The following is a 144179-nucleotide window of genomic DNA, read 5'->3' as shown; positions in this document are numbered from 1 at the left end:
GTACTCATGGAACACAACTTCTGGCTATTCCACATCCCTTCTCAAACCTGCCTACATACCTGCTGCAAGACATCCTTAACCCAGGCACAAGCAAGGCAATGCACTACCGTGGAGTCTTGCCTGCAACCACAAAAATGCCTATCTGCACCTCTTACTATTGAGCTCTCCAGCAAATTTCCACAGGTGTAGGATGGAAAGCACTCTGACTGGTTGCATCACTGCCTTGTGTAGAGGGTCTAATGCACAGGATTGAAAGAGACAGCAGAGGGTTGTAGTCTCCGTCAGCTCAATCATGGGCACAGCCCTCCCCACCATCAAGGAGGGCTTCAAAAGGCGGTGCCTCAAGAAGGTGGCATCTATCATTAAGGACATTCACAATTTGGAAATGTTCTATTCTCATTACCACCATCAGAAAGGAAGTGCAGGAGCCTAAATGCACACATTCAATGTTCTAGGAACAACTTCTTACCCTCCTTGATCAGATTTCTGTTCAGTCCATGTATACTACCATTCCACGTTTGCACAATTTATTTATCATAATTTATGCAGTAATCTTTATGCGTTGCATCGTACTGCTGCTGCAAACGAACAACATTTGTAACATGTCAGTGTTAATAAATCTGATTGTGATTCTGATTCGGGCAGATGTCATCCTTTCCTACTTAACCTCAGAGCTAGGCACTGTGCTACTAATCCACTACCGGTGCTGCCCTCTGAAAGGCCATTCTACCCAACAATATCCAAAGGGATATACCCGCCACTGACAGGAATGGCCACAGGGGATTCCTGCACTATCTGCTTACTCCTCTTACTTCTCCAGTTGGTGCTTGTGGTGAATTGGAGGAGTCTCATGCTCTTCCTTTCCTCTTATGCAAGCTCATTTCATTAGCTTTTCTTATTAAAATGTCAGCTCACTCTGAAATCATTCAGTAGAAAATAAGAAAGTACCATTCTAACCTGCAGAAATCCTTGGCCCACCTGTATTTTGAGCTTTTTACTGATGAATGTGAGAATATTCTTTTCTATACTGTGTCTGTCAAGAGAACAATATTCAGGATATCGCAAAGACAGCAGTGGTTCCTATTGAGTTTATGAAGAGCCCAACTTCAAGTTGCAAGGAGAGACTGAGAGGGGTGATTAAAAGTAAGTAAAAGTTACAAATATTAATCTTGTGAATTTAATGGCTATCAGAATTCAACATGTTGCAAATAATTTATTTAAAATTCTTGATAGCTTATAAATTTTTGTAGGACAAGTAAAGATTTTTTTTTTTATTTCAAAATATACTTTATTCAAAAATAAATATATACAATAAACCATTCAATAACTTTTCATCCTTTACATACGTTTCCATTATACTCAGTAAAATACCCGTGTTCATAGCCACCCACGTGGCACTCCAGTAGTTCAGCTTAGCATCTCATTGTTGAGGGGTATACTCCTCGCCCACCGACCCCTCCCACTCCCACGGGTGGAGAAACCTATACTGTGGTCCTTCCCCACCGGGCCCTTGCGGTGGCTGCACCAAGTTTCAGTGCGTCCCTCACCACGTACTCCTGCAACCGAGAGTGTGCCAGTCGGCAGCATTCTCCCACGGACATCTCCATGTGCTGGTAGATCATCAAGTTTCGGGCTGACCAAATAGCGTCTTTCACCGAGTTGATGATCTGCCAGCAGCACCGGATGTTGGTCTCCGTGTGCGTCCCCGGGAACAGCCCGTAGATCAGAGAGTCCTCTGTCACGCAGCTGCTGGGGATGAAACGTGACACTAGCCCGTCCATCCTCCTCCACACCCTCTTTGCGAACTGGCAGTGTGCAAAGAGGTGGGTCACAGACTCCTCCTCACTGCAGTCCTCCCGTGGGCAGTGGGGTGCGGAGACGACGTTCCGGGCGTACAGGAGGGCTCTGACTGGGAGGGCCCCTCTCACCGCCAGCCAGGCGAGGTCTTGGTGCCTGTTGGTGAGATCTGGCGATGAGGCATTTTGCCAGATGAACTGGACAGTCTGCTCAGGGAACCACCCCACTGTGTCCATCACGTCCTTCTCCTGCAGTGCCTGCAGGACACTTCGTGCCGACCACTGCCTGATGGCCTTGTGGTCAAAGGCGTTCTCCTGGAAGAACTTTGCTATGTGGGATAGGTATGCCGGCAACGACCAGCTGACTGGGGCGTTGCGCGGGAGTGGGGCCAGACCCATCCTTCATAGCCAGGGTGACAGGTAGAACCTGGGCACATAGTGGTACTTGGTGCCCACATACCTGGGCTCTACACACAACCTGATGCAGCCACATACGAAGCTGGCCATCAGGGTGAGGGCGACATTGGGGACGTTCTTGCCCCCGTTGTCCAGGGACTTGTGCATGGCGGTCCATCTCACCCGCTCCATCTTGGATCCCCAGACGAATCTGAAGACAGCCCGGGTGATTTCCGAGCTGTAGGAGCGGGGGACGGGCCAGACCTGCGCCAAGTACAGCAGCCCTGAGAGCACCTCACACCTGATGACCAGGTTCTTGCCCGTTATCGACAGGGAGCGCCCTCCCCACAGTCCCAGTTTCTGTTTCACCTTGGCAGTCCGCTCCTGCCAGTTCTTGTTGCACGCCTCAGCCCCTCCGAACCAGATCCCCAACACCTTCACGTGGTCAGACCTGATGGTGAAGGGGACGCTGGATCGGTCGGGCCAGTTGCCAAAGAGCATGGCTTCGCTCTTCGTGCGGTTGACCCTGGCCCCCAACGCTAGCTCGAACTGTTCGCAGGTGCCAATCAACCTGCGAACTGACCTCGGATCAGAGCAGAAGACGGTGACGTCGTCCATGTACAGGGAGGTTTTCACTTGGGTCCCTCCACTGCCTGGCAGCATCACCCCTCTTATGCCCTCATCCCTCCTGATGGCTTCCACAAAGGGTTCTATGCAGCAGACAAACAAGACAGGGGAGAGGGGGCAGCCCTACCTGACTCCAGACCTGATGGGGAAGCTGTCTGTTTCCCATCCGTTGACCTGGACTGCACTACGGATGTCTGTGTAGAGCAGTCTGATCCAATTCCAGATTCCCTCCCCAAATCCCATTTTGGAGAGCACGTCCGCCATGTACGTGTGCGATATCCTATCGAAGGCTTTCTCCTGGTCCAAGCTGACCAGGCAGGCATCCACCCCCCTGTCCTGCACGTAGGCGATGGTGTCCCTCAGCAGCGCGAGGCTGTCTGAGATCTTCCTGCCCGGTACAGCACAGGTTTGGTCCGGGTGGATCACCTGTCCCAGAGCAGACTTGACCCTGTTGGCGATAGCCTTGGACAGGATCTTGTAGTCCACATTCAGGAGAGAGATGGGTCTCCAATTCCTAATGTCCTCCCTTTCCCCCTTCTGCTTGTAGATGAGGGTGATGATGCCCTTCCTCATGGACTCAGACATACTGCCGGCCAGAAGCATAGCGTTGTACACTTCCAGCAGGTCTGGGCCCATCCAGTTCCACAGAGCCGAGTACAACTCGGCCGGTAAGCCGTCGCTTCCTTTGACAAGTCCTTGGTATGTGGGTTTTAGATGGAGGGGTCATTGAGAATAGGCAACTAGCACAAACAGGACAGGCCTCAAGAGTTTAATTAGTAACAATATGCTTCGATAGACAACTTTGAAGGACTCAATTGCAAATTAAAAATATAATTAAACATTCTTTTAATCATGACAGAAATATCACAACAGAGAAAGTATAACAGACAATGTAAAAATTAAAATTAATGCAAAAGGGAATTTTTGCATTTACATTTACTCAGGAGATGGACACAGAATCCCACAGAATATAGAAGTAAGGCAAAACAGCACCATCTTCATGGACTCTATACAGATTACAGAGGAGGAGGAGTTTGCTGTCCTGAGGCAAATTAGGGTGGATAAGTCCACAGGGAGGGCCTGACATGGTGTTTTCTCAGACCCTGTGGAAGGCAAGTGCAGAAATTACTGGGGCCCCAGCACAGATATTTAAATCATCCTTAGTGAAAAAGGCCAGTGAGCCTGATATTGGAAATGGGAAAATTATTGGAAAGTATTCTAAGGGACTGGATATATGAGTATTTAGATAGATGTGGACTGATTAATGATAGTCAAATGGCTTTGTGCATGGAAGGTCGGGTCTAACCAAACCTTCAGAGATCTTTGAGGAAGTTACCAGAGTAGTTGATAAAGACAAGGCAGTGGATGTTGTCTATATGGACTTCAGTAAGGCATTTGACAAGGTCCCACATGGGAGGTTGATCAAGAACGTTCAGTCACTCAAGATGTGGTAGTAAATTAGTTGAAACTTTGGCTTTGTTGGACAAGCTAAAGGGTGGTAGTAGATGGTTGCATCTCCAGTTGGAGGCCTGTGACAGCTAGAGTGCTGCAGGGACTGGTGCAGGTTCATTTGCCATTTGTCAGCTACGTATATCGATGTTCTGGATGATAATGTGGTTAACTGGATCAGGAAATTTGTGTATGGCAGCAAAACTGGGGGTGTAGTGAACAGCAAGGAAGACTATTGGGGAGATCTGGACCAGGTGGGAAAGTGGACAGAAAAATGGCAGATGGAACTAAATGCAGACAAGTGCAAGGTGTTGCACCTCAGTAAGACAACAAGGGTAGGTCTTTCACAGTGAATGGCAGGGCACTGAGGAGTGTGGTAGAACAAAGGATTCTGGGAATACAGGACTATAATTCAATGAAAGTGGCACCACAGGCCGATAGGGTTGTAAAGAAAGCTTTGGGCACATTGGCCTTTATAAAACAAAGTTTTGAGTACAGGAGATGGGATGCTATGTTGAGGTTGTATAAAATATTGGTGGGGCCTAATTTGGAGTATAGTGTGCAGTTTTGGTCACCTACCCACAGGAAAGATGTAAATAGGTTTGAAAGAGTACAGAGAAAATTTACAAGGATGTTGCAGGTTCAGGAGGACCTGAGTTATAGGAAAAGATTGAATAGGTTAAGACTTTATTCCTTGGCACATAGTAGATTGAGAGGAGATTCGATATAGAGATATACAAAATAATGAGGGGTATAGGTAGGGTAATGAGGCTCTGTGGTAGTACAACTAGGGATCATGGGTTAAGGTGAAAGGTAAAAGTATAAGGGGAATGTGAGGAGAAATGTCTTTACTCAGAGGGTATTGAGAGTGTGGAACGAGCTACCAGAACAAGTGGTGCATGTGAACTCGATTCCAATTTTAAGAGAAGTTTAGATAGGTGCAGGAATGGTCCCAGTGCAGGTTGATGGGAGTAGGCAGTTTAAGTGGCTTGGCACAGACCAGATGGGCCAAAAGACCTGCTTCTTTGCTGTACTTCTCTATGACTTTATAACTGAGGGGTGACCTGATAGAGGTGTATAAGATGATGAGAGGCACTGATCGTGTGGATAGTCAGAGGCTTTTTCCCAGGGCTGAAATGGCTGCCACAAGAGGGCACAGGTTTAAGGTGTTTTGGAGTAGGTACAGAGGAGATGTCAGGGGTAAGTTTTTTACGCAGAGAGTGGTGAGTGCGTGGAATGGGCTGCCAGCAACGGTGGTGGAGGCGGATATGAGAGGGTCTTTTAAGAGACTTTTGGATAGGTACATGGAGCTTTGAAAAATAGAGGGCTGTGGGTAACCCTAGGTAATTTCTAAGGTAGGGACATGTTCAGTACAACTTTGTGGGCCAAAGGGTCTGTATTGTGCTGTAGATTTTCTATGTTTCTATCTCTCACGTCGAGCTGTAATAGCATAGCTCTAATCGCTCTGCTAATGTGCTATCCTGTAAAATGATGTCCCGTAGTCCTGTTGATTCTGTTGTCCAGAAGGAAGATACAATATTGATTAAGAATTAAAGTGAAGCTTCTTATTTTTAACCACAGCCTCTTTCTGTTTCATGACCTGAAAACTCATTGGAATCTTGCATTCCATTTACAGGTGCCTCAAAGTGAAACCATCTTGTAACAAATTGCATTCATTTGTAAATCCACCAAACTGGTTTGTAAGATGCAGCTAAACCAGCTTGGTCAGTTAATTGCAATGTAAAATGTTCAGTTAAGTAAATTACAAACTGTAGCTTTTACAAACTAGAAGGAAAAAAAACTCAACAAATGTCACAAACATACGCTTAACAATAGGATTTTGGACTTCAGTGTATATTTAGTAAGTTATTTTTCTCAAAACATTACAATTTCTAACCTAAGAGAAGTATATTGTATGGAAGTTTGCTTTTAGCTAGAAGAAACATTTCAGCACCTGCAGTCTCTTAAACCTACAAAAAATAAGGATAGTCTATTTCGTTTATTAAAGCAAAGGACAGAACTGTCAGTTTTGATGGTCGGAGTAATTCTAAACCTGTGCCATTTCAGCAAATACCTCTAACCCTGTCTCACATACCACTTAATAATGTTCCATCCTCTACCCATAAGCTTCTATTTTAAGATCGAAAAGAGCTGAGTCCTGTGTAATTACATACTGCACTTTTGCAGCTTGTAGAGAGAGGAAGAGTATCACTGATTCACTGTAATGGTTCCACACATAGGTCCCTCGGGATATGTCTGGTAACCATCAGGTTTTTCATGGTACATAATTTGGAATTGCTTTGCTCACCATTTTGACAAAAGTAACACATGCCTTCGCCAGATTTCTTTTATTCCTCCAGCCTCACATCTTCCATTTGCCATCTGTGACAAATGGGAAGCAATGTGCTTACAAAGAGTGGGGCAAAGGTAAACAAACAACTGAAGGCAAAGCCCGCTGATACACCTCTCCTGGGAGCCATTAGTGCTGACAAGCATTTCCACTCAATCCAGATGACCGATTTCATGTTGTACCTGTACTATGGCAAAACGATTCAGTTAAAATCATCTTATAACTTCTCTGAAGACAGTGAAATTTGAGGTAATTCATTTGATTGCCAAGAGCCCTGTGGGCCTCTGTGGCATGCCATAGAGCATTGAGCTTCCAGGTTTTTCGAGCTCTTGTACTTACTAATTGTTGTCTTAACTAAAGTTGTTAAACCTTTGAGGTGCTTTCTGTCTAATCTTGTCAAGTTAATTGTGACTGGCACGGGTTTTCTGCATTCTATGATTATTTAAACGGACTCTCGTTTAGCTTTGTTGGCAGAGTCCCGTTTCGGAGAGTGACTTTTCTCGCGGTGTTGTTGAGTCGTGCTTCTGGAGCTCTGTTGGTTTTCCTGTGTGTAACCTCTTGTTTCCTTCTCTGCATGGGGGGGGGGGGGGGTAGGTGGATCTGCCGTTCCTCTGCACCTGGGTTCAGTCATTGCCAGTGCTCACTGTGACATAGTCTGCTGCTCCTCAACACTTGGCCTGAGCCATTGCCAGTGCTCACCCTGACAGCTGGTGAGGTCGATATCTGCACAGTGTTGCCATTCCAATTCAACAGCACTTTCTTTACATCTACAAACCTTGAACTGAACTGCTTTGAAAACAATTGATCCTAGTCCCAAGATCTCGCACACCATGATCCTACATAATATGTAAAGGCATTCAAGCTTCTTAGTGAATGTCTCAATGCTCGCATTAGAAATCATACTGAAATTACCTGGTTTGAGAGTGAGAAAGAGAGACAATCCACTCAGTGCTTAATTGCAGCTGGAATGATGTGTTCAAGTGTAGACTGTGAGCTGAGGAGATAAACTGCTAAATGAAGGGAAACATAATCTCAATTAAAGATAATTCCCTGCAGTGAGATTTTTATGAACTCAGCTCTGTCCTACATTTCTCATTAGGTTTATTTTTTAATGTATATTTGGCTCTTGGTTCAAAGACAAATCTTTCAGATTATGAGAAAATTCTTTCCTTTAGCCCTGAATCTTCATTTGCAGCTCCAAAGATTATGAAACACAAATGCTTTTGGGTAACTCAAGTTGATAACAAACTGATTTATTTTGTGATAAGAACTTAGAATTTATCTGAGAGAAGGGAAAAGTTACAGTGCACTGGAAGTGATGGACTCTTGTGAATACAATAGACTTGAATAATAAAGGATAAATATCTCGTGGAATTTAACTGCAAATCTCCTTTCCCATTTTTCTTCTGCTGGGTTTCTGACAATGGCCAGTCCAACTGAGAAAAACTTTGAGGAGCATAAGTAGAGCTTAAGCAAGAAGCCTGGAAGAAGATGGTGCCAGCGAACAATGCTACCATGGTGACGTTCTCTAGACAGTCCACAAAACTCTTTATTTCACTTCTTTTACATCTTTTTTCTTTTAAATGCTGCTCTGATACTGTTGGACCCTGTGATCTATAGTTTGACGTGCATGTTCAGCCTGAATGAGCAACCTGGTGCTTTGCTGTCTTCAAGAGGATTCTGGGAGACGAGTGGCTTCAAAGCCAAGAAGCTTAGAGACACAGCGTGGGCCCATGATCAACATCATTTCTCGCCAATTAAAGCATCAAAAAATCATCAAGGCAAGCACCGTCAAAGTCTGTACTTTGAAAAAATGAATAATACATTAACCTTGTGTTGCTGCAAATTGTTCTTGATATTGGTTGATTATTGTCACATGTACCAAAATAAAATGTAAATGTTTGTTGGTGTGTCATCCAGACAGCTCATTCCATATATACTGTAAACACAGCAAGGTAAAATAAAGAGTAAATTAATCAGCATGCAAATTTTAGTGTTAAATTACAAATAAACTGCAGTGCAGGAAGCCTTTTAGCATATGAGAGGTCTTTTCAAGAGTCTGATATTCATGGGATAGGTATTCTGCCAGATGGGAGAGAGGAGAAGAGAGAATGACTGGGGTGGGAGTGGTCTTTGATTATTTTTATTTTATTCATTTTTTATTTTTTTTTTATTTCGAGCCAGAGCCCTTCTGGCCCACCAAACCACACCACCCAATACCCCACCAATATAACCCTAGCTGAATCATAGGATAATTTACTTTTTTAAAAATTAATTTTAATGCATTTCTACAATATAGTTACAGAAAAAAACCCATCAGGATAATTTACAATGATCAAAACAAGCTGCTGAGTGTAGTAAACTTAGTCAGCTCTATCACGGGCACTAGCCTCCATAGTATTCAGGATATCTTCAAGGAGTAATGCCTCAGATAGGCAGTGTCCACTGTTAAGGACCCCCATCAAGCAGCTCATGCCTCATTCTCATTGCTAACATCAGGAAGGAGGCACAGAAGCCTGAAGACACAAACTCAGTAATTCAAGAACAGCTTCTTCCCTTCTGCTATTCAATTCCTGAAAGGACATTGAACCCATAAACACTACCTCACTACATTTTTATTTCTATTTTTGCACTACTTATTTAATTTAACTACTTAATTATCTCATAACATGTGTCAGTGATACTCAATCTGATTCTGATTGAACAATTAAGTTACTAACTAGTACATCTTTGGACTGTGGATGGAAGCCGTAGCACATGGAGGATACTCACGCCCACACGAGAGGAACATGCAAACCTTCTTCCAGAGGTTGCCAAAATTGAACTTTGAACTCCAACATCCCAAGCTGTAATAGTCTCTAAATAATCACTACATGAACGTTTGCTGCTCTCTCAGGGCAGTGAGAAGCATAAACTGAGTCCACAAAGTGGAGCTTCATTTGCATGATTGTCTGTGATGTGTTAACAACCTTGCAATTTTTTTTGCAGTTTTGGGGAGAGGACTTTTCATGGCAAGCTGCGATACATCTAGATAGGATGCTTTTCATGATGTGTCTGTAAAAAATTTGTAAGAGTTGTGGAGACATGCTGAATTTCCTTTGCCTTCTGAGGAATGTGGTTACACTGGTGATCAGAAGGAGCTAGAGAATCTGAGCTGTGCATCAGGTGGGTTCCAGGTGTCAGAGGGAATTCAGTGATGGTCTGCCTGCCCAGATGATAGGTGGGTGAGTTCAGTTGCCATCTCAAATGTGGGACAATGGTTCCAGTGGGTGCCTTGGAATCCCAGATGTTGTGTTTGTGGTACATTGTTACTTGTTGCTGGGGATGTAGGGCAACATAGATTGTGGGTAGCTCGGGAAAACTTAAATAATCATTCCTGCATTGCCCAGTGCTCAAACATCACCTAAGTGTCCTAATCCTGATGGATCCAATTCATTATGCCTTTTCCAGCTGCAGCTGAAGTCTTCCTTGCCTGTGGTTTGAGACAAAAAGTGAATTAATGTTGAAATGAAAACAGTCGCCAGCATCATAATACCTGATGGAAGTTTTGACCCAAGACACTGACTGTTTATTCCTCTCCTTAGATGCTGCCTAACCTGTTGTGTTTCATCAGCAGCTTATGTCCATTTATTTCACTTGGCTTTTTAAACTGTGATGTTACCCCACCCCTACACTGACTCCTATTCATCACATTACCATTTCTGGGAGCTAATTCCACATACATTGGACCTCACTGATATATGGCAAGAGATAGGCTATTCAATCTGTTCACATTCATGATCCTTGAACCTCCTGTGTCTTCCTTATCTAACCTTAATTGTCTTCGACCATAATTCCCTTCTCCCTCATCTGCTTTTGCAGCTTTCACTAAAATACTATCCATATTATTTGCTTCAAACACTCAATGCGAAAACAAATCCCATACTCTCATCATGCTTTGGCTAAAGAACCTTGTTCTGAATTTCCTGTTAGATTTCCTGGTGACTATTTTGTTTTGAGGACCTCCGGTTATGATTTATATCATAAATGGAAACATTTGTACCCACTCTCAGAATGTTTCATCCTTTTAAAGCAGGGGTTCCCAACCTTGTTTATGCCATGGACCAACTCCATTTTAAGCAAGGGGTCTGTGGAACCCCTGTTTTAAAGGTTTTACTCTATTGAATTATCCAACATCTTTTCCTAGGGAAAAGAAATCCAATCTGTTATCGTCTCTTCATACACTTAATCTTTCATTTCTAGCGTCACTTGCACATACACTCTCCAGTTCTTCTTTATCCCTTGTGATCTTATGGTACCAGAACTGTGAAAAGTAATGTGAGCATGGTTTAACCAATGTCGCCTCCATATTTTGCATAACTTCTCAGCTTTTAATCTTATTCTCTATGAAGTAAACATGTTTAATTGATTTGTTCTTCCTGTAGTATAGTGATAAAATAGCTCAACTTTTAACTTTTTATTCCTCTACCAACTTAACCTCTATGTCATTAAAAAACCTATTCTACCTGCCAAAATGAACTACATCATATTTACCTGTGTGACTATAATTAGCTATACTTCTGCTCAGCAAATTTATTAATGCTTTGCAGCCACCTTCAGTATTGACTCTTCCCTTGGATTTGATATCATCCCCAAATTTCGAAGTTTTGATCAGATACAACTTGCAATCTTTGTTTAAAATAACACATGGTTAAAGAAATTAGGATTCCAAAACAACCATGAGCTTTGAGAGGTTTATGGCCTTGCCTGTCAATTGTCCTGGTCACTTGATCTTCCATCTATGGAATATAGAACATATATTGTATATATGTGCAGCAGAGTACAGGACCTTTGGTGCATGATGTTGCTCCAACCTATATATAGCTACTGCATGATTAATCTAATCTTTCCCTCCCACACAGCCTATAACCCTTCATTTTTTTATATCCATGTTCCTAACTAAGAGTCTCACGTATAAGATTGAGTCACTAGCTTTTTTTTATGATTGAAGAGTTTCAACAAAAAAAAAAAATTAGCAACCATTGAGAGCATGGGTCCCCAACCTTTTTTTTAATCTGTGGAGCCTAACCACTAACAGAGGGGTCTCTTGGGAACCTCTGTTTTAGAGGACTGAAATATTGTATGGGACACACTTTCATGAATAGATTTTAAGACATGTTATTTTAGCATTTCTTTTGACTTTCAGCACTGTCGTTGTGGAGTTTGAATGTTTTCCTTGTGACACGAAGTTTTCATTCAGATATTCCAGTTTCCTCCCACACTCCAAAGACATAGATATTGATTGGTTAATTTTCCACTGCAAGCTGTCACTGGTGTGTAGAGAGAAAACAGACAGAAAAAGTTTGTGAGGAATCTGATTGGTCTGTAGTATAGGATCAAAGGGATCTTTGACTACAAAGACACTTGTCATTAAAAGTTGTGTCACTTTACAACAATAATATTTAAAGGACGAGACGTATGGGGTGCCTAGGGAGGGGCAGTATCTCTGCTGAAGGGGCTTGTTGTGCCCTTTCTAGGGCAGCTCACTCACCTTCGGTCCCCACTGGACACACAGCTCTCACCTATGGCTCCAAGTAGCTGTTTGCACTTGATAGTGGCCATACACTTGTACACAGCTTCAACAAGTGGCCTAAACCAGGTGAGATAGAGACATGTCTGTCCTAGCACGTGAAGCTAGCTGTAGTGGATTGGGCAGATGGGATCCACTCTGAGATTTAATGGCCAGGATGGAAATTCTGCAACACTTTTTGGAGAGCGAAGGATATGATAAAGCTCAGAAGACATCAGGATTATCCACTGCAACAAAGGAAGACTCCAGTTTGTGATGCTTGCTCAAACCACTGATCTCGGACTTCTGAGGTGAAGAGAGTTGAACTGCCGCAGTGCAATGGCTTCCTCACTTTAAAAGCTCTCCCACAGAGGTTTCCTGTCATCAATGGGCAACCACTAAGCTATATAAAACATAATCCAAGCTCAAGCTGTTGATAGGCTGAAATAGCCAATTTCTATGTTGTAAGAGAGAGGCAGAAATGGGAATTGAAGCCCTGTCTATGCTCTGAAAAATAAATAAAAATCATCCAGCACTATTTGAAGAGCTGGCAAGTTGCACAAAGTTTTTTGGTCACTGCTCATAAACACCAATTCAGACAAATGTCCCTCTGATCATTCACACATCCATGTATGTCAGAAACTTAAATTGACTGCTTCATTTTCTAATTTGCATCAATGGCTAACTTCAGAAGTATTTAACTGAGCATAAAGCATTTGGAGATGATATGAAATGGTCAATGAGATACCATTAAAATGAAAACTTCTTTCCCCACAGAGGTCTGACTGTCACTGCTTTTTAACAAACCAACCATCAGTCATTTTGGCTGAATTTCAAGGCCAATTTGGCTCTAATTATGATAAAATATCTATGATGACGTGACTCGGATCCTCCTGCACTCTAACTTTTACAGCGAGCTGAATCTCATTCCTTTAATATCACAAGTAGATTTCCTTTTGAGAATGGGCATGAATGAAATGTGTTTCCGATGGAAGGCAAACACATAGCTGTTTCATTAGAGGCAAAAAGAAGTCCAGAATCAGAAAAATATGGCACAAATTTACTTCATAGGAGTCAAACCTCTGTATTCGCCATGAGCAATGATGGTTAAAATCAGGTGCAGATTAAACTTGAGTGTGCAATTCCGTAGGAAGCTTGGTCCATAAAGCTGCAATAAAATAGAGACATATTGCTTTCTGCAGTTAGTTAAGCATCAGACATATCTCATCAGTTAAGGAGCTATTGTGCTTTTCTGCTAACCATTCTGACTTCCAAAGAATCTTCAATAAATGTTTGATATACAGATAATATAATAGATTCTGATTGTGTATCATGGAAAATAAACTTAAGCTGACTGAAGTTGCTACAGACCAATTTATTTGGTACTAGAAGGCTGGCAATATAATTGGCGTCAAATGCAAGCACTATAATAACCTGCTCCATGTGGATGCACTTTTAGCAGGGTTGCAATTGTCACAGACTTTTCCCTTCAAATAATAACTATTTCAATTATAAATAATTGTCACTATATCAGTGGGTCAGATCCATTTTAAAAGCGCAGTTTTCAGCTGCATGTTTCATTTGCTCTTCGATTTCTGCTGTACTCCACCTTCCAGCTCAAGTGATTGCCTTGCAAATCAACTCACCCACCAATCTTTACAGGTTACTTATAGGAGAGGTGCATGATTGGAGCCAATATATCTGTGCTCAACTCGATTTTCACAAGCTGCTTCCATACTCATACACCTTGGTATGGAAACAACAATGCCCTTGAACAGAAAAGCCTACCAAAGGGAGTGGTTACAGTCCAGTCCACCACAGGGGGGAGATGCCAGAATGAAAAGGTGGGTGGAGGTGAAGGAGGATAGCTGGAAGGTGATAGGTGAAGCCAAGTGGGTATGAACGATAAAGAGCTGGAGAAGAAGGAATCTGATAAGAGAGGAGAGTGGGCCAAAGGAGAAGGGAAAGGAGGAGGGGCCCAGGGAGAGGTGATAGACAGGTGAGAAGAGGTAAGAGGCCATGGTGGAGAATAGAAGAGGAGGGGAGGGAGAGGGACTTTTTTTTTTAACCAGAAGCAGAAATTGATATTCATGCTATCAGGTTAGAGGCTACCCAAGCAGAATTTAAGGTGTTGCTCCTCCACCCTAAGGCTAGCCTCAGCTTTGCACAAGAGGAAGCCATTGACTAATATGTCAGAATGGGAATAGGATCAAGGACCGTATGCAACAGGGGATGTGAATAGAGATTAACATGAGCAAAAGCATTATTTGATTGGAGTCTGAAACACACTGTAGATGTAGTGGAGATGGGTTCCACTGTGGCCTCTAAAGGAGGATTGAGTAAATCCACACGGTGACAGAGATGGATGGGTAAAAGAAGGGAGTTGTTCTGTTAGAGTATGATGCAGATATGAATAGCCTCTTTATGTTCTTTATGATAAAGGAAATTGCACTTGAGTTGCGTCCTGAATTTGTTCATCAATATCTAGGTACAAATTTTGTACTTGGACCGTAATTACAAAAAGTGAGTGGAAACTCGACTCAAAAACTGCAACCATTTTGAAAAGCCTTTAATTTCTTACATTCCCACTCAATTCAGAGATTAAAATTTGATCTTAAGCTAAATGAACAAAAATTCATCTAATGAATTGGTATCAATCCAAAATTGCTTCATCCTGACTGTAATATATACTTACTTATGAAATTTAGATGTTTCCAGCGAGGACTGCATTTTTTGTCCAACCTTAATTTCCTCTAAGTCACTCTGATACCAGTGGTCAACCATGTTAGTAGGTCTGGAGTCAGACCAGGGAATGGTGTCTGCTTTCCTTCCCTGAAGAATGTTAGTGAAGCTGATGAATTCTCTACAATAATCCAATTGTTCCATTGTCACTGTTACCAAAGGAGGTGCAAGGCACTCCTTCCCTTCACTAGCCTGAAGGTCACTCTAGGGCAAGGTGTTGCATCTGCTTAGTCCCCCGAACATGGCCACGTGAAGCCATGGGAGCAGCTGGTGCATATCACAAGTCCTGGTTATGCAACCACTGACCCCAGGCAGATAATCTCTGAAGAGTATTGATATCGGCTGGGCTCACCGGTCCTGTAAAGACACTGCCCAGAAGAAAGCATTGCCAAACTTCTTCTGTAGAATAACTTGCCAAAATCTATCAAGGTCAAGACAATGATCACCCACGTAATACAACACTGCATAAAATAATGAAATAATATATAAAATCGTTTAATCACTGAAAATAAATGGTTAAAATTCCATCCACTGATGTCTTCATGGAACACATATTTATCTCTGTATTGTGCTTCTGAAATTCAAACTCTTAAAAGGAATGGGATGAATGTTGAAGGCAGAGTTCAAAAGCAACACTCTTTTATAGTGTATTTGATGTTATTAAATGAGATGAATTCCTTTACAAAGAATCACAAGGTACTATCTGTGAGTAAGCCAATTTCAATTAACTGAATGTAATCTCAAACAGGCAAATAAAGCCATTCTTTTGTTATATTTGGAGACAAAAATCAATTCCTTAATTATTTTTCAATTTGTATAAACACTCAAAAGGAACCTTATAGTTCCTTGCTCTGGAAAATACTCTTAATTTTGAAGAAACCAGAAGAACTTCAGCTCGTACAAACTCCTAATGATGATCAACTTACTCTGTATTCATAGTCCATAAAATGGACAGGTCTAGCTGATGGCATGAAAGATGACAGGGATACAACAATTTTCTGTTTCTATTGAAAGTCCTTGTCACCTTTTGCATTAGTTATTCCATTTTTATATACCCTGTGGCCCAAAAGGTGTCAATGTGATGACGTAGAATTGCCATGAAATTGATTTAATGATAAATATTTTTTCAGCTTTGAATTCATTGAAAAGTGATTTTTTAAGGATGATGAAGACATTCAAATTGGTTTGATACAATGACTAGTCAGGAGTGTGATGAGAATAGGGTCAGAACAACAGACGATAGACAGAAGAAACCTTGATTGGCCACAAGGTGAGTTAGAAAAGAAATAGTAGGCATAGACAAGCCCAGAGCTAAGTGAGGGAGATGCAGTGGAACTTGAATTTCCATTAGACTTGAAAATACAAAAGACATAGACAAGAGTATGGAAAAGGTTTCAGGCCTTGTGACAAATCAGTTCATGAAATATTCTCACTTATTGCTGGTAAGAAGAGAAAGGGTAGTGAAGAGTTTTTTAAAAATAAAGAGTACAGTATAGAAAAGAACCCAGGAATACCTTCAGGTGATTCTGTGTGAATGCACAGTTTTACACAGAAAGTTGTCAGATCAGATATTACTCAAAGTGATCTAGGCTGATCTTGAAATGATCTCTTTCTCGATTCTGATGAAAGGTCTCAGACCTGAAATATTAAACATTTCTCCTTCCGTGGATGCTTTCCTCACCTGCTGAGCGTTTCCATCGTAAACTTGCAGCGATCGGCCTATTGTCCAGCTTAATTGAACTACTAATAATGGAGACATTATTAAATTAAGGGTGGCATCGCACACAAAGGGAAGATAAGATGCTGGTTCTCAAGGTTATTCTGGGTATCATTGAAACAGTGTCGAGGCTAAAGAAAACAATGAAAGCGGGGCTAAGAATTAAAGTGGGGTAATTAGAAGTTTATCTTCTACTCTGGGTAGATGGTTTCATCTTCCATCTAGACATACTTAAGAATAGTGAAATTTGAATTAGAAACAGGAGTTAGTCACTCAGTTCCTCAAGACAGATCTATCATTTAATAAGATCAGGAATGACCTCGTCGCAGCCTTGGGAATTGTTGTTTTAGGCTCTTCATCCATCCGCCTCAGTCTATACTTACACCCACAGTTTGTGCCTTCCAAGAATTTTATATGTTTCAATGAGGTGAACCTTAAAACTCCAGAGAATAAAGGCATTATGACAGACCATTCATCCCAGGAGCCAGTCATTTTTCATTCTCTATTTTGACAACAGATGGCAGCACAATGGAACAGCTAGTGGAACAAAGATGTTCATTCAGTCCTGACTGCAGGTACTGTCAGTGCAGAATTTGCACATCTTTGACATACCACACTGTTTCCCTCCTGGTGCTCCAGTTTCTTCCCACATCCCTAAGGCATGTAGGTTTGTAGGTTAAATAGCCACTGTGAATTGCCCCTAGTGTGTAATGAGGGTGTGTAATGAGACAAGGAAAATGTAGGAGTGATCGAAACAGGTAGTTGTTTCTTAGCATGGACTTGGTGGGCCAAAGGGTCAGTTTCCATGCTGTATGACTTTATGCCAGGGGTTTCAAGAGAGTGTTGTACAGTGTAGGAGGGATCAACAGTGGTCAGTCTCTTACCAGTCACAATGAGGTTAAGCAACAGAATTGCCACTGAGTTGCAGACAGCTCGACTCTCCACTAAAACTGCTGGGACTGTACTGGCCAGAACCTCCTACTTCCACTTAGTGAACAAGAGTCACCAGTCACTCAATTCCTACTCATCACCTGCAGCCTATTTAAACCCAGCTCTCATCCACAGTCCTAGTTCACCCATCAAACCAGCCATCCTCAACCAGTTGCTCCTCACCTTCAGTTACCTTGTTGCTTGTCATATTTACTAGCTTTTCTCTCTTGTTTTGTGGCTTCTCGTGGCTTGATATGCTTTGCTTTTGGGCAAGACTCCATCAATAGGAGCGCATAATCCTGAAGCAGCAGGAAAACATTGACCCTCCACTCACCACTCTCTTACAACTCTCTGTCTTGATACAGCCACCCTACAACAGTCAGACTGCTCCCTCTGAGCCCCAGAATACGGTATCCGAATGTGTCGACGGTTCGCCTACCTGATGCCTCAACTTCCTGCCTCAGTGCATCTTACACTTCAAGATCCAGCCATGTCAGCATGCTTCTAATCCCAGTCATTTCCTTCCTGGGTTATGCCCTTTCACCTCAAGGCATATCTATGGACCCTGACAAATTGCATGCTGCCATTGAATGGCCCTGACCTCACTCCCTCAAACAGCTACAGTGCTTCTTGGGCTTCCCCAACTTGCACTGTCATTTCATCAGAATTATAGTCAAATTGCCATTCCCTCAACTCTCTCACCAAATCACATACCTCACAGCTAAGCTGGTCTGCTGCTATGGACCATGATTTCGAGGAGCTCAAGAGAAAGTTCGCCTCTCCCATTCTCAGACTTTTTGTGGTAGAGGTGGACTTCAACATCTTCTACCAACCCAGCTCTATGAACACTTAGCCAGACACTCTACCATGACCATTCAATCCAGCTAAAACTGAGATTAACCCTCAGCCCATCATTCCATGCTCCCATATCCTCATTCCGATCATCTGGGATCTTGAGAACGAGATCCACCAGACCCTACCTCATGAGCCTCCTGACACACCTGACAACTGCACATATGTGCCAACATCTGTGCGCATTGAGGTACTTCTGCATTCCTCATCTATCTCCAACCATCTAGGTGCACGGGAGATCCTGGATTTACTGCACGTTGACTCTGGTGGCCCAAAATAATCATAAACATGCATCAATTTGTCCCTGCTTGACCTTAATATGCCTAGTCCAATTCCTCTAACCAGTGACCCATATCAGTTCCCCCTACACCCATGGTTCCACAACATCATGGATTTTATCATGTGTGTGCCAGTTTCTAATGGAGCCTTGGTGATAATGACAGTAATGGACCAGTTCTCCAAGGTGCCCAATTCATTGTCCTCCTCAAACTACCTTCACCTGCTGAGATGAGGAACCAGGCTCTCCAACATGTTTCCCTCAGGACATTGTGTCGGACAGGGCCCGCATTTTGTCTCCTGCTTATAGCAAATTTTCTGCTCCCTTCTCTGCACCTCCCTGAGTTTTTTCATCTGGCTATCATCTGCAGACCAATGGGCTGTCAGAAAGAGCAAATCAGCAAGTGGAAAAGTTCCTGTAAAGCTTCATCCCCCACAACCCTTCCACATGGAAGATGTATCTGCTATGGACCGAACAGTTCTACAATCTGCACACCTCCTCTGCCACAGGTATATCACAATTGAAATGCTTCATATTTACCAACCCCTGTTGATCCCTACAAAGGAGCCAATGGTGGAGGTCCCGTCAACCAGTGCCCTGGTTCACTGCTGCCAGAATGCTTGGAAGAGGGCAAAGAGAGCCATCCTGGCTTCCAACTGCACCTACTGCCACCAGGGTAACTGCCGTCGGCACCCTGCCATACTACACCAGCCTAACGACCATTTCAGTCTGTCCATCTGAAATATGCCCCTTCACACCGACTCCTGTAATCTCTCACCCCGGTTTATTGTTCATTTTAAGATTACCTATTGCATCAAACCATTTACCTACAGTCTTCAGCTACCACTGTCCCTCAGGATCCCACCTACTTTCCACGTGACCCGCTTCTAGCCTATTGTCACTCAGTCCTCCTGAGCCTGCACCTCCAGAACTTAGGGTAGTGGTCCAGTGTACACGGTTCTCTGGCTGATGAATTTAATTTGTTGTGGGTGTATAGTACCTGGTCAACTGGGAAGGTTAAGGTCTGAAGGAGAGGTCTTTTGTACTGTCCAGTTTTCAACTTGGATCCATTGCTTATCGAGGAGTTCTACCAGACCCATTTGCATCATTCTGGGCCATGGGGTGCTGGCCATAGGAAAAGGGTTCTGTCAGGCCTGCACAGGCAGGCATCTCCAGTCTCCAACAAACTAACAGGATTCATTTTCCAACTCATCATCTGTGGCCTATTTAAACCCATCTCTTATGAACAGCCCTTGTTCACCCATTGAACCAGCCAGCCTCAACCAGTTGCTCATAACCTTCAATTAACTTGTTGCCTTGCCATGCTTGGTATTCATTCTCTTGTTTTGTGGCAGCTCATGGCTTGTTATTTTGCAGTTTATTAGGAAAGTATCATTTACTGCTGAACCATTTCAGCTGCTCTACTTCTGGGTCAAGCGCCCACTACATTTCCTGACAAAAATGATAGTAACCAAGTCATCATTCTGTCAATCAAATGTCTGTGGGAACATACTGATGCTGCAATCAGCAGCAAATTGGAGACTTGAAGAGGTATGCTGCTGTTAATTGGTAATACCCCATGGTGATGGAGCAGGTATTCAAGGTGACCTTGCATTTCATTAAGAGTGCAACATAAGGTCTTCCCTGAGCAAATCATGTATCTTTACCATGAATGTTGTTGAAAATCTGAGCCTACAAAAGCATTGCCCTTGAGAGAGTTCCAGGGAGGAAACAATATTGTCATAGGCACATAAGACCATAAAACATAGGAGCAGAATTAGGCCATTTGGCCCAGCGAATCTACTCCACCATTTCATCATGGCTAATCCATTTCCCTCTCCACACCATTCTTCTGCCTTCTCCCCATAACCTTTCACATTAACCTATTAACCCTACGCCTCAAATCCATCCAATGATTTGGCCTCCACAGCCACCTTTGTCAATGAATTCCACAGATTCATCATCCTCTGATGAAAGAAATTCCTCCTCATCTCCATTCTAAATGAACACCCCTCTATTCTGACGCTGTGCCCTCTGGACTTAGACTCCCCCACTGGAGGAAACATCTGCTCACATCCATCTATTTAGGTCTTTCAGCATTGGATAAGCTTTAATGAAATCTCCTTTCATACTTCCAAGTTCTGGCAGGTACTGGCCCAGAGCCATTAATTACTGTTCATACAATAAGGCTTCAGACCTGGAGTCATTCTCGTGAACCTCCTCTGAAGCCTCTCCAATGTCATCACATCCTTTCTTCCATAGAGGGCCCAAAACTGCTTATTGTACTTGAAGTGAAGCCTCACCAGTGCTGTAGCAACATAAATAGATGCGACACAGAAACTGACCAAGTCCACACCAAACATCAACCAACTTATTTACACTCATTCCCATCAACTTTCCCAAGATGATACCACTCACTTATATATCAGAGACAATTCACAGTGGCCAGTGAATTTCTTAACCCGCATGTATCCAGGATGTGGAAGAAACAAAAGCAGCCAAAAAACACTACATGGAGAACTTGTAGCTCCACGCTGTCCTTAGGTCAGGATTGAAGTGGGTGAATGGCAATATAAGACAGTGGCTTTACCACTAAGCTAGCCAAATCTCCAATCATTCTGGAGGTTCGTTGGGAGTTGTGTCTTTCTTGATGGATTTGTGATTGCTTCCTAACATATCGTCCTCAAACCACCCTCCTAAGACCAATCATAACCTAGAATGAATTTCTATTGGTGAATTTACTGAGATCCCCATTAACTAAATATTTTATGAGTTGAACATAACAAAATTCACTCACAATGGGTTTCATTTGAGTTAGTGTGTGCTATTGAGTCTCTTCAACTGATGTCTGAAGTCAGATATCCAAGGTCAGGAGAGTAGCTGTGATGAATTCACAGTTGAACTTCAAGTGAGTCTCAAAAGTGTTAAGTTTACCATAAAGTCTATTTGCTTACAGCAAAGCCAAAAAATGTAACTACGAACTGCATAACTCATGGCCAGAAAATGATTTCTATACAAGCATGAATAATGTAGAGAAGTGATCAGCCAATTTTGCAACTACTACTAATCCTGATTGTTTGAAATCATGTATTGAACATTTTTCATGTTCTATTAGCACAGGAATAATGTTTGCTAATGGGTCTACCTTGTAACCAATTAGAATAAGTATACAAAATATGATAACTTGAAAATTTATCATTTATTATTTCCTTCATTTTTTCCTGAAAAATGTGAAAATCGTACAAACGGAAATTTTCTGGTATGTTGAATTGGGCACTTAGTTTTAATCTAACGATGGAAGAAGGATGATTGAGTTTTTGACCCACTCTGTCAGATCATTGGCTCAGGGAATCTCATTTTGAGGAGCACATCTGAAAAGGAAGAAAGTTCAGAATTTTACAAGACATTGGATCTCTTTTCATTGTTTAGTTCCAGACAAATTTCTCTACACAATATTAACAGCAGAATATTTCAAACTTAATAACTTGGGGAAAAAAAGCTGAATATGAGTTTATTGCTATATGCACATATATGCCCAGGTGCAATGAAAAGCTTACATTCCTTATAATCACATTACAATCCATTTGGATAACATCCAAACTGATGGCTTGAATTCTATTTCTCCTTCTGGTAAAAAAAAATTCCTCCTGCCCAGCCTCTATTCCCCAGTCTGACCTTTTACCTCTTCTTACCTGCCGATTATTTTCCCCTAGGTCCCCTCCTCTGTCCCTTTCTCCTATAGTCTACTCTATTCTGCTATCAGATTCTCTTTTCTCCAACCATTGACCTTTCCCATCCACTTGGCTTCACCTATCACCTTCCGGCTAGCTTCCTCTCCCCCACTCCACACATTTTTATTCTGACATCATCCCCCTTCCCAATCAGTTCCGAAGAAGGGACTTGGCCTGAAACGTTATTCATTTCCATAGATGCTGTCTGACCTACTGAGTTCCTCCTGCATTGTGTATGTTGCCATGAAAAACTTGTTTAAAACAACATCACACACAAACACACAAACACACACACACACACACACACACACACACACACACATAAAGATGCACTCCGTCTTCATGTTCTGTACATGGAGTAAATTACAGTCTGCTGGAAAAACTCAGCAGATCAGAAAGCATCTCTGCATCTGTGGAGGTCAAGGAATAATTGCTATTTTGGACAGAATCTTGCATCAGGACAGACATGGGCATTGTCATAAAATATCACCCCACCCCCTTGCTCTCCCACCATCACTCACTCTGATTTCCTACCTAAAGCAAGCATTTAACATACTGTAAAGAATGTATTGGTTTCTTGAATAACTTGACAGCTCATTGTCTCTATAGACCATAAAATATAAGAGGCACAAATAGGACATTTGGCCCATTGAGTCTACTCCGCCCTTCCATCATGGCTGGTTTACAATCCCTCTCAACCCCGCTCTCCTGCCTTCTTCCTGTAACCTTAGACACTTATTAATTAATATCAATCACCACTTTAAATATATCCAATTACTTGGCTACAGATTCTCTACCCTCCAGCTAACGAAATTTCTCCCCGTCTATGTTCTGAAGAGACGTTCTTGTATTCTGAGGCTGCGTCCTGTGGTCGTAGAGTTCCACATTATAGGAAATATACTTTCCATGTCTACTTTACATAGGCCTTTCAATATTAGAAAGGTTTCAATAAGATCCACCCCCCGCCCCACCGTTCCCCTAAACACTAGTGAGTACAGGCACAGATCCATCAAACGCTCCTCATAGGTGAACCCTGTTATTCCCAGGAACCTCCTCTGGACCCTCTCCAAAGTCAGTCAGTGCAATGAATCTATCTTGCCATTCACAATCCAGAGCGTTGTTCTTTCATCTCATGAACTAACTGCAATAATGCATAAATTGTTTCCAAACATACTTCATATCTGCTTTTACAATCATTCAACTTAAGAATACACGAACTGGTTCATAGGAAAGCAGTACAAGAATTTAATATATTTTCAATAAATAAGAGATCATTCACAACCTGACCTTATCCTCCATAAACTCAGGCAAGGTGTATCCAATGCTGGACGTTCACTCTCATTTCTTTAAAGGCAATAACATTGCCGAGGAATGCTGAGTTCCTGGAATGGATATCAGCATAGTATGAAAATATGTGCAGCACATTTGAGACTTGGAAATTGGATTATCATGAAGAAGGAGGGTAGGTTTTTTTCCTAAGAATCTTAAAAGGGGAAAAAGAAAGTATTCATCGAAACAGGACGTTAGATGGTGTGGAACCAGTTTAAAGCCTTTGAACACTGCTGAATTGTCATTGTTGTATAGGAAGTGCTACATAAAGCCGCACAAGAAGTAGTATAATGATTCTGAGTGTTGTGTTCTTTATATGTACCGTGGGTTACTAAGAACAAACCATATTCTGGAAGAATTAAAACTAGAATTTTTATTTACAACAACAGACAGCAACCACTTTTCTTACAGCCATGCTTTCTAGATCATTCTGTCATTTCTGTGCATGCTCAGAACTCTGTCGAATCACGTTCTTACACGTGACATGTGATATCACCACACTGAGATAATCCGTATTGTGAAGCTGTGTCTTGAGAGAAAACTATTGGCCAAAATAACATGATGGTGGGAGACTCCATTGTTCTTCAAAGTCGTATTGTGGAAACTTATATCTGTCTAAGGGTGTCAGTGGGGCGTGTGTTTGATATGTCTGCATGGTTGGCTTGAATTGTTGTCTGTTGTATAAACATCTTGTAACCTTTGACACCTGAGCTCTAAGACACCTTTGCATTTCATAGAAAAATTAAAGCAAATATACTACAGCTCAGCAGTGTGCTTTCTAAACAGTGATTATGAAGAATGGTTCCCCTAATTAGCATGATTTGGATTTTATTTTACAGTAAACAGAATGGGGTAAATTATTAGTGTGGAAGTAATTTGTCATGAAAAAATATAATTACGTAGTTTTATATTATATTGATGTTAGGGCGTATTCTGGAGTTAGGGTATGTAGCAAATATTAACAATGCGTTGGCTGTCCATTGTTCCGATGATGATGTAATCTGTGTGGGAAGCGTTTTATAATGAAAAAGCCTTTGCACTGGGACAGTTCCACTCTCTCAGCCTCAAAAATATTGGTGCTATGGTATGAGAAATTATCACAACTGCAGACATCCTCAGGTACAGTGGATGCGCTCTCCTGTGCCCTGTCATGCCCTTCGCTGTCACGAAACGTTGCAGCACCACCTTCTTGGTCCTTGGATCTTGTAGTTGATCTTATCCATCCAGTCTGCTGGAACTGACTGCACATGCTGGGGTAGGCATATCCCTATCTTACTGGGGTAGGAATTCCCCTGCTACCCTCACATGGTTTAGCCCAGACAAAGTGATGTACCGGGGTGTGGTCACAGTCTGATGCGAATCAGTTATTTGGAGCCACAGGTAAAAGCCAAGTGGCAGAGGGGGACCAAAGGTAGATGACCTGCCCATGGGCTGAACACGACAAGCCCACCACCAGAAGTGCTACCCCTCCCTGAACGCCCATGCGCCTCATTAACTTCATTAGTAACTAATCTTCAGGCATGAACATGGATTACAGATTTAATTTAATATGCAAGCCTTGAGTAATAGCTTACCTGGAGCTGCAGACTGGAGTAAATTGCAAACCAGACAGTGCTGATTAACATTCATTTTGGGTGTCTGGAGTGAGGGTGCAAAGAAGGAGGTATGTGGAAACTACATGTAATTCGAAGGAAGCATTGTCAATATAGAATTGTCCTGTTGTTAACCTTGATCTTTAGCATATGAAAATGTCATGTAATATTGGGTCGGGAGGCTTCTTTCTCCAACAGTGTCTCAATATGATGCCTCCTACTCATTTTTGTTGAATAAAACACTTCAATATCCATTAGCTTCAGTGTCTCTTGGGTGACTTTGTTCACGTTACAACATTGTGTTCAATAATAAAGATTAAGCTTTAAGATGATGGGAGCAAAATGTAATTGGCCAATGTATTAAAGAAGTAATTTATATATGTCAGAGGGGTTACATGAAATATGTCCTTATTTCTATCACTTTTCTCTGATGCTGTTTATATTGTTAGGTCATGTTTGGCATAATTCCAGACAGAGTGATACATTTCATGTTCTGATCTGCATCAGTTACTCTTTAAGTGAGAGCTCAGAGGGTGAACAATAAATGGAGAAGGGCAAAACCATGTAGCTGAGCCTGGTTCTGGCCACTTCAATAGCAATTAGAAATGTGTAAAAATAGCCATTTTGCGCTTTTGAACTCAGCAACTGAGTCCATTCCCAGCTGTGGAAAACTGATGTGGAAGAGCAGGAACCAAATTTGTGAACTTCTCCAACTACCTGGCTTTGTGCATATGTAGTGGATTGTGATTCTTAACTAACTCAAAAGGGTAATTAGTAATTGGTTTGTTTACTTATGTATTTTATGATCTGTTCATTCATTCATTTATTTATTTATTTAAATTATACTATTAAGGCCCTCTTATTCCTCTATCCATCTCTGACCTCCCTACATATTTGCTACTGACTATTGGGAAAATAATACCATCAAAGTGGTCACCCTTTCCTTTCTCCTACTGAGATATAAATATTGGAATGAAAAGTATTTTGCAGAGTTTATGCCACATAATTGCCTTAAAAGAACAATCTTCAGCAATAAAAGTTGTCATACATCCATTAAATCTTCAGTAGTTTGTTACCACCATCACCAGACATAAGTTATGATTATACACTTTATTAATTTTTTTACTTATCATCCAGCACTGTGAATAAACCATATCATATAACCATATAAGAACACTGAATATTTTCATAGGATAATAAATCAGATGACTTGCAATGCTTAACAAGTCTTGCTGCTCCTTTCTGCGTCTGTTTTTACCTACTTTTTCACATTTTGCATGCCAAAGTTTGCAGGGAGACATTGGATTGCATAGAGGGAGAGAGAGTTTAAAAGAAGTGAGCGGGAGCAGTCAGCACATTTTGCATGCCACGTGTTTCTGAGAAGCCATTGGTTCATGCTTAATTAGGCAAGGTCCAATGAAAAGAAGTTAGGTTTAAGTGGAGTGGTCATTCTGAGAGTGGGGCAGTGTTAGAGTGGTGAGTTGAGATATTGGCTCAACAGGCTTCAGCAAGGAGAGATGCAAGTCTAAGTAGATTTTATTCTGTCAGTTATTCTTTTTTGTTTATTGCACATCCAGTGCTGTGGGGATGTCAGGCAGGATAGTGTAATGCTCTTCTTGCAGAATGTGGGAAGGCAGGAAGATCTCCAGTGCCCCTGCCAACTGTACCTGCAAGACATGTATCCAGCTGCAGCTTCTCACAGAATATATTAAGGAGTTAAAGCTGGAAATTGATGAACTCCAGATGATTCAGGAGGCTTTAGGGTTCATAGAACATAACAGGAGGTAGTTACAACTCAGTGTAGGACACAAATAACTGGGTAACAGTCTGGAGGAGCAAGGAATAGGTAGCCAGTACATAATGCCCTTGTGGCCATTCTGTTCAACAACAGGTTTGGATGTTACCGAGGGAAATGTCCGATCAAAGGAAAGCCACAGCAGTCAGGTCTTTGGCGTTGAGGGTTTGTGGATGAGGACAAATTCCCAGATAGTATGTTGCCTCCCAGGTGCCAGGGCCAGGGTCATCTAAGATCAAGTGCACAGCATTCTTAAGTGGGAGGGTGAGCCACCTTAAGTTGCAGTCCACATCGGTACCAAGGATATGGGGAGAAAGATGACCAAGTCATGCGAAGTGAGTTCAGGGACTTAGATGCTCAGTTAAAGGATAGGACCTCCCAAGTTGTGATCTCAAGATTGCTATTCTTGAGTGAGCAGTGAGGCCAGAAATAAGAATGTGATGCAGTTGAACATGCGGCTGTGGAGATGGTGCAGGAGGGAGAGCTCCAGGTTTTCAGATCATTGGGCTCCGGGGAGGTAGGACCTGTACCAAGCGGAAGTGTGTGTGTGTGTGTGTGTGTGTGTGTGTGTGTGTGTGTGGGGTGGGGGGTGGAGGGGGAGTTAAACTAGAGTTGCAGGGGAATGGGAACCAGAATGCCAGAACAGATAGTGGAGAGGTTATAAAGAAAGTTGTTTTTAAACCTACAAAGTCAGGAAGCAAAATGTTGAGCATGGCAAGACTAATGTTCTGATCTGTGTATATTTCAATGCAAGGAGTATTGTAGGAAGTGTGAATGAGCTTAGGGCATGGATCAGCATGTGGAATTATGACATTGCAGCTACTTATGAGACGGTCACAGGAGGGGTATGACTGGCAGCTCAACATTTGGGCTTCTGCCGTCTTAGGCATAATAGAGTGGGAGGGATCGGGTGGGAGGAGCCGGGGCCAGTGGCATTACTAGTTAAGGAAAATGTAAAGTCATTGTTCAGACAGGACAGACTAGTAGTTTTTATGGGTAGAACTGAGAAATAAGAAGGGTATGACCACATTAACGAGATTAAATTATAGACCATCTGATAGTCTGCAAGATTTAGGGAAGGAAATTTGTAGAGAGATCGCAGACTGTAGCAAGAAACATAAGGTTGTTATTGTAGTTGATTTTAACTTTCCACATGTTGAGTAGGAGTCCCATACTGTAAAAACGGAGATGGAAAAGAGTTTGTAAAATATATACAGGAAAGTCACTTTAATCAATACAAAGGACTCCCAACTAAAGAGAGTGTGATACTAAATCTCCTAAAGGGAATGAGACAGGGCAGGTGACAGCAGGTTGTGTAGCAGAACACTTTGTACCTAGTGAACATAGTGCCATTAGTTTCAAGGTCGAATCCTCCAAGTGAGATTCTAAATTGGAGAAAGGCCAATTTTGATGATAGCAGAAATTATCTGACAAGTATAGATTGGGACAGGTTGTTTTCTGGCAAAGGTTTTCTTGGTAAGTTGGAGGCCTTCAACAGTGCAATTTTGAGAGTACCGAGTTTAAAAACAAGGATAACATGTTTAGGGAACCTTGGTTTTTGAGAGATATTGAGGCCCCGGTTAAGAAAGTGAACAAGGAGTACAGCAGGTATAGGCAGGTAGGATCAGAATGAGGTACTTGAGAAGCATAAGAAATGCAAGAAAACACTTAAGAAGGAAATCGGGAAGGTCAGTGATTTCTTCAGCAGTTGAACGGGGCACAACTGCGCAAGCGCGTGTAAGTTGGACCATGAGGCAGTGGGAGTGCTTAAAAGCAAGAAGATTAACGGAGCGGGCGACGGAGTAGAGGGAGACAGAGTAGGAAGGCTTTGGCTCGAGAGGCTTCAGGGAGCAGAGGCTGAGGACCGCCTTCACTCCAAGTGAGGTAAGGCCGGCTAAGTTCCTTAAATTAATTTAATTACCTTAAGAGTAGGTAAAGGAGGCAGCAGTTAGGGCAGTGGACTGCTCCTTTTGCAGTATGTGGGAAGTCAGGGCGAGCACAATTGTCCCTGATGACTACACCTGTGAAAGATGCATCCAGCTGCAGCTCCTGACAAACCGAGTTAAGGAACTGGAGCTGGATGAACTTTGGATCATTCAGGAGGCAGAGGCAGAAATACATAGGAGTTACAGGGAGATAGTCACCCCTAAGAGTCAGGAAACAGGTAGCTGGGTGACTGTCAGGAGAGGAAAGGGGAATAGACAGAATGAGCAGAGCACCTCTGTGGCCGTTCCCACCAATAATAAGTACATCATTTTGGATACTGTTGATGGGGATGACCTGCCAGGGACAAGTTGTGGTGGTTGCGTCTCTGGCACTGAGACAGGACCCTCAGCTCAGAAGGGAAGGAGGGAAAAGAGGGGAGCAGTAGTGATAGGGGATTCGATAGTTAGGGGGGCAGATAAGAGGTTCTGTGGAAGAGAAGGAGGTTCTGTAGGAAGTGTGAGGAGGTCCTGAAAGGCGAGTTTAGGGAGTTAGGCGCCAAGTTAAAGGACAGGATGTCCAGGATAGCAATCTCAGGATTGCTACCAGTGCCACGTGCAGGCGGGTTTAGAAATAGTAAGATAGCACAGATCAACACGTAGCTGAAAACATGGTGCAGGAGGGAGGGCTTCAGATTTATAGATAATTGGGCAACTTTCCTGGGAAGATGGGATCTGTTCCGGTGGGACGGTTTACATCTGAACTGGAGGGGGACAAATATTCTTGCAGGTAGATTTGCTAGAGAGGCTCCAGTGGATTTAAACTACATACAAGGAGGGAGGGGAACCAGAGTGTAGGAACAGTTGTAGGGGAGAAGGAAGAAAAAGGAGATAGTAAAGTTGTTTGCGCCATTAGTGATAAACAGAGAGTAAGAGGTGGAAAATTTCTTAAATGCATTTATTCTAATGCTAGGAGCATTGTAAGAAAGGTGGATGAACTTAGAGCATGGATTGATACCTGGAAGCATGATGTTGTAGCTATTAGTGAAACATGATTGCAGGAGGGGTGTGATTGGCAACCAAATATTACTGAATTTTGTTGCTTCAGGTGTGATAGAATTGGAGGGACAAGAGGGGGAGGTGTTGCATTGCTTGTCAGAGAAAATATTACAGTGGTGCTCTGGCAGGATAGATTAGAGGGCTTGTCTAGGGAGGCTATTTGGGTGGAATTGAGGAAGGGGAAAGGTGTAGTAACACTTATAGGGATGTATTATAGACCACCAAATGGGGAGAGAGAATTGGAGGAGCAAATTTGTAAGGAGATAGCAGATATTTGTAGGAAGCACAAGGTTTTGATTGTGGGAGATTTTAGTCTTCCACACATAGACTGGGAAGCCCATACTGTAAAAGGGCTGGATAGTTTGCAGTTTGTAAAATGTGTGCAGGGTAGTTTTTTTGCAGCAATACATACAGGTACCAATTAGAGAAGGGGCAGTGTTGGATCTCCCGTTAGGGAACAAGATAGGTCAGCTGACGAAGGTTTGTGTTGGGGAGCACTTGGGGTCCAGTGAACACAATGCCATTAGTTTAATATAATTATGGAGAATGATAGGTCTGGACCCAGGGTTGAGAATTTTGATTGGAGAAAGGTTAACTTTAAGGTGATGCGAAAGGATTCAGGAGTGTATTGGGACAATTTGTTTTATGGGAAGGATGTAATAGAGAAATGGAGTCATTTAAAGATGAAATTTTGAGGGTACAGAATCTTTATGTTCCTGTTAGGTTGAAAGGAAAGATTAAAAATTTGAGAGAGCCATGGTTTTCAAGGGATATTGGAAACTTGGTTCGGAAAAAGAGAGATATCTACAATAAATATAGGCAGCATGGAGTAAATGAGATGCTCAAGGAATATAAAGAATGTAAAAAGAAGATACAAGGTTGCTTTCACAAGTAAGGTGAAAATAAATCCAAAGGGTTTCCGCAGTTAATTAATAGCAAAAGGATAGTGAGGGATAAAATTGGTCTCTTAGAGAATCAGAGTGGACAGCTATGTGTGGAGCCAAAAGAGATGGGGTAGATTTTAAACAATTTCTTTTCTTCGGTATTCACTAAAGAGAAGGATGTTGAATTGTGTAAAGTAAGGGAAACCGACAGGGATGTTATGGAAACTATGATGATTAAAGAAGAGCAACTACTGGCGCATTTAAGGAATATAAAACTGGATAAGTCTTTTGGTCCTGACAGGATATTCCCTAGGACCTTGAGGGAAGTTAGTGTGGAAATAACAGGGGCTCTGACAGAAATATTTCAAATGTCATTAGACACGGGGATGGTGCCAGAGGATTGCTGTATTGCTCATGTTGTTCCATTGTTTAAAAAGGGTTCTAAGAGTAAACCTAGCAATTATCGGCCTGTGAGTTTGACGACAGTGGTGGGTAAAATGATGGAAAGTATTGTTAGAGATGGTATATATAATTATCTGGATAGACAGGGTCTGATTAGGAACAATCAATGTGGATTTGTGCGTGGAAAGTCATGTTTGACAAATCTTATTGCATTTTTTGAAGAGGTTGCTAGGAAAGTTGAGGAAGGTAAAGTGGTGGATGTTGTCTATATGGACTTCAGTAAGGCCCTTGACAAAGTTCCACACGGAAGGTTAGTTAGGAAGAATCAATCGTTAGGTATTAATATTGAAGTAGTAAAATAGATTCAATAGTGGCTGAGTGGGAGACGCCAGAGAGTAGTGGTGGATAACTATTTGTCATATTGGAGGCCGGTGACTAGTGGTGTGCCTCAGGGATCTGTACTGGGCCCAATGTTGTTTGTCATATACATTATTGATCTGGATAATGGGGTGGTAAATTAGATTAGTAAGTATGCATCTGATAGTAAGATAGGTGGAGTTAGGTCCACCTGAGGACTGGGAGAAATTCAGAGTTCAACAGAGGAGGACAAAGGGCTTAATTAGGAAGGGGAAAAAAGAATATGAGAGAAAACTGGCAGGGAACATAAAAACGGACTGTAAAAGCTTTTATAGATATGTAAAAAGGAAAAGACTGGTAAAGACAAATGTAGGTCCCCTGCAGACAGAAACAGGTGAATTGATTATGGGGAGCAAGGACATGGCAGACCAATTGAATAATTACTTTGGTTCTGTCTTCACTAAGGAGGACATAAATAATCTTCCAGAAATAGTAGGGGACAGAGGGTCCAGTGAGATGGAGGAACTGAGCGAAATACATGTTAGTAGGGAAGTGGTGTTAGGTAGATTGAAGGCAGATAAATCCCCAGGGCCAGATGGTCTGCATCCCAGAGTGCTTAAGGAAGTAGCCCAAGAAATAGTGGATGCATTAGTGATAATTTTTCAAAACTCTTTAGATTCTGGACAGTTCCTGAGGATTGGAGGGTGGCTAATGTAACCCCACTTTTTAAAAAAGGAGGGAGAGAGAAACTGGGGGATTATAGACCGGTTAGCCTAACGTCGGTGGTGGGGAAACTGCTGGAGTCAGTTATCAAAGATGTGATAACAGCACATTTGGAAAGCGGTGAAATCATCGGACAAAGTCAGCATGGACTTGTGAAAGGAAAATCATGTCTGACGAATCCATAGAATTTTTTGAGGATGTAACTAGTAGAGTGGATAGGGGAGAACCAGTGGATGTGGTGTATTTGGATTTTCAAAAGGCTTTTGACAAGGTCCCACACAGGAGATTAGTGTGCAAACTTAAAGCACACAGTATTGGGGGTAAGGTATTGATGTGGATAGAGAATTGGTTAGCAGACAGGAAGCAAAGAGTGGGAATAAACGGGACCTTTTCAGAATGGCAGGCGGTGACTAGTGGGGTACCGCAAGGCTCAGTGCTGGGACCCCAGTTGTTTACAATATATATATTAATGACTTGGATGAGGGAATTAAATGCAGCATCTCCAAGTTTGCGGATGACACGAAGCTGGGTGGCAGTGTTAGCTGTGAGGAGGATGCTAAGAGGATGCAGAGTGACTGGGATAGGTTGGGTGAGTGGGCAAATTCATGGCAGATGCAATTTAATGTGGATAAATGTGAAGTTATCCACTTTGGTGGCAAAAATAGGAAAACAGATTATTATCTGAATGGTGGCCGATTAGGAAAAGGGAAGGTGCAACGAGACCTGGGTGTCATTATACACCAGTTATTGAAAGTGGGCATGCAGGTACAGCAGGCGGTGAAAAAGGCGAATGGTATGCTGGCATTTATAGCGAGAGGATTCGAGTACAGGAGCAGGGAGGTACTACTGCAGTTGTACAAGGCCTTGGTGAGACCACACCTGGAGTATTGTGTGCAGTTTTGGTCCCCTAATCTGAGGAAAGACATCCTTGCCATAGAGGGAGTACAAAGAAGGTTCACCAGATTGATTCTTGGGATGGCAGGACTTTCATATGAAGAAAGACTGGATGAACTGGGCTTGTACTCGTTGGAATTTAGAAGATTGAGGGGAGATCTGATTGAAACGTATAAGATCCTAAAGGGATTGGACAGGCTAGATGCAGGAAGATTGTTCCCGATGTTGGGGAAGTCCAGAACGAGGGGCCACAGTTTGTGGATAGAGGGGAAGCCTTTTAGGACCGAGATTAAGAAAAACTTCTTCACACAGAGAGTGGTGAATCTGTGGAATTCTCTGCCACAGTAAACAGTTGACGCCAGTTCATTGGCTATATTTAAGAGGGAGTTAGATATGGCCCTTGTGGCTACGGGGGTCAGGGGTTATGGAGGGAAGGCTGGGGCGGGGTTCTGAGTTGGATGATCAGCCATGATCATAATAAATGGCGGTGCAGGTTCAAAGGGCCGAATGGCCTACTCCTGCACCTATTTTCTATGTTTCTATGTTTCTATGTTGTGGATAATGAAGTGGGTTTTCAAAGCTTGCAGAGAGATTTAGGCCAATTAGAAGAGTGGGCTGAAAGATGGCAGGTGGAGTTCACTGCTGATAAATGTGAGGTGCTACATTTTGGTAGGACTAATCAAAATAGGACATACGTGGTAAATGGTAGGGCATTGAAGAATTCAGTAGAACAGAGGGATCTAGGAATAATAGTGCATAGGTCCCTGAATTGGAATCTCATGTGGATAGGGTGGTGAAGAAAGCTTTTGGTATGCTGGCCTTTATAAATCAGAGCATTGAGTATAGGAGTTGGGATGTAATGTTGAAATTGTACAAGGCATTGGTGAGGCCAATTTTGGAGTATTGTGTACAGTTCTGGTCACCGAATTATAGGAAAGATGTCAACAAAATAGAGAGAGTATAGAGAAGATTTACTAGAATGTTACCTGGGTTTCATCACCTAAGTCACAGAGAAAAATTGAACAAGTTGGATCTTTATTCTTTGGAGTGTAGAAGGTTGAGGGGGTCTTGATAGAGGTATTTATAATTATGAGGGGGATAAATACAGTTGGCGTGGATAGGCTTTTTCCATTGAGAGTCGAGGAGATTCAAACAAGAGGACATGAGTTGAGAGTTAAAGGGCAAAATTTTAGGGATAACATGAGAAGGAACTTCTTTACTCAGAGAGTGGTAGCTGTGTGGAACGAGTTTCCAGCAGAAGTGGTTGAGGCAGGTTCGATGTTGTCATTTAGATTTAAATTGGATAGCTATATGGACAAGAAAGGAATGAAGGGTTATTGGCTGAGTGCAGGTTGGTGGGACTAGGTGAGAATAAGCATTCGGCATAGACTAGAAGGGCTGAGATGGCCTGTTTCTGTGCTGTAATTGTTATATGGTTATGTATGTTTAAAAGAAGGCATAAAGTTGCTCTAGCATACAAGATGAAGGAGAATCTTTAGGGCTTCTGCAGATATATTAAGAGCAAAAGGTTAGCAAGAGGCAAAATTGGTCATCTGGAAGATCAGAGTGATAATCTATGCATGGAACCAAGAGAGTTGGAGGAGATATTAAATGTATTTTTTGCAACTGTATTTTCTCAGGAGACAGACACACAGTTTGGCAAAGCAGTAGCAAGGTCATGGATTTTATACAGACAATAGAAGAGGAAGTGTTTGCTGTCTTGATGCAAGTTAGGATGGAAAATTCCCCAGGGTCTAACAAGGTATTCCTTCGGACCCTGTGGGAAGCTAATGTAGAAATTTCAGGGGCACTATCAGAGATATTTTAAAACATACTTAGCTAAGGGTGAGGTGCTGGAGCATTAGAGGATAGATAATGTTTTTCTGTTGTTTAAGAACGGCTCTCAGAATAAACCAGGAAATTATAGGCTTGTGAGCCTGACATTAGTAGTGGGAAAGTTATTGGAAGATATTTTAGGGGACCTAACATACATGATTAGGGATAGTCAACATGGCTTTACGCACAGTAGGTCGAGTCTAACCAATCCTATTGAGTTTTTCGAGGGAGTTATTAGGAAAGTTGATGAAAGCAAGGCAGTGGATGTTGTCTACATGGACTTTAGCAAGGCCTGTAACAAGATCCGGCGTGGGAATTTGGTCAAGAAAGTTCAGTCACTTAGCATTCGTAATGAGGTAGCAAACTAGATTAGACACTGGCTTTGCAGGAGATGCTAGAAAGCGGTAGTAGTTGGTTTGTTCTCTGACTGGAGGCCTGTGACACAGGAACTGGCGTTGGGTCTGTTGTTTTTTGTCATCTATATTAATGATACAGATGATAATGTGGTAGAATGGGTCAGCAAATTTCTGGATAACACCAAGATTGAGGGTGTAGTGGTCAGTAAGAAAGACTATTAAAGCTTGCAGTGAGATCCGGACCATCTGCAAAAGTGGACTGAAAATGACAGATACATTTGAAACCCCGCTGGTCTCCTTGGCTGCGTAAGTCTAGGGAGGACAGACTCTGGTCCCACCAAACCCATGAGATTGAGGTACTCTCCCACCACAAACCCCGTTTTGTGTGGATGCTGAGTAATTTGCAACTCTGTTACAATTCAGCGCCAAGAAACATCAGACCACACACTGCATATGATGAAAGGAATTACATCTATGAATCTCAACTGAAGGGTTAGTAAAGAAAAGAAAGAAAAAGCCAAAAAGAGCCCATTGTAATTAAGCAGTCAAATGTGCACCAGCTGGAGCTCAATTCACCGATCCTCAGTTGATCTCACTGCCTGGTTTCATCAAATCACGATCTTCCCACCAGGTCTTATGATCGGTCCTCTCCAGCATCTTCTTTCTTCATCTCACGCCGAACAAAATAAACCTTAAGACCAGCCTCAGTGTCCCTCACCAAAAAACCTCCCCTCAGTTCCACCATCCTAATTGGATGGCACACATTCCTCATCATCCCTTAACTTCAACAATAACCCAAACAGGCTGAAAGCAGAACAGACTGCTCTTACAGAACTGCTAAATGAAATACCTACAGCATAACAGTAAATATGTGAACCAGGGCATTACGCATTTTAGCGGAGACAAGTATGAGGTGTTGCACTTTGGGAGGACCAACCAGGGTAGGTTTTACACTGAGCAGTAGGGCACTAAGGAGTGAGGTAAAATGGAGGGATCTCGAAATACGAATCCATAATTCTTTGAAAGGGGTATCACAGGTTGATAGGGCCGTAAAGATCGTTTGGCACATTGGCCTTCATAAATCAATGTGTTGAATCTGGGAGTTGGGAGGTTACGTTATAAGACATTGGTGAGGCTTAATATGGAATATTGCGTACAATTTTTGTCACCTACCAACAGGAAAGAGTAAATAAGATTGAAAGAGTGCAGAGAAAATTTACAAGGATGTTGCTGAACCTGAGGTCCTGAGTTATGGGGAAAGGCTGAACAGGTTGGGATTTTATTCTCCTAGAAAGTAGAAGGTTGAGGGGAGAGATTTAACAGAGGTATACAAAAGTATGAAGAGTGTAAACAGGTAAATGCGAGCAGACTTTTTCCATGAAGATTGGGTGAGACTACAACTAAGAGGTCATGAGTTAAATGTGAAAGGTGAAATGCTTAAGGGGAACGTGAAGAGTCCTTCTTAACTCAGAGGGTGGTGAAATTGTGGAACGAGGTGCCAACACAAATGTTGGATACAGTTTTGATTTCAACATTTCAGAGAAATTTGGATATGTCCATGAATGGGAGGGGTGTAGAAGGCAATGGTCCAGGTGCGGGTTGATGGCGGTAGGCAGATTAATGATTTGGCACAACATAGATAGGCTGAAAGGCCTCATTCTGTGCTGCAGAGTTCTATGACTCCATGACTCTACATATATACTGCCACCCCTCCCAACGCACACCTACACAGACATATTCACGTAACCATCCAACCAATGAAGACACCACCATTAAGTCAATACATCAGCTGCAGCATCAGTTCAGATTCATCTCCCTGTTAGTCTAATTATTTTTGTTTGCGATTTGTATGATGGATTGGTAGGCAGTCAGGTTTATTCTTAGATGCTCGTTCCCAGAGCTTTAAGATATTTGTTTAGCTGTCAAATTGTGAGTAGCTGTGAGTTTAAAGTTCCCACGTAATGGGAGTCAGTGCCTTGTACATAATGAGAAATTATTCTGTCGCTGGTTGTACTTTGACATGCAATCAGATGGGTGGTTCCAGAAGTTGTATGTGTGTCTACCATTTGAAAATATTTTACCACAAGAGAGATGCACTTGCAATGCTTGGTTAAAGCTGAAACTTGTAGACATCAAACAAAATACAGGAAGAAATTTTCTACAATGTGCCATTTGATTTGAAACGTATTTGTAATTTGAGAGAGAGTGAACCAAAGCCAAGGTTTAAGGAGATGAATCTCTGACTTCACAAAAAGAAATCAATCTTCTCTTACTCCAATTTGCTTTGGGCATAAGTTCTTATCCTTTCTCATTGCTGGGTAAATCCCTAGAATTTCCTATCTAGTGGGACTACCTTTGCCATACAATATGCAATAATTCAAGAAAGTAGATCTTCACTACCTTCTCAAAGGCAATTGGAGATGTACCAGAAAGGATTCCCTCGCCAGCAACACCCACATCCCTTGAATATCTCAGTAAAATATCATGGGAATTAAAGGTAGCCTGGGAGATCATTATAAAATTTAGCTCAAAGTCTTTAGATGTTCAGGGATAAATTTTTATCTAATTGTTTCTTCTACTTTCATTGTTTCAAAATTAACCTTGCTATTATGTCAAAGATTTTGTGTGCTTTAAATGCAGAAAGAATAATAAATAGAGAGTGGTGTTGCATTAAGGGAAAGAGAAACAAAAAAGGGGTTGTGTCCCTCTTATACTTGGGACCAGAATTGTTTCAAATTTTGGATTTTTTTCATTTTGGAATATTTGCATCTATATGAGATACCTTGGGGATGGGCCCCAAGACTAAACATAAACTCCATTTACATTACATATACTGCTTATACATACACCCTGAAGATAGTTTTATATAATATATTTGATAATTTTGTGCATGAAAAACCTATGTGTATCTTGAACCATCGGAAAGGTATACTATCACTACCTCGGCTGCCCAGGTAGACAGTCAGTTGCTGTTTGGCATCACCATCATTCCTGACTGGGAATTTATGTGTTACCAGTTACCAGTCTTACACTTGTTCATCACACATATCTACTGATGCAGCCATTCAGTGCCTACATTCTTGGTAAACTAATTAATGAATTTCTCTCAAACAACAGGAATTCTGCAGATGCTTGTGATCAACAGACATTTTATCACCACAACTACTTAAAAAATGTAAAGCTATGTCTTCTCTTAAACTTTTACAACCAGTCTGCTGAATATTCAGAATTATGTTCAACTTTCAGTTTGTCATGATAGATCTTTGCTTGTTTTATGAGCAGTGTATGGTTAAGTGGCATATGTTCACTTCGATGCTGACAAACCCACTCATTCAACACACATTCGAGATCGTCATTTTTCGCTTTATGCAGTTTTTTTTATTTTTCATTAACCTGTTCAGAACATACTGAATGTGAAGTCACTTTTCAGAGATTTCTGAAAAGTGGTGCTCAGAGACCTACTGCACGTTTCCTGAGAACGTTATGTCAGTGCTCAAAGAATTTCGGGTTTTACAGGTTTCTTAATTTTGGAATTTTGGACAAGGGGCTCTGAACCTGTACTATTCAGAAACTGCAGGAGTGGGGGACAAAGGGAAACATCATTGCAATCTCCAGATGGACCGTTTTAACTCACTTGCTCTTCAGCAACTTTTAGATTAGATTATGAGGACACGCAGTCCTCTTTTATTGTCATTTAGTAATGCATGCATTAAGAAATGATACAATATTTTTCCAGAATGCTATCACAGAAACACATGACAAACCGACTTAAAAACTGACAAAAACCACATAATTATAACATATTGTTACAACAGTGCAAAGCAATACTGTAATTTAATAAGAACAGACCATGGGCACGGTAAAAGTGTCAAAGTCTCTCGAAAGTCCCATCATCTCATGCAGACGGTGAACCTCCAGCGCCGCAAACTTGCCGATGCAGCATCCTGGAAGCATCCGACCACAGTCCGACTCTAAGTCCGTCCGAAAACTCCGAGCCTCCGACCAGCTCTCCGACACTGAGCACCGAGCACCATCTCTGCCGAGTGCTTTGACCCTGGCCCCGGCAACAGGCAACAGGCAAAGCCGAGGATTTGGGGCCTTCCCCTCCGGAGATTCTCAATTGCACAGTAGCAGCGGCAGCGAAGCGGGCATTTCAGAAGTTTCTCCAGGTGTTCCTCTGTGCTTCTTCATGTCTGTCTCCATTAGGTCAGGGTTGTGCACAGCATCCTTCTTCACAAATACGATATCATTCGGAACGGCCGTGCACGCTGCGTCGCACTGCCGTCTTCTCCTCCCTCCCTAACTTGGAGGTTAAGTGGAGTTGCAGGAGCATAGATCTCATTATTACTCTGTGCAGTAAGAGACCAAAGCTCCTGCAACAAGTTGACTTCATCAATGGAGTCCAAAAGCAGTCATCTCTTGATGCTATTGAGAAGCTGATGGTAAACTTCAACTTTAGTGAGACAGATGAAGAAGTCCAATCAGACACACACAGTTATCAGAATTGAAAATACATAGTAAATCTTGACCAGAAGTTGATAGACTTTAATCTCATAGAAATGTGTATTATTCATTCACAATTGTTTTGATAACATATTCTAGTTCAACATTACATATCCGAAAAAATAATGATCTCTGATTCAGAACTATTGACTACCAGATAAATTCAGTAATAATTACCTGATCCCCTTTGGCAAGGACTGTGGCGTTAATCTTAAAAGAGTAAACAAGACAGTCTTCAATAGAATCCAGCTACAGAATATCCATTCCGGATTACCCATGCAGCAATAAATCTGTTAATAAATAATGGGCATTTTTATATAATATAGAACAATGAGTTCTGATGCATGAGACAACAGAAGAAGAAAGCACAAACTCAAGATTAAATTGCTGAATTTAGTCAAAAGTGAAGCTTCAGAATTGGGTTTGAAAGATGCAGATTCTCAAACTGCTGTTTGCTGTAGGGATCTGTATTGTTTCAAACTCTGAGATGTATCATTACTAAAGTCAACAAATTGTTTTTTTTTCTTTTCAGATTTTATTGAGTACACCTCAGTTTGAAACTCTATCATTTAATGCCATGCACGTTCCCAGATCCTTTTTAATCATAACTCGATAAACAAAATCCTGAAACATGGCGACCCTGGAAGTAAAAGAACAGAACATGAATAATTTTTCTTGCATGATTGTCAAGCTTTTTTTTATAATCCAGCTTGATATACTTATTTAAAGTTTGAACCCAATAATGTTATGATTTTTTCATCTTGCATAAAGCAGAAGATTCAATTATCCAATTATTTTGTACATGACAGAGTGTTCCAGAAAGGCTTAATTAATATGTATTTGAAAACAACAAAATGGGTGATAAATTGTAAACTAAAACTATTCTATTAACTTTCTCGAATCTCAAATGAGACAATACTCACCTCATTATAAATCTGCTCATTGATTTAACCATATTTTACTTTGATAAAATAAAATTGACAGATACAAATCTACATTTCTTAATTGCTGCAAAAGAGAGCAGTTATTTTAACCTAATTTGCCATAATTCAGGCCAGTGAATGGCATCAGCTTTCCTTCCCTGAAGAATGTTAGTGAACCTAATGATTTCTCTATAATAATCCAATTGTTTCATTGTCACTGTTACTTGGGCTAGACTGTGTTTTTAAGTTTGTATTGAAAAGCTTTGGGTGACAGGGTGGAGATACGTCTCTACCAAAGAAGGAGTAAGGTGCTCCTTCTCTCCACAATCCTGCAAGTCACCCTTGGGTAAGTTGTAGCTCCTGCTTAGCCCCCCGATCAGGGTCACAAGAAGCCATGGGAGCAGGTGGTGGATGGTCATATGAGCAACTGGAGCATATCACAAACCCTGGTTATGCAACCACAGACGTCAGACAGACCGTCTCTGAAGAGTATTGATAATGGCTGTTGTCACTCACCTTGTAAAGACTCTTCCCAGGAGGAGGCAATGGCAAACTACTTCTGTCGAAAAATTTGTCAAGAACAATCATGGTCATGAGAGAATAATTGCCTACATCATTCAACGTGGCACATAATGACGATGATGATATTTGAATAAATAACTTGAATTTAAATTCTCAAAACATCAAGCAACACACATCAAAGTTGCTGATGAATGCAGCAGGCCAGGCAGCATCTCTAGGAAGAGGTACAGTCGATGTTTCAGGCCAAGACCCTTTGTCAGGACTTAAAATACCATACTGGATTAAAATTCTTGTGTCCATACCAATAACCTCTGCATTCCAGTGCAGTCTGCTAGTGTTCTGAGTGAACCATTAGAACTATTCACCATCAAGTGTTTGTTCTGCTCTGAGGTTTGAGTTTGAGTTACATGTAGTCCACCCATTAATGTCAGCCTGTTGCTACAAACTATGTTTGACTTTTCTTTTGCCATAATTCATAGTAAGCACAGGAAATGCACAACAAACTTTATGTTTTGCATTGCTTGTCATATGATAAGGCCCATATAATTTTCAATAATATCAGAAGGCAATGATTTTTAAGTCTACTTCTAAATTTATTTCACCAATATATGGACATCTAAGGTAATTGTACCCCACAGACTCTTATTAATCTCTGGCTCTAAAGCTACCTTCAACTACTCCACTGGGTGCAATACCAACCTTTCATTAAGTTACATGTGATATTTAGAAACCAACCTCAAAAACAACAAAACAATTAAGACTATTACTAGTTACATTGTTATTATTTTCTTCTGCATGGTGTTGTCTTGCTGGCTAACCTCAGTATCTTCACCTGAGGACCTGAAATTTACTTTGACATTTTGACCAAGCCAGCAGCAACAACTCACATTTTCATAGTACTTTTAGCACTCTGAAGGGCTCTAAGGGAACACATGGGAGTACTATCAAAAATTATTTCATATAATGCCACATAAGGAGATATGAGACAAATTGACCAAAGGCTGGTCAAAGAATTAAGTTTTCAAGCACATTTTTTGAACCTTGAAGTGTATTGGCTGAGGCTACAGAGCTGGTGAGCTAACCATATGGTAAGGATTGAATGCAATGACTTATATCTTCTCAATAAGGTGAAGTTACTTCAAATGTAGACATTTTGAGCTACAAGTCAAATATATTATATTTCAATATTTGATTTGTTTCTGTTGCAAGCATATATCTATTCTAATTGGCTGTTTTTATTCAATAGCTACAATGACATTGTTTACTTCAGTATTTTGGGTTAACAATGCTTCCTTTGACTTGTATATCTACAGTAGGAATCTCCTCTGAATGTTCAAGTACCCGTGCAGTGATAAATTAATTGCAAGCTTCCTGAATTTATTTACAATGGAACAAATTACTTAAAGCCATAGTTGCTTGGATTGTTGCAGGGCAATTAACACAACCCCATTCGGCTGATGCATATACAAAGGTCTCACAGTCAGCATTTTGCAAATGCTATTTTTTGGTCTGTGGGCCAGTTTAACTTCAAACTGCTTCTCGAAACTTACAATAAGAACTGAAGACTGGTCCTTGCTTGAATTAATATCTGTTATATTTGCATACTCCAGAATAATCCCTAACAGCCTCAAGCTCCTTAGGACGTGGAGTTACTGCTGTGCTTTCTTGGCTAAAGAGGTGGTGTTGAGGGACGAGATGAGATAGACTGTTACATGCACTTCAAGAAACTTGGTGTGCCTAACTCCCACCAAGGAAGAGCCATTTATGTACAGTGAGGAATGGTCACCCTGCACCTTCCTGAAATCCACAATCATCTCTTTAGTTTTGTCCACATTGACAATCAAGTTGTTGTGCACACCATTCTAATTAGCCACTCTATCTCCTCTCTATAAGCCAGCTCACTGCTGGCTTTGATGAAGACAACTACAGCTGTGTCATCAGCAAACTGGATTCATTATAAATGGATCCAGAAAGATAGCTGTGGATCAGAAATATGAACAGCAGTGGGAGGAGTAAGCAGCACTGGGGACACTAGCACTCAGTGTGGTGGAGCTAGCCAACACATATTGACCTCGGTCTTTCTGTCAAGAAGTCCAAGATCAAGTTACAGAGAGAGGTTTAAGACCAAATGAGAACAGTTTACCTACCAGCTTCTGAGGGATGATCTCACCAGACATGTACTGGTCAATAAAGAGTATCCTTGCATACAAGACACAATTTTCCAGGTGAGACATGATGGAGTGGAGTGCAGGGCTGTCCAATCATCAGAGGATCAGTTCGAGGGATAATTGAACTAGCAAGGTCCAATGTTGCTGGAAGATAGGATTTAATGTGAATTATAATCAGCCAGGCAAATTACTTCATTATTGTTTGACATCAGTGCCAATGGGTGGTAGTAGATAAAGTAGGCTACTGTCACTATTTTGGGCACAATGGTGATGGTGGCTGGCTTGAAGCCTGCATAGGCAGAGTACTGCTCCAGAAAAATGTTGAAGTTGCCTGCTAGCACCCCTGTTAACTTGGCTGCAAAGTCTCTCAGCACCTGACCTGGTATGCGACCTGGCCCGGCAGATTTACGTGGGTTGATCATGGCTAGGGCCTTTCTCACATCAGCTGTAGTCAGACAGATTTCTTGCTCCTCAAGGGTAGAGGGACATTTCTTTGCTGGAACATCGTTCCATGCATCAAACTATGCAGAAAAGATATTCAGCTTATCAGGAAGCGAGACATCACTGTCTTGCAGGGTGGACATGTATTCCATAATGATCTGAATTCCCTACCACATGCAAGTAATAGTGCATGTTTAGTTTTACTGACAGAGATAAATTTCAAGACCAATACATCTTAGAAAGAAATCCTTCATTTTCCTCCCCAGTACGTTATGGAGATAATGGGTGAAGTTTCTTGCAAATTTTAACAGTGATGTAATGCAGTGTTTCGCTTTTGGATTTCACATGAGCATTTAGAAAACATTGAGAAGGTTGATGAAGTGTCAATTTAACAATACCAAATAGTGGTTCTATCCTGGGCTCTGCATGAAGAAGGCACAACAGCAGCAATACCTCATTGAGGGTTTAAGGAGATTTGGTATGTCACCAAAGACTCCAGCAAATTTAAGCAAATGGACCATAGAGAGCATTTAAATTGGTTGCATCACCACTGATAGTGAGATTCTAATTCACAAGATCAAAAGAGACTGCAGAAGGTTGTAGTTTTAACCATCTCCTCCCTCCTGCACCAGCTGCTTAGTCATGTGTTGAACTACATTTCTTACTTCACTTGCACGTGACCTATGTAGTAATCCTAAGATTACAACCCTGGAAGTCCAGCTGTTTAACTTTCTACTTAGCTCCTTAAAACCCTTGGCAGGACTTCCTCCTTGCTCCTGCGTATGTTTTTAGTACCTATATGGACCACAATCTCTGGCTACTCACCATCCCCCTCAGAATGCCCTGTACTCACTGCAAGACATCTTTGAACCTGGCATTCCTGGAGTCTTGTCTGTGGCCACAAAAATGCCTACTCTTCTTATTGAGTCCTCCAGCAAAGCAATTTTCTACAGATGTATAGCGGTGAGCATTCTAACTGGCTGCATCACCACCATATGGAGGTCCATTGCACAGAATCTAATGAGGCTGCAGACTCAAACTGCTCATCCCCACCATTGTCACCTTCTTCAAAAGACAGCGCCTCAGGAAGACAATATCCATCATTAGAAATCATAAATTGGAAACAGGCAAAATGTAACTCTGGGTAGTCCAAAGTAATCTTACAACTTTTATGATACATGGCATATCAGAGTATAGTTTATTATATTGGTTAGCATTTTAGGTCGGAGGGAAGATCATGATTATCAGTCAGAAGAATTTGCCATTTTGACTGTGGGACTTTTGTCAAATTAGTGATCCAGTTCATACCATCTTCCAGTTGTGAAGAAAGATGGAGAGTCATTGGCAAAATTAAAAGCAAATGTCAGCTGTCTGCCAGTTAGCTGGTAATCGATTTCTTCTTGCTTTTTCAATGTCATCACTTTGAACATATTTAAAATTTTAGGAATTAACGGACAATGATTTGCAAGGGTCAAATTTTATTTTATTAGGTAATGAATGAGAGTATCATTGGCAGCTCCAAATATTTAATGCTCAGCAATAATCTGCTTTGAAAGGAAGGCAGTTATGTTACCTAAATGAACCAATGAACTCCTTCCTCTAAAGTTGTTCCCATGTTATTGCTGGGTCTAGAATTCTTGGCTGTAGTTCCAGCAAAAATAAAGGAATGGTAATATATTTCTAGGGTAAGATATAATCTCAAAGGGAATCTGCAGGAAATGATGTCTCTTATGTCTGATGTCCTTGTCCTTCTTCATAAATGAAGATGGCATGACTGGGAGGTGCTATCAGCAGCAACTCGTGACCAAATGCAGTGTATTTTGCAAATAGTACCAAATGGAGAAATTAATCGATAAACTATTTGGGGTTGTATTTCAAGTGAGCTGCTTTGTTTTGAATAGTGTGAGTGACCTTGATTATTGATAGAGCTGCATACATTCATGCAGCTGGATAATACTTATCAAAGTCTGAATTTTTCCTCATTGATCATTGGGTGATTGGAGGTGATAACTCAGAATACAGAACACAGAATAGCCAACCTCTGATTTCTCTTATAACCACAATATTGATTTAGCTGGTCCAAATATGTTTAGGCCTTTAGGATGTTTATGGGTATAGGGCTTGACACTGGGCATGGCTTTAAATGTCAGGGTATGTAATTTGATATACCCTTGTTGGAGATGGTCTTTGCCTGCTGATCAATTTCTATTTATCAACTTGACTGCTGTCAAGGTCTTATCCTTTGCAAAGGTTGAAGAATAAGACTGTGACAGCATTCAAGTGAGCTGTTGCTTTCATTGAAGGATTGCAAGTACAATTGAATATTGTGTAAACATTAATGAACATCATCATTTTACAATGGAATGAAGGATTATAGAGAAATTAACTGAAAATGGTTGGGTCCAATTTACTCCCTTGAGCTACTCTTGAAGTAATATCATGAGGCCTGGTTGATTAGCCTCCAATTACTACAATAATCTTTCCTCCTATAGTGTATATCTGATATTAAATAAAACCTTTCCATTTGATACCTAGCTTTCCAGAGTTCCTTGAAATTATATTCTGTCCAATGTTGCCTAAGTATCAAGTCTCATTCTGACTGGCTGCATTCCTGTCTGGTATGGAGGGGCTACTGCACAGGTCCGAGCAAAGCTGCAGAAGGTTGTAAATCTAGTCAGCTCCATCTTGGGTACGAGACTACAAAGTACCCAGGACATCTTCAGGGAGTGGTGACTCAGAAAGGCAACATCCATTATTAAGGACCTCCTGTACCCAAGGTGTGCCCTTTTCTCACTGTTACCATCAGGTAGTACGTACAGAAGCCTGAAGGCACACATTCAGCGATTCATGAACAGTTTCTTCCCTCTGCCATCCAATTCCTAAATGGACATTGAATCTTTGGACAATTTCTCACTTTTTTTTTAATATTCAGTGTTACGTACCCCGTAACTGGGTTGCCAAACCAGCAGAAATGGATCACTCAGTTGGAGTCTGGATTACTAGAACTAAGAAAGTTTTATTAAAGAAACAAGCAACACAGTACTCTAATCAAAAGGATAATAAATGCAACAGTTCAGTAATGATAAACACACAAATACACAGAATTAAGATAACAGGATTAATCAAGCTCTATCGTTGTCTAGGGGTAAATGACCAGTTTCAAAGTGACGCAAATTTCAGTTCAATTTAGTTCAGTTCAGTTTGCAGTAATCGCTGCCGTGGCGATGGACAGTGGGGGGAAGGAGAGAGAGAGCAAAACGAATGAATATTCAAGGTTTCCAGACAGACCTTCGCAGTCAGCTTTCAGGCGAGTCCTTTGTGATGTCATCTGAGGTCACCGACCGTGACCCCTCTGTTTCCAGATACGATCGCTTCCCTGCACTGAACCTGGCACCCAGGCAAGGGTGGACACACACCAGGTTCCCGCCGATCGTGCCTTTCCACTCTGTGCGTTTATGGCCCGGTACTTCCCACCAACTTGTGAGAGACGCACCGCTTCCAGGGTCTTGTTACCTCGGGTGTCGTGTGTCTCGCCCTAGCGAACCTGTCCCTTTTTATCCCTCTGCTGGGGTATCGCCTGTCCATCGCTTCAAACAGTTCAGGGTTCAAAGGGGGAGCCGATCTTGACAGCTCTCTCCTTCTGTTATTCTCTCTCCCGTCCCTTCATTACACATTTCCAGTGCGCTTCATTGTTTTCCTTATCTCTCTCTCTCCTGAAGACAGGTGGCAGACCAACTGCTGATCCCACCGGTGCCAGCACAGGACAGCTACATCTTAATCTATGAGTATTCTTGTCACATCAGTATTTCTGTTTTTGCACTTTTTAAAAATCTATTCAATATACGTATACCATAATTGATTTACTTGTTTATTTATTATTATTATTTAAATTTTATTTAATATTATGTTTTTTTCTCTGCTAGTTTATGTATTGCATTGAACTGCTACTGCTAAATTAACAAATTTCACATCACATGCCAGTGATAATAAACCTGATTCTGATTCTGAAAATCACTCCCTCTCGTATCATCTCTAGAATGAAGTTCTTCAGTCTGTGTTTGCTCAAATGAACTAATGAGGTCTGAAATCCAATCTGAGCATTGGTGAAGCATTGCAGACAACAATATCTTCCATCACAATGTTGCTGATAGATATTGGATGGGAATTAGTCGGATTGGGGTTGTCCTGTTTTTTTGTGATGTGATAAACTGTACAGTTTTATACATAGTTGCGTCGATGCCAGTATTGCATCTGTACTGGAACAGCTCCTCTTGAATTCTGAACTGACAGGTTTCAATACTACAACCATCTTCAGCGGTTCCATGTTAACTAAATGCTTCTACATAGGCTGGTATCATATGAATGAGTGAGTTCTATAGTACAGGTGTCCCCCGCTTTTCGAACGTTTGCTTTACGAAACCTCACTGTTACAAAAGACCTACATTAGTACCTTGTTTTTGCTTTCAGAAGGTGTTTTCACTGTTACGAAGAAAGGCAGCGCGCAATAAAAAACCAGCGCGCGAAAAATCAGCGTGCGATAAAAGGCAGCACGCCCCAAGCAGCCGCTCTGCCCCGGATTCGGAACGGCATTGCTAAAACACGTTGCATTGAGCAGCCGTTAGCAAGATGAGCTCTAAGGTGTTGGAAAAGCCTGAAAGAGTAAGGGTGTTACACTTAGTGTAAAACTAGACATAATTAAGTGTTTCGATCGTGGTGAACGAAGCAAGGACAAAGTGAGTTTGGCTTGTGGAAGTTGACGAAGATGATGTTGAAGAGGTTTTGGCATCCCATGACCAAGAACTGATAGATGAAGAGCTGATGCAATTGGAAGAGGAAAGGATAACAATGGAAACCGAATGCAGAAAGTGAAGCAAACTGCATGAGATTTTCACTGCAATGATAAAGTACGACTTTAATTTTGAAAGGGTACGTAGGTTTAGGGGATATTTGCAGGATTGTTTGTGTGCTTACAAACAACTGTATGATAGAAAAATGCGCGAGGCTCAGCAGTCAAGCAAGCCTTCCACATCAGCCACAGCAGACGACGAACCTCAACCTTTGACTTCGAGGCGGGCAGTCATAGGAGAAGATGAGCTGCCTGCCCTGATCGACGATGAGATGACACCCCCATGTCCCACCACCCCAACACCCGGGCCCTGGACAGATACTGTACCGATTCGCGGAGAATGCAGCAGTAGCCGGGAGGCACACAGCACAACTTTAAGAAAAAAACTGAAATAAACATATTAATTAATTAGCTGCCGCCGACACGTAAATGTCAGCCCAGATCAGAGGCGATGCAATCAGCAATTGCCTCTGATCTGCGCCGACAATTACGTGCCGGGCAGCACCTAATTAATTAGCATGTTTATTTCAGCTTTTTTCTTAATGATGTGCTGTGTGCCTCCCAGCAACTGCTGCATTCTGCGCAGCAATGTATCGAGTCGGCGGCCCGAAGGGTGGGAGCCACTGCACCACCCAGCCTGCGACGACTCAGTCTAACACACCATCATCAGTGTGCTCGGCGCTGTTTTCCCAATTCCGGTAAGTAATACTACACTGTACATACATTATTTCTACCTTTTATAGGCTGTGTATTTTTACGTGTTATTTGGTAGATTTGGCAGCTTCATAGTTTAAAGGTTACTGGAGAGCACGTTTATGCCAACAGCGCTTGCGTGAGGTTTTCGCTACAGAGATCTGTGCAGGCAATCGTTGTAGAGAAGTATTTCTACTTTATATAGGCTGTGTATTTATCATATCATTCCTGGTTTTACTATATGTTACTGTTATTTTAGGTTTTATGTGTTATTTGACATGATTTGGTAGGTTATTTTTGGGTCTGTGAACGCTCACAAAATTTTCCCATATAAGTAAACGGTAATTGCTTCTTTGCTTTACAACATTTCAGCTTATGACCTGTTTCACAGGAATGCTGTACCTTCAGATGGCAGGGGAAGCCTGTATCTCCTATTGTCATTGAGCAGAATGTTCATAGAATGGGTGAGCTATGAGGCCATGAAAGGTTGGAAGGGGAAAATAACTCCCACCTGGAAGTCCATTCATACAAGGTATTCAGAGAGAAATTCTACCCCTTTAACTGCACCAATGACTTACATTTAAGACAGTTATGCTTTACATAAGGGACAATCAGGTACATAATTCTTTTGCATTTTGTCAAACCACAAGGCAAATGATGACTTGTCATTTCACTGGCCATGAGAGGAATCGTGATATATCTACGTGACAGTCTGTTGCTGGAGACGTTAGGAACATAATTCACTGATGAAAAAATAACATCACTGAAGCTCATTATTCAGAGAGATATAACATCATTATGTTCCCTCCGGCAAGAGGCAAGTTGATGAAGTGAGTACAGTTGTTCACATAGGTTGCTGGCTTTCCAATGGCACATTGCTTTGCTGGGTGCCTCTTTTGAACTCTGTCATAAGACACACTATCATGAAATCCATTAGCTCCTTGTGACCACTGTGGTGCATCATGCAGGTCAATATCTGGCGTATCAGCAACATTCAGTCCATTAGGTTTTTAGTCACCATGGTAACCAAAGGTTGTTTCGGGTTGACAAGGTCTAGCTGTCAATAATGTGATTCTTGATTCTGCAAACTATACTTACAACGAGAGGAATACTACCTAGGAAATCTTCACCTCAGAGCACTAGTATGCTAATGGAATATAGCTTGAAGGGTCATGAAGGAGTCTTACAGTGTTCAATTGACAATTGACAAGCTCCAATAATCCAGTGTACTCAAGACTTGGTGTTGTTGCTTTGGTGCTTCATACTGTCTATTCTCCACTGTGTTGAATAGTTCTGTTAGATTAGGACGTAGAATTTTTATTTTTCTTGTAGTTCAACTTTACCATGCTTGTTTGTATTTTTATTTTTTTAATTTTATTTATTCTTTTTGGCGTGTGCCTGTGTGCGAGTCTGTGCGTCTGCGTGTGCATGTGTGCGCGTCTGTGCGTGCGTCCATGATGATGTCTTTTTCTTGGCTTTTACGGGGTGCAGAGCGAGAGAGAGACTGTGTGGCACGCCACTCCTCACGCATTTTCGCAGTATTTTACCTTTATTTTTACGAGGTCGAGTTGCGATCTCGACACTAAACCGGCACGAATGGAAAGCATACCCGGGAGCGGACGTGACTAGTTTCGAACCCGGGAACCTCTGCTCCCAGGTCCGGCGCCGATGCCGTTGTGCCACCAGCTGGCCCAACTTGTATTTTTATATAATTATTTACATACATGTAATTGTTCAGTAAATCTTCCAGTAATTGTAATGTAGCTGATGCTGAATTTTCCTAGATGCGTCTCAACTTTTTTTTTCTGCGGCAGGTATCATGCCACTTGAATCTGGATATTTTAAAGGTTAATTGTTATCACAGGTATTTTGTTTATCTCTCGCTTGAGCATGACATGACCATGACTCTTTACTTTGTCTTTTCATTGTTCATTCTTTGTGCTTCCAACACTTTAATTAAACCAACGGCCCTCAACCACTGGGCCGCGGACCGGTACTGGGCCGCAGAGCATGTGCTACCGGGCCGAGAGGAAACATTATGAGTCAACTGCACCTTTCCTCATTCCCTGTCACGCACTGTTGAACTTGAACATAGGGTTGCCAACTGTCCCGTATTTGCCGGGACATCCCGTATATTGGGCTAAATTGGTTTGTCCCATATTTCCCCTGCTAAAGTAGTGTGATCTTATGAAACCTTTCGTGCCGAAATGGCGTGAAACGAAGAAGATATTACCATTAATTTATATGGGAAAAATTTTTGAGCGTTCCCAGACCCAAAAAATAACCTAACAAATCATACCAAATAACACATAAAACCGAAAATAAATAACACTAACATATAGTAAAAGCAGGAATGATATGGTAAGTACACAGCCGATATAAAGTAGAAATAACGTATATACAGTATATTCGGGAAGATGAAGGCAAAACTGATTTGTGGGAAAAAATCGGCACGTACGCTCATGCACACTTCACATGCGCACACAAGTGCCCGCGCAAGGCTTCATGGTCATGGTAGTCTATCTTGGAGTAAAGTGTCCTGGGATTTGACTGCTAATTTTGTTCCTTATTTGGGAGTGAGAAAGTTGGCAACCCTAACTGTAAAAGACATGTTGAGGTGAGTTTAATTCTACTTGAACACCTGCCCCCACACCCCGGTCGGCCGGTCCACAAGAATATTGCTAATATTAAACTGGCCCGCGGTGCAAAAAAGGTTGGAGACCCCTGAATTAAACAGCCATAATCATCAAGTCTTATGCCTCATTCTGAAATACCTCAGATCCAGCAGTCCAAATGAAACATCTCAACTTGAAATGTTGATTGTCCACTTCCCTCCATAGATAATGCCGTACCCACTGAGTTACTCCAGTGTTTTGTATGTTTTGTCAGACTCTTTGATGTTCTTCTAATTTATCGTTCAATATGCTTTTAATTCACTGTATATTCAAATGATACACAGTACAAAAATGCGATAAATCCTTGTAACATGGAAGCAGATTTATGGGTTTGGTGAGTGAGACAGAAAACACGGACTATGACTAAGCTTATTAATCATTTATTTACAAACAGTACAAAATTCTACCAAACATCTAAGTTCCCCTCAAGTTCCACAAACTATAAAACATATTCAATCAACAGATACTTAGTCAAAAGCGCACGTGAAACATACCTTCCCAAGGGCTCTGTGCAGTATGCCTTAGACAAAGGAAAGAGAAAGTGAACCTTTTGCACACGTTACTCTTTCTATCCCAAAGCTGCTTGAAACTGGACACTAGGTGCCGTGGCATGCAAGGCAACCAGTGGGAAGAACTACCACGGATTTCAAATGCACCAATCGCAATTGACGTGACGGAAGCTGCTGTCGACCAGCAAGTAAGCCAAGCCTCCACAGTATGATTCTCTAGTGAATTTTCAAGGCAGCACATGAAATGGGGCTCCCATTAATTTAAATGGAGCCCAGGAACAGGGCTGCCATTTGCTAGAGAGGACACAGGAACTGGGACCATAGTGTGTGGAGCAAGCATGAGATCCAGGGTCCTATGTGTTAATTGAAGCATGGCAATCAAAAACTGGCCCGTCAGATACTAAATCATTGGAATTTCTGAATAGTCCAGAGATGAATTGTTGTAGATTCACATACTGTGTGAACAAGTATTACTGTCTTTGTTAGCTATACACAGAAATCATTGTGAAATGCTTACAATATCACACCATTATGTTGTTGTGTCACATTTATGGATGCACAGTTAAGAAATTTCATGAATTGTATTGTCTTTGGACACTATCATTTTGAACTGATAAGGATGATATTCTAAGCCACTGGCCTTGTCATCAGTCAGGTTCACAATTGCACTTGCCATATAAATTCAAATGGTTCAAATGGGTCAATTTAATAACAGAGAATGTACCCAAAATTCTTACTCTTCACAGACATCTACGAAACAAAAAAAACAAAGAATGAATGACACCAACCTCAGAAACCCAAAGTGATGGAATTCTCTCCATTTGCCTTGAAAAGTGGAAAAAAATTTCAAGGGGTACAATACCATTCAGGACAAAACTATCTGCCTGATGACACTCCATCCTGCTCCCTAGACATGCTTCCCCCCCCCCCCCCACCATTACCACAGTGGTCACAGTGTGTATCATAAACAAAATGCACTGCAAATACAAGGAGCCCTTATCTGCAGAAGCTCCAACAGCATCCTCTAAACCCTCAGCTTCTACCACAGAGAAGAACAAAGGCAAATGGTGAATGGGAGCACTGTTAGCTGCAGGTTCTCCTCCAAGTTCACATATTCCTGACTTTGAAATACGTTGATGCTCCTTCATTGTCATTGGGTCTAACTCCTGGAACTCAATCCTCTGGGAGCACTTTCACAGCAGCTCACCCTCACATTTTCAAAGGCAATTATGGATGGAGGCCTGGCCACCCTATCCCGAAAACTAATTTCAAAGTTCTGCTACACCTGCTCAAAACAGAAGCAGAGAATTCTTCCTGTGTCTTAACTAGCATTAGACCCACAAACAGCATCACAGAGAATAGGGAATTGATGCTTATCTGTCTTGTTGCTAATACAAAGATTCTTTTGTAAGCATAACAACATATCATCTGCATCACGATGCTTTACAGTTTTGATTTCACAAACAACATCAATGGTCCTTCAAGTTACAAGCAACTTATCCTACAGTCAAAAGCATCACAAGGGAAAATCTCATCCACACATTCGAGGAAATCTTAAGGTAATGGAGTGGTAGACATTTTCAATCTTCATTTTGCTTTGAGGTATGTTCGTAAACTTCCCTGACTGAGAATTCTCCTGGAAATCTCAAGCAAGTGAGGTGAAGTGGAATTAATAACATCACATTGTATCAGTTCGAGTAAGAATGGTTGTACGATAACATTGAGGGAATTGGTGTAAGAGAGATAAGTCATTCAGTGTTCAGAACTTCAGCATTCAATCCTATTAACTAAATCTTCAAGGCTGTTTGAATTGTCACATTAATGCGACTTTTGCAGCTTTTCTTGGTCTCATTCACTTACATGGAGAATCCTTTGGGATCAAAGTAAATTTTTCCTCCTAATCTAATATCCAAAAGCATGTTTGGATTTGAATTATTTTGAAACATTCACTACACTCCAAGTATCCAGGGTGTGATGAACACAAAATCTGGAGATGCTGTACCAATTAGGGCTATGAAAAAGTGTTCTGGAATGTATGTACTAAATAAGAAAGAGAGACTCAAAATTCAGCTGGTTCACTTATTGCTTCCAAAACATTTATTAAGCTGCATTGTGCGCAGGAAATTGTTATGCCTTGCAGCTGTGATTGACCAAGAATCTGAATTAAGTTCCAAATTTACACTCCTCTTAATTAAGAATTAGCAGAGCTTTATGTACTTTATGTGTTATATATTTTAATTCATGTAACTGAACTAGGTTGCTGTAAGGAAAACTTAATTTGGCACCCAATGTCCTACAATTATGTATCATCTGAATACATCTGATTAAATGTTCAATGTTTGCAGTCTTGTACAATTCCATTGCTTATTAAATTCGCAGCAAATAACTTAAAATTATGATGCTTATAACTAGCATCACTTTATAAACTGAAATACTTTGGACAATAAATTTTATGTTCTGTGCTTGCTAGCAAATGGGCTTCCGCCTGTTTAAGTGCAAAGCTGTGAAATTACATACTGGCTGTACTGAAGAAATTGTTACACTTAGGAATCAAATACCGATGGTGCAACATGTATTGGGTAGAGCTGCCTCACAGTGCCAGAGACTTGGGTTCAATACTGACATAGAGTATACTGCAGAACCATATAACAAAGGAGCAGACTCTTCACTCCTCAGCATTGTATTGAGCTAATTAAGCAATTCATACAATCAATCTGATGATATGAATATCGATTTCTCCTTCCAGTGAACAACTCCTACCCCCTCTTCTTCTATTCCAAACTCTGAAACTTTACTTCTTCTCACCTGCATATTACTTCCCCCTGGGTTCCCTCCTCTTTCCCTTTCTCCTATTGCCCGCTCTCATCTCCTGTAAGATTCTTTGTTCTCCAGCCCTTGATCTTTCCCACCCACCTGGCTTCATCTGTCACCTCCTAGCTCCTTCATTTCCCACCACCTTTTTATTCTAGTATCTCCCTCCCTTCTCTCTCAGTCCTGAAGAAGGATCTCGGCCTAAAACGTAGGTTCCATATTTCCATAGATGTTGCCTGATCTGCTGAGTTCCTCCTGCATTTTGCGTGTGCTGTTGTAAATTAAACTAGTAACTGAATACCTAACTAAATTAAATTTGTTATATGCTCCACCCTTTTCTGCTCAATCATGTGTCTATCTATGAGCCTTTTCAATACTTCTATTGTATTTTCCTCCACCACCACCCCCTGGCAGTACATTCCGGGAACCCACCACTCTCTGAATGAAAAAAAGAATGCCCTGCACATCTCCTATGAATTAATTCATTTTCATCTTAATTACCTGCACTCTAGAATTAGACATTTCAATCTGGGGGAAATAAATCCCACTGTCTACTCTATTTATGCCTCCCTTAATCTGATAAACTTCTGTTAAGTCTCCTTTCAGCCTTTGCCACTCCAGAGAAATCAACTCAAGTTTGTCCTACCCTGTCCTTATAATATATGCCCTAGAATCCTGGCAGTATCCTGGTAAACATCCTTTGCACCCTCTCCAAAGCCTCCACATCCTTCTTTGACTATAATAGGACAATCAAAATTAAATGCAATACTTTCGATGCAGCCCAAGCAGAGTTTTATAAAACTGCAATATAACTTCATGACTCTTGAACTCAATGCCTCACTATTAAATGCAAGGATGTCAAATGAATTCTTTACCACTATACCAACCTATGCAGCCACTTTCAAGGAGAATGGATTTGGAGTCCAAGATACCCCTGAATATCAACACTGTTAAGGGTCCCACCACTAACTCTATAATTTCTATACACTTGAGCTTCCAAAGTTCAACACTTCATACTTGACCAGATTAAACTTCAATTGCAATTTATTTGCAACATTCTATAACCTGCATCATTCTTTGGCAATCTTCTACAATCCACAACACCACCACTCTTGGTGTTGTCTGATCTTGAGGTCTGTGTGTATGTCAAGCTTCCATGATCTCTTTGCAGCTGTGTGGGTTTCATCTGGTTTCCACAACCCAACAAAATGCTGGTTAGTAGTTTTATTCCCCCCTGGAGTGATTGGGAGAATCTGAGGGGAGATGTTGGAAATGTGGGATGAATATCTTACACAGTAAACTTCTATTCAAGAGACTGCAAATGCTGAAATCTGGAACAATAACCAATTTGCTGGATGAAACCTATGGACTGAATCTTGATATAATGTCAACAGTTCCTCTCTAGCGCAGATGCTGCTCGAGCTGCTAAGTTCTCAAGCTGTTCACATCAGTTGCTCCTCTCCTGGAATGCTGCAACAGGCAAGCCCTCGGCTTGAGGCCAAATCCTCACTACAACCCAGGCCATGCAGCTCCCCTGCTGTCTATCTCAAGAGAAACATCCAAGACAGTCACTCACTATTAGACTGCACACCACCTTTGGCAGCCACTGCGATACCTTCCTGTAACAAGCAGTAGCACGTTCCATGCCAAGCCCAGCTCCTCTACCAAAAAACAGCTTACAGGCAGAGCATCAGTACCTGAAGTTCTTAATGTCCAACATTGTTCTGCGATCGTTAAAAAAAGACATTTAAAAAAAGGCAATAAACACCTCTGGTTGGCCCAAATGCATCCAAGTGCACTGCCATCTTCTGAGAAGGTCAAGCAGTTCTGAGGAGGAAATGAATAGTATATATTTTGAGTTAAGTCCTCTTAGATTCATCTGACCTAGATATGTTGCTCAGGGGAGAGTTCTAGATGCAGCCATTTTCGGTTGCTTCACATCTTCCTTCCATTATTAAGTCTGAGCTGTGAATTCCTGCTGTTTGTACAATGTTCAGTTCTATTCACCACTCAGCAAAAGAAGCAACCTATGCCTGCATGCAGTAAGATCTCAACAACATTCAGACTTGGGCAAATAAGTAGTAAGTTACAATATTGGAAATGACCATCTTCAACAAGAGGGAATCTACCCATGACTTTAATGATATTCCCATGACTGAGATTCCTGGTATCCACATTCAATCTTCAACCAGACTAGCCTCATGAATATGTAGCCGCAAGAACAGATAAAATCCTGGGTGTTTTGAGGTAAGTGTGTCACCTCCAGACATCCATATCTAAAAATGTAATTCAGAACGTAAAGGAATATTTGGTTCTTATACCTGATCAAGCTATGTTGGCTGGAGTCAGGGTTTTATGCTTTGGCTTTTGGTAGAGTCACCCATGTCAAACTGGACAAAGGGTAGAGGCCAGACTAACAGTGGTACACCGGTCCTCCAGGTTCAGGGGTTCAGCTCAGGGCTAACAGCCCTGACTGTTGAAACAAAACTGTTACAGAAACAGCAATGAAGAATCCTTCTACATTTCAGTGTGACGGTATTCATGAGTTCCCACCTGGAAGTTGCAGGACTGACAGTAGTGCAAACCGAGGGACTGACATGATGAAGGAAACTCTGAACACTACCAGAGATAGAGGGCCTTCTGGCTGCCCTAAATGCCAGCGGTGTAATAGGCAGTAGGGTACAGACAGCTGATCAAACACTGAAGAAACTTGACGCCATGCATAATAAAGCATTGTCTTTGACTGGTATTCACTGCATAATGGCACACAATAATTGTAGTGTCTACCATTCAGTGTGTACCATCCACAACCTATACTGGCTGTATACAATGGCTGCAGAGTGTCCCATCCAATATACAATGGCTGAAGTGTTTACCATCCACAACCTATACTATAGCTACCCATCTAGTCTACTTTGACAGCACCTCCCACACTCATGAACTCTGCCAACTAAGAAGAATGAAGTCTTCATGCACATAGATATATCACCACCTGTAGGTTTACCTCCAAGTCACACACCATCCTGACATTAAAATATATAGATGCCCCATCATTGGCACTTGTTCCTCCTCACACCAGCAACACCGTGGAAGTATCTTCACAAAATAGACGGCAGTGCCTTAAACTCCTTCTCAAGGATAATTCATGAAGGGCCATAAATGTGACTTTGCAATAATGCTCAAATTCCAAACAAAAGTGTATAAAATAGAAAATTCACACAAAGTTAATGAAATTGAGACTTATAAATCTCCACGTTTCCTTAGATCACCCGATATGATCCCTCTTCATTTAAATTATTGAATTTGCTCTGCTTGCAGCAGTTCTAAATAACACTGATGGGAATGCATCAATTTTATGTTCCACTTCTAAGACCAAGTAGTCTAATGTTTGGACAATTGGACAACTGACAAAATACAACCAGCAAATTTGGGACTTCTCTGTATTCATTGGAATGCTGAACATATTGGAACATATGCTTGGAAATGCTTATAAGTTTTTGACATTTCCCAACAAGTTCCAGCGTATCTTGGCACCGTATCTTAGTTGAATAGGATGATCTGAAACATCCACAAAACCCAGATTTACATGAATCAGTTGATCTGAGTAAAGAAGCAGATCTAATCAACAAGCCCTTTAGCAGTCCAAGGTCTGCCATAAGTGCCCCTTTAATCTTACCAATCTATTTTGACAGCCAGTTATTCCAGAGCATCAGGATGAAATCGCCTCTAAAAACTAACAAAACAGTTGGACATTAGTGAAAGGTCCTGAAATTCAACACCTATTCAGAATTAAACATGGTCTCATTTTTCAAGGTATTAGAAAATATACCTTCTTTAAAAAATTGAAATGCCTATAATATTAGAAAACACTTAAAAGCAAAAAATAAAATCCTGAATTAGCTCAATCAAGTTAGAAGATACAAATTATGTATTACATTCACCATAGCCTTTTCTCTCCATTTTATGTTGTGACTGCATCAAACCCTACTACAGATCATCTGGATTAGCAAATCTCAGAACTTCTTAAAGGAGAACTGCTGTTGGCAGACTCCCAGGTAGTGATGAGGAAGCATCCAAGACAGAAATAGATTGCGTGGTTGAGAAGTGTTGCAGCAAACGTACAAGAAGTGATGCATATAGCCAAGTTCACCCCAGGAGAAATCCTTCCCACTATTGAGCATATCGACAAAGAATGCTGCCACAAAAAAGCAGCATCTATCATCAAGGACCCCCACCATCCAGGCTGTGCTCTCTTCTTGCAGCTAACGTCAGGAAGGAGGATCAGGAGCCTTAGTCCTATACCACCAGATTCAGGAACAGTTATTACCCTTCAACATTCAGGCTCCCAAACCAGCGCAGACACTTTCTGTCACCACCAACACTGAACTGATCACTGAAAGCAACCAATGGGCTCATTTCAAGGGCTCCACAATGTCAGTATTTTTATTTATTATTATTACTATTATATTTTTTGTAGTTGTGCAAATTGTGTCTTCTTTTGCAAACTGGGTGCTTGTCAATCTTTGTGTGTAGTTTTTCCTTTAATCTACTGAATTTCTTTTTCTACTGTGAATGTCTGCAAGAAAATGAATCACAGTAGTATATTGTGACATACATACATACTTCAATAATAAATTTACTTTGACTTTGATGTTGGACCAAGACATCGCACTCAACAACAGTAAGACCAAAAAAATTGATTGTGGACTTTGGAGGGGAAGTTGGGAAAATACTGTAAGTCCTATCCATTGGTTTATTGGAAAGACTGTTGGTGGGGGAGCTGTGTGGCCTCAGTTGTTGTGTGGACTGAGCTCTCATGCTGCAGAATCAGCTTTTACAGCCTTGCGGGAGACGAAGCACCAGAGGTGGTGTGGAAGAGAACAGAGATGTGGCAGGAATGCTGAAATCTGTACTGGTTTGAGGGCTGACTGTTGTAGGCTCCCCCATCAGTGCAGCTCTCCAGTGTTTGCTCCCTGGAAGACAAGCTGGATTGATTTCATCTGCGGCTGACTCATGTGAGGCAAGCTGAGTTGCCTTCATCTGTGGCTGAAGGATGATGAGGAAATACTGCATAGTTTATCTTGCAGAAACGTTGCTCCAGGACACCATCCGTGCACCATTATTCTTCGGGCAACACGAGGCAGGGCTCGTGCCAATATCATTATTGTGACTGTTTGTGCTATCGTTACCACAGTATATGTGCTTTGTGCTGAGTGTGACTGTATGTACTATGTTTTGCACCTTGACCTCACTGTTTTGTTTAGCTGTGTGTATGTGTAAGGTTAAATAACAATTAAACTTGAACTCGAACATACTCTTGTTCTCACCAAGGTGTCAGCTGTGGAAGCATGAGCAGCTTCCTGGGTGTCACCATCTCTGAACATTTATCCTGAGCCCAACATGAAGAAAGTATGCTGGCGGACATATTTCATTAGAGTTTGAGGAAATTTTGTATATCACCAAAGATGCTATACATATGTACTGTGGAGAGCATTTTGACAATCTGGTATGGAAGGACCCAGGCACAGGATCGGAAAAAGCTGCAGAAGTTATAAACTGGGCCAGCACCATCAAATGCACTAGCCTCACCACTATCAGGGACATCTTAAAAAGGCAATATTACAAGTGGGTGGCAGCTATTATCAAGGACCCTTGCCAATCCGGACATGTTCTCTTCACATTACTACAGTCGGGGAGGAGGTACAGGAGCTTGAGCCTGAAGCCTCAACATTTTAGGAACAGTTTCTTCCTCTCCGCCATCAGGTTTCTGTATGGTCCATACGTCCATGAACACTATCTCATGGTTTTGCTTTCTTTTTGCACTATTTAATTATTTTATATGTTTTTATTGCTACTTATAGTATTTTAATTATGTTTTGCACTGTACTGCTTCCACAAAACAGCAAATTTTACAACATATGTCAGTGAGGATAAACCTGATTCTGATTCTAAGCATTGAATTTCCTTACAGATAAAGAGCTACAAGCAGGTATGTAAAACAATTGCTGTTTTAGCAGAAACTCAAGGCCATTATATTTTCATCCAAAAAAATCTAGCTTTGTGTTTTGCTTGGATTTACGTTTTGTGAATTTGTATCTGCTTTGGCCAAGATCACAACATTAATGGCATCCTGGTGTGTATAGCTTGCTGTTGAGAATATAACTGTTGTTGAAAGATGTCAGAAGTTTTATTTATGATGGCTTAATTCAGCCAAACAGATTTCATTTGAGAGAGACACAATAGACAGCAGGTGCTGCAATCTGGAGCATCAAGCAATCTGCTGGAGAAACTCAACTCGTTGAACAACATCTAAGGAAATATATTATTGACATTTCAGCCTGAAACCCAGGTTTCAGGAGATCTTATTCTGTTGATTTAAAAGATTAGTTACTGTACAGACACAATAAAATTATTGATAAGTTTGTAAAGTAAAATATTGGTACATTTGTGAATTTAAAATAAACTATTATTTAATTCAAAGTAGATATTTGTTTTGTCTTTCAACATGAATTTTTTTTAAAAAACTAACTTTAAAAGTAATAATTTAAAGTAGCTTAATGTAATTAAAGGTCCTATGATTTTAAGCTTCTACGTAATTGAAACAGAATTGTGAATTTTGCCTGGAGGAGAACCTTCCTCTTTTTGATCCCTACTGTCCCTGAGGAGCTTACCACAAAGGGCAACTTCAACAGTGAGTCAAATAGCTGTGGTAATCAGTAACACGGAAAATTGCATAGCAAACCTGGACAGGTGTGGCCCAATTGCCCTGTCTTGTTCCTGTTGGGTTATGCTTGCTGAGATGTTTCCTTCTCAGGTTTGGAGCTGAATTCCGAACATTACCTCAGGTAACCAAATACATAAGGAGCCGGGTGGTTTGCATGATTCTGTCTACTAAAATGCCTGAAGCTGCAATAAAAGTGGCAGAGTAATTAATAGGTTCTGCTGCCAAACCCACACCACCCTGCCAATGTGAAAACCTCAGTCTGTAATGTTACTTTATTATATGCCTCAAGGTGTCTCACAACAAGAGAATTCTTCAGTAGTTGCTGCTTGTCTCTCCTTTTGAGATGCGATTGTGTCTTGGTGAAAGAATATGCATGAGGGGCAATTGCAAACCTTGGCACTTTAACTGGCACAACATAACTCTTGAAACTTTAAACTATCACAATGTTTCCACAATTTTTACATAATTCAAGGAAAGCACAGCAGTGCATATACTTCCTTAGTGTTTGTGGAGATTTGGGATGGCATCTAAAGTTTTGACAAACTTCTATAGATGTTTAGTGGAGAGTATATTGGCTAGGAGCATCACAGCCTGGTATGGAAACACCAATGCCCTTGAACAGAAAACCCTGCAAAAAGTAGTGGATATGGCATATTCCGTCATGGGTAAAGCCCTCCCAACAACTGAGTACATCTATATAAAACACTGTCACAGGAAAGCAGCATCCATCGTCTGGGACCCCACCTCCCAGACATGCTCTCTTATCGCTGCTTTCATCAGGAAGAAGGTACAAGGGTCTCAGGACTTGCACCTCCAGGTTCAGAAATAGTTACTACCACTCAACCATCAGACTCTTGAACCAAAGGAGATAATTGCACTGAACTTCACTTGCCCCATCATTAAAATGTTCCCACAACCAATCGACTCACTTTCAACAACTCTTCATCTCATGTCCTTGATATTTATTTTTCTCATTGATTCTGTTATAGATATTATTATATAGATTTGCTGATTATACCCATAAAACAATGAATCTCAGGGCTGTATATGTATGTACATATATGTACTTTGATAATAAAAAATTACTTTGAACTTTGAACTTAGAATCCATCTACTGTTACAGCTGATCTTTTCTAGGAATTATTTTCAATGTTTAACTAATTAAGGCATTTTAATATTCCCATACATTACAATAGACTGACTAAGCCTTTTTTTATTTTAGCAGTTTGTTTATTAAAAAGACTTTGCTTACTGCACTGACAGATCACTAGACATTTTCCATCCCTTATTCTTACTAAAACACGGAATATATTAAAAGGTAACCATATTATGCCTCAAAAGTTAAAGAGGATAGATTTTTTCCTTGGAGGAAATTATTGAGCCATGTTGGTTTTAATGACAGTTTCATGATTGTTATTGATGCTGGTATTGCGATAGGGTGGTAAATTGGATTAGTAAGTATGCAGATGATACTAAGATAGATGGAGCTGTGGATAACGAAGTAGGTTTTCAAAGCTTGCAGAGAGATTTAGGCCAGTTAGAAGAGTGGGCTGAAAGATGGCAGGTAGAGTTTAATGTTGAAAAATGTGAGGTGCTACATTTTGGTAGGACTAATCAAAATAGGACATACATGGTAAATGACAGGGCACTGAAGAATGCTGTAGAACAGAGAGATCTAGGAATAATGGTGCATAGTTCCCTGAAGGTGGAGTCTCATGTGGATAGGGTGGTGAAGAAAGCTTTTGGAATGTTGGCCTTTATTAATCAGAGCATTGAGTATAGGAGTTGGGATGTAATGTTGAAATTGTATAAGGCATTGGTAAAGCCAAATTTGGAGTATTGTGTACAGTTCTGGTCACTGAATTATAGGAAAGATGTCAATAAAATTGAGAGAGTACAGAGGAGGTTTACTAAAATGTTGCCTGGGTTTCATCTCCTAATTTACAGAGAAAGGTTGAACAAGTTGGATCTTTATTCTTTGGAGCGTAGAAGGTTGAGGGGGGACTTAATAGAGGTGTTCAAAATTATGAGGGGCATTGATAGAGTTGATGTGGATAGGTTTTTCCATTGAGAATGGGGGAGATTCAAACAAGAGGACATGAGTTGAGAGTTAAAGGGCAAAAGTTTAGGGGTAACACGAGGGGGAACTTCTTTACTCAGAGAGTGGAAGCTGTGTGGAACGAGCTTCCAGCAGAGGTGGTTGAGGCAGGTTCGATGTTGTCGTTTAAGGTTAAATTGGATAGATATATGGAAAGAAGAGGAATGGAGAGTTATGGGCTGGGTGCAGGTCGGTGGGACTAGGTGAGAGTAAGAGTTCGGCATGGACTAGAATGGCCGTGATGGCCTGTTTCCGTGCTGTAATTGTTATATGATTATTATTGGAACTGTATTCATCACTGGAATTTTATTTCCCAAATGTCATGGTAGCATTTTAGCATGTCACTAGATCAGTGACATAGGCTATTAAACACTGGTCCAGTAACTTAATTTTCATGTTGTCATAAGTTTAAAGTTCATATTTCCAAGTAAATTTATTATCAATGTGTATATATATATGTGTGTGTGTGTATGTGTCACCATATACAACTCTGAGATTTGTTGTCCTGTGGGCATTCTCAATAAATCCATAGAATAATAACTATAACAGAATCAATGAAAGACTGCATCTATTTGGGCATTCAACCAATGTGCAAAATACAACAAATCATGCAAGTACAAAAAGAAAGAAATAATACTAAATAAATAAGCAATAAATATGGAGAACACGAGATGAAGAGTATTTGAAAGTGAGCCCACAGGTTTGTGGGAAGATTTCAATGATGGGGCACATAAAGTTGAGTGAAGTTATTCTCTTTGCTTCAAGAGCCTGATGGTTGAGGAATAATAACTCTTCGTGAACCTGAGGATGGGAGTCCTGAGGCTCCTGTACCGTCTTCCTGACGGCTGCAGCAAGAGGAGAGCATGTCCTGGGTGGCAGGGGTCCCTGATGATGGATGCTGCTTTCTTACAACAGCATTTCGTGAAGATGTACTCAATAGTGGGGAGGGATTTTCCTATGATGGACTGGGCCATAACCACTATCTTTTGTTGGTTTTTCCATTTAAAGGGCTTGGTGTTTCCATATGAGGCTGCAATGCAGCCAGTCGATATACTGTCCATTACGCATCTGCAGAAGTTTGTCAATGTTTTAAACATCATGCCAAATCTCCGCAAACTCCTAAGGAAGTAGGGGCACTGTTGTGCTTTTTTTGTAATTGCACTTATGTGCTGGGCCCAGTATATGCCCTCCAAAATAACAACAATGAGGAATTTAAAGTTGCTGACCCTCTTCACCTCTTCACCTCTGATCCTCTGATGAGGACCAGCTCGAGGACCTCTGGTGTCTTAATCCAGAAGTCAATGATCAGCTCCTTGGTCCTGCTGACATTAAGTAAGAGGTTGTTGTTATGGCACCACTCAGCCAGATTTTCAATCTCCTCTAATATACTGATTTGTCACCACCTTCGATTCAACCTATGACAGTGGTGCTGTCGGCAAACTTGATTATGGCATTGGGGCTGTGCTTAGCCACACAATCATAAGCATAAAGTAAGTAGAGCAGGGGGCTAAGAACGTCACCTGTGCTGACGGAGGTCGTGGAGGAGATGCTGTTTCCAATCTGAACTGACTGCCAATTGCCTAGGGGGGGACTGAGGCCAAAGTAGTGGGGCATTAATGAAGGAATTGTGTGCATCGTTGAAAATAATTTTAAAAAGACAAGGAAAACTTAGAGATGATGAGTAGGTTGCACCAAGGGATGAATTATTTCATTGCTGGGTGTGAGTGAGTGAGTGAGAAAGAAGGAAAGAACAATAAATGAGATACAATGAAGCATTAAAGTGGTGTAAGGCACAGAATTTATATATTTTATTCGAGTAATGCATTTTTTAACATCTTTATAATAAGAATATGTATTGGTTTATTATTGTCACATGTACCAAGATACAGTGAAAAGTTGCATACTGTTCATACAAATCAAATCATCAAGGTAGAACAAGACAAAAGAAAGAAATAGAATAAAGTGTTAAAGATAAAGAGCAGCTTTATTTATTTGCTACAGATACATCGAAACATCAAAACATAGAGTGAAACATCATTTGCATCAAATCAGATCAGCGAGGATTGTACTGGAGGCAGCCCACTGGTTTCGGCATATTTCTGGCGCCAACACAACATGGCTACAACTTACTAACCCTGAACCTAACCATTCATCTTTGGAATGTGGGAGGAAATGGCGCCACCCGGAGGAAATGCAAGCGGTCACAGGGAGAATGTACAAATTCCTAACAGGTTGCCATGGGAATCAAATCCTAAATGGTGATCGCTGGTACTACTGTGCTGCCCCTGTATTACAGTGCAGACAAAGTGCAGTGCAGGTATACAATAAGGTCATGATCAGGTAGATTATGAGGTCAAGAGTCATCTCATCATATCAGGGAATCATCGATTAGACCTACTACACAGAGCTAGAAGTTGTCTTTGAAGCTGGTGGTACGTTTAAAATTGGTAGTTTGATGTAACATCATACGTCATTTTATTAGAAGTGTTTGTGTTTTATTAGTTTTCTTAAGGCAGTTGGGTGGGTGTTAATGTACATTTTGGATTTTTTTTCTGAGCTTTAACTGGTTTTCTCTGCCTGGTTTACAGTAGGTTCAGTCTCAACTCAGTGAGTAGGTGGAGAGAAGCCACCTACAAGAAGTGGATCTGAGGCTCAGACTGAAGCCTTGACTGAGAATGCCTTTAAACACTGACCACCTTTCAAAGGCTTTTGAATTTTTTTTACTGTCTTTAGTAGATTATATAAAAACTATTGAAATAGGATTACATGTTTTTTAAATGCTATTTTCATCAGATTATTGAAATTTAGTACATACTAACAAATTATTAAAGAAGCATTAAAATAAACATTTTTTAATGGGATTGCAGTGCATATCTTGGCCAATGTTGTCGTAAAACTGAGTCCATTCAGCCCCTCTCAGCAAGGCAGTGATTCATCTGCAGACTTAATAATAAACCAAACAGTTGGCGGCAGGACTGGCTATGCATTGATGTTCACCCTTGATATCAGCATCCGAATTAAGTATGTTATTATTGTCCTATATGATATGAAATTCGTTGCTCAGTGTCAGCACTACAAAGCAGAGACATGAAATTACTCTTAAGTTCCAAAATATAAAATGGTGCTAAGGAAGAAATAATAAGTTTGACGAAGTACACGTGGTACAAACCAGAGACCTGGGAGTCTGCCTTTCTGGTCAAATGCTGGCTTATTTAAAAGTGTCAAATAAAAGCATTAGGATATACGGAACTGAGGTGGACAGACTGAGTTAAAATATGGATTCTACTTGTTTAGCTAAATTAATTCTCAAAGCTGTTCGGCTCTTTTTATTTATTTATTTATTTAGGAACAGGCCCTTCTGGCCCATTGAGCCATGTTACCCAGCAATCCACCTAATCACAGAGCAATTTACAATAACCAATTAACCTACTAACTGGTACGTCTTTGGACTGTGGGAGGAAACTGGAGCACCGGGTGGAAACCCACACACTCAAAGAGAGACCATACATAGTCCTTATTAATTTGTTTAAGCCCTTACTAACTCCGAACTCTGACGCCCCAAAATAGCGTCGCACTAACTGTTACGTTGCTCTTTTGCTCCATCAGATCTTAATTCTCAGTGTTCGCTGTTTCATACTTTTGAATGCTTTAAAGCCATCTGGACAAAAGTATTTAATTTGTTGTATTATTTAAAAACACAATACAGGAACAAAATATTTTCTAGAGCTGGTTAGTGACAACTAGGAAGACATAAAATGACCTGACTTGGTCCAACCAAGCAGAGTCCACTACCAAGAAGGCCCACCAATGCCTTTATTACCTGAGAAAACTAAAGAAATTTGGCCTGTCCCCTAAAACCCTCACCAATTTTTTATAGATGTGCTGCAGAAAGCATTCTCCTAGGGTGCATCACAACCTGGTATGGAAGTTGCCCTGTCCAAGACCAGAAGAAGCTGCAGAAGATCATGAACATGGTGCAACACATCACACAAGCCAATCTTTCGTCCTTGGGCTCACTTTACACCGCACACTGTTGGAGCAGTGCTGCCAGGATAATCAAGGACACGACCCAGCCAGCCAACACACTTTTCGTCCCTCTTCCCTCCGGGAGAATGCTCAGGAGCTTGAAGACTCGTACGGCCAGATTTGGGAACAGCTTCTTTCCAACTGTGATAAGACTGCTGAATGGATCCTGACCTGGATCTGGGCCGTACCCTCCAAATATCCGGACCTGCCTCTTGGTTTTTTTGCACTACCTTACTTTCCATTTTTCTATTTTCTATTTATGATTTATAATTTAAATTTTTTATATTTACTATCAATTTGTAACCAAGGGAGCAAGAAGCGCAGAATCAAATATCACTGTGATGATTGTACGTCCTAGTATCAATTGTTTGGCAACAATAAAGTATACAGTATAAAGTATAATATTTAAAGTGGAAAGCACTCAAGCATAAATTTTAATGATCAATTTAATTTTAATAATAAGAAGCATTAATGTGGAAACCACAGAAGTGGGAGTGCATGTATATGTCTGTTAGATTGTTCCAGTGTTTCGTGCATCTTCTAAAGCCAGTAGTTGTCAGGCAGATGATTTCTCATTCATGGAAGGCTTTACTGGCATAAACTGGTCACACTTATCTTTATTGCGATGAAAAAGATTTTGATCTAAATGTGAAAAAGTCCTGGATAAGCTCATTTGTTCCTTGTAACGTCTGCTGTTCAGTTCTACAATTAGATTGCGGCTTTAAAATACAATCAGATCTTCAGTCGCAGAATGTGAGTTAACAACACAAGCAATATCAATTGATATTGTATTTATAAAGACAATCTTTTTTTCACAATGTCGTTCAATTTTCATTGTTTCCATGATCTGTAATACCCTTTTTGTGTTGAGGGTTTATTCTGTATGCATTTTAAATGTTGGTAACACTATACACGCTGTGATTGCAGTCTCAGGGCCTAGGTTATTTTCAAATTGCCTTTGTGTACTTGACAAGACTTTTGCAGTCTTTAATTTTTCACTCAAGTTAACTACCATGTCTCAAAACTGAGAGCTGAAGTAGTGCTGATTTACACTTCGAGACAACCCAAGTCTATTTTATTTGAGGCACCCCCTGCCAAGCCTTCTGTTCCAGGCAAAAGTGAGGGAGAGGTTCATGAACTTCTGGAGCTCAGCAGGAAGTGGGTTTATAAGGTAAACCCAAGGAGATTGCTAACAAACACCACCACAAACATTAATCCAAGTCAAACCAACAACACGCACGGTAAAAAGATATAATACTGCTAAGATATGGAGAGAATTTTATTATAGTTTGTTTGCCAGGAGAATTATGACACCAGCAATCATCATAAAAAAATCAAACAAACACACATGGCATTTCAAATCCAAGTTCAAGTTTAGTTATCATTCAACCATACATGATTATCCATGAATACAGCCGAATGAATCACCGTTACTTTGGGCCAAGTTTCAAAACACAATGCCAACAGTCACACACAGCAAAATGCACATATAAGAGAGCAAGCACATATAGGATATCAGTAAAATACAGTCACACACAAAAAATATATAGTTTAAGACCTTGAGTCCATGAATGTTGTAGCAGTCTGCATTTGAATACAATACAGCTTTTCTTCTGCCGAACAAACATTGGAGGGGTAGCACTAACTCCGGCTTGGATGCCGCGCCACATCATCTCCGGTGGAACTCTGACGTCGGTCTCCTGACTGGCTGTAAATAGGCAATACCACAGCTTGAGGCCGAGTCCTGGCTACTGAGACCACACAACTTCCCAACGGTGCACCAATAAACCAGTGAATCAGACTTGCGTCATTCCACATTAACAATGTGATCACAAGAAAAGCAGATCACTTGCTGTTAGACTGCACACCACATTCACGAACCAACTCCTCTCTGACGCAGGCAGCAGCACATATCCGCATCAAGTCCAGCCCCCTCACTTTCTCCCACAGTGTGCAACTTGCTGATGGAGTAGACCTGCAGGACGTTAAGTTCTTAATGTACAACATGGTCTTGTGATCATTTAAAAAGGACAATAATGCCTTTGGTTGACCAGGGAGAAGCCACTGCAATCGAATGCACTACCATCTTATTGGAAGAAAGTTGTTCCAAGTCATTCGAACATGGCCAAAACAAAACATTTTCTGTATGCAATTCCTATTTATAAAGATCACACTGACCATCAATGACCTATTTGTACTTATTGTTATATTAATGTCATTTTTTTCTTCTCCCCATGTTGCCTATGCACTTTCTTTATAATCGTAACAGAGAACAACAAGGGACAAGGAAATGGGAGACAAATTGAATAAGTATTCTACATCAGTCTTCACTGTGGTAGACACCAGTAGTGTGCCAGAAGATTCAGAGTGTCAGGGGCAGAAGTAAGTGCAGTTGTTATTACTAAGGTGTCTGGAAACTAAAACATCTGAAGGTAGAAACATAACTTGGACCATATGGATTGCACATCAGGGTTCTAAAAGTAGGAGCTAAAGGGATTGTGGAAGCATTAGTAACAATCTTTCAAGGATCAATAGATTCTGGCATGATTCCAGAAGAGTGGAAAATTGCAAATGTCACTCCACTCATTAAGGAGGGAGGGATGCAGAAGAAAGGAAATTATAGGTCAGTTAGCCTGATTTCAGTGGTTGGGAAGATGTTGGAGTCAATGGTTAAGGATGTATTTTCAAGGTACTTGGTGGAACATGACAAAATAGGCTGAAGTCAGCATGGTTTCCTTGAGGGAAAATCCTGCCTGATAAAATCTATTCAAATTCTTTGAAAAAATAACAAGCCGGATAGACAAAGGAGAATTAGTGGATGTTGTGCACTTGGTTTTTCAGAAGGCCTTTGACAAGTTGCCACACATGAGGCTGCTTAACAAAAGAGCTCATGGTATTACAGGAAAGATACTAGCTTGGATAGAACATTGGCTGATTGGCAGGAAATAAATATGGGAATAAAGATTGGCTTTCAGATTGGCTGCCGATGACTAGTTGTGTTCCACAGGTGTCTGTGTTGGTACTGCTTCTTTTTACATTGTATTTTAATGATTTGGGTGATGAAGTTGATGCTTTTGTGGCCAAGTTTGTGGACAATACAAAGATAGGTGCTGGGCCAGGTGCATTTAAGGCAGAGGTTGATAGATTCTTGATTAGTCTGTGAAAGGAGAAGGCAGGAGAATGGGGTTGGGAGGGAAATAGGTCAGCCAGAAAAAATGGGATCACCCGGTGGCCACCCATTCCAATTCTACTTCTTATTCCCATTCCCATGTGTCCGCTCATGGCCTCCTCTACTGTCACAATGAGGCCACACTCTGGTTGGAGGAGCAACACCTCATAGTCCATCTGGGTAGCCTCTAATCTGATGGCATGAACATCTATTTCTTGACCTTTCAGTAACTACCCCAGCCCCTCACCATGCCCCCATTCCCATTTTTCTCTCTCATCTTACCTCCTTCTCAGCACATCACCTCCCTCTGGTGCCCCCCCCTTCCCTTTCTTCCATGGTCCACTACCCTCTCCTATCAAATTCCCCATTCTGCAGCCCTTGATCTCTTTCACCAATCAATTTTCTAGCTCTTTACTTCACCCCTCCGCCCCCCAGTTTCACCTATCACCTACCACCCTGTATTGCTTCCTCCCCTCCCCCAACCTTATTGCTCAGACTTCTCGTCTTTTTTTGCAGGTTTGATGAAGGGTCTCAGACTCTTTTCCATAGATGCTGCCTGGCCTGCTGAGTTCCTCCAGCATTTTGTGTGTGTCAGTGTTTCAGCCCTGATGAAATGGCAGAGCGGGTCCATTGGCCCAAATGGCCTAGTTCTGCTCCTATGTCTTGTGCTCTTATATTCTGCTTTGTCTTTGTGTTTATCCTTTCATACTGCCTCAATAAACTTAGGCAAGGATCAAGCAACTTGGATGAAATCCAAACAAAGCTTTTCATTGCATCTCAGTACATGTGACAATGAAAAACCAATTACTAATTACCTACCCACTCCCTCCCCGCTCCGATTCTACCACTCACATGCACACTAGAGGCAATTTGCAGTGATCAATTCACTTATCACATTAGATGGCTTTGGGATATGGGAGGAACCATAGCCACCTGGAGGAAGCTTCACAGTCATGTGGAGAATGTGCAAATTCCACATAGACAGTACCTGAGGTCAGGATTGAATCAGATCACCGGGGCTGTGCTGCTGTGCTGCCCAGTCTTAAAACCTTTCAAATGATATTCTGAAAATGTGTCCCACGGCAGGCACAGGGGTATATTCTAAAAGTTGGACAGCTGTTTTAACATAAAAAAGCATATTTTCTGTGCAAGTCCTGCCCATCATGGAATTGGATTGGGAATTCCTGATATGATTCACTGATGATTTTCCACCAGCGTTTTCACTAACAATGATGTTGCATGTATGCATCATTCTGTTTTATGTGGCCCTTGACCTTCACTTTTAACTTCAGTAAAATGGAAGGAGCTCCCATAAGAAGTCATCATGTAGACTGCAATAAAAGGGGTATTGATATGTCTCTGTCTTGCCTGAGTTATTAATATTGTGAATATTTCATACATCATTGCCAGGTCTCACAACACTTGCAGCAGAAACATGAGCCTATCTCTCGCAAAGGCTTGGGGGCATTCCCAGCACTGCACTTGATCTACTGCGGAGATGAAAGAGGGTGGGACAAGTGATTTAGCCACGTATGCTGAAGTTATGTGTGGTCACCCAACCCTTGTTTTCCCACACTTCTACAACAGCCATGGTATGAGAAATGCTGCTGTACTATACCTGCCAGAAAAAAAAGCCTTCTTAAGAAAAATTCTCAGAGGCAAAGATCTGGCAGTTGCGATCGCTGCAAAGATCACAGTAAGAAGCACACATTTATTATTTTAAATTCATAGAATTCTATGAATTTAATACATGTGGCCCAACTTGTCACGCCATAGAAGATAGCATCTATACAAATCCCATTTTCTTGCATTTGCCCCATAACCCTCTCAAACTTTCTTATTTTAAAATTGAAATTGTACCTGCCTCCACCACTTGTTCCATATACCTACAGCCCTCTGTGCGGAAAAAAATTTGTTCCTGAAACTTGTCCCCTCTCACCTATGTCCTCTAGTTTCAGACTCCCCTACACTGGGATTAATATTAACTTTGCTCAAAAAAACAGATCCAGCCCATTCAGTGTTCTAAAGTTCAAAGTAAATTTATTATCAAAATATGTATATATCACATATACGACCTTGAGATTCTGTTTCTTTAAGGCATTCACACTAGAACAAAAAATATAATGGAATCAATGAAAAACTACACACAAAGACTGACAAACAACCAATGTGCAAAAGAAGACAAATTGTTCTTATGCAAGAAAGCAAATAAAAAAGTAAATATGTACATTCTTATAGACATAAATAAATAAACAAGTAAACAAACAAATACAGAGAACATGAGTTGTAGAATCCTTAAAAGTGAGTCCATAGGTTGTGGAATCAGTTCAGTGTTGCTTTGAATGAAGTTATGCACCCTGGTTCAGGAGTATTCCTGACCCTGGTGGTGTGGAACATAAGGCCTCTGTAACTCCCTTCCGGTGGCCAAGTGAAATGAGATCGTCATCTGCTCATAGTCCTCTCATGTTCCCCTTAAACTTTTCACCCTTCACCTTTAACCTATTACCTCTATTTGCAGACCCACCCAACCTCCGTGGATAAAGCCTACTTGCATTTACCCTATTTATACCCCTTATCATTTTGTATACCTCTATCAAATCTTCCCTCAATCTTCCAAGTTCTAAAGAATACATTCCTAATCTATTCTTTCTTTCCTTATAACTCAGGTGCTCCAGATCCAGCAACATCCTTGTAAATTTTCTCTGCACTCTTTCAACCTTACATACATCTTTCCTATAGGTAGGTGACCAAAACTGCACACAATACTCCAAATTAGGCCTCACCAACATCTTATACAACTTCAACATAACATCTAATTTCCTGAACACAGTACATTGATTGAAGAAGGCCGACGTGCCTAAAGCTTTTTTTTTACAACCCTATCCACCTGTGACACCACTTTCAACAAATTACGTACCTGTATTCCCAAATCCCTTTGTTCTGTCACACTCTTCAGTGCCCTACCATTCACTGTGTAAGACCTACCCTGGGTGGTCCTACCGAAGTGCAAAATCTCATACTTGTCTCCATTAAATTCAGTCTGCCATTTTCAGCCCATTTTTCCAGCTGCTGCAGATCTCTCAGCAAGCCCTGATAGCCATCTTCACTGTCCACTACACCCGCAATCTTGGTGTCATCCACAAACTTGCTGATCCAGTTAACCACACATCATCCAGACATAGATGACAAACCGTTGACATAGAGGACATATCATTGACGTAAGTGACAAACAACAAAGGACCCAGCACTGATTCTTGCAGCACACCGCTAATCACAGGCCTCCAGTCAGAGAGGCAACCCTCTCCTACCACTCTCCGACTTCTCCCACAAAGCCAACGTCTAATGCAATTTACTACCTCATCCTGAATGGTTCCTTGATGATGGATGCTACTTTCTTGGGGCAGTGCTCCTTCTAATTCAGGCAACATTCCTGTGAATCTTTTCTGCACCCTCTCTCATTTAATCGCATCCTTGCTATCAAGTGGTGACTATAATAGATCACAATACTCCAACCGCAGCTGAGCCAAAAATCTGTAAAACTGCAACATGATGTCCCAATCCCTCTAATCTATGCTCTTGCCAATGAAGGCAAGATACTGCATGACTTCTTTACAACTCCGTCTACCTGTATCATCACTTTCAGGAAACTATGTACTGTACTTCAACAAAGCAATCCAGTCTGCTTTGCTAACAATCAATTACAGGTATATTTACCAGATTTACTTGTACTGACTAGATGGGCCGAAGAGCCTGCTTCTGACTGTAGAGCTCTATTTCAGAATTGAGTCCAAAGCCAGGATTAATTTAGTGCAACAATAGATGGTCAACTCCGATCTCTAGCCTATGAGTCTAGTGTGGGATAAATTGGGAGACATGTACATAATTCACAACCTCCAGCATTGAGTTGAGCTTTCACTTTAAGAGCATGGTCTGACATGATGACGTTATCCTGTAAGGAGTTTTAGCTTGCTTTGTTGTGAGGTTTCGGAGTTCAATAAAATGTGTTACAGCTTTCATTAAACATAAAATGCCTCACTTCATTTATTTGCAAAAACTTACACTGGTGACCCTGATGCTGTCAGACGATTCCACAATTACTGTATTGAACCAACGCTGTTGCTTTGAAACTACCACAGTTTTGGGAGCAAAATGCCATCACTTGGTTTGTACAAGCTACAAGCCGAGGCCCAGTTCACTCTGCAAGAAAGGACTGCTGATAACTCTAAATTCTACCACGTGGTAGCGTCACTCAACAATTCCACGGCTGAAAGATTGGCGAGTCTGCTTGAACGCCCGCCTTAACACGATAAATACCGATTGCTGAAAACTCACCTTTGACAGATCTTTGGACTATCTGAGTCTGAGTGTGCCAAACACTTTGACTCAGACTTCAGCTCTTCAACTTTTCGACCACACTTTGACTCAGACTCGTTATCACAGCCATATATCCTTTCTTGGAACGTGCCTTTTTGCCTATCACCTGTCCAGCTCTTGGCTCCATCCCTCCCCCTCCTGTCTTCTCCTATCATTTTGGATCTCCCCCTCCCCCTCCAACTTTCAAATCCCTTACTCACTCTTCCTTCAGTTAGTCCTGACGAAGGGTCTCGGCCTGAAACGTCGACTGCATCTCTTCCTAGAGATGCTGCCTGGCCTGCTGCGTTCACCAGCAACTTTTATGTGTGTTGCTTGAATTTCCAGCATCTGCAGAATTCCTGTTGTTTGAGTTACTCTCCTTACCCAGTTTTGGTGATGCTAGGTGTTCGGAGTTAAAGCACTTAAAGGGAATACCCTTAATCAAGTGCTTGACTGGTCAGCAGACATGACCAAGGCATTTGATTATACTAACCGAGCTTTCTAATGCGACCTTCTCCTCAACGCACTTGTAGCCATTACTAGCCATGCTTCAGGCTACGCTGTGGGTGCTGTGCACACACTGTTGGTCGGAGGTGTGTGGCAGCTGCTCGCTTTCTTCAGTTATCATCTCTGTCCCCCTCAAAGGAAGTTCAGTACATTTGTTCGTGAGCTTCTCCATCTCTATCAGGCTGTCTGCCATTTTCGTTTTCTTCTCAAGGGTCGCCATTTCACAAAGTTTGTTGACCACAAATTACTTGTGCATACAAAATATCAGACTCTTGGCCTGCACAACAGCAACGCCACCTGGCCTACATATCTGAGTTCACAAATGATATACAACATATCAAGGGGAAAGATAATTCTGCGGCTGATTGCTTCTTGTGGCCAGTTGCTGAGGTTGTACACATTGGGGTTGACTATGCTGGCATGGCAGCCGACCAAGTTACTGACCCAGAGGTTCAGGTTTACTGAACAGCAGTTCCAGGCCTGCACTTGGCTGACATTGTTCAGGAAAGCTGGGGTTTCCCTCCTGTACGATGTCTTAACCTGTCACCCTTGCACCATCTTGCTGCAAAATGGAGATGAACTGCTTTTGTCTCCAGACATGATGTCTCACATTCGTGCTGGAAGACCTCACAGAAACTGGATGAAAAAAGTTTGTTTGGCACAGCCTCAGAAAGGACATGCGTGATAGGACTGCAGCCTGTGTAGAGCGCCGGTGGGCAAAAATTAAACCATCATGTTCAAACTCCATTGGCAGCTTTTGAGGTCCCTGAGCGATGGTCTGACCATGTCAATTTGGACCTTGTTGATCCTCTTCCTCCTTGCTGCAGCTTCACACACCTCCTTACCATGGTGGACCATACCACTAGGTGGCCAGAAGTTGCCCCTCTAGCATCGATGACGGCTGCAGATGTGACTCAGGCATTCACCAGCACCTGGGTTGCTCGGTTTGGCACCCCATCTGATATCTCCTCTGACTGCAGTACCCAATTCATGTCAGACCTCTGGGCAGCGATAGCCCAGAACCACATTATTAGGTTACATCACACCACGGTGTATCACCTGCAGTCCAATGGCCTATTGAGCAGTTTCATCGCTCCTTGATGGCTACTCTGACAACTTCCCTGATGGATGAGTGTTGGCATGATCGTCTCCCATGGGTCCTGCTGGGGCTCAGGACTTCTCCAAAAGAGGACCTGCAGTCATCCATGTCAGAGTTGGTATAAGAGTTGCCAGGTGATTTTATTCCTGACTGCCTGGTCAGCCTCACAACACTATACCACTCTCCTCAATAGATTCAATTCTTTTTTACCTATTCCTATCTCCCATCGTGGCACATAGCACAGTTAGGTTCCTGTTGACATATACTCCACCTCATTTGTTTTTGTCCACCATGATGCACACCAACATCCCCTTAGGCCCCCTTACTATGGCTCGTTCCACATTTTGGAGAAAAGAATTTTATCATAGATAAAAGGCATAAGCCTGTATGTATTTTGGTAGATCACCTTTAACCAGCCCCCCAAGGTTTGGAGTATTCCATTGCCATGCCTCTGGCATCACAACATGACCAAGAGTGTGTCTATGCACCTTTGGATGAGCAAGATACATCTGTTGTTTCTCCACCCATGGTGTGGTCAGAACAATCTGGAGCTAAATACACTCAAGACTGTGGAGATGACAGTGTACTTCAGGAGGAGCCCCCCCCGTACTCCCCCCACTCACTATACTCAACAGTATTGTGTCTGCTGTGGAGACCTTCAGGTTTCTGGGTGTCACAATCTCCCATGACCTGAAGTGGACACCCAATGTGGACACTGTTATCAAAAAGGCTCAGCAGAGGTTGTATTTCCTACGTCAACTTAAGAAGTACAACCTGCCTCAGGAGCTGCTGATTCAATTCTATTCAGGAATAATCCAGTCTGTTCTCTATTTGTCCATCACTGTCTGGTTAGGATCAGCTACCGTCAGGGCTGCAGAAAGGATTATTGGTGTGAAGCTGCCCTTGATCCAGGACTTATATGCATCTAGAATCAGGAAGCGAGTAAGCAGCATCATTGTAGACCCATCACACCCTGGACATCACCTGTTCCAACTCCTTCCTTCTGGTAGGCACTTTAGATCACTGTGTGCCAGGACAAAGAGGTACAAGAACAGTTTCTTTCCATATGCCATCAGTCTTATGAACACTTGAATTTTAGTCTATTATAAACCAAGTCCACCTGTACGTACACAGGTATACCTCATTGTATATAGTTCACGATTATTTGCACTATTGTTTTGTTTGCTTTTTGATTCTGTACAGCGAGAACTCAGGGAAACTGGCAACAAATTCCCTGTATGTGTCCACATACTTGGCGATAATAAAGGATTCTGATTCTGATTCTAATTCTGAACACAGGACCCAAGCCTAGTGCCTCATCTGAGCTCCAGACAGGTTTACAATGTCGGTTTTAGTGCATTCTAGGTTGGGGGGTGATGCAGGGTAAAGTAACTGGGAGAAATGTATATAATTCACAGCCACCGAGATTGAATTGGGGTTTCACTTTAAGAGGCTGGACTGACATGTTGACAGTATTACGTAAAGATTTTTAGCCACTTTGTTATGAGGCTTTGGAGCTCAATAAAATGTGTTACGCATTTCATTAAACATAAAATGCTTCATTTCGTTTTATTTGCGAAAGCTTGCAGCAAAGAAAATGCAACATTTTAGGGGTACACAGGTCATGGAGGTGAACTGTTGAGGCATGACCTTATTGGATTATTTTTTTAATAATTAATTATGTTTTCAATTTTAATTTAATTCCACTATTTTGAAATATGCAATGACTGTCTATTAGTTTTAATAGAATACTTCTGTTTGACATAAAAAAGCTATTCTCAAATTTCAATTTTTTTGAACTAGTTCTTTATCTATCCATTGGAAACTTCCTTTATCCCGGTAGCAGAAATTTACCAGCTGCAGGGAGATTAAAACTTTTGTCAACATTACATGACATCAAAGAACGAATTCACAATCTGTCATACTCAGTACAAGACTATTGCCCAATTGACAGCAGGACCATTTACTATTAACTACAAGACATTGCTCCATTGACCATTGGCTCATTACATGTTTGATTAAAGAACTATTACACCATTGAGTACAGGAGCCTTGCATCTTTGACTACAGGACCATTGAACCATTACTATAAGATCAATGCAGAAGAGTGTGAGGCATTCAGTTCCACCATTTCCTTATCTAGCCCATGATTACAAACTGTGCCAAATATAAATGCACTGAGTTGAGAGAAGCTACAGGGAGTTAGTCACCGTTAAGTTGCAGGAGCCAATTGGGTGACTTTCAGAGGAGGACAATGGAATTGGCAGCCAGTGCTGTGCACTCTTGTGGTGGCTCCCCAAAATAATAAGTATACCTCTTTGGATACTGTTGAGGGTAGGAGTGACCTACCAGGAAAACAAAACATAGCAACTAGGTCTTTGTGCTTTTGTGGCTGAGTTTAGTTCTGTGGCTCAGAGCAGAAGTGGGGAGAAGTGCAGTAGTGATGGGGCATTCTGTAGTTAGAGGAGCAGACAGAAGATTCTGTGGATGTGAAAACTACAGCCGGATGGTATGTTGGCTCCCAAGTCCCAGGGTCAGGGATATCACTGATCAGGTCCACATCATTCTAAAGGGAGAGGGTGAACAGCTGGAGGCTATGGTACATATTGGTACCAACAACATAGGAAAATGAATGAGACTCTGAAGAGAAAATATAGGCTGTTAGGGTCAAAGGTGAGAAGTAAGTCCTCAAGTGTAATCATCTCTGGAATGCATGGCTGAGGATTTGGGTTTCAGATTTCTGAATCATTACATTTCTCTTCTGGGGAAGGTATGATCTGTTTAAATAGGACAGGTTTCATACCTGAACTTGAGGGAACCAATATAGCTGCAGATAGTTTTGCTACAGATGTTGTAAGGGTTTCAACTAGTTTGACAGAGTTATGGAAACAGGAGGGAAAGGTCAAAAGATGGGGCACATGTAGATGCAGCAGTAGAGGGAGCGTGAGGAAAAATAAGCATTTGATAGGGCAAAATTACAGTCAGTTGGCTAGACTGAAGAGTGTCTATTTTAATGCAAGAAGTATCAAGAACATTGGGATCTCTCTGGTGGAAGATTTGACCCATAGAAAAAGGAGGGGTTACACCTGTTCTCAAGGGGGACCAATATCCTTGTGGCCAGGTTTGCTTGAGCAGTTGGGGAGGGTTTAATTGGTCAGGAGTATGGGTTCCAGAGTGATAGAGTGTAGGATGGGACTGTTGCATTCAAATTGATGCAGTGTATAGTTAGACTCTGAGGAAGGATAGGCAGATGACACAGCAAAATTGCAGTCAGTGGGATGAGTTAAAGTGTAATAAGGAGGTAGAATTGAAAAGGGTGATGAATACAGGACCGAATGTGTTATATTTGAATGCACACTCTATGTGGAATAAAGTAGTTGATTATGTAGCACAATTAAAGATTGACAGATATGCTGTTGTAGGCATAGCTGAATCATGGCTGAAAGAAGGTCATAGTTGGGAGCTTAACATCCAAGGATCCACATTGTATCAAAAGGATATACAGGTAGGTTGATGGGATGGGACTGTTGGTAAAAAATGAAAACAAATCCTTAGAATAAGGTGACATAGGATCGGAAGGTATAGAATCCTTGTGACTAGATTTCAGAAACTGCAATGGTAAAAAGACCCTGACATGAATAATATACAGGCCAGGATGTGAGGTATAATATACAGGCCTTTAAACAGTAACCAGGATGTGGGGAACAAATTACAATGGAAGATACAAAATACATGTGAAAAGTCAATGTTACAATCGTCATGGGAATGGTAGGTTTGGGGAAATCAGGTTGGTGCTGGATCCCAAGAGAAAGAATTTGTAGAATGCCTATGAAATGGGCTTTTTAGAGCAGCGTGTGATTGAACCCACAAGGGAAAATGCAATTCTGGATTGGGTATTGTGTTTTAAACAAGATTTGCTTATGGAGTTCAAAGTAGAGGAACCCCAGGAGACAATGATCATAATATCATAGAATTCACCATGCAGTTTGACAGGGAGAAGCTAAAAATTGGATGTATCAGCTTACAGTTGAGTAAAGGTAACTGCAGAGCATAAGAGAGAAGCTGGATGAAGTTGTTTAGGACGGGTCACTAGCAAGATGATGGCAGAGCAGCAATGGCTGGAGCTTCTGGGAGCAATTCAAAGTCATAGGACAGATACATTGGAAAGAAGGATTTTGATTAGTATGGGCTTCAAAAGTTATGGAGAAAAGGCAGAAGAATATGTTTAAGAGAGGTAATAAATCAGCCACAGCTGGATGGCAGAGCAACTTGGTGGGCTGCATGTCCTAATTCTATTCCTATGTGTTATGGTATTTTGGTCATATGAAACATAACTGCAAATTGCAGCAAGTTAGCAAAAAATATTCAGCAATGTGTAATTTTTCATTGACGAACCAAAAGAAGAGCCATTTCCACAACAGTTGTCCTTGCAGTCAGCACAATTTATGAAACGTGGCCTCACATGATGATGCAATTCTAAATGTAAGCAATTGAAGGATAACCTGGGCTATGTTGCACAGGGGACATCCATCATTTGATTTTGCTGTTACTCTGACAGCACTGGCCTGTTTCCCTCTACTCTCAAGTCATTCCTCATTGATCTTATTGATGGTGCATTGACAGTCTTGTGGTGCATAAAATCATAAGGTAGTATGAATACACATAGTCTTTTTCCTGGAGAAAGAGAACCAATAAGTAGAGGGCATAAGTTTAAGGTGAGAGGGGAAAGATTTAAAAGGAACCTGAGGGGCAACTTCCTCATGCAGTAAGTATATGGAATGAGCCACCAGAAAAATAATTGGAAGAAGTACTATCACAACATTTAAAAGACATTTATACAAGTACATGGTTAGGAAAGAGGGAAATGGGCCTATTCGTGAAAATGGAACTTTGGTTAGTTAGGTACTTTGGTTAACATGGACAATGTGGGTTGAAGGGCCTGTGACTCTCTGACTCTATGTCCTTGACCCTGAAGCAAAATCCCTGAACTGGATCTGGTGCTGATTTTCCAAACATTCCATTATTGGAAGCATTATCTGATCACCATACTTTTACAACCCTCCAAGAGGACCACAACCTTGTCATGGTTTGGAGGCTTGCATGCCTCAATGACCCAGAGAGCTATGTTAACTGGAGTCAGGGCTTTATGCTTTGGTTTTTGGAAGAGTCACCCATGCCAAACGGGTCAAAAGATAGAGGTCAGTCTAAGAGCCGTCCATCGGTCCTCCAGGTTCAGAAGTTCTGCTTAGAGCAAACAACCCTGACTGGTAAAGCAAAATTGTTACAGAAACAACAATGAAGAATCCTTCTACACCTGAGTGTGATGGGGTTCCTGAGTGTCCATTCGGGACTTGCATGACTGACAGCCTTGAAAACTGAGAGAAAGTAATTAACATGATGAAGGAAGATCTGAACAGCACCAGAGATAGAGGATTTCCATTACTGCCCAAAATGCCCACAACATAACGGGCAGTAAGTATACTTTTGGAAAATGGTGTAGTGTCTACAATAATACTCCATGGGTAGTATTCTCAGTACGAGTGAATGTTTACAAATACTTTTCCTCATTGATCCAGCTTTAGCTAATTGAAACTACACATTTTTCAGAATTTCATGATGTACATGCCTTCATTCTTTTCTTCCTCCCAGCAGAGTGTTTTTCCATTGAGTTCTCCTTAAAATTGATTCATTTTATAACAATGAGCAGAAAAGTCTCACAGGATCCCATTTTACATCCAAACATTTTATTTGGCCCTAATCGACATTTTGCACAAATTCATTCACCAGTTACTAAGTCAACATTTCAAATGAGGCACACAAGACTCTCAAATATTAATTTGCAATAATATAAGATCACGATGTCTGACAATCTCTTCATTTTGAAATGACAATATTGTATTCTGTTAACCTTCTTTACAACCTGTATCAAGATTGGAAAATTCCATTTACCTTCTCATCTCTTGAGAAAAGCTTTATGTTTGGCTTAAGCAAAGATAATCTTCAATCAGTGGACAGTTTTCAGATTGTAGTGCTGCCACTATCTCCCCATATCTAATCTCTTGTTTAATTTTCCACTTCCTTCCTGCATGCGAGACTGTCTGATCTCTTTGCATCTTTTGCACTCTCAGGGGTTTTTTTCTGAAAAATGAATTTTATACTTTGTTATAACCAATCCTTTTCCAATGTAAAATTTTGCTCCTTCAATTAAAACAGTTTTGAGTGGATTAAGTGTTAATTATAGAGCTGAAAAGCTAACTTCCATTGTTTCTTATAGAACCCCTCAGGGATATTGAGGCTTCTATTTTATTAACCAATAGAAATAATCTGAACTTTTGCTTTAAATAGAAATAGGAGTGAACCATTCAGAAATACAAGAAAGTCTGCAGATGCTGGAAATCCAAAGCAACACACACAAAATGCTGGAGGAACTCATCAGGCCAGGCAGCATCTATGAAAAGGAGTAAACAGCCGACGTTTCAGGCCAAGACCCTTCATTGGTCCTGAGGAAGGAAATTGATCTGAAACATCGACTGTTTACTCTTTGCCATAGATGCTGTCTGGACCATTCAGACCTCTTTGCTGCTCCACTTTCAATAAGATTGCGGCTAAATCTTTTTCTCAGTGCTCCTTTCTTCAGCTTTACTTCATTTATTCATTCCTTAGGATCTGAGCTTTACTGGCAAGATTAGGGTTTATTGGCCAATGTAATTCTGTTTTGGTAAGCTGGTTAGGGCATATTCTGGAGTTAGGGTATACAGTAAATATTAAAATCAACAGCCACAAACCTTCACATTTGACTGTGGATGATAGATTTAATTTAAAATGCAGCTCGGAACAATAATTTTCCTAGAGCTGCAGATTGGGGTTGATTGCACACCTGGATAGACCAATCCAATTGATGTTGGCATATACATGAATCTAGAGAGAAAGAGAGAGATAATGCCAATTAACATTCATTTTGGGTGGCTGGAGTGTGGGTGTGAAGGAGGATGTGTTTGAAAATTATATGTAATTCAGAGGAAGCATTGTAGATACACTGTAAATATAGAATTGTCCTGTTGTTATGTTTGATCTTTAGCATTTAAAAATGTCACATAATATTGGGTCAGGCAGGCTTCTTCTTCAAAGAGTGTCTCAAATAGCTGCTTGTTTAATGAATAAATACTTCTATACCCACTAGCTACAGTGCCTCTCTGACAACGTTGTTCACTTATAAAAATGCTGGTGAGCCGCCTTCCAGAACTACACTGTAGTCCATTTCCCATTGTGTTGTTGCCTTGGGTGTTCTGGAGTTAATCCCAGTGACAGTGAAGCAACAGTGATGTATTTCAAGTTAGGATAGCATGTGACTTGATGGAGAACCTTCCATGCATCTGAAGCCCTTGTTCTTCTTGGTGGTACAGCAGTGAATATAGGAGTTGCTTTGCCCTGCTGGGTCTCAAGTTTCTTGAATGTTGTTGGTGCTGCCCTCATTCAACTAAGTGGAGAGTATTCCATCTCCAGATATATGTCTTGTTGGTTTTGGGATATCCAGAGGTAAATCAATCACTATAAGCAATCCAAATTCTGACCTGCTGACGCAAATGCGGTAATAAATAAGCTTGCAGACAAAAGAGGCTGCAGATGCTGGAATCTGGAGCAGTGCAAGAAGTGCCGGAGGAACTCAACAGGTCAGGCAGCATCTATGAAGACTGGACAGTCAACTTTTCAGATCAACATCCTTCACCTGGATTAGGAAATGTCAGCACTCCTCTGAAACGTCCAGTGGTATTTCTCAACTACCTGACCTACTGATCATTTCCATCACTTTTAGTATATTTCTTTCAGATTTTCATTATCTGCTGTATTTTGCTATTATAAACACAAATATCATATAAGTAAAGACAGTTTTGGAATTTGTGTTTCCTCTTCTGTTCAAAATCAGTGTAATTCTTTTTAGTATTGCCCTGTCTCCTCCCCTACAAACATTGCATCAGTCCTGAGGTGTAGTTCCATAGAAACCAATCACCTTTTTATTCTTCCTCCAGCCATCTCAGGCACATAAGCCATGTGTCTGAGGTATCTTTGACAGGGAGCATCAGCAGATTGTTAGGGATCACGGTGGGTGGGAGGACATTATAGCTCTACAACATATTGTTCCACACAGCAAGTAGATAAAAAATTTCACAAAATAATTGACACTTTTCTTTCAAACCCAGCTTGAGCAAATGGGGGATCATCAGTTGAATGACTCTGGACCTACAAAATGGGCCCCAAATTGCCAAAAAATGATCGGGAAAAGAATGCAGATGCATAATTTATACACTTAGTGATTAAATCAACAACAAATAAATATCGTCCATCTTGCTGAAGAATGCAATGTACACAAATTATATTCCAGTACCATTAAGACTTTACATTTATAACTTATTTACCCTGTGCCACAGCAGCAGAGTTATACACTGTAAATATTCAAAAGGCTCAAAGCTCTCAATTACCTTACTTCTTGATAAGGCTCAATGGGAAACTAAATTAAAATCATTACTCCTCTGATAGTTCAGTGAAGTTATTCCATGAGTTCAAAGTAAATTCATTATCAAAGTACGTATATGTCACAATATACTACCCTGAGATACAACTTCTTGTGGGCGTTAACAGTAAATACTAAACATAATACAATCAATACAAAAACTGCACGCAGAGACTGTTAATCTATGTGCAAAAAAAAACAAGTTGTGTAAACACAAATAGGAAAAATATTTACTAATAATAATAAAGTCTAAACAAGTAATAAACATTGAGAACAAGAGTTGTAGAGTCCTTGAAAGTGAGTCCATAAGTTGAGTGATGAGTTGACTGAAAGTTATCTTCTCTGGTTCTGGATCCTCATGATCGGGGGTTAATAACTGTTCCCGAACCTGGTGTTATGGGTTCTGAGGATCCTGTCATGCAGCAGTGAGATGAAAGATTTGCCTGTGCTTGGGTGTATTCTGCAGTTATGGTATATAACAAATATAAAGTTCAACAGGACCCATTCTTCAGATTTGAATGTCCATGGCGAATGAAATTTAAAATGCAACCCTGAACAATAATTTTCCTGGAGCTCGGGACTGGAGTTGATATCAAACCAATCAATGCTGATTAACGTTCATTGTGGGTGTCTGGATTGTGGGTGCGAAGAAGGAAGGGTAAAAGTGTATGGAATTCAAGGGAAGCATTGTAGATACATTGCAACTATAGAATTGCCCTGCTGTTATCATTGCTATTTAGCATATAAAATGTCATGTAATTTTGGGTTGAGATGCCTCTGCCTCTAAGAGTGTCTCATTCTGTTAAATAAGACACTTCTGTGCCCACTAGCTTCAGTGCCTCTCCGGTAATTTAGTTCACATTGTAACATCTGGGGGCTTATCCAGGTTACCTTCACAACCCATTGTGTGGCCAGCAATCTCAGCAGTCTCAGTGGGTGAATATTTTTAAAACTAGCACTCACACTTGGGTTTATTTGTGTTGGTGACTACTGAATCCCAAGGTAAGGCAAGTCGTGCCGTACGAGCCTGATTGAATTTTTTGAGGATGCGACTGAACACATTGATGAAGGAAGAGTAGTAGATGTATTATATATGGATTTCAGCAAGGCATTTGATAAGGTATCCCATGCAAGGCTTATTGAGAAAGATAGGAGGCATGGGATCCAAGGGGACATAGCTTTGTGGAGGCAGACCTGGCTTGCCCACAGAAGGTAAAGAGTAGTTGTAGATGGGTCATATTCTGCATGGAGGTCGGTCACCAGTGGAGTGCCTCAGGGATCTGTTCTGGGACCCTTACTCTTCATGGTATTTATAAGTGACCTGGATGAGGAAGTGCAGGGATGGGTTAGTAAGTTTGCTGATGACACAAAGGTTGGGGGTGTTGTGGATAGTGTAGAGGGCTGTCAGAGGTTACAGCGGGACATTGATAGGATGCAAAACTGAGATGAGAAGCGGCAGGTGGAGTCCAACCCAGTTTCTTCGGCAGTTGAATGGGGCATGACCGCGCATGCATGTGGAAGTCGAACTGTGAGGCAGCGGAAGATTTTAAAAGCGAACAGATTGAGAGGAGTTGGCCATTTCTTCGGGAGCTGAATGGGGCACGACTGCACAAGTGCATGAAAGTTGAACCGTGAGGCAGCGGGAGATTCAAAAAGTGAGCGGATTAATGGAGCAGGTGACAATGTACCGGGCGACGGAGTGGAGGGAAGTAGGAAGGCTTTGGCTCGAGAGGCTTCAGCGAGCAGAGGCTGAGGACCGCCTTCACTCCTAATTACCTTAGGAGTAGGTAATGGAGGCATCAGTTAGGGCAGTTGTGTGCTCTGTTTGCAGTATGTGGGAAGTCAGGGCAAGCACAATTGTCCCTGATGACTACACCTGTGAAAGGTGCATCCAGCTGCAGCTCCTGACAAGCCAAGTTACGGAATTAGAGCTGGAGCTGGATGAACTTTGGATCATTCAGGAGGCAGAGGCAGAAATACACAGGAGTTACAGGGAGATAGTCATCCCTAAAAGTCAAGATACAGGTAGCTGGGTGACTGTCAGGATAGGGAAGAGGAATAGACAGAATGAGCAGAGCACCCCTGTGGCCGTTCCCACCAATAATAAGTATAGCATTTTGGATACTGTTGATGGGGACGACCTATCAGGAAAAAGTTGCATTGGTTGCGTCGTTGGCACCAAGACAGGACCCTCAGCTCAGAAGGGAAGGAGGGAAAAGAGGAGAGCAGTAGTGATAGAGGATTCGATAGTTAGGGGGACAGGTAAGAGGTTCTGTGGAAGAGATCGAGAATCGCAGATGGTCTGTTGCCTCCCTGGTGCCAAGGTCTGCAATATCTCGGATCGAGTTCACAGTATTCTCAAGCGGTGAGCAGCCAGATGTCGTGGCCCATGTAGGGACCAATGACGTGGGTAGGAACAGTGAGGAGGTCTTGAAAGGTGAGTTTAGGGAGTTAGGTGCCAAGTTAAAGGACAGGACCTCCAGGATAACAATCTCAGGATTGCTACCAGTGCTACGTACAGGTAGGTTTAGAAGTAGTAAGATAGCACAGATCAACATGTAGCTGTAGACATGGTGCAGGAGGGAGGACTTCACATTTGTAGATAATAGGGCAGTTTTCCAGGAAAGGTGGGACCTGTTCTGGCAGGACGGTTTACATCTGAACTGGAGGGGGACAAGTATTCTTGCAGATAGGTTTGCTAAAGAGCCTCCAGTGGATTTAAACTAGATACAAATGGGGAGGGGAACCAGAGTATAGGAACAGATGTAGAGGAGAAGGAAGAAAAATAACATAGTAAAGTTGTTTGCACCATTAGTGATAAACGGAGAGTAAGAGGAGGAAAATTTCTAAAATGCATTTATTTTAGTGCTAGGAGCATTATAAGAAAGGTGGGTGAGCTTAAAGCATGGATTGATACCTGGAAGTATGATGTGGTAGTGATAAGTAAAACATGGTTACAGGAGGGGTGTGATTGGCAACTAAATATTCCTGGATTTAAATGCTTCAGGTTTGATAGAATCGGAGGGACATGAGGGGAAGGTGTTGCATCGCTTGTCAGAGAAAATATTATTGCGGTGCTCTGGCAGGATAGATTAGAGGGCTCATCGAGGGAGGCTATTTGGGTGGAATTGAGGAATGGGAAAGGTGTAGTAACACTTATAGGGGTGTATTATAGACCACCAAGTGGGGACCGATAATTGGAAAAGCAAATTTGTAAGGAGATAGCAGATATTTGTAGTAAGCACAAGGTTGTGATTGTGGGAGATTTTAATTTTCCACACATAAACTGGGAAGCCCATACTGTAAAAGGGCTGGACGGTTTGGAGTTTGTAAAATGTGTGCAGGGTAGTTTTTTGCAGTAATACATAGAGGTACCCACTAGAGAAGGGGCAGTGTTGGATCTCCTGTTAGGGAATGAGATAGGTCAGGTGACGGAGGTTTGTATTGGGGAGCACTTCGGATCCTGTGATCACAATGCCATTAGTTTCAATATAATTATGGAGAAGGATAGGTCTGGACCCAAGGTTGAGATTTTTGATTGGAGAAAAGCTAACTTAAAGGAGATGCAAAAGCATTTAGAAAGAGTGGATGTTTTGTGGGAAGGATGTAATAGAGAAATGGAGGACACTTAAAAGTGAAATTTTGAGGGTACAGAATCTTTATGTTCCTGTTAGGTTGAAAGGAAAGGTTAAAAGTTTGAGAGAGCCTTGGTTTTCAAGGGATATTGGAAACTTGGTTCGGAAAAAGAGATATATATGCAATAAATATAGGCAGCATGGAGTAAATGAGGTGCTCGAGGAATATAAAGAATGTAAAAAGAATCTTAAGAAAGAAACTAGAAAAGCTAAAAGGAGATAGGAGGTTGCTTTGACAAGTAAGGTAAAAATAAATCCAAAGGGTTTCTACAGTTATATTAATAGCAAAAGGATAGTGAGGGATAAAATTGGTCCCTTAGAGCATCAGAGTGGACAGCTATGTGGGGAGCCAAAAGAGATGGGAGAGATTTTGACCAATTTCTTTTCTTCAGTATTCACTGAGGAGAAGGATATTCAATTGTGTAGGGTAAGGGAAACAGGTAGGGAAGTTATAGAAACTATGATGATTAAAGAAGAGCAAGTACTGGCGCATTTATGGAATATAAAATTGGATAATTCTCCGGGTCCTGACAGGATATTCCCTAGGACCTTGAGGGAAGTTAGCGTGGAAATAGCAGGGGCTCTGACAGAAATATTTCAAATATCATTAGAAACGAGGATGGTGCTGGAGGATTGGCGTATTGCTGATGTTGTTCCATTGTTTAAAAAGTGTTCTAAGAGTAAACCTAACAATTATCGGCCTGTGTGTTTGATGTCAGTGGTGGTTAAATTGATGGAAAATATTCTTAGGGATGGTATATATAATTATCTGGATAGACAGGGTCTGATTAGGAACAGTCAATATGGACTTGTGCGTGGAAGGTCATGTTTGACAAATCTTACTGAATTTTTTGAAGAGGTTACCAGGAAAGTTGATGAGGGTAAAGTGGTGGATCTTGTCTATATGGACTTCAGTAAGACCTTTGATAAGGTTCCATGTGGAAGGTTCATTGGGAAGGTTCAATTATTAGGTTTTAATATTGAAGTAGTAAAAAGGATTCAGCAGTGGCTGAATGGGAGATGCCAGAGAGTAGTGGTGGATAACTTTTTTTTTCAGATTGGAGGCTGGTGACTAGTGGTGTGCCTCAGGGTTCTGTACTGCGTCCAATGTTGTTTGTCATATATATTAATGATCTGGATGATGGGATGGTAAATTGGTTTAGTAAGAATGCAGATGATACTAAGATAGGTGGAGTTGTGGATAATGAAGTAGGTTTTCAAAACTTGCAGAGAGAGTTAGACCACTTAGAAGAGTGGGCTGAAAGATGGCAGATGGAGTTTAATGCTGATAAATGTGAGCTGCTACATTTTGGTAGGACTAATCAAAATAGGACATACATGGTAAATGGTAGGGCATTGAAGAATGCAGTAGAACAGAGGAATCTTGGAATAACGGTGCATAGTTCGCTGAAGGTGGAATCTCATGTGGATAGGGTGGTGAAGAAAGCTTTTGGTATGCTGGCCTTTATAAATCAGAGCATTGAGTATAGGAGTTGGGATGTAATGTTGAAATTGTTCAAAGCATTGGTAAGGCCAAATCTGGAGTATTGTGTACAGTTCTGGTGACCGAATTATAGGAAAGATATCAACAAAATAGAGAGAGTACAGGGAAGATTTACTCGAATGTTACCTGGGTTTCATCACCTAAGTTACAGAGAAAGGTTAAACAAGTTGGGTCTTTATTCTTTGGAGCATAGAATGTTGAGGGGGGACATGAAAGAGTTATTTAAAATTATGAGGGGGATAGATAGAGTTGATGTGGATAGGCTTCTTCCATTGAGAGTAGGAGAGATTCAAACAAGAGGACATGAGTTGAGAGTTAAAGGGCAAAAATTTAGGGGTGACATGAGGGGGACATCTTTACTCAGAGAATGGAACGAGCTTCCAGCAGAAGTGGTTAAGGCAGGTTTGATATTGTCATTTAAAGTTAAATTGGATAGCTATATGGACAGGAAAGGAATGGAGGGTTATGGGCTGAGTGCATGTCGGTGGGTTTAGGTGAGAGTAAGCATTCAGCACGGACTAGAAGGGCCGAAGTGGCCTTTTTCCATGCCGCAATTGTTATATAGTTATATGGTTATAAGTGTGAAGTGGTTAATTTTGGTAGGTCAAATATAATGGCAGAATATAGTGTTAATGGTAAGACTCTTGGCAGTGTGGAGGATCAGAGGGATCTTGGGTTCCGAGTCCATAGGACACTCAAAGCAGCTGCGCAGATTGACTCTGTGGTTCAGAAGGCGTATGGTGTATTGGCCTTCATCAATCGTGGAATTGAATTTCGGAGCTGAGAAGTAATGTTGCAGCTATATAGGACCCTGGTCAGACCACACTTGGAGTACTGTGCTCAGTTCTGGTCGCCTCACGACAGGAAGGATGTGGAAACCACAGAAAGGGTGCAGAGGAGATTTACAAGGATGTTGCCTGGATTGGGGAACATGCCTTATGAAGACAGGTTGAGTGAACTCGGCCTTTTCTCCTTGGAGCGACAGAGGACGAGAGGTGACCTGATAGAGGTGTATAAGATGATGAGAGGCGTTGATTGTGTGGATAGTCAGAGGCTTTTTCCCAGGGCTGAAATGGCTGCCACAATCGGGCACAGGTTTAAGGTGCTTGGGAGTAAGTACAGAGGAGATGTCGGGGGTAAGTTTTTTTACGTAGAGAGTGGTGAGTGCATGCGTGGAATGGGCTGCCGGCAACGGTGGTGGAGGTGGATACGATAGGATCTTTTAAGAGACTTTTAGCTAGGTACATGGAGCTTAGAAAAATAGAGGGTAACCCTAGTAATTCTTAAGGTAGGGACATGTTAGGCACAACTTTGTGGGCCGAAGGGTCTGTATTGCACTGTAGGTTTTCTATATTTCTATGTATCATGAACACAGTGAATTGCTGAACCAGGAGTGAAAGAAATAGTCTGGTGTGTGTGCATGCATATGTGTTTATTTAAGAGACTAAACATTTGAGTGTTAATTTGTTGAGACAGGGCCACCTGTCAAAAGGGTAGTCACTGACCATTCAAGATGCCAGTGGGGTATAATCATTCGGGTAACCATATAGTGGCAGACATGCTTCTGAGTGTATGCGTTTTAAGAATAAGTCTGTAACCTTGGTGTAACAGTTTTAAATTTAAAGGGATACAACAGGCATTATGAGTTCAGGCATACTTAAGTGGCAGATTGCAGAGTACATACTCTGCAGATTTAAGTTTGTACTGTTTCTTTTTATCCATCATCTCTATTTTGCTTAATGTGGGAATTAGTGTGGAGATATTTGAGGGAGAGGCTATCCTCAGATAGATCTGTTGTGATGGCACCAGCAAAGGTCAAGCAATGTCCAGTTGGAACCCCTGATAACCCAAATCAGCCCTTGACTTTGATTAAAACCATCCATAAGCATTCAGCCCCCCCCCCCCCGGGGTGGGGGGAATCAGAGCATTTGACAGAGTTCACTCATTTAAGATCGTCTGCAGGCAGGAACACAGAATTCTGGCGCAAGCTCAAGGAAATGAATGAAATTCACCAGATGCACCCTAAAGATATACTGTACATGTGATGGTATAAGCGAGGTTCCTGAGGAATATGTGGCTCAGTATGGCCCAGGGAGTGCAGGATGGTACATGTGCAACTACTGGGAATACCAGCAATGAAGAGAGATATCGCTTCTTTAGGGGAACAATGAGGGGGAGGTCAGAATAATTGGGGAATGATAATGTCAGTAGTTAAGAGAGTGAATGACTCTGCCATGGATTATGCAGAATGTAAATATCGAGCGTATGAGGAGTTTTTGGATAGTACAGGGAAGAATGACCCAGTCTTTCTGAAAATGTTGAAGGAAGGCCTGAGCTCAGCCCACAAGTATGTTTTAGATTTGGGGATAACAGTTGGTTTGCCTACTCCATGATAGTGTCATGGGCCAGTAAGGTAGACAGAGGGAGGTGAAGAGAAGTGGTAGAGAGGCTGCAGTGAATGTAGCAACTGTGACATCACAAAGAACTTGCTTTGTGTGCCAGCTACTGGGGGACAAAGCAAGGAGCTGCTGAAATTGAAACGGGAGGGTAAAGGCGATGATTTGTTACAATCGTGGCTTCCCAGGCCATGGTTGGAAGCACTGTCCTGAAGAAAGAACAAAGTGTGAAAATCACTCATTATACCAGGTAGAATCCACAGCAGCGCCTTCTCTTTCTGATTTGACTCCTGACCAGATTATAGAGCTGGTGAGGTCAGACTAATGGCTAACGGCAGCCTCTATTGCCTGTGGTAGTCAACCCTATACAGTATGTACACAAAAGGTTTATTAAAGGGACGGCAATGTGAAATGTTAGTGGACACAGTGTTGTCAGTGTATTGATAACTGAACCTACCCTTGCCCATGACTAAAGAGACGATTTACATTATCAGTGCAGGAAATGAAACAATGAGGGTCGAGTGAAGTCAGCCCCAGCTACTTGAGATTGAGGGAGTACAGCTTCCTGTAGGTTTTTGGGTGTGCCCAGATAATGAAGGTACTATAGCTGAGTAAGGCAGGTGCAATCGTAGATGCAGGAAAAGGGGAAATAACATGGACAGGACAGGCACAGCAAACATATATGACCAGCAAACCAACTAACATGGTCCACAGAGAGAAAAGCTACCCAAACAGGGAGGAGAAACAGTGCAATGTGTAAGAATCATGTCAGGTCCCAAGGGTAGGGCCCAAACACAGTCAGGGGCTGATAGAGGTAATGTAGCTGCCTGTGATTAAAGTAAAGGCTCACCAGAAAGGGAACGAGTGAGCAGGCATCAGTGCAGGGCGGGCAGCAGAAGAACAAGAAGCAACAGAAATTACAAATGTACAGGAAGAAACTACAAACGTTGTACAAATGCCAATTTAGTAAGATGACATGGAGATGTGAAGGACAACTGTAACCAGAGTAACACATTAAGGGACTGAACAAAGCAGCAGCGGTATATTGCGGATCAGAGAGAGCCAGAGGGAGGGAAGATAGTCCTTCCACCGCCAGGTGACCAAGTCTTGGTAAGGGAGTTGGTTGAAAAAACAGGTTTCATTCCTAGTTTGATAGAACCATGGGTGGTGCTCCGAATGAAATGGCGCCTGTGTCAGTGTATATTTCAGGTGAGGCGTACAGTGGAAACAGTGAACTCAAGTTAAACAGTATGACACAGCTTCTTGTTACCCTCACAGACAGAGCAAGGTCAAGTATACCCGATAGCAGTGTCATTGCAGAGAACCCAAGTAATGAACACCAGCCAGCTGCACCAGACCTGATGGAAGCAGAGCCACGGCAAACGAAAAGGTAGAAGTCAGCGAGAGAGTGCGACAGCAAGCTGTGAATAGCATGTTAAAGTATAATTGTACCTATACCCTGTAATGAAGGCTAGTTGCTGAAGGCAGATAATTAGCTGTATAGCTCAGTATATTGAATTAATTGAATTGACTTTATTTCTTAAATCCTTCATATACATGAGGAGTAAAAATCTTTACTTCATGGCTCCGTCTAAGTGGGCAATATGCAATTTATAGTAATTTACAATAAGTAGTATGTACAGCAGGACAACTAATATAACATAGAAATACAATTCTATCAGCGTGAATTAATCAGTCTAATGGGCTGGTGGAAGAAGCTGTCCTGGAGCCCGTTGGTCCTGGTTTCTATGCTGCGTTACCATTTTCTGAATGGTAGCAGCTGGAACAGTTTGTGGTTGGGGTCACTTGGGTCCCCAATGATCCTATGGGCCCTTTTTACACACCTGTCTCTGTAAATGTCCTGAATAGTGGGAAGTTCACAACTACAGATGCGTTCAGCTGTCCGCACCACTCTCTGCAGAGTCCTACAATTGAGGGAGATACATTTCCCATACCAGCCAGTGATGCAGCCTGTCAAGATTTTTACTCCTCATGTATATGAAGGATGTAAGTAATAAAGTCAATTCAATTCAATTCTCAATTGTGCCCCTGCAGCAAGTTCTTAGGATTTGGGGCCCATACCAAACTTTTTCAACCGTCTGAGTTTCAAGAGGTGCTGTTGTACCTTTTTCACCACACAGCCGGTACGTACAGACAACGTGAGATCCTCGGTGATGTGTATGCTGAGGAACTTAAAGCTGCTCACCTTCTTAAACCCAGATCCACTGATGTTAATAGGGATTAGTCTGTTTCCATTCCTTATGTCGTCCACAACCAGCTCCTCTGTTTTTGCGACATTGAGGGAGAGGTTATTTTCTTGACACCACTGTGTCACGGTGATGACTTCTTCTCTGTAGGCTGCCTCATTATTATTTGAGAGTAGGCCAATCAGTGTTGCGTCAGCAGCAAACTTAATTAGCAGATTGAATCTGTGGGTGGCGACACAGTCATGGGTATACAGAGAGTAAAGGAGGGGTCTTAGGACACAGCCCTGAGGGGCACCTGTGTTGAGGGTCAGAGGGGCAGACGTGAAGGAGCCCACTCTTACCACCTGCCGACGATCTGACAGGAAGTCCAAGATCTAGCTACACAAGGCAGAGTGAAGGCCGAGGTCTCTGAGCTCCTTGGGAAAACACCTGGGGAAGAGAGAATGGAAGAAATCCGAGTTACAGCAAAGACATCGGGTTCCACAACTTTGATGGCATGGCAGAGTGAGAAAGAAAATAAGTCACATACAGCTGTGCCCTTTCAGCAGCTGGGCCAGCAATCAACTGGATTGCCTGGAACGGGGTGCCACTAGGGTGAGATCCTTGCAATCATCTGAATAGAGACCACCCCAACCCCTCTTGTCCACCGACGAGACTGTCTGAGAGACTAGCCACCAGGATTCTGACAGTCTTCTGTCATAAGATGGAGTGCGAACTGTGAGCCTGATACATGAAGATGTGAAGTTAAAGATAAAGCTACATTTTAAAGACTCTGTCAAATTTCTGGAACAATCTCTGCTTAGAATCTTGTAGCTAGCCATTAGGGATAGTAGTGTAGATCAGTGGTCCCCAACCTCTGGGCCATGGACCGATACCGGGCCGTGAAGAATACAGTGGTGCAGCGGTAGCCGGAACACATCCAGCACATCTTTAAGGAAAAAGCCAAATTAAACAAGCTAATTAATTATGTGTCAGGTGGCACCTAATTAATTAGCTTGATTATTTCTGCTTTTTTCTTAAAGATGTGCTGGGTGCATTCCGGCTACTGTTGCACCTTTGCTTTCTTCGCGGCAATGTATCGGTCCGCGGCCCAGAGGTTAGGGACCACTGGCGTAGGTGATGTACATGATAGCTGATTTTTGGAAGGGGTTCCAAAGTACACTGCATTTTTACTACACTATTTGATTAGATCCTCCTTAAAGTTTAGCCTTTCCTCGAAAAAAATTATTTTTGTCCAGGAGGGCAAAGTTGAGGGGCTGTTAGGACGTATTCTGGAGTTCGGGTATATAAGAAATATTAAGTTCAGCAGCAGCTATTCTTCAGATTTGAATGTGGATTGCAGATTGAATTTAAAATGCAGCCCTGAACAATAATTTTCCTGGAGCTGTGGGCTGGAGTTGATATCAAACTAGACAATGCAGATTAACATTCATTTTGGTTGTCTGGAGTGTGGGTGTGAAGAATGGGATGTGAAACTGTATGTAATTCAAAGGAAGCATTGTAGATACATTGTAACTATAAATTTGTCCTACAGTTACCTTTGATCTTTAGCATATAAAAATGCAATGTAATATTGGGTGGTGAGGCCTCTTCCTCCAAGAATGTCTCATTTTGCTGAATAAAGCACTTCTGCATCCATTGGCTTCAATATTTTATCTAGTAACTTTGTTCACATTACAACAAACTGAATGGTGGGAGATCTTGATAATGGAGTCTGTTTACTGTGACAGCACTCCTTGTAGATGTTTTCATTGCTGGGGAGGATTTTACCAGTGATGGACTAGGCTGCATCCACTACATTTTTAGGCTTTTCCTTTCAAGGGCCTTGGTGCTTCCATACCAGACTGTGATGCAATCAGTCAATATATATTTTCTACTATGTATCTATAGAAGTCTGTCAAAGGTTTAGATGGCATGCCGAACCTTCACTGACTTCTAAGAATATAGAGATACCGCTGTGACTTCTTTTAATTGGACCCAGGAGAAATCCTCTGAAATGATAATGCTGAGGAAGTTACAGTTATTAACCCTCTGCACCTCTGATCTTTTGATGAGAACTGGCTCATGGACTGCTGAAATAAGAAGTTAAAGTTATCGGTAAGCATTCCAGCCAGTTGATTAGCACGGCTCTTCAGTGCTTGGCCAGGAACACGGTATGGGCCAAATGCTTTCCATGGGTTAATCCTCCTGAAGGTTGCTCTCACATCAGCTTCAGAAACTGAAATCACAATGTCGTTGGGGGCTGTGGAGTTCATGAAGGTGACTGCATGTTCTGTCAGTCAAAGTGAGCATAAAAGGCATTGAGCTCATCTGGGAATGAAACCTTGTTGTCACATATGTCGCTTGGTTTTACTTTGTAGGAGATGATAGCATTCAAGCCCTGCCACAGCTGTCAAGTAGCTCAGAGTCACAAATCAAGTTGGTTTCTTTCCGTTTATTCCCCATTCTCACTGAGTTTGTTGACTTTAGCAAGGGTGCTATTAGACGATCTGTCACTGGGCCATTACATGTTGGAAAGACGTGCTTTATTTGCTGAAAAATGCACATTGCTGGTACATGCCTTCAAACACTATTGGATTCCTATTCCCAAGCATCAACCCACACCCTTCCTGCCTCCCTCACCTCATCGTGCCCTAATAACCTGTGATTAGCCATCACCAACCATGATACTCAACTGGGTAAAGAAGCAGTGATGGAAGGACACAATAGGTCAGGCAGCATCTTGGAAAAGGAATCAGTCTGGAACCTTTTGTCAGATCTGAGAGAAATAATTTTTCTGTAACAGAGAAGATGGAGGAGGAAAGGATAGTACAAAGGGAAAGCCCCTGATAGGGTGAATCCAGTGGGATTAATGGAATAATACACTTTTTAGTGTAGTATGATGTTGATAATGAGATTATGAAATGTGACAAGCCAGACTATACAAGCAGAACATGAAAATACCAGAAATGATCGCAGGCAGAATTGACCAGTTGAGATACAGATATAAATAAGAGTGAGTTACTTTGTCACTGAAAACTTGGATGTTTTCCTCTCTTCCCCAATTATCCCAAACCTGAAAGCTGTAGAAGCTGCTTGACCTGCTCAATATTTCGAGCATTCTCTGCTGTCAGCATCTGCAAGTTTTTTTAAATTTCATACTCAAGTGCTAGTCTAGACGATTAGATAATTCACCATTCTGTCTCAATCCAAAGTTTGTATAGAAATAATGATACAAATAACCATCAACAAATTTACCAGGTTTAGTCTTGGAATGCTTATCCAATATATTTTATTTCTATTATAGTGAGACTGTCTCCTTGTCGTCCTACATCAAAAACAGAAAAGTGAGCCCAGGCAAACATAAAATACTGACTTGACATGTCTTACAACTATCCCCATGAAGACAAAGTGCTGCAATTTAATTGGGGTGTTTAAGATGATTAAGGCCAACAAAGGAAAGCTATTTCCCCTGAAGGGGAAAGAGTGGATCAATGGGGCATAGCTTTAAAATTAGAACTTGGCCATTCAGATATGTTGTCAAGAAACTGTCCTTCACACAAGAGACAGTGAAAATCAAGAATTACACCCCTGCACTTCAGCCAAAAAGTAGACAGTGTGAAATAAAAAGACAAGTATTTACTATGCTCAATATAATTACGTATCTTACATATTTTGTATTGATGCAAAATATATGCAGCAAAACTGCTGTGCTGGTTTGAAATTTGGCTCCAGCAACTTTATATCTCTTGGGTAAAATGTACTTTGGATAATGGCTCTCTTTTCAGACCATAAGACAAAGGAGCGGAAGTCGGCCACTCGGCCCATCGAGTCTGCTCCACCATTTTATCATGAGCTGATCCATTCTCCAATTTAGTCCCACTCCCCCGCCTTCTCACCATAATTGATGCCCTGGCACCTATCAATCTCTGCCTTAAATGCACCCAATGACTTGGCCTCCACTGCTGACCGTGGCAACAAATTCCATAGATTCACCACCCTCTGACTAAAAAAATTTCTTCACATTTCTGTTCTGAATGGACGCCCTTCAATCCTTAAGTCATGCCCTCTCATACTAGACACCCCCATCATGGGAAACAACTTTGCCACATCCACTCTGTCCATGCCTTTCAACATTCAAAATGTTTCTATGAGGTCTCCCCTCATTCTTCTAAACTCCAAGGAATACAGTCCAAGAGCGGACAAACGTTCCTCATATGTTAACCCTCTCATTCCCGGAATCATTCTAATGAATCTTCTCTGTACCCTCTCCAACGTCAGCGCATCCTTTTTTAAATAAGGAGACCAAAACTGCCCACAGTACTCCAAGTGAGGTCTCACTAGCACCTTATAGACCCTCAACATCACATCCCTGCTCCTATACTCTATTTCTCTAGAAATGAATGCCAACATTGCATTTGCCTTCTTCACCACCGACTCAACCTGGAGGTTAACCTTAAGGGTATCCTGTACGAGGACTCCCAAGTCCCGTTGCATCTCAGAACTTTGAATTCTTTCCCCATTTAAATAATAGTCTGCCCATTTATTTCTTCTGCCAAAGTGCATAACCATACACTTTCCAACATTGTATTTCATTTGTCACTTCTTTGCCCATTCTTCCAATTTATCCAGACTCTCTGTTTCCTCAGCATTACCGCCCCCTCCATCTATTTTCGTATCATCAGCAAACTTAGCCACAAAGCCATCTATCCCATAATCCAAATCGTTGATGTACAATGTAAAAAGAAGCGGCCCCAACATGGACCCCTGTGGAACACCACTGGTAATCGGCAGCCAATCAGAATAGGATCCCTTTATTCCCACTCTCTGTTTCCTGCCAATCAGCCAAGGCTGCATCCACGTATGTAACTTTCCCGTAATTCCATGGGCTCTTATCTTGTTAAGTAGCCTGATGTGTGGCACCTTGTCAAAGGCCTTCGGAAAATCCAAATATACAACATCCACTGCATCTCCCTTGTCTAGCCTACTTGTAATTTCCTCAAAAGGTTTGTCAGGCAGAATTTTCCTTCAAGGAATCCTATGTTTTTAACCTATGTTAGTGCTTCAATGCCTAAAGTTAGACTCAAGTATTCCATCTGACTATAAATTCTTGTTCAATAATAGCATACCCTTTTTAAGCAGAAGAATCATTTGCATTGAGTTGACAAAGGTTCATGTGAAAGAACAATTACCTGGTAAAAACTGGAGGTTATCCTGTTGTTTTAAGAATAAAGCTCAAAGGAATCATCATCAAAATGTAAATACTTAAAGAATGAGCTTTTTTCTACTGCTTTTGAAAAGCTTCTAACTGACTGAATTATGGTTTATTTTTCTGCATTTGCTAGTTTTCCAAACAGTTTAATTTCAGTTGGTAAAGAAACGGCATTTGCATTCTGCACTTCTCAACCTTGTTATTGTCCTCAAGATCTTCATAGGTAGAAGAATAGATTTCATATATTGAATTCAAAGTTGTAGCTAAATAGTACAAGGATTTAACACAGTGAACAAAATAAATGAACTGCATATTTCTAGTGATGTTAGCATTGATAAGTATTGAATAAATTCTTGTTCAAGCTTGGGAAAATCTACTATTCCTTATTTAAATATCAATGGAATGATGTATTTTTTTCATTCTATTGTAAAAAGGCAGATGCATTCTTTTTTTAACAGTTCATTTGAAAGTACGCCCCCCCTCCCCGCCCCCCACTCCCCATTCCAAGGGGCAGTAATTGTAGTTAATTGCCAGGTTAGGCTTTGATCTAAAAGTTTATCTGGCTCAAACTGAAGTGTTCCCAGGGAAGTAAGACTGACAAGCTTGCTTGTTTTTATCCTGTGCTCATCCCAGTGAATTATTTTTGAAGTTGCAGTACTGATTAGACTGTGTTAAATATAATTGGCAAATAAACTCCGGTGACTTCTGTTTACTATGGTTCCACTAAGATCAACAATTTATATTAGAGTCTTGGATGTTGATCAGGAGAGATTGTAAAACAAAATGTAAATGTAAATGAAAGATATTCTGGGTTGAATCTCACAGTTGTTAGCAACACTTTGCAATGCTTCGCATATTCATTAGAAAAATTGGCCTCAGCTCAAAAATAACTGATCATCTTGTATATATTCAATAGAATATATACAACAGAAGGATTTTTTAACTGCAATGGATTTAATGGTCCAGAAGTCGAGGTCTGTGCAAGTCTGCAAGTAGAGGCCTGAAGGTCAAAAATGGAGAGGTTTCTAGGGCAAGGTTAAAGGTTGAAGCTTGAAGGTCAAAAACCAAGGATAGAGGCCCAAAGGAGTCACAGGAGTCACAAGGGTCCAGGTCCCTGGGATCATAGGTCCATGCAAGTGCAGAAGTTGAGGGTAAAAACCATGGTTGGCATCCTGTGGAGAAGTCTGAAGCTGGACGCCCAATGTCTGTGAGTCTGAGAATCTGGAGACAAGGACATGAGACCCAGAGGTGTCCTACCCTGGGGTTGGAGGCCTATTTACTTATGTGGGTGGGTGGGTGCTAGGTATGGGAAAGGCATTTGTTTTGTTGTTTAGTTTTGTTATTCTTCTTGCTGCTTGTATTATTTTATAGACTATCATGGGCATATTATGTTGGCGCTGGAATATATGGCAACACTTGCAGGCTGCCCCCCAACACATCCTTGGGTATGCTGATTAGTACTGGAAAAGGCGCATTTCACTGTATGTTTCAATGCACTTGTGATAAATAAATTTGAATCTGAATCTGAATTGGAAATGGTCATGGGGAAAGGGCAGGAGAGAGCACATGAGAAACGTTGGACCAGCCATGATCCCACTGAATGGTGAGGCAGCATCAAGAGGCCAATGCTAATAACCAAGCTTCAAAACCGGGGTCTCTATACATACATCCCTCTGCAAGTGGATCCTCAGCATCCTTATTAGAAGACCACTGTTAATGCATAGATCTATACAGCACTACAGCATAGAAACAAGCACTTTGGACCATCTAATCCGCGTCAAACAGTTATTCTGTTTAGCTCCATTGGCCCAACCTGGACTATAGCCCTCCCATACCCCTCCCATTCAAATACTTATCCAAACTTCTTTTAAATATTGCAATCAAACCTGCATCCACCATTCTGCACTGAGAGCTCTTTCCACACTCTCACCACCCTCCGAGTGAAGAAGTACCCCCTCAGGTTCCCTTTAAATACTTCATCTTTCACCTTAACCTATGACCTCTTGATCTCGTCTCATCCACCTCAGTGGAATAAGCCAGATTGCACTTACCCTATTTATAACCCTCAAAATTTTGCATGCCTCTACCAAATCTTGCCTCATTCTCCTACACTCCAGGGAAATAGTCCTAACCTATTCCAAACTTTCATTATAACTCAGGTCTTCAAGTCCTGGCGATACTCTTGTAAATTTTCTCAATACACTTTCAATCTTATTGATAGCTTTCCTGTAGGTAGGTAACCAGAACTACACACAATATGCTAAATTTGGCTTCGTCAACATGTTATACAACTTCAACATAACATCCCAACTCTTATTCTCAATACGCCGATTTATGACGACCAACGTACAAAAAGCTCTTTTTACAACACTACTTTCAAAGAATAATGGATCCGTATTCTGAGATTCCTCTGTTCTACTGTATTCCTCAGTGTTTACTGTTTAACTCCTACCTTGGCATGTCCTCTAAATGTATAACACCTCACACTTGTCTGTATTAAGTTCCATTTGTCATTTCTCAGCCCATTTTACCAGCTGGTCCCAGATCTCACTACAAGCTTTGATAGCCTTCTTTACTATACACTATGCCCACCAATCTTGGTGTCATTTGCAAATTTGCTCATCCAGTTTACAATATTATCATCCAAATCATTAACAGTGATGACAAACAATGAACCCAGCACTGATCCCTGAGTCATGCCTCTTGTCATAAGGCTTCAGTCAGAGAAGCAACTATGTACGACCACTCTCTGGCTTCTTCCACTAAGCCAACGTTGAATCAGACTTATTACTTCGTCATGAATAACAAGTGAGACTTCTTGACCAGCCTCCCATGAGGGACTTTGTCAAAAGCCTTGCTAAAGTCTATATCAACAATGTCAGCTGCCTTTACCTCATAATACCAAATGTTCCTGGCACCCTCCACAAAAGACTCCATAAGATTAGGTAGACTTGACCAAACACACATAAAGCCACGTTAATGATACCAAATTATGCCCTGTCTGTCTAAATGGTTATATATCCTGACCTTCAGAATTTCTTCCAATAACTTATCCACTACTGACCTCAAACTCACCAGCCTTAAATTTCCCAGCTTATTCTTAGAACAATTCTTGAACAACGGAATAACATTAGCTGTACTCCAGTCCTCTGGAATCTCCCTGTGGCTAAGGATGTTTCCAATACCTCTGCTTGGGCCATTGCAATTTCTGTACTCACCTCCCATAAGGTCCAAGGGGAGTTCTTGTCAGACCCCAGGGGCTTATCCACCCTAATTTGCTTGAAGACAGCAAGTACCACCTCTTCTGCAAATCTAATACCATCCATGACCTGACTAATGTTTAGACTCAGTTCTATAGACTCTATCTCCATCTCCTGAGTAAATACAGATGCAAAAAAACAAAATCTATTGAAGAGCTCCCCCCATCTCATTCAGCTCCAAACTAAATAACCACACTGATCTTCAAGTAGACTAGTTTTGTCACCTGCTATCCTTTTGCTCTTAATACATCTATAGAGGTCCCTTGGATTCTCTTTCACCTCATCTTCCAGAGGAACTTCATGCCTTCTTTTAGCCCTCCTAATTTCCCTCTTAAGAAAAAAAATGATGGAGGATGAGAGATGACCTGATAGAGGTGGACATGATTATGAGAGGCATTGATCATGTGGATAGTCAGAGGCTTTTTCCCAGGGCTGAAATGGCTAGCACAAGAGGGCATAGTTTTAAAGTGCTTGGAAGTAGGTACAGAGGAGATGTCAGGGGTAAGTTTTTACGCAGAGAGTGGTGAGTGCGTGGAATGGGCTGCCGGCGGCCGTGGTAGAGGCAGAAACCATAGGGTCCTTGAAGAGACTCCTGGATAGGTATATGGAGCTTAGAAAAATAGAGGGCTATGGGTAAGCCTAGGTAGTTCTAAGGTAAGGACTTGTTCAGCACAGCTTTGTGGGCCGAATGGCCTGCATTGCGCTGTAGGTTTTCTATGTTTCTATGTTTCTAACTCTCTTGCATTTCTTATTCTCCTTAAGCATCCTATTAATTCCTTACTTCCTATACCTGCTATGCCCCTCCTTCTTCTTCCTAACCAGGGCCCCAATAGCCCTTGACAGCCAAGACTCCTTAAAGCTGTTAGCCTTGACTTTTATTCTGACAGAAACATACAAACTCTGTACTCTCAAAATTTCACTTTTGAAGGCCTCCCACTTGCCAAACATTCCTTTGGCAGAAAACAACATCCCAATCCACACCTATCAGATCCTTTCTCATTTTATCAAAATTGGCCTTTCTCCAGTAGAATCTCCACCCGAGGACTAGTCCGATCCTTTCCCATATTTATCTTGAAACTCATGGAATTGTGATCACTAGGTCCAAAGTGCTCATCTACTACACACACTTCTGTCATCAGTCATGTCTTGTTTCCTAATAGGAGATCCTGTATCACGTTCTCTCTCTAGCAGGGACCTCTATATATTGATTAGAGAAACTTTCCTGAACACATTTAACAAGCCTTCTCCCATCAAGTCCTTTCATAGTATGAGAGTTGGTCAATACATGGAGAGATAAAGCCGTCTACGATCACAGCCTTATTTGTCTGCTATCTTTCTGCAAATTAGCTCCTCTAAATCCCATTGAGCATTGGAAAGACTATAATATGAGCTAATTGACATGGTCATTTCTTTCTTCATCCTCAGTTCCACCTATAGAACTTCAGTAGACGAGCCTTCCTATCTGCCCTGACTGTGCAGTACTGTTTCATTTTCTCTCCTGAGTAACACACCCACCCCCTATAATACCTCTGTATCTAGCATGCTTAAAAAATGGAATTCTCTAGCTCCCACTCCTGCTCCTTCTGCAAGCAAGTCTAACTGATGACCACAATATCATAATTCCATGTGCTGATCCTGTCACAACTACAGATTTGGCAGTGCAGCACTTATTGCAATTGCGCTCGTAAATATGCATGTGTCAGTTAATTGTTATTTGATTGTGATCGTATTTAACACCATTCTTTTCGTCATAGTGCTTGTCAAGACTTTAGCAAAGCACAGCAATGTTTTGCTGCTTGCTTGCATTCGGCCTTGCCTGAGAATTTGGACTCTTAAGTCAACTGACTGCGAAGACCAGCGGTATTCATTTTATATTTAGTTATTCCTTTCAGCCGCGGTGTTAGCTTCATTTTCCATTTGAGAGTTTTAGTTAACAGCTCTGTTTGACCTAGCACTTATTGTTTTTTTCCCCTCTAACTTTGTTCACATTAAAGTCTGTGAACTATCAACCCACTTCAGTGTCTCTCGTTCTGCATTTGGACCGTATCAGAACACAGTGACAGAACCATGCTCTAAGCTTATCTGCTTTACCTGCAATACAACTTGCACTAAAATAGATAAACTCAGAACATTTTTGTTTTGTTCAGAACACCATCCTGAACCCTAAAGTTTCCGTCTCTGTATGTAACACCTACTTTCCCCACAAACACTCCACTAACTGCCCTGACACTCTGGTTCCAAGCGATCAGTAATAACATGACCTCCTAGCTGAAAGCCAACACAGACTCAGTTCCATTTTGAGACTGGAAGGCTGCATTATGGTCAAATTAAAGATGGTGTGTTGTTCCTCAAGTCTGTGTTGTAACAGTAGCACAATCTCCATTTTAGGTATTTAGTGCTGAGGAAGTACAGAGTTTTGTTGACTTTGCAAGACTCAGTTGGTAATTGGTTTATTATTGTCACATGTACTGAGCTATAATGATGCTTTTATTTTGCATACCATCCAGGCAGATCATTATAAACATCAGTACATCAATGTACTACAATGGAAAAGTAATAACAGAGAGCTACTATTGAAGAAGATGGCGGCAGAAATCAATGCACCAAAGGCGATGTCCTTCAGACGGTTCACAAAACTACTTTTACTTCCTCTTCTTCTTTCAACTATGATTCTGCTATATTGGAACCTGTGATTTGCATTTTGAAGATGTGTTTCCAGGCTGATTGAACGATCTGGCACTTTACTGCCTCCAGGGGAGTTTGGTGAGGTTTTGAGTGGAGTGTGTGGCTTGGAGGCCAAGAAGCCTGTAGACAGGTCCAATTTCACCAAATGAAGCATCGAGCAAGATTGTAATCAATGAGGACGAGAGCGATAGGCGAGTGGGTGTTCAACGCTATTAGCCTGCATTTGATCAGTCTCTCTCTCTCCCTTTCATTCGCTACAGCTAGAGGAAGGTGCCTGCATTTGACCAGTCTCTCTCTCTCTCTCTCTCTCTCTCTTGCTTGATGCTGCCAGAAGATGGGTCTTAGGCAAGGTTTATTCAATTGAATTCTGAAGTTCATGCTATATTGTGTTGATGGTTTCTGATTAACCATTTTTAAATTGCTATTTTGTGTGATTTTGATCGGGGAAGACTAGCTCTGCAGCCTGCACTCAATTAACAAAACAGCTCTAAATTGAACTGAACATTCCTGGACTGTTTCAATGACTTAGTGGTTTGATGTTTTATATTGTATTTTTCACATGTTTTTTTGCCATTTTGTACGATATGTTCTTCATTTTGCGCGTTGGGTGTTTGATGTTTTCATTGAATGGGTTCCATGGTGCTTCTTTGTTTTGTGGCTGCCTGTGAGAAGAGGAATCTCAGAGCTGTACACCGCATACATATTTTGATAATAATTGTACTTAGAATCTTTGAATTACAGAAAAACTGCAGTGCAGGAAGGCAAATAAAAGAGCTGCCATGATGTAGATTGAGAAAACAAGAGGTCAGCTTTCTCTTCTGTTCAAGTGTCATATATCAAGCTATCGTGGAACCTGGTTGTGTCTGCTTTCAAGCAAATTGGGTATCAGTGCTGTTGTATCTCATCTCTTGTTGGAATGTTCTTCAAACCAGGGATCTCTGTGGAACTGATCAGGCTGGAGATGACTGCTGTCAGTCCATTATAAAACAGATGAGAATCACCAGATCTCAAGAAATGCTGCACTCTATCTTTATGTGAGCTGAATACCAATATTAAGCAACAGAAATACCTCCAACAATTGGACAGATAAAACACACTTAAACACAGTAGATAAAATATTGAAAAACTTTTTGCACAGTCGAGTGATCACCGGCACCGCAGAAATGATCATCATAGCACAGCCCCAATCACTCGCTTAGCCTGATCGCTCTTCAGCTCTGTTGTGAAAGATTGTCGTGACCTGCATCTCAATAGTGTTTAAAAGTCCCCTTCAGAAGCAGTGACACTTTAGATATGGCGTCCTCAGGTGATTATTCCAATTTGCCCAGGCAGGCCATAAAGCACGACCACAGAGCTAGGCAAATATGGGATAATTACATACAAATTGCAAAGCCTCTGGTCAACATTGTTAACTCAGTGCCCAAACAGAAGTTTGCCTGCAGGGCTGGCTTCTGATGTTGCAGAATTCAAAAGGTCAAATGGAGAGTGAAAATGCTATTTACAAAGCACTTGTGGCTTTTCAACAGTTGGAGAAATTGCTGTCAATCTGAAGTGCAGTAAACAACAAAGATGAACAGAACATTTGGTCCCACTCAACTGCACATCTGATAATTAGCCTGTTATGTTCATACATTTGCATAGATACCTTGAAATTCAAAGCAAATTCCCATGAGCTAATCATAGATTTTAAGATAACTTTGGTCTTAATTTATTGAAAGATTTGTATGCAGCAAAAAGGCCCTCGGTCTCCATTAGAGCTACAACCCTCAGAATACATCCAAGACCAAACTGCTTTAATTACTTCTTTTTAGTGAAGAACATCTCAGCTCAGCTTTTGAATTTTCATGTATTTTTATTGAGAAACTTATACATTGGAAGTTAGTTAAAGTTAAAGTCTGTCCCGAGTCTTATAGGCTCATCAGGCCGGTGCTTATGCCAGTTTCTGTGGCGTGAAGTGATTGAGAGTACGAGACTGCCACCACACCTCCCGGATAGGATGCCAGTCTATCGCGAGGTTAACCCCTAGCATTTTGCTGGTACCCATTTTCAGCTGGGTGTACTGGAGCAGTGTGTGGTTAAGTGCCTTGCTCAGAGACACAGCATACTGCTTCAGCTGTGACTCGAACTCGCGACCTTCGGATCGTTAGTCCAACGCCTTAACCACTTGGCCACGCGCCACACACATTGGAAGTACAATTCCAATTATGAATTGCACATAAGTGCAATTACAAAGAAAGCACAGCAATGCTTCTACTTCTTAGGAGTTTGCAAAGATTCAGCATGACATATTAAACTTTGACAGGCTTGTGTAGATGTGTGGTGGAGAGTATATTGACTGGCTGAATCACAGCCTGGTTTGGAAACACCAATGCCCTTGAAAAAAAAATCTTCCGGAAAGTAGTAGTTACTACCGAGTCCATCACAGGTAAAGCCCTTCTCTCCCCTCCACTGAGCACATCTATACAAAGCATTGACACAGGAAAGCAGTATTTATCATCAGGGACCCTCTCCACCCAAGACATGTTCTCTTCCTGCTGCTGCCATCAGGAAAAAGAAACAAGAGCCTCAGCACTCAGACCCCCAGGTTCAGGAACAGCTATTACCCCTCAACCTTAAGGCTCTTTTACCTAAGGTAATAACTTCACTCTATTTCACTTGCCCATCACTGAAATTCCCCACAACCTATGGAATCACTCTCAGGGACTCTTCATCTCATGTCATTGACATTTACTGCTTGTCTATAAGCTATTATTTTTTATTTCTTTTTGGATTTGTATGGTTGTTTGTCTTTTGTGCATTGGTTGAACACATTTGGTGTGGTCTTTCATTAATTCTATCATGGTTATTATTCTATTATAGATTTATTGAGTATGCCTGGAAGAAAATGAGTATCAGGGTTGAATGCGGTAATATTTGTGACTTTGACAATAAATTTACTTTGAACTTTGAACCATCTGAAGTTTGTTTGATGTTAGCCCATTCTGTAGAAGCCTGGCACTGATTTTCAGATACATCCACTTTAGAATATCTCTGCTCTTTGAGAAAGTAGGAAGGCAGCAAAAAGGAAATTATAGATCATTTAGCCTGACCTGAGTGGTGGGGAAGATGTTGAAGTCAATTGTTAATGATAAAATTATGGAGTACTTGGTGTCACCGGACAAGATAGGACAAAGGCAGCATGGTTCCTTAAGGGAAAATCTTGCCTAATGAACCTGTTGGAATTCTTTGAGGAGATTACATGTAGGATAGATAACGGGGATGTAGTGGATGTTGTATATTTGGATATTCAGAAGGCCTTTGACAAGGTGCCACACATGAGACAGTTTACAGGTTAAGAGCCCATGGTATTACTGGCATGGTTGGAGTATTTGCTAATTGGTAGGAGGCAGTGAGTGGGAATAAATGGATCTTTTTCTAGTTGGCTGCCATTGACTAGTGGTGTTCCACAGGGGTTGGTGTTGGCCTGCTTCTTTTTATGCTGTATATAAATGACTTAGATGGTGGAATAGATAGCTTTGTTGCCAGATTTAGAGATGATACGAAGATTGGTGGATGGGCAAGTAGTGTTGAGAAAACAGGTAGGCTGCAGAAGGAATAGACAGATTTGGAGAATGGGCAAGAAAGTGGCAAATGAAATACAATATTGGAAAATGCATGGTCATACAATTTGGTAGAAGAAATAAATGTGCAGATCATTTTATAAACGGGGAGAAAATCCAAAAATCTCAGATGCAAAGGAATTTGGGGGTCCTTGTGCAGAACAACCTAAAGGTTAACTTGTAGGTAGAGTTGGTGGTGAGGAAAGAAATGCAATGTTAGCATTTATTTCAGGAGGTCTAGAATACAAGAGCAGGGATGTGATGCTGAAGCTTCATAAGGCACTGGTGAGGCCTCACCTTGAGTATTATGAACAGTTTTGGGCTCATCATCTAAGAAAAGATGTGTTAGCATTGGAGAGGGTTCAGAGGAGGTTCCCAAGGATGATTTTGGGAATGTAAAAGGAACACTTGATAGCTCCAGATCTGTACTCACTGGAATTTAGAAGGATGAGGGGACATCTCATTGAAACCTTCCAAATGTTGAAAGGCCTTAGCATGGTAGATGTGGAAGTTATTTTTCCTGTGGTGGGGGAGTTTAGGACAAGAGGGCACAGCCTCAGGATAGAGGGACATCCATTTAAAACAGAGGTGCGGGGAAATTTCTTTAGCCAGAGGGTGGTGAATTTGTGGAATTCATTACCACAGGCAGCTGTGGAGGCCAGGTCATTAGGTGCATATAAAGCAGAGGTTCTTGATTGTCCATAGCATCAAAGGTTATGGGGAGAAGGCCATGGAGTGGGGCTGGGGAGGCAAAAAAAAGGATCAGCCATGATTTAAATAGCAGAGCAGACTCAATAGGCCAAATGGCCTAATTCTGCTCATATGTCTCATGTCTTATTCCTTATTCCTTAATACTGGCACAAACCAACTACTCTGTTTGCACAGGCACCTAATCAGACAATGCTAAAGTTACATTATTCTCATACAGTATACACAAGATGCTGGAGAAACTCAGCAAGTCAGGCAGCATCTATGGAGGGAAATAAACAACTAATGTTTTCAGGGCAAGACCCTTCAATGAGAAAGAATGGGGTGGGAACCAAAGCCAGAATAAAAAGATGGGTACAGGAGAAGGAATATAAACTAGCAGGTGATCAGTGAGATCAGGTAAAAGGGAAAGTAAGTTGGTGTGGGAGGGGGATAAGATGAGAAGTTCAGAGGTGGTAGTTGGAAGAGGAAATGGCTGGAGAAGAATGAATCCAATAGGAGAGGACAGTGAGTCACGGAGTAAGGAGAATGAGGAAGAGAACCAAAGAAAGTGATGGTCAGGTGAGTAGAAGAGAAGGGATGAGAGGATAGCCAGAATGAGGAATGGAAAAAAGGGGAAGGAGGGAAGAGGGGAGAAATTAGAGAAATTAATGTTCATGCTATCATGTTAGAGTATGAGGTGTTGCGCCTCAAACCTGCATTTGGCCTCATCATGACAGCAGAAGAGGCCATGGACAAACATGTCAGAATTGGAATGGGAAGTCGATTTCAAATGGGTAGACTTTGGGAGATCCTGCCTTCTGTGGTAAACAGAGCAAAAGAGCTCAACAAAGTGGTCCCCCAATCTCTATTGGGTCTCATCGATGAAGAGTGGGCCACACCAGGAGCACTGGAATCAACAGATGACCCCTGATCACTTGCAAGTGAAATATCACCTCACATGAAAGTACTGTTTGAGGCCCTAAATGGCGGCAAAGGAGGAGGTGTATATTAATGACCTCCCCCCATGCCCCCAACCACACCCCAAATGCTGATTCTGTTCTTTAATAGTGAATAACCATTGTATACTAGAGAAGTGACGACTTATGTAGCAATACAGATCCACAAGTCAGATATAGAGTGTTGTTTTTGAATGATACATGTCTATCACAGATTCTGCTTTCAGACCGGACTGTTCAACTGCATGAAAGGAATGTAAATTTTCTTTTTACTTTTAAGTACTGGAGAGGTTGAATTTTTAGACATTTCCAAGTGTGAGTGCCCGTGCCATAGAACAGGACGTGTTTAATGAAAAATTCAAAAGGGAGAGTGCCACAACTTTGTAAATTGCAAGGAAGTTATGTCTTTGTTAAAGTTTTCATGAACATTGCAATAAAGGCAAAATATAGGCTTGAAATAAGGACATTTTATGAGTTATGAGGTGCTGTTTCCTCACCAATTGTTGTTTTGTAACTCCAATATATACAATTAATTTGAAGAAAAAGCCCAAGAGGTGCAAGTCTTAGTTTGGTCTTTGGTTTAAGCAAGGTGTGCACTTATCAAGTGGTAGCATCATGATGTAGGCAATTTACTTATTTGTACATATAACATGAATTGAATTATTTAAATGAACAAGAATGCTTAATCAACAATATATATGTATACCATATTACTCAAATACTACTAAAATATTAAATACACAACATTCCTCCCTGCTTAGCTATAAACTCCAATTCATTATGGAATGCATCTCAACTATATATGCAGTATAATAGAACTACTATTCAGACATGCACAGCACAGTAAATTTTAAAATGTCCCATTCAGACTGTCCAATTCAGATTAAATTACTGTGGAGGCTTTCTTACTCTTGTGGGAGATCATCTTTCCTGCTTGGCAGATGAGACCTGTGGCTGTGAAATAACCCCAAGTTCTGAAGCCTCCTCCATGCTGGTTGTAGGAGTTGACTCTGGGACTGCAGGAAATGGTTTTGATTGCTCTAGAAATCTTTCTTCTTCTTTTCTCAGCTTTTCTCTCTGGATCTACTTCGATCCTTGCTTTTCTCCTGGATCAGCTTCTTTCCCTCTCCTTATCCCAGTACGTATCTTCCTCTTCTTTGAAGGATGAGCATCTTGATCTTGGGAAGTGCATTTAGTTCACTAGATATTCTCTTATTAATCCTTCTATTGCTCCTCTTACGATCTGATCTCTCCTCTTGGTTTCCTCATCCACAACATCATCTGACAAATCTTCTGTTTTCATATCTCCATTGACTACTTTCTTTTAGGCCTTCCTTTTATCCAACTGGGCTTTGGTCTTTGCATCTACTTTTGCAAGCAGCTTTTTGTCTCCTACTTGAAATTCATGGAATAACCTTACTGCACACAGAGTAGATTCTGATGCTTTATACTCGCAAAAGCCTATTGCTTGCAACTTGCCTGAGCTTTCTCGAACTCTCTTCCAACTCAAAACCAAGCCATATTTTGCAAGTAACTTCCTAATTAGCATATCAGAAACTTTCTTGGATACGTTGCCTTCAATAACTGTTGTAATCGGACAAAGCTTTTGTCACTTTCATGATTCCTCTGAGCAGTATGGTCATTCCTTGCTCCAATATACTTCCCAACCAGACACACAAAGATTGGCATGATCACCTATTTTCCATCTGTTGGGCAATGGTTCATGGTTTTCTTAATTTGCTTTCAGTTGACTCTATTGCAGGTCATATGGCATGCAAATGGTGTATGGATTTCCAAAAAAAAATAGTAGTTTTCTGAGCCACTCACATTTGCACAATGCTGGCCTTCCTGTTTTTACTATATTCAAGTCCAACAGGCTGGATGGTTGTTGTATTTCACTGTTCCAAATATAATTCCCACAGGAGTGATCACTTCTACAGTGTAAGTTCTTAGTTGGATATCTGCAGGCTTCAGTTTAATATCTTTGAAAGGCTGTTCAAACTCATTTTGTAAAATGACTGAAACAGCTAAACCAGTGTCCAATTCCAAACAAGAGAAAGTCTGCAGATTTTAGAAATCCAAGCAAAATGCTGAAGGATCTCAGCTGACCAGGCAGCATCTATCAAAAAGAGTAAAGTCAACATTTCAGGCTGAGACCCTTCAGCAAGACTCATCTTTTTTCTCCAGTCCTGCTGAAGGGTCTTGGCCTGAAACGTCGACTGTCCTCTTTTCCCTAGTTGCTGCCTGGCCTGCTGAGTTCCCCCAGCAATTTGTGTGTGTTTCAGTATCCAATTTCATTTTAATTAATTTGTTGTTCACTTCTGGTGTATGCCATTTTGCTTGTCTATTTTTAGTTTTTATATTTTAGATCTTAAGGTGATGTGCCATTCTCATCATTACCAGATTTTTTATTAACACTATGCAGATGGATGCTCTTTTTGAGACTGTAACTTGACCTTTTACCTTTATCTCTTCCCTGTGCAGTCCAATTATTTTTGTTTGCCCACATGCTTTTTGTATATACCCTACTTTGTTACAATATTCTGCAAGTTTCACCTTTAAATCTGTATTGGCAAAAGAGTCCCTGCCGCAACAGTACCTCAATTTATTCACCCAAGCCAGTTTCCATTTAGACATTGCAATTTTGTTCATGCTCATTCTCATTCATGAATGCAACTCAATTGTATCTCTGTCTGCTGTTTCCATTGATGCAGCTATTTCAACATTTCTTTTAAATTAAGTTGTGCTTTAATTAGGAGCCGTGTTTGAATGCTTTCTTGTAAGATTCCACAAATTAAGCAATCTCATTGCATCATTAATCCCATCACCTTTTTTTAAATTCAGCCATGTTTGTTGAAATGGATTCCGATTATGAAAACTAAAACATTCTGCAATCAACAATGGTTTCAGTTCTAAATGTTCCGGCATTACTTTCACAATATCAGCAAAGCTCATTTCAGCTGGTTTGGTTGGAGTATGCAAACTTCAAAGCAAACTGTATGCCTTTAAATCCAATGCACTGAGCAAAATTGGTACTTGTTTCTCATTGGCTTTTCTGTTTGCTTTAAAATACTGCTCAAAACATTCAGTTTACAAAATGTAGTTATCTACTGTGTAATCAAATGCATCAATCTTTCCAAAGTAGCCAGCTAGTTGTGCTCTCATTTTTTTTTGTTATTGTCATCACCCGGTACCCACTATTCATGAACCACAAATTCTTCCGTTTTCTGTTTCTTTTTAAAACTCGATTACTTCTCTCTATACTTTTAGAAGACACAGCTGCACTACTTTATTTTAAACAGTGCTTCACAGATCAGTAGTCATCTTGGGATTGTTTTAAAAATACATCATCACCACTGTTATGTTTTGAAACTCCAAAACATAAAATTAATTTGAAGAAAAAGATGGAAGACCAAGAGATGAGGTTACAGAGTACCTGGAGGCATAGGACAAGATAGGCAGAACTCAGCATGGATTCCTTAAAGGAAAATCCTGCCTGACAAACCTATTACAATTTTTTGAGGAAATTACCAGTAGGCTAGACAAGGGAGATGCAGGGAATGTTGTATATTTGGATTTTCAGAAGGCCTTTGACAAGGTGCCACACATGAGGCTACTTAACAAGATAAGAGCCCATGGAATTACAGGAAAGTTACATACGTGGATAGAGCATTGGCTGATTGGCAGGAAACAGAGAGTGGGAATAAAGGGATCCTACTCTGGTTGGCTGCCGGTTACCAGTGGTGTTCCGCAGGGATCAGTGTTGAGGCCGCTTCTTTTTACATTGTACATCAACGATTTAGATTATGGAATAGATGGCTTTGTGGCTAAGTTTGCTGATGATACAAAGATAGGTGGAGGGGCCGGTATTGCTGAGGAAACGGAGAGTCTGCAGAGAGACTTGGATAGATTGGAAGAATGGGCAGAGAAGTGGCAAATGAAGTACAATGTTGGAAAGTGTATGGTTATGCACTTTGGCAGAAAAAATAAACGGGCAGACTATTATTTAAATGGGGAAAGAATTCAAAGTTCTGAGTTGCAACGGGACTTGGGAGTCCTCGTACAGGATACCCTTAAAGTTAACCTCCAGGTTGAGTCAGTAGTGAAGAAGGCGAATGCAATGTTGGCATTCATTTCTAGAGGAGCAGAGTATAGGAGCAGGGATGTGATGTTGAGGCTCTATAAAGCGCTGGTGAGACCTCACTTGGAGTACTGTGGGCAGTTTTGGTCTCCTTATTTAAGAAAGGATGTGCTGACGTTGGAGAGGGTACAGAGAAGATTCACTAGAATGATTCCGGGAATGAGAGGGTTAACGTATGAGGAACGTTTGTCCGCTCTTGGGCTGTATTCCTTGGAGTTTAGAACAATGAGGGGAGACCTCATAGAAACATTTTGAATGTTAAAAGGCATGGACAGAGTGGATGTGGCAAAGTTGTTTCCCATGATGGGGGAGTCTAGTACGAGAGGGTATGACTTAAGGATTGAAGGGCGCCCTTTCAGAACAGAAATGCGAAGAAATTTTTTTAGTCAGAGGGTGGTGAATCTATGGAATTTGTTGCCACGAGCAGCAGTGGAGGCTAAATCATTGGGTGTATTTAAGGCAGAGATTGATAGGTATCTAAGTAGCCAGTGTATCAAAGGTTATGGTGAGAAAGCAGGGGAGTGGGACTAAATAGGAGAAAATGGATCAGCTCATGATAAAATGGCGGAGCAGACTCGATGGGCCGAATGGCCTACTTCTGCTCCTTTGTCTTATGGTCTTATGGTCTTATGGAGATGTGAGCATTAGTTTGTTCTTTACTTTAAGTGAGGTGGGCACGTATCACATGGCAGCATCGTGATGTATGCAATTCACTTATTTTTAAATGTAACCTGTAATCAATTATTTACATGAACAAGAATGCTTAATCAACAACATATTTGCAATATTACTCAAACACTACTGAAACATTAAATACAACAACAGAAATTGTTGAGAAAATTTGGGCCCATTATTTGCAATGTGAAATGTTTATTTTGAGACCTTCATTTGTGCATTCTGTGGCAGTGACATGAGAATCAATGGTCAAAGGGTCACATGTCCTTAAATACAGACAACTGTGCTAGGCAAGGTATGGGTATGCTTTAATTTCTGTTTGATCGATCCTTCCTTCTAAGGTCAGCATAATACCAAATGATAGCTTTGAAATCTGCCACTCCAAAAACAATCTGGGTTTACTTACTAAAAGCCTTAGCATTAGATGAAAAGAGATAAAGTACTACTTCAAGATTTGATACCAAATATAAGGGTTAGGGTTAGGGTAACACATGGGGTCAAGGACAACTTCTGCCCCTTCCGTTAAGGTGAAAAAAAGCATTTCAGGATGTATATTATATACATTTCTCTGACATTAAATGTAACTTTGAAACCTTTGAAGATATTTGAACAGATGCCTACTATGATAAAGATGCTCTTGTTTGTTCAATCTGCTGTAACTGTGAACAAAGTCACCGGAGAGACACTGAAGCTAGTGGATATAGAATTATTTATTTAGCAAACACGAGCAGCAGACACTATAATTCAAAACACTCTTGGAAGAAGAGGCCTGCTCAAACCCAACATTACATGATATTTTTATATGCAAAAGATCAAAGGTAATAGTAGGACAATTCCAGAGTTACACTGTATATACAATGCTTCCTTTGAATTACATATAGTTTTCAAACACACTCCAGACACCCAAACTATCGTATCTGTTAAACGATGTAGTATCCGTTAAATAGGGGCCGCGGACAATTTCTGATTTGATGGAGATAGACGTGAAAGCACAGAGGAACATCTGGAGAAATTTCTGAAATGCCAGTCTGCTGCTATCGTTACTGTGTGGTTGGGAATCTTTCGGAGGATAGGCCTCAAAATCCCCGACCTTGCCTGCTTTTGGTAACCGAGAAAGAGGTCGAATTGCTCAGACAGAGATGGCGCTCAGTACTCGGTGTCGGAGAGCTGATCAGAGCTCGAAGTTTTCGAATGACTCAGAGTCAGATTGTGGTCGGCATGGCAGGGAGAGTTTTTCTTCCTTCTCCCGTCTGCGTGAGATGTGGGACATTTGAGAAACTTTGAACTTCACTGTGCACACGGACTTTCTTCAACAAGTTATGGTATTGTGCACTGTTGTAACTATATGTATAATTATGTGGCTTTGTCAGTTTTTTCAGTCTTGGTTTGTCTTGTGTTTTTTGTGATATCACACCGGAGGAAATAATGTATCATTTCTTAATGCATGCATTACTAAATGACAATAAAAGGGGACTACGTGTCTTCATAATCTAAATGTTAATCTCCACCGACTCATGCACATGCAGGCATCTGAGGTCTAAGTGGAGTGTTTCTTTTTAAGCAACTGATCCCAACCTGCAGTTCCAGGAAACCTATTGTTCTGAGCTGCATTTTAAGTTCCATCTGCATTCTGCATTCAAATGTGAAGAACAGCTGCTGTTGACCTTAATATTTGCCACATTCTCTAACTCCAGAATATGCCCTAACAGCATTCATCTCATTATTAAAATTGTACCTTATATGTCTACCTGCACTGCTCTATAACTGCAACACTAAACTCTACGTCTGTTATGTATTTCATCTGGCACTAGCTTGACTTACTTATCTTTTGGAATTATCTGTCTGTCTGTCTGGATTGTGTGGCACAGTAGTGTAGTGTTTAGCACGACATTTTACAGTCCAGTTGACCTGGGTTCAGTTCTCCCGTTGCCTGTAACAAGTTTGTATGTTCTCCCTGTTCCCGCATGGGTTTCATCCGGGTGCTCTAGTTTCCTCCCACAATCCAAAGACGTACTGGTTGGTAGGTTAATTGGTCATTGTAAATTGTCCTGTGATTAGGCTAGCATTAAATCGAGGTTTGCTGGGTAGTGTGGCTTGAAGGACCAGAAGGTCCTACTCTGTGCTGTATCTCAATTTAAAAAAAAATTAAAACAAAGGCTTTTCACTGTAACCCTGTGCATATGTCAGTAACAAACTAATTGCTGATTACAACCAAGCCAAAGCAAGTTATTTTTTTTTAGTTTTAAAAGCAAACTTACAAAACAAAGAACTTAGTCCTTTTACTTTGTCATTCAGCAAACACTGTCTATCCTAAATTCTCCAAGGATATTCTATACCTGAATTAGATACACTCATGTCGATGAAGTTACAAAGAAGGCACAACAGAAATTATATATCATTAGGAGTTTGTCGGGATTTGGTATGTCACCAAAGACATTCATAAATTTCTGCCGATAGACCATGGAGGGCTTTCTAACTGACTGCTTCACCATCTCATATGGGGAGAGGGCTACTTCACAGGTGCAAAAGAAGCTATAAAATGTTGTGAACTCAGTCAGCTTCATCATGGGCACTAGTCTCCATTGCATCCAGGGCATTTTCAAGAGGCAATACCTCAGAAAGGTAGCATCCATCATTAAGGACCCCCATCACCCAACATATGACCTCTTCTCATTGTTACCATCAGGAAGAAGGTACAGGAAGGAACACACTCAATGATTCAGGAACAGCTTCTTCCCTTCTGCCATCGAATTTCTATAAGGACTTTGAACCTATGAACATTACTTCACCACTTCTTTTGCAGTACTTTATCAATTTAACTATTTTATATATATATATATATGCTTACTGTAATTCACAGTTTTATTATGTATTGCAATGTCCTGCTGCTGCAAAAACAACATAATTTATGACATATGAAAATTATATTAATCTGATTCTGATTCCACTTTAATGTCATTAGCGTTGCTCTTCTCTCTAGTCCGAGTAATCTGTGTAGAGCTGGAGTGACTGATGAAGCTTGTCACTAAGTGCTGATTTTACATCAATGCAAAAGCAGCCATTTTAACAACACTGTGCTGAAACTATCAAGTCATTCTTATTGCGTTACCAAATATACTTCCTGTGCCATGGGGCTGAATATGATGGTCTTTAGCCCATTTTCCCTAATTCCCTATTTTACCTTACCAACATTCATTGTAGAGTGAGATTTGTAGGAGAGAATGTGATTTTTCCTTCCTACAGCAACAAGATGTACTACTTAAAGTTATTAGGTGCAGAAATTACAGTTATGTTATTCAGATAATGTAAGAATCTTGTTTCTGATTGCTGCTGACAGTTCGAATGGTTGCATTTAGTTTTAATGAGAAAATGCAGGCACAGATACAAGTCAACTTGAAACCAAGATATTGATATGTCTTGAAAGTTACAAAGAACCTTTGATTTTGGAAATTGGAAATAGAAAATGGTGGAAACACAGGTCATGCAGCATCTGTGGAAAGAGCAATAGAATTATACCTCAGGTTTGAGATCCTTTGATGGATTGCCATCTAAGCCAAGCTCATTCAGTGATCTCATTTTGCATAGCACACCTAACATCCTTGCCTGAAACTGGTCAATATATGGCCTAAGCCCAAGCAAGTGTGTTGGCACTACATTCCCTATCTGGAATATGCAATAGATACGAATTTAAAATTCGATTATATATTCAATCAAATCTGACTAGAACAGCCAAGCTGGCTTAAACTCCAGCTGGAATTTTTATTGTATCTTTTTATCCTAATGTTCTCAATGTGAGCTTCAAGAACATTTTAGAACGGTTCAAGAAGTATTTTCAGAAGGTGTAGCTAACATAGCAATTTGAAGCATGTTACCATTAATGTATAAACATTTAAGCTGTTGTGGCCAGAGACTTTGCTGTCATGAGGGCAGGAATGGCTGCTGCATGCTCTAGAATTTAGATTAGATTATGAGGACACGCAGTTCTCTTTTATTGTCATTTAGTAATGCATGCATTAAGAAATGATACAATATTCCTCTGGTGTGATATCACAGAAACACAGAATTTAAATGTTTCAAAACCAACTGGGATGAAGATGAAGATAAAAATGGTGGGAAAATGGCATTGCTAATCAGGGATATGTGGAGGGATTATCTACTGAGTCAGCATGGGTGGAAGTCAGAAACAGGAAGGGAGTAATCACACGTTTGGGAGAATTTTCTAGATTGCTAATAGCAGTAGAGACACTGAGGTGCAGATCAGGAAGCACATTTTGGAAAAGTGCTAAAAGGTGTTGCCATGGATGACTTAAACTTTCCTTATGTTCATTGACACCTCTTTAATTCCAAAGGTTTAGATTGGGCAGAATTTATTAGGTGTGCCCTGACACAATATGTCATAGGCCAACTTGAGGTGATGCCATACTGGGTCTGGTACTAGGCAAGGGACCTGCTCGAGTGATCCACATCTCAGTGGGTGAGCACTTCAGAGACAGTTGCCACAACTCCCTAATCTTCACCATAGCCTTGGACAGCGATAGCAGCAGATGATATGGAAAAGTATTTCATTGGGGGAGGGTTGAATCATGATGCTATTAGGCAGGAACTTGGAAGTGTAAATTAGGAACAGATGTACTGAGGGAAATACAGAGGGGAAATGTGGAGGTTTATTAGGGATTACTTGCATGGGTCCTCGATAAGTTTGTCCCATTGAGACAGGCAAAGAATGATAGGGTAAAGGAACCATGGTTGACAAGAGTTGTGGAATATCTAGTCAAGAGAGAGAAAGAAGCTTACTTAAATTTTAGGAAGCAAGGATCAGGCAGGACTCTAGTTACAAGGTAGCCAGGAAGGAGCTTAAGAATGCACTTACAAGAGCTCTAAGGGGACATGAGAAGACGTTGACGAATGGGGTTAAGGACTGCTACAGGGGATTCTACACGTATGGAAAGAATAGGGAGACGACTAGAGTGAGGGTAGGACTGATCAGGGATAAAACGGAAACACATCACTGCAGGCGGAGGAGGTAGAGGAGGCCCTTAATGAATACGTTGCCAGTGAGAAGGACCTTGGTGAATGTGAGAACAGAGTAAAACAGGCTGATATGCTGGAACATGTTGATGTTAACAAAGAGGATGTGCTGGAACTTTTGACAAACATTAGGGTAGATAAATCCCTGAGGCCAGATGGATTATACCTGAGGTTACTATGGGAAGCAAGGGAAGAGATTGCTGTGCCTTTGGTAATGACTTTTGCATTCTCACAGGCCACAGGAGTGGTACCAGATTAGAGAAATGCAAATGTTATTCTTTTGTTCAAGGAAAGTAATAGGGATAATCCTGGGAATTACACACCAGTGAACGTTATGTCAGTGGTGACCAAACTATTGGAACAGATTCTTTGAGATAGGATTTTCGAGCCTTCAGAGGAACATAGTCTGACAAGGAATAGTCTGCATGGCTTTGAGAGGAGCAGGTCAATCACAAGCCTGATTGAATTTTTTGAGGATATGACAAAGCATATTAATGAAGATAGAGACATGGATGTGGTTTATATGGATTTTACTAATGCAATTCATAAGCTTCCCCATGGTAGACGCATTCAGAAAGTCAGAAGGCATTGAACCCAAGGAAATTTGCTGCATGGATTCCAACAGAAAGCAGCAGGTGATAGTAGATGGTATGTATTCTTCCTGGAGTCAGTGGCCCGTGGTGTGCCACAGCAGTCTCTTCTGAAACACTTGATTTTTGTAAGTAACTTGGATGAAGAAGTGAAACAGTGGATAAGTAAATTTGCAGATGACACATAGGTTGTGTTGTGGTAGTGTAGAAGGCTATCTTAGGTTACAATGGGACATAGATAAGATGCAAAGCTGTGCTAAGAAGTGACAGATGGAGTTCATTTGGAAAAGAATGAAATGATACATTTTGGAAGATTGAACTTGACAGAGTTAATAAAAGGGTGGAACTACAGAAGGTTTTGGTGTCTATGTCCATAGAACCATCAAAGTTGCAGGACAAGTTGATAGGGTGGTTAAGAAGGTGTATGGTGTGTTGGCTTTCATTAGTCGGGAGACTGATTTCAAGAGCCACAAGGTAATGGTTCAGCTCTATGAAGCTTGGGTTACACCACACTTGGAACATTGTGTTCAGTTCTGGTTTCCTCATGATGTAAAGCTTTGGAGAGGGTGCAGAGCAGATTTACCAGGATGTTGTCTGGATTAAAGAATGTCTTATGAAGATAGTTTGACCAAGATAGGGCTCTTATCTTTAGAATGAAGGAGGATGAGAGGTGATTTGATAGAGTTGTTTTGGATGATAAGCGGTATAGATAAAGTAGACAGCCAGAGACTTTTTCCCAGTGCAGAAATGGCAAATATGAGGTGGTATAATTTTAAGGTGATGGGAGGAACATATTGGGGGAAACAGAGGTAGTTGTTTTTTCACAGAGAAAATGGTGGGTGCATGGAACAGGTTGCCAGGGCTGGTGGAGGTGGAGGCAGATATATTAGGGAGATTTGAGAGACTCTTTAGACAGGCACATGAATGAAAAAAAATGGAGGAATATGTGGGAGGGAGCAGCTAGATTGATTTTAAAGAAGGTTAAAAGGTCAGCCCAACATCATGGGCCGAAGGATTAATACTGTTCTAGGTTCTATGCTATATTTTCAATATATAAGTGTATTTAGTCACCATGGATAGTGACTAAATCTTCGCTGAAATGCATGTTTTCAGGAATTGGAAATGTTTAATAATTGAACTTCAGAACAACCTCTGGTAGAGGGATTACAGTTTAGAATTGCAAAAGAGGTCAGAACAGGAAGAAAGGTCGTTGAAGTTTCAGGTGCAGGGGAGGTAACAGAAGTAAAGAAGGACGCAACCTTGGGGGAATTGAAGGGAAAGAAATGTGACACTGCAAACTGTTTAATTCGTTCAATTGTTCAGATACTGGCCCAGTATTTATGAAGTACACTGCTGCATGGCTGGACTTATTTCCCATCTTAACGTTCTACATGACTACACATTAAATACAGTGTCCATTAGGAGAAATTTATTAACTTTGCTGGACATAAATCTTGTCGTTTCTTTAGCAAGTTTAATTCCTAATTAATGTGCAAACACGATAATTTCTTGATACAATTGTGGAGGTTGATGAATAGCTGTTTCTGAAGCTAAGGACAAATCTTTGCAGTTTGCCCAGGTGACTGTGATGATTTATACCGTATATTATTGTATATCTCAACCATGTGGTGACACAGTGATCCACCGAGTAGAGCTGCAGCCTCACAGTTCAAGTGACCTGGCTGGTTTCAATCTTGACCATAGGTGCTGTCTGTGTGGAGTTTGTACATTTTCACTGTGACAGCATGCTCCAGATTCTAATGGCATGCAGGTTATTAGGCTAATTATCCACAGTAAGTTTCCCCTAATGTGTAACTGTATTGATAGGAAAGTGAGTCATGTAAAATGGTCCAGTGTAATTGGGAGCTTGATAACGAACACAGACTTAGTGGGCCAAAGGGTCTGTTTCAATCCCATTTGAATCTATGGTAATTTGCATACTACTAATGGTTGTTTATTCATTCATTTCTATTTTGGCAGCACATTCACGTCTCTTATGCCTCCAGGATATTAAAAGAGTTTGTATCAATTATGCAAAATCTGTGATTTACAAAGCCCAGTTGTATTCTTGTATCAGGAATGCTTGGAACATTTTCCTTGTGCCTTTCAGGATGTTGTAACCCATAGTTATTTTAGTTTATTTAATGTACAACTTTAGACAAATGCCTCCATTTTCTATTAAAACTGAGGACAAAATTGGCAATGGCAATAAATAATAATTGCTCTTTCTCAGTCATACATTATCACACCTGTTCTTATAAATCTAGCCTTTTCACTCTTCTTCAGTCATGTGACTTTGTAATAGATCAGTGGTACTCCGTTATGCACCTGACTAGAATCTGACTATCATATTCTGTTACCTCATGACCACCAGCAGTAGGAAAGTCACTAAGTGTTTATAAAGTTGTGGCACATAGATAATAATAATGGGAATGAGCAGAATCAACATTGATTTATGAAATAGAAATCAAAATCAGGTTTAACAAACTTTGAGTTTTTTTGAAGTAGTAACTAATAGAATAGGGATGGAGAAGCTAGCAGAAGAACTTTTAAAAGGTTTTTGAAGATTCTAGATAAGTTATTACTTTATAAAATTGAAATACATGATGTGGGGATAATATACTCGTGTTTATTCTAGTATAAAATCCTAAAGGGATTGGACAGGCTAGATGCAGGAAGAATGTTCCCGATGTAAGGGAAGTCCAGAAAGAGGGGTCACAGTTTGAGGATAAAGGGGACGCCTTTTAGGACCGAGATTAGGAAAAACTTCTTCACACAGAGAGTGGTGAATCTGTGGAATTCTCCGCCACAGGAAATAGTTGAGGCCAGTTCATTGGCTATATTTAAGAGGAAGTTAGATATGGCCCTTGTGGCTAAAGGGATCAGGGGGTATGGAGAGAAGGCAGGTACAGGGTCCTGAGTTGGATGATCAGCCATGATCATACTGAATGGCGGTGCAGGCTTGAAGGGCCAAATGGCCTACTCCTGCACCTATTTTCTATGTTTCTATGATTGAGAATTCATTACATTAATGAACAAAAAACAGAGGGATAAATACACCATCTTTGATTGGGAAATTGTGATATATCAAACAGCATTAGGGCCCCAATTGTTCACAATCACTATCAATGATTTGGATGAGTGGACAAAGTGTATTATATCGAAGTCTGCTGATGATACAAAGCTACGTGGCATCCTGGGCAGTATACTAGATGCATTGCAGCTTTATAAAACTTTAGACAAAAGATGATACAAGTACAGGGTGGATGGAATATAATGTAAAAATATGTGTATTTGCTATTTTAGTAGAAAAGGAAGGAAAGGAAAACATGTTTACAAATACTGGGATATCGTAATACTGACAGGTTTTCACAACAGGCTTTCAGCAGATGCTCATTGCTCAGCTCTGGAAGATCTGGACAATGAAGGTGCATATGTCAGGATGCCCTTCATTGACTACAGCTCGGCATACATCACATTATTGCCCTGACACTCATCAGTAAGGTCTAAGTGTTACGAGATGCTCCTAACTATGCTGGCTTCCGAGATTTAAACAGTCGAATTCTCCAGAGTACAGATAGTAGGCACAGCCTCTTTAAGGACATAGGATTTTCCCATTAATTGGTAATCATGTTTTATGATTACAAAGACACGTAGTCCTCTTTTATTGTCATTTAGTAATGCATGCATTAAGAAATGATACATTATTTCCTCCAGTGTGATATCACAAAACACAGGACAAGCCAAGACTGAAAAAACTGACAAAACCACATAATTATAACATATAGTTACAAACAGTGTAACAATACCATAACTTGATGAAGAAGTCCATGAGCACAGTAAAGTTCAAAGTTTCTCAAATGTCCCATATCTCACGCAGACAGGAGAAGGAAGAAAAACTCTTCCCTGCCATGCCGACCACAATCCGACTCTGAGTCATCCGAAAACTTCGAGCTCTGATCAGCTCTCTGACACTGAATACTGAGCACCATCTCTGTCTGAAGGATTCGACCTCCTTCTCGGTCGCCAAAAGCAGGCAAGGCCGGGGATTTTGAGACCTACCCTCCGAAAGATTCCCGACCACACAGTAACGACAGCAGCAAACGGGCGTTTCAGAAATTTCTCCAGATGTTCCTCTGTGCTTTCATGTCCATTCTCCATCAAATCAGAATTGTCCACAGCCCCTATTTAACAGATACAATATCATTTTTCACCGGAGGGCTGCACACACGCAAGAATTGAGCACCAAGAATTGAGTATTTAAGGAACACCTAAACATAGGTTCAGTGCTCAATCGTAAGCCTTCCAGTGATTTCATCTAGCATTTGTTTTGTGATCAGTTTCTCGATTCTGTTTGAGACCTGGTCTCGATCCTAGCCTCAGATACACCAGCATTTGGGTCCAAGCCATCCTCGTCAAGGACTCTCATCACATCAAGACTTGGGCCTCAGTACCCCCCTGTACAAACTCAATATAAAGGAAGGAGATTGAAACTATGGCTGAGAGGTGTCATAATAACAACATCTTATTCAATGTCAGAAAGACCAAAGGGATGATTATTGATTCAGGAGACCATAGGGATGATTATTGACTTCAGGAGAAGAAATCGGAGGTCCACGAGCCAGCCTTTATCAGAGCATCAGAAGTAGAGAGGGTCAGCAGGGTCAGCTCTGTATTATTATTTGGGAGGACCTATCCTGGGCCAAGCACGTAAATGTAATTACAAAGAAAGCGCAGCAGTGTTTTCAATCTCCTACTTCCTTAGGAGATTGAGGAGAATCAGCATGACATCTAAAACTTTTACAACTTATATAAATGTGTAGTGAAGATTATATTGACTATTTATATCACAACCTGGTATTGAAATACCAACACCCTTGAATAGAAAATCCTACAAAAAGTAGTGGATACGACCTAGACCATCATGGGTAAAGTCCACCCCTCCCTACACTGAGCACATCTACATGAAACATTGTCGCAGGAAAGCAGCATCGGTCATCAGGGACCCTACCGTCCAGGATATGCTCGCTTCCCACTGCTCCATTAGGAAGAAAGTACAGGAGCCTCAGGACTCACATCACTAGGTTCAGGAATAATTACTACCCCTCAACTATTAGGCTTTGGAACCAAAAGGGATAACTTCACTCAACTTCACTTACACCATCACTAAAATGTTTCCTCAACCAACCGACTCACTTTCAAGTTTTTATTTCATGTTCTCAGTATTTATTTATTTATTATTTTTGTATTTGCACACTTTTTTGAGTTTTCTGCACTTTGGTTGAATCCTCGAGTTGAGTGGTCTTTCATTGATTTTGTTATGGTTTATAGATTTATTGAGTATGCTAACAAGAAAATGAGGATTGTATAAGGTGACATATATGTACCTTGATAATAAATTTACTTCGGACTTTGAACTTTAAGTTTTGCAGACTCCAGTTAGTATTGATTGACAACATTCTTCTGCATTCAACATCAACACTGGTGCACCACAGGGCTGTGTATTTAACTCACTGCTCTACTCACTTTATGTCGACAATTGTCTGGCTAGGTACAGCTCCAATGACATACTTAAGTTTCCTGAGGGCACCACTATTGTTGGCTGAATCAAAGGTGGAGACGAATTGGCATATCAGAGGGAGAATGAAAATCTGGTTGAGCGGTGCCACGACAAAGAAAAGTAGAGGGCTATGTGGGACGGAAGAGTGCGTTTGATCTTGGAGTAAGATATAAGCCTGGCACAACGTCATGAGCTGAAAGGACTGTGCTGTGCTTTACTGTTTTGTAGTATGTTCTATGTTCAAGCATAAGAGACAAATAATCCTGGAGAAATGGGCTGCTGAGATTACAGGAGAACGCCTCTGTATTTTCAAAGGTGTTCCACATTGAGCTGACGAGGACATTTCAAAACAGTTCAATCAGAACTATGACAACTTGAGCAGTGAACATATAAACCTGACAACTGGCTCAGCAAGCTGTCATCAAACATTAATTACACCTAGGAGCCAAATCAAGTCAGTTGCTGAATGAATCCCCCCCTCACTGTGTCTGTTCAGTGGTGCCAGGAAAATTCCTACCTGATGACACCTTCATTAATGTAGTTGTTATGGTTAGGTGTGCAAAAATGCTTAGAGCTTTAAGTGACCAAAGGATGCTGCAATGTGCTGCCTGCGCTAGGTTCTACAAGGTTGTGCTATTGCGTAGTGTCCTGAAATGAAATAAGGTCAAGATTATTATCCTGGACAAAAGAGTTTCTGGATCTAAGTCTGTACCTCCCTGACAAGCACGTCCTTCTAATTGACACCTGATTTTCCAGTGGAAGGCAAATGGTGTGAGAGCACCAAATGAAGAGGGCTGGATAAAGGATGGAAATAAAGGGAAAACTGAGTGGGGTTGAAATTCATTCTCTGCTACATTTGTGTAACATGATAACTCTTGAGCATTGAACTGATCTTCTTAAGTCCTATTTCTTTGAAGTGCCTCTCTGTGGATTTGTTGACTGTAAATTTGATGAGTATTATGACCAAAAATTCTGTTGTGGATTACTATAAAACTGAATTATATGAAACTTCTGATACATATATCCAGGTGAACAGGATGTTTGGTGCAACACACATCAAAGTTGCTGGTGAACGCAGCAGGCCAGGCAGCATCTCTAGGAAGAGATACAGTCGACGTTTCAGGCCGAGACCCTTCGTCAAGACTAACTGAAGGAAGAGTTAGTAAGAGATTTGAAAGTGGGAGGGGGAGGGGGAGATCCAAAATGATAGGAGAAGACAGGAGGGGGAGGCATGGAGCCAAGAGCTGGACAGGCGATTGGCAAAAGGGATATGAGAGGATCATGGGACAGGAGGTCCGAGGAGAAAGACGAGGGGGGGGGGGAACCAGAGGATGGGCAAGGGGTATAGTCAGAGGGACAGAGGAAGAAAAAAGAGAGTGAGAGAAAGAATGTGTGTATAAAAATAAATAACGGATGGGGTACGAGGGGGAGGTGGGGCATTAGCGGAAGTTAGAGAAGTCAATATTCATGCCATCAGGTTGGAGGCTACCCAAACGGAATATAAGGTGTTGTTCCTCCAAACTGAGTGTGGCTTCATCTTGACAGTAGAGGAGGCCGTGGATAGACATGTCAGAATGGGAATGGGATGTGGAATTAAAATGTGTGGCCACCGGGAGATCCTGCTTTCTCTGGCGGACAGAGCGTAGGTGTTCAGCAAAGCTGTCTCCCAGTCTGCGTCGGGTCTCGCCAATATATAGGAGGCCACATCGGGAGCACCGGACACAGTATATCACTCCAGCCAACTCACAGGTGAAGTGTCGCCTCACCTGGAAGGACTGTTTGGTGCAGCACAGTTCAAAGATTGGTTGGGTTGACTTCTTCTCCGACTTTGGCACTTCACTTGCAAACGTTTCATCACCAGCTGAGGAGACATTGTCAGTGTGCTGTTGATTGGTAAATGAGTTGGCAAGGATCAGGGTTGGTGTGGGTGGAAGTAGAGGATTTGTAGTGTGGAGAATATATATAATATATTGGTAAATTTCTTCATTATTGTCACATGTACCAGGTGCAGTGAAAAACTTGTCTTGCATGCTGTTCATACAAATCAAATCATTGCATCTGTGCATTGAAGTAGTACAAGGAAAAACAATGTCAGAATGAATAGTTACATTACAGAGAAAGTGCGGTGCAGGTAAGGTGCAAGGTCAAAGAAGGATGATGGTGAGGTTGAGTCCATCTTGTCAATCTATGAGGAGAAAGTTGGAGAGGGAACACTACATCAACTAAAATGATGGATATCTTCAAGTCCCTTACAGTGGATCCATCAATGCATCTCCTAATATAGTGACAAAATGTTTGCAAGTAAACTACCAAGATTGGAGCACAACTCAACACAACTATCAACCACCTGAGCGACACATCTTCCAAGTTATTTCCAGTTCAAAGTTCACATCGTCCATGCGTGGGCATGGAGAGTACAGTGAACTCAAGGAGTTTGCAGTGTACACTGGGGCTTAAAGAGACCAACACTAGACCTATCATCATAGTACAATAAGATGGATTTGAGCTCACAATCTACCTTGTTTGACCTTGCACTTTACCAGCACTGCACTCTCTCTGTACCGTAACACTTCATTCTATCAGTTTTTACCTTGTACCGCCTCAATACACTTTTGTAATGAATTGATCTCTATGAACGTTATGCAAGACTTGTAACAATAATGAACCATTTTACCAATCTATCATAGCTCCAGTCATCTGTTCACCTGCTCTGCAGATCCTCTACTTCAACCCACACCAACTCTGACCCTTTCCAGCTCATTTACCAGCCTCTAGTAAACTTGTGCCTAACCCTGTCCTGGTTTCTACTCCCGCATCTATATCTTCTTCTGCCAATTTCCTTTCTTCCTTCAATGTTAACAATCCCAAGCAGAGAAAGCAAGGGAACAGTCTTTGTAGATACAAATTGTGCAAGTCCCCTTTCATAGTTCATGACACTCCGGCACTTGTAGAATTTCGTAGCCAGGTAAGTTCCCACACAGGCGTGGGTTTCTCCACGTATCATTGCTTTAATGCAGCTCCTTGAGAACCATACAATTTCTGTGCTATATCTTCCATTAAGGCACAAACTCGGATCCCTGTTGGAGAGAGTTAAGTCTTGTGGAAAAACTGCAATATTGTTTTCTATCTACCTACTCATCTGAACAGACCAAGATTGAATATTTCTCAGAATCTATCTGTATTATTTGTTTTTGTTTGAAAATGAGAATACATCAATATAAAATAGTTCTTGGCTCTTCCTCCTTGTTTCTTCCCACATTGTGCATCAGCAGGTTTCACCAGAGATCAGCTTGCCTGAGACAGTCACTTGTGTACCCTGCCTATTCATTGTTCAATGTCACCTATGCTATACTCCTTAAGAACAGCTTGAGCCTTTAGTTCTCTCCTCCCTTCTCTGGGGAAAGTAAAACATTGCAGCTTAGGCTTGACATTCAACAACATGAATGAGTTGATCAGTGATGACAACACTTACTGGCTATTTCTGACTATTATACGCCATCATAGACTTTTATAACACACCTTTCATTGAGTCGTGCAACACAGAAAGACGATCTTTAAACCACAATGTCTATGCTGATCATTGGGTACCCATCCAGACTAATCCTATTGATTAGCTGTTGGTTTGCAGCTTTTGATGTCCTAGCAATTAAACTGTTCATCCAGTAGCTTTTTGAATTTTGCAGGAAAACCTGTTTCCACCACCATCTCAGGCAGTACATTACCTCTTGCAAATACACTCTGACTGAAAAAAAAATTGTCCTCAGATTCCCTCTAAGCTTCTTTAACTCACCCAAAACCTATATCCTCTAGATTTTAAGACCATTATTAACAGAAAAAGTTTCCTACTTATCTAGGCTGTCTATTCTCCAGATAATTTTATAAAGTTCAGTTGGGCCCACTTCAGCCTCCTCTTCTCCAAGGAAAATATACTCAGTCTCCACAGTGTCTCCTCATTAGTGGAATGCTCTGTTTCAGGCAACAGTGTGGTGAATCTCCTGAGTATGAGTCCTAACAAGGCAAAAAACAAAATCAAGCTTTCTAATGTGAAACAGGGATACCTTTACCTGTGCATCTCGTGCATCTGTTTCCCTCTTCCATAATAGCTTCTTATGTCAAAGGTCGAAGTTCAAAATACAAAGTAAGGTTTATGATCAGGGTACATATATATCACCAATAACAACGCTGAGATTTTCTTTCTTCAGGTATACTTAGCAAATCTACAAAACAGTAACAATAAACTGTAAACAAAAGGAGGTGAACAGGAAACAAACTGTGCAAATGCAGATTAAAATAAATAACAATAAATAGTGAGCATGAAATAACAATATGACAGAGTCCTTAAGTGCGTGTAACTCTCCCCTTTTGTTCAAGAACCTGATGGTTGAGGAGTAGTAACTGTTCTTGAACCTGATGGTGCAAGTTCCGAGGCTCCTGCGCCTTCTACGAGATGGCAGAAGTGAGAAACAGTTGGTCAGCAATGCTCTTTAGTATGTGGCCAGGTACCTAGTCCAGTCCAAATGTTCTCACCCTCCTGAAGGCAACTTGCACGTCAATTCACAGACTGAGATCATAGGGTCATCAAGATCTTTGAGTTTGTGTTGGTTCCTCCATGTTCTGACGGTCAAAGTGAGCATAGAAGGCATTGAGCTGATCTGGAGGTGAACCCCCACTGTCTCACATGTCACTTGATTGAACTTTATAAGAGGTGACAGCATTCAAGCCCTGCCTCAGCTGTCCAGCATCCCTCGTCAATTCAAGTTTGGTCTGGAATTTCCACTTCACCCATGAGATGGCTTTCTGTAGATGATATCAGGACCTCTTATAACTTTCTTGGTCACTGGACTTGAATGACTCTGATCTGACCCTCAGCAATTTTTGGATATCATGGTTCATCCAGGACTTCTGATTGGGGAAGACTCTAAATGATTTACTGGGGACAATGTCATCTACAGCTGTTTAGTAGATGCTACAACTATGGTGTATTCATTCATACCTCTTGATGAGTGAACACGACCCAGTCCACTGACTCAGAACATCCCATAATTGCTCCTCTGCCTCCTGTAGCCACCTCTTTGTCATACTAAACTCTGGAGCTTTGCTGTTTAGCCTTTGCCTGTATGCAGGTAGGAGAAAGACAGCCAAGTGATTTTATTTATCAAAATGCAGTCTGGGCAAGAAATGATAGGTGTTCCTTATTCGTTAGCAGTGGTCTAGTGTGTTGGGACCTTTGGAGCAGCAGCTTATGTGCTGGTGGCAATTGGGCAGGATTTTCTTCAAAAAAACTGGTTGAAGTTTCCAATTATAAATTGAAATGCATCAGGATAGGCTGTTTCTTGTTTGCAAACAACATCACGCAGAGTCACGAGTGTTTAATTACAGTCAGCCACTGGTGGTATATAAGCTGTGCTCAGAATTACACAGGAGAACTCCCAAGGTAGATAGAATGGTTGGTAATTGACCATTAGGTGTTCCAAGATGGGGGAACAGGAGTTCAACAGAATTGCCACATTGGAGCACCAATAAGAGTTAAACATAAAACACATTCTTCCTCCTGTTGCCTTTCCCAAGTCAGCAGTACAGTCCATTCAGTGAATTGTGAGTCCTTCTGGTCTGACTGCTGCAACTGGTGTATTCAGAGAAAGCCACGTTTTGATATAGCATACAAATGAGCAGACTCTCTTCTGCCTCTGATACAGCAGTATTGCCCTCAGATCCTCACTTTTATTCTCCAGTGACTGCACATTTGCCAACAAGATGCTGGGTTGAAGGAAGCCTCAGCCCTCTGCATTTCAGCCGTGCATGGATTCCGTCTCTCCTGCCTTGCTTTCGACCACGGTAGTAAGCGTTAAAGGCGCCGCACCTGACCACGTCTGGGTTCTTCAGACTTCTGTGAGATCTGAAGATTATTGGGGAACCTTAAAATTCCATTGCTTGGGGGAAAGGAACATGCTGCAGACTGCAGCACAAGTAATTCAAAAGGACTATACTTAAAAGGAATTTTGGAACAATTTTCTGCAACCCACAGGAAGTCACCGACGATCGCTGGTGCCATTTCCTTGCATATCTGAAGCAATCCATTTGATATTTAAACACCATTCAGTTATCCCCATGTAGTTTGAATCAGTTTACCCACGCCACACAGTGAAGGGTTTAATTCAGCACTTGGTAGAGTCATAGTCATAGTCATAGTCATACTTTATTGATCCCGGGAGAAATTGGTTTTCGTTACAGTTGCACCATAAATAATTAAATAGTAATAAGACCATAAATAATTGAATTGTAATATGTAAACTATGCCAGGAAATAAGTCCAGGACCAGCCTATTGGCTCAGGGTGTCTGACCCTCCAAGGGAGGAGTTGTAAAGTTTGATGGCCACAGGCAGGAATGACTTCCTATGACGCTCTGTGTTGCATCTCGGTGGAGTGAGTCTCTGGCTGAATGTACTCCTGTGCCCACCCAGTACATTATGTAGTGGATGGGAGACATTGTCCAAGATGGCATGCAACTTGGACAGCATCCTCTTTTCAGACACCACCATCAGGGAGTCCAGTTCTATCCCCACAACATCACTGGCCTTACGAATGAGAGTGAGACAGCATGGTAATGCCATTCTGCCCATTGTCTGTGCAGACTATCATCCCCTATTTGACATCATTCTCTTTTACCTCTGGCTACCCAATCATCAACACAATAAGCACAGCTCAAGTGGGCAGTTATCTTCTACCAACCCTCCCATCTTTGGTTGAGGAACAAAACCTACACACTCACCGGACGAAATGCAAACTTCATGCAGACAGGGCCTGAGGTCAGGATTGAATCAGGTGGCTGGAACTGTGAAAGAGAATCACTAGGCGCTGCATCTCTCAGCCATTCCCGATTGTTCATTCAGTGACCATAGCCTTCATGCTGCATTCAGATGCTGTTTGTAATTCCCTATGTACTTCAGGACAGGTGAAATCAAATCCAGGCCTTGGTTTTACTGTATTTTGGGAATGAGTTCCTTGTTTCAGATGGTCTCTTCACTTTAGGTTTTAGTCCAATCATCGTTACTGCTAAAATCAACAAGATAAGGCATGCAACAACAGAATGGGCTCTTTGAACCCACATGGCGAACTGATTGTTGAGAGGAGGATTGATGAGATCAGAGGTCACACTTGGCGTGTCTCGGCATCTGAATGGAAGCACAGCAAGGTAACATTTGACAGCATCATAAAAGATTGAATCGGGGCCCAAAGCAGGGATGGAGTGACCTTCCACAAAGGCAGGTTTATTTAGCCTTATGTTAATGAGCTCTATATGGTGGATAATGACAGCTTTCTTAAACCTCCCTCTGTTAAGTGAAATACCATGTGTATTGTCAATAAAATTGTCCCTCCTGTTGAGTAGTCCACATAATGGCTGTTTGGCAATCTCATTTTGTCCTGATGTTCCATTTATGATAAATACTGTAGGGGAAAATAAAGTAGAATTCAATCCAAAATTAATATTGTGCCAGTGGTACTATTGGTGGGGTAAAGGAAGAGATGTTGGAAATAAGCTGGTCAGGTTGTGTCTGTGTGGCCGTAACAGTTAAACTTTCAGGTTGACGGCCTTTCATCAGAAATGGAAGAAGTTTGAATTATGCAGAAAAATGGAAGGACTGTGATTGGAAGGCGAAAGAAATTAAATGTCAGAGATAAGTGCTGTTGAGAATGGGAGGGGGTGGTAAATAACCAAACCAAATAGCGATCTGGAAAAATTGTAAAGAGGATTTGTATGATTATCATAATATATCTGAAAACAAAACTGTGAATACTGGAAATGAGAAATGTGAATGGGCGAAATTATTTGTCGTTGTATACTTTTGTACAGTCTGATTATTCAGTGAGAAGTTCCCAAACTTACATTTGGTTTCATTGAAATTAAGTACAAGGCTCTGACAGTGTGATGCAAAGTGCTTTCCCAATCTGGCTTCTCCTAGGCAGAGGAAATGGCATTGTGAGCACCCAATGCAATACAGTAAGCTTACTGACCTGGTGCTCCGGTTTCCCACTCCCTGCAAAACTGGTTTAGACTCTCCTGAGAAGCATTAGCAAACCTCCCAGCCAGGATTTTGGTTCCCCTTCATTTCAGGTGCAATCTACCGCTCTTGTACAGATCACCCCTTCTCCAGGAAAGGTTCCAATGATCTAAGAACTCAAAACCCTATCCCCTGTACTGTCTCCCCAGCCACTCATTCATCTGTGCTGTCATCTCATTTCTACTTTCCCTAGCCTGTGGCACTGCGAATAATCCAGAGATTACTACCTTGGAGATCTTTCTTTTCAGCCACTTTTCTAACACTATATACTCACTGCATAGGACCTCTTCCCCTTTTCTTCTGATCTCATTGGTGCCAATATCACCACAACCTCTGGTTGTTCACCCTCCTCCTTGAGAATATCCTGCAGTTGCTCCGTTATCTTGAACCCTAGCACCCAGGAGGCAACACACCATCCTGGTGTCTCTTCTGCGGCCACAGAATCTCCTTTATGTCCCTCTAGCTATCGAGTCCCCTGTAACTACAGCACTTACTACACTGCCTGACTTTACTCTTCCCTGTTGAGCCTCAGAGTCCACTACGGTTCCACCAGCCTGATGGGTCATTAAACCACCCTCCCCCCACCAGCAGTATCCAAAGAGGTATACTTATTGCTGAGGGGAATAAGTATAGCTCTCTTGTATACCACAGGTGAACCCTACAGTGACTTCATAATCCCCTTAGCTCTCTTAGTGGTCACCCATTTCCTGTCTGAAGCCTGTACTGTGGGTGTGACCACCTCTTCAAAAATCTCCTCGATAATATCTTCAGCCTCCCTAATTATCCTGAGTACATCCAACTCCAACTCTTTGACCCGATCAATCAGGCGCTGAAGTTGGCTGCACTTCCCACTGATGTAGCCATCAGGGAAACCATCAAGTACCCTGAATTCCCACATCTGATAGGAGGAGCATTCCACCTTGACTACCCTTTACTAAAAAAAAGGTTTACTTCTTCTTAAATGTGCCTCTGCCTGTTCATGCCAAAGCCTGCTAAGCCAAAGTCTTCCCACTCTATCACTGGTACACTCCAACACTGGCCGCTCCACGTGATCCTACCTTTTATTTGCAGCTGAGTTTAAGCCTCTGATACCAAAACTTCCTGCATCTGTACAGCTGAAAGACAGGCCTTACCCAATTCTGCTCCTTTTATACTCTCCATCTCTCTCTCAACTTCCACAGGGCTCTGACACCAACACTCACACTCAGCATGCCTGAGACACTGAAAAAAGGATGTTCAAATCATGTCACTCGATGCCATACTACCAGCAGTACATGAGAACATACGACTGCACTACTATATATCAGTGTTTCAACATAGTTTAGGTTGCATCAAACTGCAAACAGAGCTCCTTCTCCATCCGGATGCAAAGCTAGTCTTCTGTTCCAAAAGAATGCTACCTTACACTGCCTTACCAATCATGGAACAAGAGCTAGACTGACTGCAACAAGCTGGTGTGATCAAAGCTGTCAACTACTTATGTTGGGCAGCTCCAATAGTTATTATTAAGAAAGCCAAAGGTCCCGTGAGGTTGTATGCAGACTTTTCTACCGGTCTGAATGCGGCTCTTGATTCACATCAGTACTCAGTACCAGTATTGGCAGATCTCTTTGCAAAATTGAACAGTGGTCTGCAAAGTTGGACTTGGCTAAAGCCTCCCTCCGGGTAGAAGTGGCAGAAAATTCACAGGAGCTTCTCATCATTACAACATACAAGGGGTTGTTTTCCTTCCTTGGGGTAAAGGCGGCTCCCTCTAGTTTCCAATAGCTTATGGACACTATGCTGAGTGGTATTGTTGGTGTTGCAACTTACCTCGATGACATCATTGTGATGGGCACATACCCTGACAAAACTATGACAACACCTGGACCACATTTTGAACAAACTTCAAGACTTTATATTGCCACTTAGGGTAGAAAAGTGCAGCTTCCCGATGTTTTCAGTCAGGTATCTGGTATTCACCATAAATGAGCACGGTCATCATCCTGATCCCAGAAACATCACTGTTATCTTAAAGGTGCCTCCACCATTAGATGTCAGCATTTTACCGTCATTTTTTGGGCATGATCAGTCATAATTTAGCAATTCTCTCAGTAATACACCAGCTGAGAGAGCCACTCAGCTGGTGTACAACCAGGGTGCTACGTGGAAGCGCTCCAAACAATGCCCAGAGACCTTTAATCAGGTGAAGAACATTCTTTCATCTGATCTTCTCTTGATGAAGTTCAAACAGAGTTGCCAATCAAACCAACCACCTGTGCCAGCACAGCCACAAACAACGTTGCAGCAAGAAAGTGGTAGTTACAACCACGAAGAAGAACTGATTGCCAACGTAAACAGATTGTTCCAATCCAAATCAACCCTCGGCTCAAATCTTACAAGTAATCATCTTCAACAGGGAGGTTTTATGGAGAGCTGAAACAACCAATGCCTATTGGTCAGCTGACAACCAATCACAGGCTAACTTTCACTAATTGATCATTGTTCCAGTAAATGTCTTAAATGTTCTTGGGTAAACCAATTAAATAGTCATGCTTTGGGATGTACAATTGAGATCTGAGTTTTGAACTTATGTGGTTTTACTGAATAAAGGAATATTTTGAATAAAGCCTATCTCCAGGTATCAGTAGTTACAGGTAAGCGAACAGAAAACAAAACTGACACTTGAACCTTCAAACAACAGGAATTCTGCAGATGCTGGAAATTCAAGCAACACACATAAAAGTTGCTGCCTGGCCTGCTGCGTTCACCAGCAACTTTTATGTGTGTTACTCGAACCTTCAATCTTGTCATCAAGTCTGTCGAAATGGATATGGAATGGACAACACAATGAGTTTGTACCCTGTAGCATATTCTACCTTTTACTCACCCTTCTATGTGCAGGACTTCTAAACCAAATCTTCCAAGGCAGTCGTCAGAAGGATAGTATGTTCTATTTTGGTATTTGACTGAGTAATTCTTATCATAACTTGCTAGACAAATTGATTTTTTTCTCAAAGACAGTTTGCCATCGCTGTGCTAAATTTATATATTCTGTTCAGTAAAACATGTTTGGACAAGTTAATTAAACAAATATATATCCAGCAGCCAAAAAAAAAAGCCTTCCAGAAGTGAATCTTTCTCTATCTTAAGGTCATCAAAGGTCAAACTAGCTCACTGCCTCCAAAATTCAAGATTGCTTAAGAATCTTTTTTTTATATATGTCATTTCCTGTACACAAGTGTAAAGGACAACAAAATAATGGTTACTCCAGATCCGATGTCACACCAAACAACAACAATCAGATAAAGAACGCAACAATAATAATAAACAATAAATATAAATACAGAAGATAGGTTATAAATATAGATTGACTGTAGGTTCATAACATGATGCAAGTCACAGAAGTATCTGTACATAAGGTGCCTGACAGGAAATGATAAAGTAGTGGTGGTGAGAGTTATGGAGAGATATGTTAGTGAGTGTAGGTCTGATCAGCCTTACTTTTTGGGGGAAGTAACTCTCTTTGATGGGAGTAAGACAAATAGTCCATGAGAAGGATGGGTGGGATTCTTCACAATGTACTGGCCCTTTTCCAGCACCTTTCTGTATATATGTCCATGACAGTGTGTAGGCTGGTGCTGGTGATATATTGGGCAGTTTTGAGAGCCTTCCTTTCCACTGCAGTGCAGTTTCCATTCCATGACACTGCTTGTCAGACTGTTCTCTACTGTGCATCAGTGTCTCAATGACTACACACTGGTGGCATTGACCTCCCACATCATGAAGACCCTGTAGAGACTTGTTCTGGAGCTGCTCCGGCCTATGGTCAGGCCACACTTAGATCCCCTCCAGCCCCGACTAGGAGTTGAGGATGCCATCGTCTACCTGCTAGACCATGTCTACGCCCACCTGGACAAGCCAGCAAGCACTGTGAGGGTCATGTTTTTTGACTTCTCCAGTGCGTTCAACACCCTCTGCCCTGCCCTGCTGGGGGAGAAGCTGACAGCGATGCAGGTGGATGCTTCCCTGGTGTCATGGATTCTTGATTACCTGACTGGCAGACCACAGTACATGTGCTTGCAACATTGTGTGTCCGACAGAGTGATCAGCAGCACTGGGGCTCCACAGGAGACTGTCTTGTCTCCCTTTCTCTTCACCATTTACACATCGGACTTTAACTACTGCACAGAGTCTTGTCATCTTCAGAAGTTTTCGGATGACTCTGCCATAGTTGGATGCATCAGCAAGGGAGATGAGGCTGAGTACAGGGCTACGGTAGGAAACTTTGTCACATGGTGTGAGCAGAATTATCTGCAGCTTAATGTGAAAAAGACTAAGGAGCTGGTGGTAGACCTGAGGAGAGCTAAGGTACCGGTGACCCCTGTTTCCATCCAGGGGGTCAGTGTGGACATGGTGGATGATTACAAATACCTGGGGATACGAATTGACAATAAACTGGACTGGTCAAAGAACACTGAGGCTGTCTACAAGAAGGGACAGAGCCGTCTCTATTTCCTGAGGAGACTGAGGTCCTTTAATATCTGCCGGGCGATGCTGAGGATGTTCTACGAGTCTGTGGTGGCCAGTGCTATCATGTTTGCTGTTGTGTGCTGGGGCAGCAGGCTGAGGGTAGCAGACACCAACAGAATCAACAAACACATTCGTAAAGCCAGTGATGTTGTGGGGATGGAATTGGACTCTCTGACGGTGGTGTCTGAAAAGAGGGTGCTGTCCAAGTTGCATGCCATCTTGGTCAATGTCTCACATCCACTACATAATGTACTGGGTGGGCACAGGAGTACATTCAGCCAGAGACTCATTCCACTGAGATGCAGCACAGAGCGTCATAGGAAGTCATTCCTGCCTGTGGCCATCAAACTTTACAACTTCTCCCTTGGAAGGTCAGACACCCTGAGCCAATAGGCTGGTCCTGGACTTATTTCATAATTTACTGGAATAATTTACATATTACTATTTAACTATTTATGGTTCTATAACTATTTATTATTTATGGTGCAACTATAACGAAAACCAATTTCCCCCGGGATCAATAAAGTATGACTATGACTATGACTATGACTATCAGCAGAATGATGCGAGTATGGATATGCATAGTCCAGCTCTCTTCAGCCTCCTCAGAAAGTAGAGGTGTTGCTGACCTTTCTTGATTGCATAGAATGTGTTCTGGGACAATAAGAGGTTGTACAAGATGTGCACTTGGAGGAGTTTGAAACTGTAGCGCCGTAGGTGTAGAGAGGTGTGACTGGTGCAACTTCTCCTGAAGTCGGTAACCATCTCCTTCTCTTGTTGACAATGGTAAAGTTTTCACTTAATTGCTTCTCATGAAGTGAATAAAATCAAATATTCACATGAACAAAACTAATTACAAATTACAATAATATTGCATTGATCTCAGAAATGAAGCATGTGCAGGACCTTCAAAAGATGCGTTAATGATTTCATGTGTTGAATCAAAATTCAATGACACTGAATCACTCTAGACTCATTATGACTACCCCTGATAAAATGTAATTTTTATCTAATGAGCTTTTGAACAGGACATCAATCTGGTCTTTTATAAGCCATAACCTGCACCAGAATAAGGATCTAGTGCTTTTCCAGCATATATGACGGATAAATTTTTCTCGGGCTTTTAACTGGCAGCAAGTATCGATTTTAACCTCCTCTGCAAGCAAAGGTGTTGGTGAGCTTTCCTGATTGTACAGAACGTGTTCTGAGACAAAAAAAAGAGATTATGCAAGATGTGTACAAGGTTGAAATTGATACCTATACCCAGCTGGAAGTCTGAGAAGCATTTATTCCTGCACCAGAATGATTGCCAGATTTAGCAGTAATAAAATCCAACACTTCACCCCGAAACATTGCATACAGACAGTAGAAAATATTCACAGTGATCCTTTGCTGTAAAAGACACACTTGCAGCGTATTGGAATGCATTTTTGACACTTTGGAGAAAGATTTAAACTAAAAAGCTGAAGGACATGAGCACTTCTGGTTTAAGATGGCTCCACTGAAGTTGTACAACACTGCACTGGCAATTCAGCTGGAAAGAAATATGACTAAAAACATTATTAATAACACCTTATCTGAAGTAAATTGTGGTCAACTATCACCACAAACAATGGAGAAGCAAGCGGAGGCAAAGCTAATTCAAAGGATGGATCGTGCGGATGCATTGCAAAGCTGAGGACTCAAGGCAGGGTCCCAGACAGAGCTGGTATTGCTGTCGCTGTTAGAGTGAATGATTTAGAGAGGAGTCAATGTAAAAGTGCTTTGATGCTCATCCACGTAAACTGGGTGCAAGGTTGAATCACTTCAAGTACCGAGCCGATTTGGTGAGATCAAGAACAGTTTCAGGCTGCGCATCCCAGGTGTGTCACTGCACCGGGATCTGGGTCCTCGAGCGAGCCACTACCCAGTGCATGGACAACTTAAGCATTGCCTACATAGACTAGAACGCCCGATTGTCGGGACTGGAGGTGAGGGTCAGTCTGATTTCATTTGCTTTCCTCTGTCTGGCGGCTGTTGACTCTGCAAGTTTCGCAGTGTTTTTGCCCGCTCATATGATGAACTGAGATGGCTAATATGCGTAGGCTTGGGCCTACTCCGGCTGCTATGGGGAGTGGATCTAATGACTTAATCCATTTCAGAATTTTGTTGTTTGCTTCTATCGTTGCATAATGGGTGTTTCTTCCTCCTCTTTTATGGCCTTTTAAAAAAACTTGGTTCTTTGTTTTCCTTGCTTTGTGGTTGGCTGTAAGCAAACAAATCTCAAGGTGTATAATTCACACATTCTTTGATAATAAGTGTACTTGAATCTGAATCTTGAGTCACTAATCCAACATCAGGCACAGATAGGGTGAATGCAAAGTCTTTTACCCCAGGGATTGGAGATCATTAACTAAAGGAATCCGAATATCACCTGCATATGTCTTAAAGTTTATTGCCTTTGCAGCAGCAGTAGTGGGGAGAAATCATTAATTACAGTAAGTACTGTATACACTTTATACATTAAATAGTTAAATATGTAGTGCAAAAATAAAAATTAAAAAAGTTGTTAGGTAGTGCTCATGGGTTCAGAAATCAAATGGCAGAGGGGAAGAAGCTATTCCTGAATCTTTGAGTCTGTGCCTTCAGGCTTCTGTACATCTTTCCTGATGGTAGCAATGAGAACAAGGCATGACCTGGGTGATGGGGGTCCTTTATGATTAAAGCCACCTTTTTTGAGGTTTTGCTCCTTCAAGAAGTCCTGGCCACTACGGAGACTAGTGCCCATGATGGACATGACAAAGTTTGCAACTCTCTGCAGCTTATTTCAATCCTGTGTAATAGCCCCACCCCATAACAGACAGTGATGCAGTCAGTTAAAATGCTGTCCATGGTATATCTGTAGAAATTTGTGTGTGTCTTTGGTGACATACCAAATGTCCTCAAACTCCTAATGAAATATAGCTGATGTCATGCCTTCTTTTTAGCTGCATTGATATGTGGGGCCCAGGATAAATCTTCAGAGATATTAACACCTAGGAACTTACAACTGCTCACTCTTTCCACTTCTTATTACTCTATGAGGACTGGTGTGTGTTCCCTTGACCTATGCTTTCTGAAGCCCACAACCAGTTCTTTGGTCTTACTGACATTAAGACATAAGATCGTTGCTGAGACTCCATTCAACTAGCTGTTATATTTCACTCCTGTACTCTCTCTTGTCAACATCTGAAATTCTGCCAACAACAGATGTATTGTCAGCAGATTTATAGATGGCATTTGAGCTGTGCCTAGCCACACGGTCATGGGGACATAGGTCTAAGAAAAGAGGGGAAATATTTAGTAGGAACCTTAAGGGCAACTTTTTCACC

The sequence above is a fragment of the Mobula birostris genome, chromosome 22, assembly GCF_030028105.1.
Source record: "Mobula birostris isolate sMobBir1 chromosome 22, sMobBir1.hap1, whole genome shotgun sequence".
NCBI lineage: Eukaryota > Metazoa > Chordata > Chondrichthyes > Myliobatiformes > Myliobatidae > Mobula > Mobula birostris.
The sequence above is the reverse complement of the archived record's forward strand: the minus strand, read 5'-3'. Positions refer to the sequence as shown.